This window comes from Thunnus thynnus, chromosome 7 (assembly GCF_963924715.1).
Source record: "Thunnus thynnus chromosome 7, fThuThy2.1, whole genome shotgun sequence".
NCBI classification, from domain to species: domain Eukaryota; kingdom Metazoa; phylum Chordata; class Actinopteri; order Scombriformes; family Scombridae; genus Thunnus; species Thunnus thynnus.
This window is the reverse complement of record NC_089523.1, coordinates 5,263,481-5,380,148: the sequence shown is the minus strand read 5'-3', so window position 1 is coordinate 5,380,148 and position 116,668 is coordinate 5,263,481. Positions and strand designations below refer to the sequence as shown.

Sequence of the window (116,668 nt, the reverse complement as noted above, 5' to 3'; positions counted from 1 at the left end):
CTGCCGAATCCCACACTCGCCCAGACAAGACAATAAGTTAACGTTGCGTCACATCACTTTGTAATGTGTGAGGAGTAATGTGATCCAAGTGAGTCATGGTGGGATCCGTAAACACTGGAGGTTGGAATACCTCTGGATCAACCCCTCACTGACCTGCTGTCTTCTGCAGGATTTATACCTCAGCCTAATGGGGAAGCACAGTTACATAAGTGATAACATGCACAAATGTAAAAAAAAGTTTACTAGTGTTATCTTTGACTTTTCATATCATTTAAATGTACAAAAAAATGCCATCATTGATTTAAGCAATATAAACCCTTTTATGAATCTTTTTATTCTGGAAATCCAAAATGGGATCATATCCAATATTGTGCACATTAACAGTTCAATTTGTAGCATCATAATAGTTTTAAATAGGCCCCTAATTTATATATTACAGCAATAAATGGAAGTCCCCTTTATATATTTTCCAGACCAAAAAATGTGACACAGTTATTTGAGTGAGATCACCTAAAGAAGACGGATAGTCCAAAAACTGATGCAAACAGCGGACTCCAGATGTGCACACAGTTCTCTTTATACTACAATGGGTGTTTGCAACAATTTTGGCTGCACATGAACAGTCTGATGGTCATACAGTAGCAGTCAAAAGCTTGGACATACCTTCCCATTCCCTTGAATGAGAAAGTGTGTCCAAACTTCTGACTGGTACTGTAGACAGATGTTGAAAGTTATGTAATGCAGACCCTCACAGCCACACAGATGTCTCAAATATAAATTGGCCTTAAGAACACTGGAGTTACTGTATATGTGTAATTTCCCAAAGTTTCATACAGTCTGTTCCAAATCACTGGCCTGTGTGGTTTCATATGTGATGATTGGATGATCGAAATTGATAAATTAAGAAGTAGTTTCTGTTGGGCTGGTGCTTTCATTATGAAAGTGGTTGAACTTGTTTGTGAGAGGTATCATTTTCACCAACTGTCTTTTAATTTGGACACCGCAAGTACTTTTCCATCCACCTGTTATCATATTTTCCATTTGCGCAATAACAAAAAAACAAAATCTGACTTGAAATGCCAGAAATTAGAAAAAATGTTGACATCACAAAGACGTTTTTATGATTGGCTGAGGTGGAAAGGTTGGTGCGTAGAGAAAAAGAAAATGCAACAAAGTGCAATGGAAACTAACTGAGCAAATAAATCATGACAAGCATTAATTATGTGATGAAAAATACCGGCAGATGAAAACATCAGATCTGTGTGGATTCCTCAAATTAATACATGAAACAAACCATTGATATATTGTCATCATATTTTTCCTTGTTTGAGTTTGATTGACACTCTTTTTAATTACATCTTGTTGTGCCCTCTGGAGAATTAGTGCCATGACTATTTATCTAGATGAGCCCAACGCCCTTTATTTACATAACAGTATGAGGTAGAAACGTGCATTGATTTGCATTTTCTTTGCCAATGTTCTGGAAATTCAGTCAAAGTTTGAACTACACATTTGACATCCAACAACATGGTTTTATCCAGCCAAGTTCTCTGCTACTCCTCACCTTTTAACAGGGGTCCCAGCTTGACTTTTCATCAAAAAACTGTAATAATACTAGTTTTCACCATATTTCCAAGTACAGTACAGTACTGTCCAGTACTAACAGAATATCACTTTAGAATATACAAGGTCATATATAATTTTGTACTTTATAGATCTACAAGTGCATCCTGAGTCTTGTGTGTGAAATGGTTGACCAAGGATGTACACAGTATCAGTATCAGGTATCAGATCCGGTATGCTAGTACTAGTTGAACATGAATTTTCTTGCCCAGAGTCATACAGGAAGTTGTAGTTTGGATTCAAAAAGTTTCAGTAAAACTCAACAATTACTGTCTGAGAATATCCTCAAACAAATAAACCTCAACGAAAATAACTAAACCTCACACATAGACAGACACACACACACATACACACACATGCAGAGCCAGTCAGTGTCTGCCTATCCCATCTTCTAGCAGTACAAATGAGATCATTCAGGATGAGTTTTATCAGGACCCAGGAGAGCCAATAAATCAGGAGTGTGTTGTCTTAACACTTTGTGTATGTGTGCGCCTGTACGTGTCAGTGTGAAACAGAGACACACCAAGAGAGACAGACATACAGAGAGAGAAAGAACATAACGATTGTATTTTCCTGAACGTCCCTTCTTGCTGTTTAACAGTCTGGGAATCTGTCCTGCTGACCTTTCCCGTGTTCCGCTGTTGCCCTGCCATCTAACCATGCACACACACACACACACACACACAAACACACACACAAACACACACACAACCACATCTGGCCTCTTCATTACAAATTAAAACCGAGCCTAATCTCAGTGTCAGCAGGGCTTACAGTGCGGTTGGCAAATGCTACATCACGTATTTTTTCTGCACTGAGCCTCCTTCCCTTCAGTTATTTAAATCATGTCTCTGTATGGATCTATCCTGAATACCACGTCCTCATAAAATAAGGGATGGATTCCACTAAAGTAGTAGTTGGACGTCTGCTTTTAAATTATAGTGTACAACAGGCAGAGAGGTGCTGTGCGGAAAACAGGAGACTCTTTCAAACTTGTCTTTTTTAGAACATCAGTCATCCTGCTGACGAGACTTAATTTAATCTGAGAAACGTTGGGTTTAGGGAGTTGGAACTAGAGATGTTTCCATTTAAGTCTCGGAAAATGTATAGATGTCTTTGTGTCAGAGCTCAACTATTCACACAGATAGATGGCGTCGCCTCGGAGAAGAGCCCTGAGATATACAGTAGTTGATGTATTTCAGCTGGACAGGAGACAGACCTTATTTGATATTAAGGGGCTGGAAGAGCTAGTAGTTATGGAAACCTTTGAGTAACTGAGAGGAACATGAAAAAGTACAGGATTCGTCATTCCCTAATACAAAAACATAGGTTATATAGTTTGCTATATTAAGTGTGTAGCATCAAAGTGAGGATGCAGTGCTACAGCTGGTATTTTTAAATACCACTACACATGGACTGATTATGAGACGATGAGCATTTGAAGACACTTTAGAGCCACTTTAGATTTGAAGGGTCCCTATCACATGGTGTCAATGCTGAACTTGTCCTAGATAATACTTGAGATGATAAACATTCCCTTTGAACTTCAGACTTTTCCTTCAGTTTTTCAGAAGGGCATATTGCTTGGGGCCCCTTGACCTGTGTCCAATAGGCCCTTTTGGTAATACATCCATCTCAGTAAACCTGTTTACCTGGAATATTTTTCTTACCAGAAACAAATAAGAAGATAAAAAAACTGTAATAGAGGACAGATTCACTTTGTTTGCCAGAACGACTTTTTACAATCCAATCCTGGCAATCTGGACTTGTTGCAAGAATGTAGTTAAAGAATCTTAAAGGGGACATGTCATGCACATTTCCAGATATATATTTCTATTCTGAGGCTCTACTATATTTTTGCATGATTTACAGCTCAAAAAACCCATTATTTATCTTATACTGGCCCTTTATGCAGCCCCTCAGTTCAGCCTCTGTTCTGAAACAGGCCGTTATATCTCCTGTCTCTTTAAGCCCGTCCTCCCAATGAGCCCACTCTGTTCTGATTGGCCAGTTCTTGGAGGCTGCCCCTCAGAAGACTGCAAGAGGCTCCGGAGGCTACATCAACAAACTATAGTAGTAGGATTTCACTTCTTTTTCTTGTTCTTTACTCAAAATACAAACTTCTCAAATACATCCGTACATGTTTGAGTTGAAATCCGATCTGGAGTGGAAAACACAAACAACCTCAGAAACAAAGAATGGACTGAAAAGGCAGTCATTTATGGACATGCATAACAAGCTGACCTCATCTCACCAGGAAAGTAAAAAAAAAAAATTGCAAACAAATGTTCATGGCAGAGTGAAACCTGGACTTTTGTATTGTAGGGAGAATTTTACATATGTTCACCTCAAGTTTTGGAACTTTGACCATATTTAACATCATACATCATAACAGTATGTAAATGACAGACAATCACAGGAGCATATGTCCACTTTAAGGAGTGTGCAGACTGAATGCGAAGCAAATCTTGAAGCCTGATTGCATAAAGTCAATGTGAAGATGTGAGTAGACACAACTAAACACAGACTCAGTTTAACCTCCCTGCGAGATGAAAATGTTTCACAAAATCAGGTTGTATGTTTCCAATACATCAATGTACACAGACAGTTCACGGTGCAGCTCTGAGATCATTCAGAGCTGACACACAGACACCCCCACCATACACACACACACACACACACACACACACACACACACACACACACACACACACACACATTCTTGGTGCATACGTTTCCAGCTAGCAAACTGATAATATCTCTACAGTTGGCACATTGGCTGTTTTGGGCCAAGAAAAACAGATTGCAAAGACACTCAAGCGTTCAAATTTGTGAGTAATGAAGGACAAGGATTCACTTTGCGTTTAATTTTAATAATGATAACAGTAGTTAAGAAAACAATCTCTGACACCAAAACTTGACATGAACTGTTGATATATTTTATAAATGTGTTTTCTACTTTTAAAATCCATTCTAGCTGCACTAGCCATGTCTAAACATGATGTCACCTATTTTGGAGCTATTCTTCCATTTTAATAAGAGAAATACTGCACCAAACAACAAAATGAAACCATGCATGTGGGTAGATTATTTTCTTTTTGACACACACACACACACATACACACATATTCATGCAAATGTCATGCATTTCCACTCGCCATCAGACAGATCTAATGTCTCCTCAGAGTGTGAGAGCTGTATTGAGAGCCAGTTGGCACAGCGGGGACCTTGGAGTTGAGTTTTCAAATACTGATGACCAACACAACCGGTTACTGTGTTGACACAACAAACACAACAATTAACAAAGCAGAGAGTGGTAGCCATGGATCCTCTTGACTTATTGCTTTTCCCCTTGGTGGACGCCAGTTCCTTAGAACTATACATGACACTTTAAAACCCTAAGAGTGTGTTCACTTATGTGCCCTGCGAGTGTATGTGTGGTGGAAGCCGGAAGGATCTACAACGGAGGTATGGCACACAACGAAGACATCTAAAGCTCCACTTAGAGACATATACAAAGGGCAGTCGGGCGGCATAAACAGGCACTGACACTCAGTCTCTTAGGGCCACTATCACTTACAGTTTCCATGTAAACACAAACAGACTGACAAATAAAAGTTAAAAATACACACTATCATTAATCTGAATATGAGACAAAACAGTTCCTGCACAATAATGTCCCAGTTTGTTACCCAATAAGTCTCCAGTTCCTCCATCTCCGTGTCGTCACCACATACTGTAAACCAGATCACTTTGTACTTGTGATAGCACTACACAAACATATTTCATAATCTTTTTGGGCATAGTTTCCCAAAACACAATCAATAAAGTCCCTTGTGATCTGAGGCGGCTATTTGCTTCGAACAATTTCATGACGCTTGCTGCATAGCTATGCAATGACACGACCCTGTTTTACGATCTGACTTAAATGTTGGTTTGCGGCATGCCATATATCATATTTCACGCTCACTCTCTTATGCAACTCTGATGTTTCAACATGAAACCTGGCGCATCTATAGCTGCTGGCTGGTGAGAGCTCGTCATCAGCCAGACCAGAAACTACATGCATGTGTTTCTAACATGAGCTCATCGCCTCTGAGCTGCTGCATGTATTTTTTTCTTTTTTTTATTACTGGGTGAGACTTGCAACCTAATCTCGCTGGAGAAACTGGCGGGGCAGAGAATTGATTTTGAACATAAACCGCAAGTGTCAAGGTCTGTCAGTGAGAACAGTGATGGCAATTAGCTGCTTTGCTTTTCTAAACACCCTTTGTGTAGGAAATCAGTCTGGTGTTATTTGAGATCTGTCACAACAGCTCAGGAGAGGAGAGCCAGACGGGTGAACCAGCATCATTAGAGCTGTTTGTTATTCAAAGATCATAGGAGAGCTGCGCTGTTAGTTCTAAGCTGAACTCAGGAGACAGAAACAGAAGAATGGACGGCGAGGAGGAAATAAAACTGAAGTATTTGTGGCGAGGAGGAAGAAGGGAAAAGGAGACGAGGGAGAGAAGAGAAGAGTTGAAGCCACAGAGGGACCAACACACACACGCACTCTCAAAACACACTCAGTGAATTTTCCACTAGCTCTACATGGATCTTTATTATGCGTGCAGTAGTTAAGTGTGTGGCCAGCGGTTTGGTCACAGGGTCTAGTGAACTACTTACACAGACACACAAACACACAGAAATTCTCTACTCTTGACATGAAATTTCCACTGAGTATAAGTTTTATATGTGGGGACACAGCAGGATCGCAGTCTGCAAACCTGAGAGGCCACACACATGCTCCCTACTTCAACTGACTGACACACTGACATGTATGAATAAACAGGCCGTAATGCATTACTATATAACACGTTACAGTAATGTGGTAACTTTTTTCAGAGAGGAGATGTGTAAGGGATTACAATGTGAAATTCAATTACGTTACATTACAGTTACTAATCCCAGTAATGCTCCATTATTTCAGCAGTTTGGAGGTCAACTTGGTTGGCACTTTACCACTCGTTTGATGGAGGACTGATATGAGTTTGGTCTCAGTGGTCAGACTTGTTCAGTATTAAAATGTAAATGTAACTCCAGATAATTCCAAAGTTATCTTATTTGCATGTTGTATCTTCTTAGCTGGCTTGCCAACGTTAGCCACTGTTAAGGCTTCATTGAGAGGTCGAGACTTCATGTAGGCTAACGTTAAGCTAGCTGTTGATGGTTAGTAAATACCTCCAAACTGTAGGCTGGCTGCTGGTTAGACCACAGCGGGCCTCGTGCAAGAACAACTCATACGAACTGATTTGTTCTTAAGTTGCACAAATGAGTGACTTAAGAACACTTGTAGCATTCATCGATTTTCTCCAACACATCCTCATAATTAAACGACCACATAGATTCATTGTACCTGCACCCCATAATGACCCATAACCTCCTAAGACCTGGCAATTCATTTTTGTCCTCTGTGGGGGACATGAGTTTGAGACCTCTAAATCAAGCACCATTTATGCAATCTAATTGAGTCCTACTGTACTGTCAAGAGGACATCCTGGGCTTTCTAGTGATGCCACAGTTGTGGGGGGTGTGGCTAAGAGAGCAACAAGGGAGGTAAGTATCAATTTTTTGCAGATATTATGTTTCAGTTGCTAATAATGAAATTCTTTCTTCAATATGAGAGTCTTAGCTTAAATTTAGTAAGATCTCAGAGATGTACAGTAACTTAAACCCTCAACTTTTATTCAATGTCCTTTGTAGTGGACAGCAGGACTTACTAACTACCATTTTTAACCAATGTCCATACTTTCAGGTCACTTTCCCCTGTAACCTTAACCCTAACCGTACTCCAGGACCCTCCAGGACCCCAGTGGAGGTCCTGAATTTTTGACCTATACTGACATTTTTTTTGTGAGGACAGGTGGATTTTCTCATACTTAGAATTTTCTCTTAGGTATAAACGAAATTTATGAGTGGAGCCTTAGATTGAGTGGATTATGCTAATGATCACATCTCACGAATGTGCACCTATTCATGAGCAGGTGGCATTCATCAGGCTGAAAGAAGCGATTTACGACAGGTTCAGGCAGTTAGGAGAGTTTGTTGAATCCGACTTGGAACACTCGCAATAGCAAACCTCACAGAGAAAAGTAAAAGAGCTCTAGGATAAGAATACGAAAATGTTCTTGCATGAGGCCCAACGTCTCGTTTCTTTTTTTTACATGTGTTAAACACAGAAAATGGAACATGTAGTTGTGGTGACTTTGAACTTGTTTAAAGGGATCTTTGACAGAGTAGTAATGTAACATATCACTTTTGCTGTTGAGTAATTAGTAAAGTAACATGAGTATGTGATGTGTAAATGATTACATTTTTCAAGTAACTTGCCCAACACTGGTCATAAAGAGGCCCAGAAGTTTGTACAGATGGAGAAGAAAAACCTTACATATTTTCATATTCACTGACAAGGTCACGGATGGTTTTCCTCAGGTTCTGAGGCTGTTTGTGGTCGAAATGTTGTCATGTCCATGTAGATTAGAAGAAGATCTGAGAACTAGGTAGCTCTGTACTGGTATTTTTTCCCTTTTTTGTGCAGATTATTAATCCAACACCTGCAAGGACTTGATGGTGCATGTGCCCTCTGATGATTACCTAACCTTATACATAGTTCACCTGCCATAACTACAATCTTTCCCCAGCTGTAACCACACCATACGTGCCATGTGCAGGTGTTATAGAAAGAGAGAATTTTAAAAATGCTGGTGTTGGATGTTATTAAAAATGTTGTCAGTGAACTGAACCAATATTGACATTCTTGTCTGGCAATAGGATTGACAAAATAAAGTGAAATGCCTCAAAATGTAAGTAGAAACTATGTGAGCAAGAATGTGTCTGATTAGAAAGCAACATGCAGGAGGTGGACAAGTTCAAAGTTTACCCAAACAAGCACAAAATGTCTACAATATTGATATTATGATATATGAGATAAGATATTAAGATTAAGATATTATGAGATGACAAAAACTCTAATTAACCCTTAAATTCCCACCCACAAAAAATGGATGATCTGCCTAAATGTAAACATGGGCATTTCACACAAAGAGCTGCTGCGCCATAGTTCAACCCCATGAAAGCAGCTAGCATGGCTGAAGAGCCTCAGTCTTGTTAACTGTAACTACTGACACATCTGTGTCCTGGTCATAAATACATTTCATCATCAAATCATAAAAGTGGATTGTGATCTTTTATTTACACACCTTCAGACATGTCCTGACTTTGCTGGTTACCCATAAACAGCAGCCTCCTGATTAAACTGAGCTAATTGTTCTCTGTTCAATTACAACATCCAGGAATCAGAGTGTGTTTTGTTCAGTGTATCTACAGTGAAATCAACCCACCTCAAGCACCAGCCCTGGCTTGTCTCCAGTCTTACAAATTGGCTCATTGTCTTAAGATCAGTGACTGGATTAAGTCACTGTAACTATGCAGGGCTGATGCAACATGTAGTTTCTCAACTGTCATGTTGGTTTCTCTGTTTCTTCCTGTCTGTAAACCTCCATTCAAAAGTCGGGACTAAATCAGCCCCAGAGAGGCTGTCTATGGTTGTTTTTTGAGGACTGATATCAATATACTTTTCCCGCTGAAGCTGCCACTGCCAAGATTTCCTATTTTCATTAGTTTAAAATTAAAATGTGTTCCTGCCAAGTGTAGTATTCAGTTACCCCAGTATTTTAGTCTTGTCATGGTAGGAAAGTATCTGAAACAGCACGACCACTAAAAAAAGGATGAAGTTACATAATCTGTGTACAATCTTCTGTAATATTACACTTATTAAATAGCATGATGTGAATTATTTAAGAGTGTTATTCCATTTTGTGTTTGGCAAAATATTTTGGATATATAGATCGTGTAGTTATGTTGAAAGACTTGGTCTTATTTGTACTGTAATTCTCTCAGGAATGAGGTGTCACATTTCAATAAACTGTATGGCATTAATTTTATTGTATTAGTACAATTATTGTATACAAAAATGTATACATCAATACATTTAGATGCCTTTTTTGTCCTCTACTGTGTGTTTTACATCATATGTCAGCTGATCAGTTTTAGGGCAAAATCAGCTGTATCGATTTCTGGCACAAAAGATTGCTTTACGGTACAAAACAGGACTAGCCTTTTTATTTGGATAAAGGGTTTACCATTTGTCACAATTTTTGCTAGTTATTGGTCAAAGAGAGGCAACTCTTTGCAAATACCTTTGCCACAACAACTTTAAAATTTGATAATATGTCCATGTTGTGTTGAGTGCTTGTCGCACCGCTCCCAGTTGGCCAAAAAAATATCAAGTGATGCTGGTTTATTGCAACAATGATTCTCAAAAAGAAATTAAATGAAACATTGAGAGACAAAGTTTTGTTCAAAAAAGTGGCTTTGTATTCTGAGAAGGAAGTTAGGACACCTTTGATTAAGCTTCTATCCAAAGTCGGGGCCATTTCGTGAAGCAGACGATTACTGGCAATGAAAACCTGTTGGAAAAATCGTTTCCAACATGTTGATCATCTATGAAAATACAGAGAATATAAAAGAAATTGATAATATCCTCTTTAGAGCTGACAGCAGTGGGGATTATGGGAAATGTGGTTTAAAGACTCTGTCACTAATATTGCCTCTGACGTGAGGTCAAGAATTCAATTGTCTCTCAAAATTAATTTTTATTCATGATAAACATACCAAGGTTTCAGAAAATGCTACTTTATCTTGAAATGATGGCTGTGTACATGAAGGCAACAGCTACTGATCCTAGAGTTGTTTGTGTTGTTGGGTAGTCCTCACTGAATTTTTATTACAATATCTTGTTCTTTTCTGTTCTTGTATTTCTGTAAAGAACATCAAATGTCAAGTCTGTTGTTTTAATCAATTTCCTTTTCTTCTCTTGTCTCCCTGACTCACTCTCCTCGGTCAGAAAGACAGGTAGAGTGTGGTCTGCTTTGTTTGTCTTCTCTGAAGAGTTGTGATCAAACTCGGGCCACACACACTCTCTCTTACCCCTTAAGGCACAGAGCGCTGGCAGCACACACAAACACACATCTGGTATCAGTCTAACTAAAGCTCTGTTTATCCCCGTAAATGGACTCCTACCTGACTGACCGGTTTGGCTGTCCTCTCTATGGACTCCATCTTCTCCCTTCGTCAGTCCGCTTCAAAGCTGACGGCTGACATATACGAGCTGTGTTTGAGTGTGTTTTACAAGGATGTTTTTGTGCGTGTGTCTGTAATGAGAGGGACAGAGAAAAAGAGAGCACAGAAAGTAAAGTAAAAGGAAAGAAGATTTCTTGGGGTTCACTAGTTTTACTGGAGGCTTTGATTTTTCTTGTGTGTATGCGGAGTTGAGTGTGGGTGTAAGAGATAAAGCAACATAAAGAGAAAGAGCACAGAGAAATATGTTCTCTGTTACATTCTGATGAATGAAGAAAAACACGTTCTTTTCTCCAAGAAATTTTTAATTTCACTCACATGTAGCCAAAGATAAAGACAAAAACTCTGGTAATGTAGTACCTTATCAAATTATTAATAATTGATATCAAATTATAGATGAGGTATTATATAATGTTTATTAACAGTATGTGGCATTTATTCTTCTTCAGTATTCATTTAAAGGCATTATTAGATTCATTGATGGGTGTATTACATTTAGAGTCAAATTTAATTATTACATTGTCCAACAATCTGGTTTTGTGAAATTTTAGACTTACCGCAGCTGTATTACATTGCATTGTGACTAATTATTGCATTATCAGCAACTAGAAGGCAACTGTTATCAACGGCCAGTGGGACTGGTGTTTAGTGATGACTTGATATAGGCCTTTTAACAGCAGACATTTTGACTTGTTACAGTAGAACAAATCCAACAGTTTACAGCCATGCTAGCAGCTCTGTGACTTGAGCTAAAAGCTCACATCAGCATGCTTATAGTGATAATGCTAGTAAAAACTTCAGCAATTCATCCAACCTCATGGTGGCGAAAGAGAAAAAATCAGGGGATCGCCAGAGTCAGCATGATTCATCCTCTGGGGACCATGAATGTCTGTACAAAATATCATAACAATCCATCAAATGAGATGTTTTGACAATATTTCGCTAGCATGGCTAAAAGACACAGATGTTACTAGTATCATAAATGATGTCTCTGTTTATTCAAGCCTGCCTGTTTCAGTGTGACAATGCGGCAGCATTAACTAGGAGCATGACCTTGAAACTGAGGCGGCTAAATGGAATTCAGCTTATTATTTATGCCTGAGCATTTCCTACAGTGACATGATGAAAAAGGCCTTTTCTCATCAATAGTTTTTAGCATCAGCAAAATCAAAGCAGAAAGTAAAAAACCCATACATTTAGTTTCACAGAAACCCAAATTCATCTTTTCAAAAAACCAAAAAACAAACATCTAAGACATTCTAAAATAAAAACTAACGAGGGAGGAGGGTTGAGGGAGACAATCTGCCTTCACTGGTGTTCATGATGTTCTGCTTAGTCCGTCCTCAGTATGGTTTTTTCTGCTCAGGACAGACACAAACACACACATACACAGAGATTAAAGTGTGGTTTCCATTGATGGTGATGGTTAAATCAAAACTGTTAAGATTAAAGGGAACAAGTTATGTTTTCATGTCATCTTACCTGCACTGACCGCTTTCTTACTGTAGAGGAAATAAATGATAATAATTAGTCACTCTTGCATCACCACTTCATACGTGGAAATGATACAAACACAGTGGTTCTCACATATTTTCATGTCACTGACACATGAACACATTTGATCATATCTGGGCCCATATAGGACGATTGTTTCTTGGTTTGATTGTTTCAACCTGTTTGTATGAGGGTCTCCAAACTCACCTGAGTACAAGTAGAGCAGCAGCACACTCAGGATGACCAACAGTATGACCACAGTGAAGCAAAGAGTGAGGTAAAAAAGCCAGCTGACTGGTTCTGGGCCGATTAAACAGAAAACAGAGACATGAGGTGTCAGATATGTTCCTATGCTGCCACTGTGTGGTAGCTCAGTGAACTGCAGTGACATCATATCCTCTTCTCACCTTCAACATTCAGAATGAAACTCTTTCTGATGGGCACTCGCAGGGACTGATGAGAGACGCTGCATATAAACTGCTTGCCTGAGTCCCTGAGCGAAGCCTGGAGGTAGAAGAAAGCCGAAAGCGAGAAGGTCTTGTCCGAGTTGTGTTTGTGGCTGGACAGCAGAACGTTCTGCAGCACCTTGGGGAGAGGAGCGCCGACCCTCTGGCCTGCCACTGCCGGGTCCTGCTGATACCAAATTATCTCCACATCCAGAGGGTAGTAGCTCTCTGCCTCACAAACCACCTTCTGCTCCGCACCCTCCTGCAGTGAGAGAGTAGGTGCGACGTTGAGGGAGACACGGGGAGGCTCTGAGGAGAGGAGGAGAAAATAAAATTCAAGGCAGTTGCAGCAAGGGGTTCTCTGTCTTGAGTTTGTCTCTAAGTGCCATTAGCCAATGCTGTGTGCAACATTCAGGGGGGAATTACGTCTCAAAATTTTAATTTTTGTTTTATATCATTATAAACCAAATATCTTTTTTTTGCACAAACAAACTTGTTTTGTCCGAATTATGAAATTATGATGGCAATTTTTCACTATTTTATGACATTTTATAGGCTAAACTATTAATCAATTAATCAGAAGAATATTTGGGAGATTCAGAGATGAAGCTAGAGCGAGAAGGTTAGCTTAGCTTAGCACAAAGGCTGGAAACAGCTAGGCCTGGCTCTGCCCAAAGTAAAAAAAACACCAACCAGGTACCTCTAAAGCTCACTAATTATCACATCATAACTTGTTTGTTTAATCCATGCAAAAAACCAAAATGTAAGACAAGTTGTTGTTTTATAGTTATGTATGTCCTGAGTTATTTTTTGAAGCAGTAACTTCCTGGACTTTTGTTGTCACCGTGCTGTGCAGTGTTACTAGTCTTTATGCTAAGCTAAGCTAACCATTTCCTGCCTCCAGCTTTATTTTTACCATACAGACATGAGTGGCATTGATCTTCGCAAATCTCATGTGCATTTCTCAAAACGTCGAACCATTCCTTTAAACTATGACATAATTAACTGAGAAACAAGGGGAGTTCCAAAATAACTTCATTATTTCATTGATTCATTTCAATAATTGAACCTAAATCTATTGCTACTACTTGTATGACGACTGTACTACTGTGAATAATAATAATACGTAGTAATAATTATGATGAAAGCAAACTTCATCTGCGGATGAAGACCATGAGATGAAATTGAAAGCTAAAAAAAAGCTAATTAAGTGGATACTAGTATCATGTCTTGACTCTTTCTCACCTTCGATATGCAGACTTATATCCAGACTGCCGAACAGCGGCATCACTGACACTGAACAAATGTACGTCCCTTCACTGCTCATCTTGGAGAAGGGGAGTATATAAGAAGCGTCCCCGTCTGCGAGACTCCTCAGCCCAACCCCAGTCCCCCGAGTCTGCCCTGAGCGGCTGGTATGGCTGAAGAGTTCGGTTCTCTCTCCTCGATTTTGCAAGTGCCACTCCACGGTGATGTTTGGTGCCTTGTGGTCGATGGCAAAGTGGCAGTGGAGCTTTTGTTGGGACCCCAGGTTTGCTTTCACTGATGGAGATTGTGTTTTCATGACCATGGCAACTACAAAAGGAAAAGTGATAAGACAGAATGAAACAGAGATACATTTTAGCTCTTGGACATGAACACAAGTTTTGATCAAACTGAGACATTGAACTGATATTAATTACATGTTATTTTGTGGAAACAAACTACGTGTGGAAATATAACTTTTTGATCAGAGCCCATGATACAAGTGTGCCATAATGATGTCCCTTTGATGATTACTCTGGGCTTCAGTTTGCCATCAACTAAAAACAGAATTGTTTATCTAAACATTATCATATTGACTATAAGTAAAGTCAAAAATATTGTTACCAGCTGTAACTGTTACCTGTTGTGATGAGTATCTCTGTGTCGCTGATAGTAGACCAGCTGCGGTAGTCCTGCTGTCCAGAGGGCGGTTGGTCAGATGGGTGTCTGAGGAAGCTGGTGACGGTGAACAGGCCCTTGGTGTGTTTCAAGGTGCAGCTGAACCAGCGGCTGTACTCACTGGTCCCCTTTACAGGCCAGCGGACATGGATGCCCGCTGTGCTGTACCTACGCACCTCACACTCCAACTGATCTGCTTCCACACCCTCCACATACCGCCGCATGTCCAACTTGGATCCTACAACACAACAGAATAAAATATAATAGAAAAGAAAAGTTCTCAGGCTGTTGATCCTACAGGCTACAGGCCTTACCGGTGACCAGGAACGTGATGGCATGTGGATTAATAGGGGTGTCTCCTTTTTGACCAAACTGCAGCATAGCCTCTCTGTGGAGGTTCTGAGTCTCAGTGTGACCCTCATTATTCACAGACACATGTTCATCAGTGAACTGACAGGGCAGCCATGATACCTGATGGACGCACTGTACACCTGAGATACACACACACACACACACACACACACACACACACACAGACAGAGACAGACAGAGAGAGAGAGAGAGAGAGAGAGAGAGAGAGAGAGAGAGAGAGAAAGAGAAAGTATAGTATATAAGTATAAGTATATAAGTATAACCCTTTAGCAAGTATAGTATAGTGCAGCATAGTAAATATATAGTATAGTATAGTGAATAAATACAGTAGTATAGTATAGTACAGTTTAGTGAATATATCGTACAGTGTAGTTGTTTCGTTCCTGTTCCTGTAGTCTTATGTATTTTATGGCTGCAAAACACATACAAACTCGAAACATAAACTGCAAACCTCCTCAATCTATAATAACGCTTCAAACAATGACTTACCTGCACATAGATACAAGTAAATAAGTATCTTTAAGATTAAACCCATGATTGTACATTGGTAGAAGCTTCTCCTTGTTGCTCGAGCACCACAGAGTTGGCAGTTACCGAGTTTCACTTTCATTTTAGAGGAAAAAAAACCGTAGTTTGCATGGGCGCATCACGTGTGAAGCAGATCACTGGAAAAATCTTTTCTAAAGTTAGATGGTATTTAACAGATATTTCCTTATGACAGCTTCTAAAATATTGAGCCAAATAAATATCTGAGTGAGCATTATTTACCAGGCTTCAGGTTTCGTTTTTGCACCGGTAAACATGCAGTACTGAGTGTGACCTGAGGTGGCGCTGTGAGTTCATATGAACACCTGAGAGCGGCGGGTCTTTCTCTTGTCTGACGTCACGCTGCTGCAGAACAGCGGAAGCGCTTTATACGAAATGTTGACATGCTGCTGAAAACCTGTTCAGAGTTCCTCAGGTTGACGGATTTTCAGCTGTATCGGCTTCATTGCTGTATGTCGTGAAGCACTGCTGTTTGAGTTGACTATATGGACTCTTCTGATTGTCACTCTGTGGTGCAGCTCATTTATAGGAATTGAAAACTTGACCAAAACTAGCAACAACCTGCATTTAGCTACCGGCAGCTATGACACTGATGATGGATAAAGGTAAGTTGGTTCACTTTTTTGTATAATATCTCTTTAAACACGTGTATGCAGTAGAGTATGACACAACATTGAACTCTAAATCATTTATTTTAAATTTGCCATGTCACCATGTTTATATTTTTTCGCGAATTGAGATGAAACAGGTTCAGCAGATAAAACACAACTTAGTTGAAACAAAGTTAGTTTTAATCAGTAGTTCACATTGTTTTCTATCAGTTTACTTTGGAAGAAAACAAAACAACCAGATCCATCCAGTTTAATGTTGCAGAAGCAGGTTCTGTGTATTATTAGTCGAGGGCTGAATAGATAAGGGTGCAGCTAATTATTATTTGCACTACTGACAAATCTGTTGAATAATACCCATCATATGAATAATTGCATAGTCTGTAAAATGTCATAAAATAGAGTAAAATCCCAGAACCCTCATAACATCTCTAGATGTCTTGTTATATTTGATATACAGTAAAAAAAAATTTAAAAAGACCAACAAAAAATGATCCTTTGCTTGATAAATGACTTAAATCTATTGAGTATTAAAATGGTTGTCAGTAAATTTTCTGTCAATCCACTAATTGTTTTGGCACTAGAAAATTGAAGATTTATAAAATGTGTCAAGACATATTCTTCCAGGTATATATTTTTAATGATAAGTAAAACAACAATAAATCATTTTTTTAAATAAGGTTTGACACAATGTATAACTTTATATAACAACCTGCACTTAATGGTAGATTATTAATAAATTCTGTGCTAACACCCCTGTCCTTTTATCTGTGGAGCTCTTAAATAAGCCTTTACAAAGAAGACATTGTGACATGTCTCAGTAGGAAAAGCACAGGTGTAAATAATAAAATGAGTGACAGCTGAATTCATTTAGCTGCATCAGTTTCAGGGTCCTGGTGTTGTGCATGCTGGTTCACCGTCCCGCTGTCATGACTTATGGGGATATTTGAGAAGAGCCATTGTTTATATTATTAGTGACACATTAGCTGGCAGTGCATTCCTTCTCTGAATGAATTAAATATTGCTCCTTGCCATTGCTTTGATGTCTATTTTCTTTTGCTTTCAGATTCGGCCGTTCTTCAGGGTGCTTTCCTCCTGGCTGATAAGCTGTGTCTCCCTTCTTCCCTGTCCTCCCTTCAAAAAGCTGACTGGAGCAGGGTGGGGCATCCGGTCCTGGCAGCAGTCAGAGAAATCTGCGGCCAGGAGGAACTTGGTGGTCCTCCCAACAGCAGGGCTGCCTCCTGGAAAAAGAAGTTAGTTTGTGTTGTGTGGTTGAAGCTGCTGTGCAGGGAGACTGGAGAGGACGTTGAGACGGCGTGGAGGGAGAACCCTTTCTTCCCTCTCCAGAACGCCCTCCCTGAGGTCAACCATGTCGTCCTCCTGGAACTGGTAAAGTCCATGTCAGCTTCAAAGATATTTGCGCATCTCCTCCTGTGTCTTCCTCAGTCTCAGATCTGCTGCGAGCTGGAAAGGCTGACGCAACATGTGAAGAGCAGCCCTACAAGCGAGGATGATGTCCGCCTCTTTCTGGAGCTGTGGTGGGAACTGTGGAAAGGCACAGATGAGCGGACAGCAGGGGGAGAGGAGAGTATAGAGATGATGTTCGCTAACCAGTTTGCTCGTCTCACCACCAAGACCGCCAGTATGTCCCCTCAGGCCGCCAAGAGGTTTAAACTAGACACATCAGCATCATCGCCAAACACTGACATCCTGTACATTCTCCTTCACACACTGAAAGACTTAAGAGATCACATATCTACAACAGACCTCTGCCTCCACGCCCTCGCCATCTCTCTTGATGTTCTTTACACGTCCTTCCTGATAGAACGAGCGGTCAAGCTTCCAACTGAAGAGAAGATGCACATCCTGTCTAAAGCTGTCATCATCAGAGAAAAGAACAATGAGAAACTTAGTCCTGAACTCATTCAGGAGGCTCAGAGAGACCTCAGTACCTCTTACACCCCATCTCGGTTTCAGCCTAGTCAGATGAAGCTAACTGAAGCCTTGCAGATTGTTATAGAACTTGCACAGTTTTGGCAAAACAGTGGGTTTCTGAAAGTGTGTGACAACTCTAATCCCAGTTACTCTGCATTCAAACTACAGCAAAGTGCCCAGAGAGTCCTGACAGCTGTAGAGGAAGCTGACGTGCCTGAAGCTATGACAGGAATGGGTGTTAAAGAGGCTGTGAAGAATGTGCTGAGAGGTTTGTTGGAGTCTCTGTCCTTCCCTGCCATAGAGAGCACCCCTGAAGTGAATGTGAGGGTCACCACAACCATCATCAGTCACCGTCTGGAGGACTATCACTACTTTGCAGTGTTATTTGCCCGTGAGAGGAGCTGGGCGGACTGTGATGAGCACTGGATGGACTGCCTGGAAAAGAACCAAGCGGCCTTCCAGCATCACGACACGCTGATGAAACTCTCCTCCACCCTGACAAGTAAACTCCACAGCGAGGGCTCCACTGTGAGCCAGTGCAGGAAGCTGATGAAAGTCGTTGCAGACATTTTCTCTGCGCTTTCCTTAGAAGATAAGAATAAAGCGTTGGCTGCCATGCTCAGACTGTCCAGCAGGGGGTTCTTCGGGGGCTCCGTTCCCTCCACTGTGACTGACGGGTTTGAGCAGGAGCTCAACATGGCCTTCAACTGCATCATCCAAGGAGGGGGTGGAGCACCAGCAGCAGCGCTTCAGGGCAACCTGAGCACAGCTGTCTCTTTAGTAGCGAGAGTGGCGTTTCAGAACCCAGAGGCCACTTTGAGGTCTTGCTGCCATTCAGCTATTTTCAATAAAGGAGCTTTCGCTCTCATGGCTAAGATCCTGCAGCAGCTGCCTGGACTCAGAGGACAGAGGGAAAGAAGAGGAGCAGATGAGAACATAGACAGAAGAAGGGGTCCTGTGAGTGGTAGCGGTCTACTCTGCTGGTGTCTACAGGAAGTGATCAGGACCAGGTCATTGTCGGACAATGAAAAGGATCAGTTTCTCAAGTTTCTGGGTCTGCTCATGATGCCAGTCATGACAGTTGAGGGAGAAGAAAAGAGGTTTCTGTCACCTCAGGAAGTCGTGAACACCTTTGTCCTGCCGAACCTCTCCTCTATGGGTGAGCGTCCTCTGATGTTTTGATTTAAAACTTAGTAACCTGCTAGCTCATCTCTTTCCATGTTTAAATGTTAGTTTTGGAATCTTCTGTGTAAAAAGTGCACTTAGGCAACTAGAAATGGGATCTTAGTGACACAGTAAACCAATATGATGTTCATATTGAAGTATCTGCATTGGTTTGACAAAATAATCTTAACTAACTAACAGCTTTTTCTAAAGCTTTTGACCACATGTCACAGCCTTTATCAGCGAGTGACGTTTGCTCAGATGTCACTGGTTTAAACCAACAATGATGGTTGCAGTCAGTTATCATTATGAGATTTCTTTGTTCCTCATTTATCAATAATGGTATTTGCCTAAAAAGTCCAGTATCAATCAGACTGTACATTCATCAATATAGGTACTGGCCTTCATTACTGATGCTGGTCAAATCACAGGTGGAGTTTTGAGCCTGTCTGTTCCAACATACCTCTCTGTATTCCCTCCAGGACACAGCTCCGTTGATAAAGAGCTGAGTCTGCAACTTCTCCACACTGCCTTGTGTGTGGATGTCCATGAAGTGGCTTCTTCTCCTCACTGGGTGCTGGACTGCTCTCCGTTTCCTCTGCTCTACGTCCTGGCCCAGCTGCACAACCAGGCTCTCAGGTTGACCAAACTGTCCCTCTCTGTCTGTTCTTGTAGCTTTAAATCCACATCCAGATGCTCATCATTATTCCACTGTTTTCTTTCTCAACATCTGCCAGGTGTTGGGAGCAGACGCCAGAGGGTGCTGTTCACCACTGGTCCATGGACACCAAGGAGCTGCTGGTGTCAGTGCTGACCTCACTGGGGCAGGTGGTGGGTGCAGAGGTGGCGGCGGTCCCCAGCAGCTGGTCCAGAGCTCTGTTCTGGCTCTACAACAAGATGGAGGAGCTGGACTGGACGGTCCGCTTCCACCTGAAACCTGTGTGGGGGGAACACTTCAAAAACGAGGTGCCCTCCTCACTGCTGACTGTGTGTGATCTACCTGAGCAGGTAGGAACTCCTCTGGAAATGTCCTGAGTGTCTTTCAAGGATGATATAGTTATGAATCAGACCAAACATGTCACCTTACATTGACAGCATTGTATAGAGTTCAAGTCCAGTATCAAATCTGAACCCTTTTGAATCCCAATTAGTCAATCAACAGAAAATTAATCGTCACAAAAATGGAACAATCAATTAATGGTTCATTTTTAAGCAAAAATGCCCAAAATTAATTAGTTTCAGCTTTTCAAATTGAATGATTGCACGTTTTTTGTTTGTTGTTGGTTTTATGTGATAACAAACAGAATATCTTCAGGTTTTAGACTGTTTGGACAAAACCAGCTATTAAAACATGTCAGATAGGGCTTTGGGAAATTTCCAAACAGTTAATCAAAAACAATAATCTGCAAATTATTCATTAGTCACAGCTCTAATATGAAATATTAAAATACTGTATGTATATCTGACACATTTAATTAACAACTGCAGCCCTCTGTGCTTCACCAGCTACTTACTGCTATTACTGAAGGTCCTGATTCAGAACTATGAAGATGATCAGATTTAAATCAAAGTTGAACTGGAAGATTCTTAAATAGATGTGAGGTCATCAGATGATCATTTCTCTAGAGTGTTGCCACTGGATAAACACTGGATAAAGATATTTCACAATTTTACTGTAAATCAGAACCAACTGCTCTGGTTTACAGATGTAAATTCACAATCACATTTCAATCATTTCAAAGATTTGTAGTCACTGACTTAAGCAATACCCAATGTTCATAAATTCAGTGATTAAAAATGTGTTATTTTCAACCGTAGCAGTTTAATACAGCAGCTCTAATGTTTAGTGTTTGTTGAAACATTAGTTCAATTTAACTTTGTGCTGATTTTGGATGCTGTTTGTGTTGCTGTTGAATTGTTAGGTGTTTCACTGACAGGTGTTTCTCATATAAAGTTGAATCAATATTTCTCTGAAACAAAACTGGTCATTATAACCTTCATGAAGTTAGGATTTATTACAGCTTTCATTTTAGTTTTGTAGATCAAAGGCCTGAAGCAGCTCAGAGCCGCTGGGTTAGTTAAATGGTACATCTCAACACTGTGTATCGACATTTTATAAACAGTGATGGTTGTTAGTTTCAGTCTTAGTGGCTCAGTTGGTCTTTTCATTGCATGAAATATTGAGAGCTTGTAATATTCAGTGTGTTGACTACGTCTCCTTTGATATGCACAGCATTCACCTTGTTTTATTGGAACATATGAAGAAATTGAAAATTTACGAGAATGGTTAAAAATGTATGTGAAACAGTAAAATATTTATGTAAAGTAAAATATTTATGAGGAAAAAAATAGAAAATGTGCAAAGAAAATGTTTTTAAAAACGAGTTATGATTAGTTTTTTCTTCTAATGTTACTGATTTTGTTTTTCTATTAGTGGAAGTTATTCTCCTCGGTATCTTTGGTTTCAGTGTCTGACCAGGTTTTTTTTGAAACGGGTGAAACAGTATGAGGACTGAGTCTTCTTTGATGTGTACGGTTCCACCTTGTTTTCTTTGAACATCGCATGCATGTTCAGTACAGCTTCTGGATTCAGAGTCCAGCCAAGATCTCCTGTTGTTTATTTCAGATATGCAATAAAAACAATCTTTAAATAGTTCATGATAAGATGTGACGAACAGGAAGGTTTGTTTTTTATTTCGCTTTCTGTGCCAAATCATTCTCGCTAATACATCTAGTTTGTGGTCCTGTCTCTGTCCTCTGCAGGAGTGGTCAGGTCTGGATCTGCCCCAGTATGGCCAGGGCACTGGTCTCTTGGCCTGGATGGAGTGCTGCTCTTTATCTGACTCTCTACGGTCCACCATGCTGTCCCGTCTCTCTCTGGACCAGAGCCGGCCCGACCATGTCGGCATGTTCAGCAAAGGCCTGCTGGTGGCCCTCACCCAGGCGCTGCCCTGGTGCTCCGTCTCCCAGTGGAGCCGTCTGCTGGGAGCCCTGAAGGAGCTGATCACCTCGGGTCGCCTCCACGTCCCCTTCTCGCTGGAGTACGTGGACTTCCTGCCCCTTCTGGATCTGAGGAGGTTTTCATGTGAGCTCCGCCTGTCAGTGCTCCTGCTCCGGGTCCTACAGCTGCTCTGTGGCTCCAGCTGCTCTCACTGGCTGTCAGTGGACGGCTGGGCCCATGTTGGCAGGTTATACGCCCACGCTGTGAGGGAGATGATGAACTCACTGAGAGCCAAGCTGCCTCTCCCTTCATCTGGTACTTCAACTGTCTCTCCTAAAGGCTCTGCTTCAACGCCTCCTAAAACACCAGCGTCCAGAGACTCCAGTCTGTACTGCACTGCAGTCAAAAGTCCTAAAGTGTCCAAAGACTCTTTAAAAGATGTCAAACAAGTTGAAGAAGATTCACCTCTGAAATCAAAAGCGTCACAAATGGAGGAAGAGGTAGAGACATTTCCCAGCCAGGAAGTCCTTTTTGTTCTCAGCCAGCTCTTCTGTCATGTTCAGCACATCCAGGTATGAATTATTAACATATAATCAGTTTAAAACCAAAACACCTGTGTTTTAGCTTCAAGGAGTCTATAGATGATCTCTCTCTTTGATGTTGTTCTCAGGTGATGATGCCAGGAGGCCAGTGTGAGCCTCTGTTCCTGTGCAGTCTGGAGATCCTCAGTCACTACGAGGCCATCATGGCTGCCTTTCCAGACAGCAGCAGCCCGCTGGAGAGCGACAACACCAGGCACTTCTTGTCCACCATCACAGACAATCTGGAGAACCAGGAGATGAAGGCTGTACTGCAGCAGAAGATCGCTCAGCTCGTGTCATCTGCTGCCTGATCATTTTTGTTTCTTCATCTGTAGTTTACTGATGTAGGATGCAGATTTTCTTAAACGTGTGTAAGAAGCTCTTATCTGCTACTTTAAATGTGCAAAAACTGTGTAGATTTTGAGCATGTTTGGTGAGAAACTATATGATTTCAGCTGTCAATGTCATACTCTGCACTCAGCTAACTGAACCCAGACATGATTATAAAGTGATGAGTTTGGAATCTGGGGGAATAAAAAGCCATTATTTCACAGCAGATGTCAGTAATTCTCATTTCTACTCTGAAATTGAACTGTTAGAGGCTTCTGATCAGTAATGTGGTAGCTGAGATAGTGTGGTAATCTGACCTTGAGGGTAAATTTGCAATTTCATCACAAATGTTTCCACTTTACACCCAGGGCACTGTGGTACATGCATACATTAACCCTGCGTACCCACTCACTGTCATATCAAGAATTACTATTAATACGATAAGAATTTTATTAATTTAAAAGTCATTGTTTAATTTACACAAAAATATTCTCTACAAAACAGTAAAGCTTAAACAATGTAAAATACAAGCTGTAACAAAACATTTAAGGCAGTCTTGTAACATAGTAACAGCTGACAAACACGTCCTGAGAGGAAACATGAACACTGCAAGTCAACAGTTAATTACAGAATTCACAGATTATAAAATACATAATGTAGTGCACAACAAACAGCTGCTGACATGTCTCAGTACAGTGATGTATCAAGGAGATAAAGAGAGAAAAAGGTCATGATTTTTTAGGAAAAAAGTTGTAATAATTTGATGGAAAAGTCAATATTTCAAGAGTAAAGTCAAAATTTTATGAGAAAAATGTTATATAGGGAAGGAAAAAAGTCAGAATCTCAAGAAGTCGTCATATTATTTAATTAGTACGTAAGATTTTTGGGAATAAAAAGTCAGACGTACAAAAAAGTAACTTTCTCTCATAAAATTAAAACTTTATTCTCATAATATTACAAGTTTGTTCTCAAAGTCTCAGTCTTTTATTTCTACTAGTTGCTGTAACCCTCCTTGATATTTGTTCTCGGTGTCTAACTGGGTTATTTTTGAAACAGGTTTACTCTTCAGTCTGTCCTTGGCTTGTCTTTGTGTCCGTCTCCCTTCCCTCTCCTCTGTCTCAGGTAGAGTCTCTTAGCTTTCTTCAGCAGGAGGATAAACCAGTAGATCTGAGGAGCCAGGATCACCAGGTTACCCACGTTGCACTGCAGAGGCAGATGGAGGGGCACTCTGTGCAGGGGGATCCCAAACTGCCGGCCGTACATCCAGTACATGAAGGGGAAGACCAAGATCCGACACGTGAAGAAACTCATGAGGACAAGGATGCCATTGATTCTGTGCAGCCTGGTGTCATCGAGGCCCAGCTGGATATCAGAGACATGAGAGAGAGAGAGAGGAAACAAGAGACAGAAAGAATGTGAACAGTTGAGCAGAGGAACTGAAATCATCCAAGTAAGTAGTTTATAAAGTAGTTTATAAAGTATCTAGAAGTTGTGAAGAGTAGGCAGAGGTTTGGTGTGAATACACTATCATATTATCATATGCAACTGCCTAGTACAGAGTTATGATCATAGATAGGTTCCTACTACTCTAAATAAAGCCTACATTTTAATGATGTCTCTTACTTGTTACACTGGCTGGTAGCTAGTGAGAAAAACAAGAACATGTCTAATTTTTTTTGGTGATTTGGAAGTTGGAACAGTCTGTTTTGTTTGTTGCATTTTTAGTATCTGAAATACCAGTTTATACCACCACTGCGGTATAAACTGGTATTTCAGCATCTGTTAGTTTCAACCAGCTGATGTCACATTTTTGTGTGAGCCAGAAATAAGACAATCCCTAACTCCATATAGACACATTATTACAGGTTGTCGTTGAGCTCTGACAGTCTAGGTAGGGAAATTGGGATACAACAACAGCACCTGGATGAGGATCTTTCCTATAGAGACGAAGGGAGTGCTGAACTCTGTGGTGAAAAGGCACCCGATGAAGAAATCACCTAGTCCTCTTCTGAAGAACTGAAAGTCAAGACACACTGTTCAGTCAGCAGCATTTATATACGTGTGTGTGTTTATATGAAACACATCACATCATGCATAAACACACAGTGAATATGACAGAGATCCCTGCCTGTTCTTACCAGAGTGATGGGCATGAAAATGAGAAGCAGCGCTGCGTGATGGACGACCAACATCCAGTCCTTGATAAGGAAAGCCTTCACTGTCTGCAGAGAGTGGCTGCTGTATGAACCAGCATGACCTTTGACCCTCTGTATGTGGTAGTGGCTCAGATACATGGCGTAGATGTCATTGGCCATATAGGAAGCTCCAAACAAAGCAAACCCATTGGCCAGCCAGTGACTGTGTGTGGTGAGACAGTTCACATGCAAAGAAACATTTATGATATATTGACATAAAACATTAGAGGCATAATGTGTGACTTCAATGGCAAAATCCTCTTTCCTCTATTCTGGTACAGTATATCTGCCATATTTAACGGAGTAGGTGACTCCTACCTGTCAGTCATCACATCCCGGCATGATGTCACAACTGTAACTCCAGCTGCAGTAGCCAAGGATGCATGGATGGCAGAAACCAACCTGAAAAACAGCCTAAGTGTCAACATGTCACTTAAATAAAATGGAATGAGAAGATGTTGTCTTTAGACAATCACATGAAACTGCATTTATATACACCAAACGTATTTAGCACCAATGCATACACCATAAAATATTACTGAAGCACTTAAATCAGTGGTTCTCAAAGTGGGGTCTGGTGGAGGAGGTTCCAGGGGGTCCCCAGCAAAAAGGGGAATAATTTATTTTCACAATATTCCATCCACAAATAACACAATGACACAATATATGACTGTTTTGTTCATGGGTTTCATTCACTTTCTGTAAAAAAACAAAAAAACAAAAAAAAAAAACTCTAAAAGCAAAAATCATATCAAATGGGGGTCCATGGTCTAATTTGTGTCAGTTTAGGGAGGGGTCCTTGACGTGAAACGTTTCGAGAATCACTGAGTCAGTCCATTCATAGATTTAATTTGTTGTGTTCGACTTTAAAATTACACATGTGAGTGAATTACTGAGAAGTTCAGCTCTTTGCACTGGATCACACTGCTCACCGCCCCCACTGTTAATCTCTAAGAAGGAAATGCAAAAACTCTCTAAAATAAACTGGAAAATAAACCAGTGAAAACAGTCATTGGTTCATTATATGTGTGCCGAGTTTACCACCACATTACATTGACTAATACAGAGTAGTAAAGGAATCATTATAGCGTGTTTAAAGTGATCCATAAGCAAGAAAACATTAAATTGGCTGATATCTGAGTGAAGGTCGGCGGGTGTCGTGCTGACCTCTCACTGACAGAAACCACGTCGGCGTCACTCCAGTGTGTGAAAGCAGATCTGAGCACCTTCCTGAACCCGCAGAAAAGTCCAGGAAACACTACAGCCCCGCACACAAAGGCGGTGAACATTATCTTCCTCTTCCTGCAGCCGCCGCAGCGCCCTCACAAACAAATAACGATCAATAATCCATAAGAAAAGAAGCCCTCAGAGAAAAACAGACAGCGGGACAAAAGTTAAAGCAGAAAACAGCTGACAGTTCATTACAACATCTCAGCTTCGGGATGTATTATGAGAATCACAAAGGTAAGTGTCATGTAGAGGGCTATGATTGGTTAGACGAGAGGCGCTCTAAACCAATAGCAAGGTGTGACCTTAAATAACCTTTCATTGTTTTCATATTAAAAGCATGGGATTATTTCAAAATAAAAGTAATAATGACCTTCGGTCCACATGTTTATTCAAATACAACAATCATATCAACACATTAAAAATGGACATATTGCTTTGTATTGTGCAAATTTCAAAATTCACATATATATTTTCATTACGTTTATATTAAATAGAAATTGTAAAAACTATTTTGATGAGTTTTCATCAATGATTGTTGTATTTGAATAAACATGTTGACCGAAGGTCATTATTACTTTTATTTTGTGTACTGTCAGCATAGTTTCATATTGAAGACATCATTTTAAAATTGTTGTAATTGCAGGTTGTGGATAGAATGAATACAAATAATACAAATTGTACTAAAAATATTTTCCCACCACATTTTCTCTCTTTTTTGTTCATATTTATAGTTTCTATAGTTCCTCAACCATCTCCAGAAGCTGAGTTACTTGAGTCTCCTCTCCTGTATTTGTATCAAATACACAATGCCTGTGGCCACATCTGTCCAGCACCCACTGGAGAGGTTCTCCCCTCTCCTCGATGAGCTTCTCCACTGTCCTTCCTCTCAGCTGTTCTCAGTAGGTGAACAACACCACAATGCTCCTCCAAAACCCTGAGATACTTCTCCACGGCCCTCTTGTCTTTCTCTCTGAATGAGTCCACTGGCACAGCCAGCAGGAACACCACTTTGCTTCTCAGAGGACAGAGGGAAGGGCTTCAACCAGTCTCCATCCTGACCTGCTCAGGACTGGCCAGACCAAACAGACTCCACCCAGGGATGTCCACCACGGTTGCGGACCACCTTGATACTTCTCCATGGCCTACAGAGCACCTGACAGTCTTCATGTTGATCTGAAACTCTCCTTTGGCCAGGATCATGTTGCCTGCTGAGCTCTTTCCTGATTTCCTCCTTCCCAGCAGGCTGAGGCAAAGGGCAGGCTTTAAAACAGCTGGGCCTGCTGCGAATCCTGCAATAGCAAATATTCTATTTTAATTGTTGGCCTGCTGATTGGTTGGCAACACTACAAAGATTTGATCAGAGTACCATTGAAGGAACCTATCCCTGGATCTGGAGCTTTGTCACTGAAAAAGCTTCCAGCTGTGTCTAGAAACCAGGTTAATGAGACCAGTGAGAGTGAACCAAAACAGTAAGTTGAGACCCCAAAACCAAAACAATGAGCTGAATGATATTAAAACGCTCCATAGATCCGAGGGGAACTGCAGAGTCAGGTGATATTTCTCTGTGAGTTTGTCACTACAACATAACATATCAACACGAAAGCAGTGAGACACCAGCACACATAAACAATGAGCATAAGAAAACATATCAGACACAAGTAAATGATCATCAGTTTAACTAACTTGTCTCCATGAGTGAAGAGGACCATGGCTCACTGCCAGATGGGGGTGTGGAGCAGCATGACCTGCATGGCCCTCCCCTCCTCCTGGCTGAAGGTGGTGGTGGTGGGCTCCGGGTGGCAGAGGGTCAGGCCTCCTGGGACAATCTGTCTGTCTGGGGTGGTGGATAGGGACAGCCACCCTGGGGTTTCCACTACTACTGTCACCTGGTTGATCAAATTTATTTAAGGTGAGTAAAGACTTGATTTAGTTCAGATGAATTAAGACAAACTGTGAGCTTAAACATCCACCCATATTCCAAAGATAGAGCCATCCTCCTTGGAGCCGTGGGTTGTTTTTTTTATGGAAGGCTCATCTGCCCAGGACGGTGTTTCCTGCTGAACTCTTCCCACTTTGCTTCTCACCCAGTAACAGCAGAACCACACGGGACACACTTGGCTCTGGACCTGAAAAACATTTATGATATCCCTTCCATACACACTCAATTACAACCGCTGTCTAGATTGCTTAAAATAATTCACCATATGAGGCTGCATGTAAAACTTATTTGTTTTTAATATAGAGACAAATAGGAAATTAATCTACAGTTAGTATGTGGGTCAAAGCGCCGATTTAAAATCTGCTGTCTTCTTTCAGCAAGCTTCTTTTCCTCTGTGAATTGTGTATTTACTTCCTGCTTTTGACTCAGTGTAGTTCACTGTGGAACTGATCAAATATACAAATAAAGCTTTTTCTGTGAATGTGTATCAAGGTTGCGCCATATGATCAGTCTCTATTAGTTTCAAAGTTCAGAAGTTCCAGAGAAATGGTGTTGGTCAATAAAATGACTTGTATCAAACACACACACACACACAACAGTAATTCCTTAGCACTATAGTGTTATCTGGTTTGCTCACTGTAGTATGAAACAGACATGAACTCCATCCAAATGCCAAGTGAGGCTTTCGTGGCCTTAAGGTCACGTTGATGTTAAATTTGTATCACTTTTTAAGGCCAGTCTATGTAACTTTTGAAAGAAAACACAGTACATTTATTCTATTATAAATGAAAAGTTGAATTCATAAGCAATAAAATGCTCCCTTGCTCTATTTGCTGCTATAGCCTTACTTGGTTTTACACTTACAGCCCTGACATTGAGTAATGTTAGCACACTTTAGATAGTAACACTTTATTTTATAACTTCCAATTTATCTCTTAATTTTTTCCAAGATGTTTCCCAAGAAGAACTTCTGTAATCTGGATTAGTTAAACAGTTACAGCCATATTGTGACTATTGTACTATGAGCACAGTGATGTAAAAGCCAGCTGATACTGTGTGACCCAGATCCCCTGAAAAGTGAATAGTCAGCTGCCTACCTGCATGGATGTTGAGTATAGACAACAGAGGCGGCTTAAACTGAGATATGACCCATATTCCAACTGTTAGCTGTCACTAACCTGGATTCTTCTTGACATGGCCCATCATTGTCTTCACCTCTCTAATCCACAAAGATAACTGTTCACACAACACTGTGTCATTTGGTACTAATTTTAAGGAAAATGGGGACAATTTTCACTTGGTACATTTCCAATTAATTAACTTCTGCTAAATGTTATCATATCCTAGAGTCTGTGAACACAGTTAAACATATATGAATTTAATATTTACTTGAGTTTAAATTGAGCATTTCTTTCAAGGAACATTCCAATGTCCCCTGAATTTAGTACAAACTTACATACTTGTTTCCAGGAAACTTCCTTGGAAATTATTAGGACATTTTTTAATAAAAATACAAACCTGTAAAATAAAGCGTTACAGATATTCATGTATAACATTATGGAGTCAGTTTGCTGACTTTGTGAGTCCTCTCTACTTGTGCTACGTTTTAGCATTTGCCATTAAACTGAAATTGAAATGTTGAGATGAAGTGCTGTTTCCCCAACTTGGCTAATTATGTGCAACAAACTGGAGTGACACCAATCGGTCTTAATGGTTTCCCCCAGTCTGTGTTGTCCAGCTTTAATATGATGGATGTCCTGAACATCAACTAATCCATGTTGAGTTGATGTTTTAATGCACGTGGAACAGGTTCCTCATGTATTATTTTTATTTCCGATGTCTGACTGGGTGAATCCTTCCAGTGTGACGTGGGAGCCTCCAGAGTGTCAGCCTATAGAACTATTCCTGGCTGCTGGACCTTTCATGGCATCAGATCTCACTATGGGGCTGTAAAGCTCGGACCACAGAAATAGGCCATGTACGGATAATGGAACAGCAGGAAATAGGCCAGGCTGCGGCTCTTCCATAGTGATTACTGAGTGATCCAGCAAAAGAAAATGGTGTGTGTCTCTCTGGTGATAAGCTGATAAGAGAGCCGGCTGAGCTTTTTCGACCCAAGATGAATTATACCACTAAAGTGTGATTTTACTATGTGCAGTAGTTCAGTTTCATAACGACACATTAGGCAGACAGAATTAGACCTGTATGATCTGCTACAGGCATAAACACTTGGATTACACTTGCTGATAGCTGTTATTCAGTATCTTTAAACCTGCAATAACTGATTTTTTAACCACTTGGGAGCGGCAGAGACAACTTGCTTTTTAAATTGATATATTAGACTTGTTGGCAAGTTAACAGTTGCGGAGTTGCAGAGCAACATTATTTGGAGTTGTTTTTCTGGCCAGCATTTAAGATCAATGTTCACTCTCTTTTAGCTCTGTTTTTGGTCTCCACCAGCTCCTGAGGGAAATATCTGGCTCTTCAGCTGCTAAATGCTCCATTATGTTCACCAGGTAGTCTATAGCTAACTGTGTCTGTTTGCTGTTTGGTGCTGAGCAGGTAGTGTACAGTAGGTTTTTACAGCTTTTTGTCTGAAAACAGCTGCCTGCTGCAGCTGCAATTGACACTATGAGAGTTTGAGACTAAACCAGAACAGAACAGCTGAACAATGAGCTGAAACTCATTATAAAGCTGTGGTTCATCACTACAGGCCTCTCATATTACACACTGACATTTGATATAATGTTATTATAAAAATATGTATTAGACCTGCTTAACCATGATTATTTTCATGGGAAAATGTGCATGATATAAAAACTTTTCAATGATTTCCTCAAAAATCTCTCAAGTAAAGTAAAAAGTTTCATTCCCCATTGGGGTATTATTGCAGATTTACACACATAGGCTTCCTAAGAAACAGCAGAACTAATATTTAAATCTCTAAAATATTTTAAATAAATGTTGTCTAATGATTAGGGAAATGGAAAAGTAATGACCTCACCTTCTCCCTCATCTGTATCCTCCTCCTCTGGAGGAGATGTACTCTATTGATTTAACATTGCACAGTACAAGTACTTACAAGTGATATTTTTATGTACTGTGAGGCACAATTTCTGTATTTTGCTACTTTATACTTCTACTCCACTACATGTCAGAGGGAAATAGCAGTTAAAGGCACTGGTTTGCAGATTATTTTTCATACATATCAGCTTCTAATAGATGATGCATTGTTCAGTGAAGAAAAATCTCCTTCTTATCAAGTAATTTTATTTTTCAATTGAGTCTCTAAATTGTTATTTTCTTTAAAAAGGAAAAAAAATCTGCCAGTGCTGTAAGTCAACTTGTTTCAACAATGTAATTCTCATGTCGAGATATGTGTTAATCCTTCATGTTTCAAGATACAGACACTAGAAAATTCCTTTAACATACTGATTTAAATTAAAAAACACAATGTCAACACAATTTCACTTGTTTTAAGGACATAAGGTTTTAGGACTCAGTCACATATAACTGTTTTTTTTTTTTTTTTTTAACTTTATGAAGTAGTTAAAATCAGCTCGATGTTGTTCAGCTACAACTGTAAAATGCTGCTTACAAATCACTGCATCGATAATAATAATCCTGAATGATAATATGAAAGAGTTCACTCTTCAGAATGAGTACTTTTACATTTGATACTTTAAGTACATTTTTCTGATAATACTTTTGTACTTTGGTTTCTTTGAATATTTCATGTATTTATAGCTGGGAAATGAATAGGTTAACATGTGGAATTGTAATGTACTGCTTCCAATCCTGAAATGGAAATAAAATATAAATTTAAAAAAGAAAGTTGGGGGATTTCTGAGACAGATTTAGAAAAGCATGGTTGAGACTGAAGCAGCAGAGGCAGATATCCTGACTTTTAGTCCTTTTTATGGATTAATATCCAAAATCACTGGAGCCTACATTTCCCATAATCTTTGCATGTGATGCTAATACCTGGTAATCCTTTGATCTTTCAAAATCCACATCTCCAGTTTGTAACACAGGAAGTCTGTTATGAGTTTATTTTCTCAGAGTACCTCCAGAGCCTCAGAAGATGACATTATTTTTCAGTCTGAGTTGTGCTCTCCATAACAAACCAACTGAACTTTATGTGTAAAACTGGTGGAGTGGCCCTTTAACATCTCCAGTCACTGCAGATGTTATTCCTCACCTGTCCATTAGTCACCATTGTACCTTCCTCCTGTCTTCCCAGCTGCTGCCTTGTTACTACAGTCTTACACTCTTGTTCTAGTATCTTTTGACTACAGCCCAGCTTTTTTTCTGTCGGACTCCATTTGCATTGTCCAGTTTATGCTTCTAAATCTTTCTTCATGTGCCAATAAACGACACCTTTTACTGTCACTACATCTGAGAAAAACCTTCATGATCCAGAGTGCAGATTTCCATTCATAAAAGCTTCAAAAAAAGACAAAGACTGAAAGTAAAACCACTGTTTTGTTGACTTTTATTCATATATATATATATATGTATATATATATATTTATATTTATATATATTTACTCATGTGTTTGACTGCCACTGTTAAAAAGTGTGACTCATCACATTATCACGTGTAAGCATAAATAATAACTTTTTTTTCTCTCTTGAAACCTGGTAAATAAACCAACTGAAAACAGTTATGGGTCATTTTCAGCACCATTGAATAGTACATTCTCTATATTGCATCAGGATATAAAAATATACAGATATAGTGTTTTTTTCTTCTTTAAAACATTCTTTCATCCGTGTTGTTCAATGGCATGAAACAAGAGAGGAAGAAAAGACCTCATACTGACGAATGAGGATTGTTACTGTTATTATCGTCTATATTGTTAATCCTTAGTAGATCCAAACTGGACTGTCCATTCATTCATTCACAGCACTTTTAAAACATCAGTAGCAGCCACACATGGGGAAAACAAAATTAAATTAAACAAAAGTTAGAGGTTTGTCCTCTGAGACGTTGAACGCTCACAGTGCCACCGGCCTCCCAACCACTTTTACAGAAAGAAAAAGTGAAGGAGATGCTAACAGAGACGTGGGAGTGTTATGGTGCAGTGGAAGGGAAAGCCGAGAAAACCGAGCAGGCCGGTGGGCTGTAAGCTCCTTGTAACCATGACCAGTCCTGTTACACTCACACTCTAAGCACAGTTTATCCACAGTCCAAAGGGGTGATGATGATGCTCATGGTGCTAGGGTAATAACCCCCCGCCCACAAAAAAAAACAAAAAAAACAAAAAAACAAAAACATAAAAACAACATAAATTCAAAGCAGAAAAAAGTCAAAAAAATTGCAACAAGTCAGTTTAATGGTTTGAGGCAAACGAGAAAGTCAAGAATTCAAGAAAAAGCGAAGGCGCGGTCAGGATGAGAGTTTGCAGTGCATAGAGAGGGACTTCTGAGATGGAGACGGATTCACCGGTTGGTCGGTCAGATAGGATTATTGCCCTGTGTCAGCCTCACACACACGCTCACACACACACAGTAAACACACACCTCCAGCCAGAGTGAACGAGACAACGAGAGTAAAGACATAGAGAGAGAGAAAGAGAGAGAGAGAGAGAAAGCAGGGCTGGTTGATCAGGTTCCTGTGGTTTCCAGAGTGTTCCCCTCTCTACCTCTCTCTGTTGAGAGAAGCAGGCTCCAGGCGTGTGCCTTCATGTATGTGTGTGTGTGTGTGTGTGAGATATATGTCCAAGTACAAGTCCAAAATAGGCCAGGCTCCACCAACACTCTCGTTTTCCATCCATCCATCCATCTATCCGTCTGTCTGTCCGTCAAGAGTGGTGCTGTGGCCCGCTGTCCTCCAGGAGGCTTCACATGCGCGAGGAGGAAGCCAGCTCGTAGAACAGGACGTAGGCGTCGCTGCTGCGCACTTGGCTGGAGGACATTGGCGTTACTCTGGAAAAAGAGAAGGGGGGAGGGTGGTGTACAGTTTATTATGGTGCACAAAAACAGGAGAGTTGTGGTGAAGAAAAACACAACCTTGATACATGTGATTTACTGATTTCTAAAGAGAAGAACCAAACTACATTTAAAATTGTGCCGGTTTAACGCTGCAACAGTTCATTTAATTTTATCTCCTCTGTGGCCTCATTTGGTTAAAACTGAATCTGGAGCAAAAAGCTTGGAATCAATACACTGTTTGATGTTTAGGGATCTTTTAAATGGAAGTTGTAAAATGCTGTGAAGAAGGTTGTATGTATTTGACCAATCAGTGACGTTCAGTGCTGCATATTCAAACTTGATACTTCTTGAACCAAAGGAAATCACTACCCCCACAGCAAGTAGTTTTCAGTTTACTGTGGACCCTGGTACCTCCAGCTGAAACGCTGATAAAATTCCTGAGTTTCTAAAAAGGTTCCTTGATTTCTGGAAAAGTTCCTGTGGTGGTAATGCCTTTAAAGATACTACATGTATTGATTTGCTCTGTAAATTCAGGCATCCCCTGATAGAGAATAAGCAGCACAGCCATGTTACATTTACTTTCTTTTTAACAAAAATACTAGTTTCATTCACCAATTAATTCAAGTTAACTGTAGAAGAGGGGAAATGAGAGATAAGCCTGGTTCTCTCTGCTACTACGGTTGAAGGCCCAAGCCACTATTTGAGAATTTATGGTAATTACACACGGTAATTATTACAAACAGCTGGAACAGCATAAACACAAAACAGGAGAGGACGTGAGTCTTAATGTGAAGCACTGCTGCCGTGTTATGGTGAGATACCACAATAGTGAGTGACTGGGGAGCGACTGGGGAAATGCATGAGACCTGTGATATACAAACAAGTGGAGAAACATAAAGAATGCAGATGCTTCCACACAGGTGCACTGCATGGTACAATTAAGCAATTAACAACCAATCATGCTTTGTGGCGTGTATAAAAATGCTGAGCAGACCCAGTTGATTCTGATTTTGTATCAAGATGGCAAGAAGAAAAGATCTAAGTGACTTTGAAAGAGGGTTCATTGTTGGGGCGACGGATGGCAGGAGCTTCAATCACAAAGACTGCTCAACTGGCTGGTGTTTCAATAGGAACAGTGACTAAAGTGACATCTGCATTTAGATCTATGGGAAAAACTTCAGTAAATAGGGTTGAAAATTGTGGTCGACATCGCACGTTTGATCACACTGAACAGAAGAGCAACTCTTTCTCAGGTGACTGAGAATGTCAATGCAGGACGTGATAAGACTGTCAGCAAGAGCCGGCTGTCGACAATTACATAGAGAGGTATATTATAGTAGGGTGGTAGTGCATAAACCTCTCATTACAAAGATGAATGCACATTTGAGAATTCAGTGGTGCAAAAACTATAGGCATTGGTCTACAGAGATGTGGAAAAAGTGATATGGTCAGATGAGTCATATTTCACCATATTCTCGACACATGGTCGAGTGCGAGTGTGGCATACACCAAGAGAACAGTACAGCCCTTAATTCTTGACCCCTACAGTGAGGGGATCAGGTTGTTTCTATCCTGATGGGGGTGGTCTCTTCCAGGAGGACAATGCCCCCATCCACAGGGCAGGAGGGGTCACTGAATGGTTTGATGAGTGTGAAAATGATGTGAATCATATGCTATGACCCCAGTCACCAGATCTCAACCCAGTTGAACACTTATGGGAGATTTTGGACTGACGTGTTAGACAGCACTCTCCACCACCACCATCACAACACCAAATGAGGGAATATCTTTTTGAAGAATGATGTTCATCCCTCCAGAAGAGTTCAGAGAATGTAGAATCAATGCCAAGGCTCATTACTAAGACACTTAATGTTGGTTTTTCCTTTAATTTGTCACCCGTCTGCATGCTGTATGGCTCAGTGAGAATGAGAGAAGTGGAGTGTTATGAATGACTGCAGCGTAACAGGAAAAACCCTGGAGGGAAGGACTGAATGCTCACGAGGCAGCAGAGGAGTTAAAGGAGGGGAGGAGGATTATCTGCAGGTTTGACCATTATTCCTGCCTTTAATAATCTGCTTCTGTTTCACTCACTCACTGGTTCTTCTTGTAGCTTTTTCTACTATCAATTATTAACAGGAAATTAACTTGGAGACAAGCTGTTCAAATTGTGCTGTATTTAGTGTACAGGAGGAATAAAAGGCAAGCTACAATAAATTCCCATTCCATGTGGTTTCTTGATGTAAACTGCATTAATAAACTTGTGACTATTTGTGTGTTCAAACCTACCTGGAGTCATTAAAAGTGTACCATTCTCCCGAGTTGGGATTGCGACAGTAGGCTGTGTAGTGACCGCCCATAGTGGTGCCTGAGTGATTGGACACTGCATACAGGTTGTACACTGCATTTACTGCAACAGGACAGAGACATAAGCAATGTTAGAGTCTGTAGTTATTAGTTCTTTAACAATCTACTAGAGTTTAACTAGTTTTTGGAAGCTGATAAATAAACATCGCCAACATTTTGCACTGCTGCACAATATCTTTAGGTATGCTGTAATGCCACAAAATTCATTTATTTGGTATTTTCTGCAGAATTTTATTTTTCAGACTGTCCACATTTACAAACTGATGTTAGAACCCTACAATTGGTACTTACTGCTGTTTTCAGAGGCAAACTCCCGCAGGTCAAGATCCTTCATAGGGAAGTTAACGAAGGTGGACAGTTTGCTGGTTCTTCTTGCCTCAGAGAAGCGTTTTAGGTCTGGACAGCAAGGAATCAAGGAGCAACTGTTCTGATTATACATGGCTCTGATAAATCTACTGGCCACTAAACATTTTCATAATCCAATCAAACAAATAATACTAAATAGTAATGACTCACTGAACTGCAATCAACTACTCGGCCTTACCAATGTAGACAGCAGTAACTATGGAAGTGGGGAAATTGAGAAAAAAGTGTTTCAAGTTTTCAAGATAGCTAGCAAACTGGGTACCAGATAGAAAAGTTTTAATGTCCTCATTTAATGTCTTTTTAGGCAGATTATTTGATCATAAAAAAATCATACTTTTGGTTAGTCTTTGCAGAATGAGGGGAATATTCAGCATCTACCAACAAAATGTGTTCTATCAGTTTTCTTGTTCATTTTTACCACTTTGTTTAAGCAAGTAAACTTTAATTTGATTACTTAATGTTTGTACCTGTTTTACTAGGAGTCTGTTGCCTGCTATCAATATTTATATTGAAATCAATATAATAAAGGATTTTACAATTCAATATGTTTAAATATGTAACTTAAAAGTTCTTCCACCACCAAATCACATGGATTCCACTGAAAAGCTGAGATGGTGGCTACTGCTAGACTGCTAGGCTAGTTAGCTTTAGCAGAGGTTTAGCTAGGTTTTTATTCTCCATCATGATTGGAATTAGCTACTCCCTCGTCATTTTGCATATTCATGTATAACTCACTGAATTACAAAAATGTCAACAGCGAGGGAAAAATCAAGTATGTATTTAGTTTTAGTTTTAGCTAAGGCTAGCCGTGGCTCATCAGCTAGCTTTTACTTGATATATCTCTGTTGTTTTAGCTGTGCAGTTCTGTGTGATGATTCACAGATTACCAAGCCAGAGTACAGTTACTTAAATTTGGTTTTTAGCTCAGTTTAGTTGTTACTGCAAATACAAAAAGCTGTCTTCACTGTGGCATAATCATTTTCTGTATAGTAAAACAGATGTCAAGACGTCAAATTCAGATCTCAACTCAATTTTGGCCAAATGTGTAGTTACTGCGTTTTGCCTCAGTAGGGCAGTACTGTGCACTGCAGAGTTTCCATAATCACCATACATACACACTATCTCACTAACACAGGCACTATCATGCTCTCCAAGCTAGGGGCTCACTGCAAATATCACATATTATGCAGTAATATCAGACACAGATTCCAGAGGAAAGGATACGCAGCACTAAGATCTTGGGGAACTTCTGTACTGTGAACTTCTTAGTGCATCTCCTCCTGGCTTTACACCTGTAGCACGTCTGTGGACAAATACAGAGCTGGTTCACTCACTGCCAGGTTCAACTCAGCTGAACTCAGCATGAAGCAGAATGACTTTCATTTACTACATGTGTTTAGATCACAAAAATGAAAGAATCTTATTTAAGAGTGGAAGTGAAAACTATGAGGTAAATTGACTTTAGAAGGTAATTAATGTGTGAGAAGTCACTCACCGGCTTCTCATCCCCGTCCAGGACGTCTTCTTTGGTGAAGAGCCGCATGCAGTCCATCAGGCTCACCTCACCATAGCCCTTCTGAGCACAAACATAGTTGCATTGACATTAGCGTGCACACAAGCAACCACACAGAAACAACACACACACACACACACACACACACACAAAGCAAAGCACAAACAGAGACAGGGAGGAAACCAAGAAGCTCATGTTAAGAGCTGTATAAACAAGTATGTATCAATACTTCAGAAATTTCAACTCTAATGTTCTGTGTCTGTTGACGACCAACATTCACATGTCTATTTACATTTGTGTGTGTTTGTGTGTGTGTGTGTTTGTGTGTGTGTGTGTGAGTGTGTTCCCTAACCTTGGCGATAGGTAGAGACAGATCCCAGAAGGGGTCGAAGACGGTGGAGCAGAAACCGCAGTGGCTGCAGGTCAGAGAGCTCTTGAGCTGCCCAACAAACAGGTCTGGAAGAACAAGATTTTGTTTCCGTTTGACATGTAAAGAACACATTGGTTTAAGAGATCAGCCTGTCACAGAAAGTCTGAAAAACAAATAAAAAGTCAGATTTTGAAGATCATTCTACTCACCAACTATCTTACTGTCTTCTCTCTCCAGGTATTTACTCCACATCTTCTTCCCTTTCTCCTCATCCCTGAACATAAAGCACAGATGAGACATTATTGATTGTTCTGGTCTTATTGTTACATACAGTGGACGACATGCTGCTGGAGTCAGACACCAAATATCAGGAATCGCTGTGTGCACTAAAGACCAAACTGATGTGCACTGACATCCAAACTCAGCTGTTGTGATTGAGTAAAGAGGCTGATAATGTAACGGGTGACAGCAGTAATCAGCCACTATTGAAGGATCTGACCTACTTTATTCTAAATGTCTAGGTGGCAGAGAAACTAGTAAATGTGTCATAAGGATTAAAGGATTAATAAGGACCTTTTTAAAAACTCTTTCTATCCTGAGACACATTTTCAAGCTGGAAAAGAACATTTTTATCTGCATTGTTTTTAATATTTAGGCAGAGTGGAGCTGTTTTTGGGAGTAATTGTGGGATTTGGAAAGTTGCAGAGATTAACTGTGACCCTTAAACAAGCTATGGTTAGATAACTGATAATTATATCCAAAAAGAATTAGAGCATTAAGCTGATCTGGGCCCCAGAGACTTCACACCGGAGGAAAAAGTCTTGCATGCAGCCTTAAATGAAAGCTTCATAATGAAGCCTTCATAGGTCATGTTGCTCTGGTCTAAACCCTGTTTGCATACCTCCATAATATAAACAAGGATGCTACAATGTTTTTCCAAGTTTAAGTGTATCTAATTGTGCTCCTTCCTGTTTAGTTCCATTTCCAATAAAATGTAATACAATACTATCTAACAGTAGCATATCTAATTTGTAGAATTCCCAAATATTCCTAGTCTGTTTACTTTTCAAAATTGTAATTCCCAAGTTTCTACAGGGTTCACAAAGTTAAATGTAAGACCTTTTTGATGATACATAGAATTCAGTCTACACATCTCAGAAGTCCCTCTTTATGCATCGGCAAAAGTATGAAAGTTTCATGGAATGTATAATATAATAATTATTTATTATTACGTCACATTTTCCCAGCAGCACAACAATAATTCCTAGTCATATAATTAATTAAATTAATGCCACCTGGACCCAGAGATGTGACAGAAAATGGATAGATGGATTAACCAATTAAAAATTATGAATTCATTAAGGTTAATTTAAGTTTTAACTAAAATTGACACTTGTCCATTGAGAGTGGTTGAGCTTCCCAGCTACTGTAGCTGCAGTAGTGACCGTGTTTGCTGTAGGTCTGATGGTGCTGACTGAAACTCCACAAAAAAGGGAAAACAGACTTTTGTATTTAAATTTAAGAATTCTTAATACCGTCTGAAGTCTTTGTCATTGACCCTGTAATTCAGAAATTTCATTGAATTTCTGTCTGCATTCTTTCTCTTCAGAGACACAGCTTGTCTTCTGATCCTGCCTGTTGACCTGTGCAGAAAGGCATCAGTGCAGGTCCACACACACACACGAACACACACACTACTTACGGCAGGTGGTCAAAGTCCTCTACGGTGCCTCTCGGCCTGACGGTGACCCTGTTGACCTCGTTGTGTAGACCGTCCAGGAGAAAACGCAGGAACTCCTGAGCGTCCTGCTGGCTGCAAGACACACACACACACGTACAGTCAGTGAACAGTATGAATATCAGCCAGTGTAACTGTATTCTCAATTATCTCTAACCTCTAGTCCAGGCTTAGGCGGTATCAAGGTATTACTTTATACCAAGGTATTTGGAAATCCTGAAGGTATGATTTTCAATACCGTCAAAAATACAGACACTCCTCTTTCTATTAAACTGGTACGGAGATGCTGTATCGAGGTGATGTATTGTAGTGCATGGCACGCGTCACGAGAGGTCATTGTCTACTGGTGGAACAGGCAGCTGAGCTGACAAAGATGGAGACTGCGAGTGGTATAGAATCATGAAAATATTGCCACGTATAACTTTATCTTGAGATGACTTCTTCCAACTATAAAGCAGTTTAGTAGCCACATGGTTTTACACAACTGCCAGTCTGCCACCACCACCCGCACATCATCTACATTTAGCCCACTGATGTGTCGGTATCTGCTGTGGCAACAAGTGTCATTGGGTCCTCCAGCAAGAATCTATGGAAGAAGGGTGCTTATTTCCTATCTATTCATTACTCTGTAGGCCATAAGTATTTAAACCCAGCAAGACTTGTCTCAGTAGGCTGTATATTACACACAGAGCACTGTAGGCTTGACAATGTCAGACACCAGCAGCTCAGCTTTCATTTATTTATTTTAAACACAAATACCATATACTGTATACTCCGGTGAAATGTCAGGAAGGTATGTAGGTATGAAAAAATAGATACCACCCAAGCCTTCTCTAAACGTTTACATATGCAGTCAAATAAATCAGTTCAGGCAAACTGTGGTGCTACAAAAAGACCTAAGATGTATGACAGCTTATATACATATTGCAAAGAGGAGAATAAAGCTTACTTGTATCCCACAAATCTGGGAGCGTATCTCTGGATCTGAGTTTTGAACTCGGACGGGCTGACCGCCTCACTACTGGATGACGTCCACATGGTCTGTATCAGCTTGGCAAATTCTACACAAACACACAAAAACACTCACGTTACTCAGAGGCTGAGACATAAAATGCACTTGGGTCTTTCTGCAACTGTAACAGTATCAGTAAGGATTTAACTCATTTGCATGTTTTGTGTCAGATTTTCCATATTTTTAAGAAACCCAAAGCATTTTAAACACCTAGAGATCCTATTCTCAGTGTCTGATTTCCAAACACAGACAAATCTGGAGATGCAAACATAATCCGGAGGTACGGAGGGAAATGAGTGTGATGTGTGTCAGCAGCTGTGTCGAGTGTTTGTTTTGGACTCTAGGGGGCCTGTGTGACACGTCTCTCACCTTCCATGAGGGCTGTGTTGGTGCGGCTGTTGTTGTTAAGGTCTCTGCGGTGCGAGTTGTGCAGGCAGTAGTCTCGCAGGCTGTGTGTGTTGCTGAGACACTGCAGGATACTGTTCATGAAACACTGCAAAGATAAAACACGCACACAATTGGATTCCCTTACAGATGAAATATCACATTCCCAGTGTGAGAGAGTCCTGATTCAGGGATGACTCTCAAATCGGTAGTATCACACACACACACACACACACACACGTTGTCAAAGACGGCACTGTGTGTATATACCGCTGCTCCCGTCACGTGTCCACATGAGACACGTGCAATTTGGTAAGATCAAACCAGTTAGAGAGAGAGAGAACGAGTCCTCCCTGGTCCATAGTTCAGAGCTCTCTGATTAGGTTACTGTACACAAACTGACAGCAACACACACACACACACACACACAAACGTTTATTTTAGGAGCGCTCCTTCTGCCTGTTGCCTGGCAGACACTCTGCTGGACCACCACTCTTATGTGGACACATATTAACAAACTGATATCACTCCAACACTAACTGGATTTTGGGATTTCTGTGTGAGTTTCTCCCTCATAAATCAGCTTAGAATAAGAAATCACTATAAACATTATAACATTATAACACTACAACAGGAGTTTTGGCCTGAGACAGATTGTAGTAAGATTTGTACGTAGCTGCTGTACTCACAGTGTTTCCTAGGTTCTTTAATCCCACCAGTCCTTGGGCACTCTTTGAGTTCTGAAAGACAAAAGACACAATATTAAGATAAACACAGATGGTAAATCCTCTTTGAGTTTAAATGTAAATACCTGCACACAGTCTCCCAACAATCATTAACAGTGGAAAAAATGTAAATTTCCAATCGTTTGCTTTTATTCCAGGAGCCATAAGACATATGAACAGTACATTAGAAATAAATATTTATTCCACTCTTGCCCAGGAATTATTTTTAAACTAAACTGAATCTGTGATGATCAATAGCTAAGTGTTATAAATTACACATTTGGTCAGTCAGTCATTCTTCCAGTCACTTGTAAACTTCTCTTTAAGTTAGTGAATTCCTACATTTTCCAAAATGCATCTGAACAAACCCCAGAGAACCTCCGGAAACTGCTTTTATTTGAGCTGAAGTGTGTTTGACAAGAGTAAAGTTATAGCTTTGCATTTTCTACCCTTAATAACTGTATTTATTATTACTGGAAGATGAAGAATACATTAAAACCTCTTTTTAAACCCTTGAGAAAACCTATAATCTCACATATACTGATGCAAGGGATTGGAAGATGTTACATCAGTTATCACAGATACATATTCATTGCTGTGTTTTCTTTGTATTAAGCTTTCCACTGAAGAACACATGAATGCAATGTACATTGCCACCAGCTGTTTTGGGCTGGAATTATACTTTAATCATATCCCCAAGCAGCTGGGGAGTCATCTAAAATCAGGACATGTGATCAAGATATGATCTATCTACACTTTGCATTTGAATGTGTGTGTTGTGTCTCTCTAGGAATGACGGACCGCAGGTTTTTTTTTTCCCCCTTTCTGGTGAGTATTGTCTTTAGAGAGGAACTTGTTTTTGTTATCTCGCAATCAAGTTCCTCTCTTGGTAATCACTCCCAGATGGCAGAGATTTGATCAACAACAGTAGATAACACTGAATCACTACACCTTGAGGATTTTCTGCACTGTAGCTTTTACTCATGTAGATTTTCAGGAACACAGACAGTCTTCGCTCGGTGAAACACAACAGATGGCCCGGCATATTATTATGATTTCAAAATCTTAAAATGGTAAAAAAATGCTTTGCAGAACTTATGTCATCACTTGCTGCAGTTAAACTTCATTACATAAGTACAGTGGTTATATAATTGAGTAGCTAGAGGAAGAACTAACAAAGAACACGGGGGTGGATAAGGAATGCACTTGTGCCCTCCACTAAGAAACAGAGGCAGCAGACAATTACGCTTTATAAAACGAGCGCTGTGCCAAATCTAATTCATTTTTCACAAGAGTTCAAGTTATACACATAACTATACGTCTGCCATATCGATCATGCTTTTGGTAACTGTATTGTAATTGTGAAATGAAAATAGACTCTTCTAACAATCATTTCTTTCTTCTGCCCTACCATCCCAACATCCTGACCAATGAGTCAACTGGCACTGAGTAAACCACATGAGAAATAAAAACCACATGATAACACAGTATTTTAAGCAAGAAAGCGAAACAAGGTGAAACTAACAGCCTGGTAACTTGAGCTTGTATTTTCTAGGTGGAGAGCAACTCTGCAGGGCCGGCAGCTTAACACCAGTCACCTGATCTCACTGGCAGTTGAAATGTATCTTACCCACATGCTCCCTGTTACCCTCACCCGTGGTGAAGCTAGATTCACTGAATGTGCTCTGCATCAATACCACCAGCAAAGAAAACCAAAATGAAGGGAATAGAATTGACAGAATGAGCTTTAAAAACCTGAATTAAGGTAAAATGTGCTGGTAAAGGCTTGTTACCGGAGTATGACACCGATTTTAAAAGTAAGGAAACACATTTGACTTCAAAGTGCTGCATCATCTTCTTGTCTGACAACCGTCAAGTTAGATGATGTAAATAGTATCTACAGTACGTGCTAGAGAGGATTGCAGTCGCACCACACCCTGGATGTGACGTGACAACCGCCACACTTCAGAAGGCTACAGAGATTCATTTGCATACATGAGTACGCTTGCTGACCTTACTGACCCAAGAGAGTAGTCCTCTGTGATCACATCATTGAAAAGGATCATCTCATAGTCTCAGAGGGGGTGGTGTGTGCTGGGGAGCGCTCTGATCTGAGAGCTCCTTAACCTCCTGTGCCTCAACACTAATCATCTTCTGATTCAACTGTTACAACTATACAAACTGTACAACTGGTGCTGGTGCACTATTTCTATCTGAGCAGAATGCTTTCTAAGAGGCCGTAGGAGTGGGAATACCACAGTGCAGCACTAATAAAGGCTGTGGCCTTCATCTATTCACAGAAGTAGGGCTGAAAATGACCATTATTTTCATTATCACTTATTTGATTGACAGATTTTTTTGTTTTGTCTGTAAAATGTCAGAAAATAGTGAAAAATGACTGTCAGGATTTCCCAGAGCACATCAGGTGTTTTCAAATTTTGTTTTGTATGTCTAATAGTCACCAACCCAAAGAGTTTCAGTTTACGATGATATAGAACAGAGAAAAGCAGCCAAATCTCACATTTGAGCTTCTACAACAAGCAAATGTCAGGCATTTTTGCCTCACTATCGCTTATATTTTTTTGGCCACTTGGGGGCAGCAAAACAAGCTGTAAACACTACACTGACATATGGTCATCTTATAAAGTTGTTAAAGTGAACTTGTTAGCAAACAATCATCTATTTACACATCCAGCACATACAACGTTTAACAGAGGGGTTTTTGCTAAAAACGGCAGCCTGCTGCAGCTGAAAGGTGATTGACAGACCTGACAATGAACCAAAATTGTATATTTTCGTCCCGAAAAAGCAAAACGATGAGGGACTGCACAGCTTTGTTATCAAAAATACTGTACTTGTTGAATAATTTTCTTTAATTTCAGCTCTACATGGCAGATCTTTAGTTACACCGGCGGTTTAGAGCAAGGATGCAAAAAGTGAGGACAGAAATCAAAGTGAGCAGTCCTGTCCTGACCTCTGCTGTCGGTGGAGTTTCGCATGATTGGGAGTATGTTCGCTTGTTCATCAGTAACGTGAGCCTGCAGCTTATCTAGTTATGATACAGGAAGAGCTTTTTACTATTATATAAATAACCTCTGCCATCTATTATTCAGGAGAAAGAGTCTGTACAGCGTGTGGAGTTTAATTAACTATGGCTTATTTAAATCCTCCTTCCTGTAAATTCCACTGTAGTGAATGGAGCACTTTATTAGCCATGGTAACGTAACATAAATACACAAACACTTCCTGTTGTATGTCCAGCTTCACTAGCTCGCTGACCGTTATGACAGAACACAGGACAGCCCGGGACAAATCCTCTCTGGTCACCTCCAATTTTTATTTCATAAACACACATACACAGTTACTTTTTCTCCCCACTGTTGGAATGTGTCTGACTTTGCTGCACTCTGCTGAGTAATGCCACGGCCGCTCCCAAAAATAGCAGCTTTGCTTTTAATAACGCCTGCTTGTCCACTCGTGATTGGCTGATCCTTCGGCCAACCTGCCAAACGTCACGGCGACGGAACAGCATCCCGGCTCTGTCTCCGTAGCAACGCTATTCTTATTTTTTTTGCAGGATGGAAAGCTAGAGGACACTGTGACATCACAGCGACGGGGCTGAGAGAGGAGCGGGTGTGTGTGTGTGTGTGTGTGTGTGTGACTCAGTGTGTGTGAGAGTTAAGAGTGTGAAGAACTTGCAGTGGATGACTTGGAGCAGTGGTGACTTTAGACCAGGATTATTTTTAGACCACAGCTGAAAACAATAATAATATTCAGAATTAGAGTTTTATCATCTCATAGGAACAAAGAGATTGATTCAGTATTTCATTCAAAATTTTACTCTGGCTTAAAGGTGGCATTAAGATCATCATGGGACACTAAAACCCACATTGTCATTATTTTTTGAGTAAGCAGTCCCTTTAGGGCAGGGTGTAGCAGGTAAATGACACTAAAGATTAGAAACTCTAACAGTTTCAATGTGTAAAATAGCAATTTATTGTTTATAATAATGTTCACTAATTCTCTCTTGTTTAATCCTGCTGTCTATTCGTTTGACAGACACTCAATTATAATCCACACTTCATTTCTTCAGCGGTGTGTCAAACGGGATTCTTGAATGTACAGTACGTCTGTGACTCACTGGCTCAAGCTATGATCCCAGCCTGTAGCACGACTATAATGACGCCTAATTCCGTTATGCAAATTCTGCTGTGATTCTCCAGTATAAGCAGTTTAAACCAGCACAGAGTGTGTACGTGGGATTAAAGTCATGCACTAACAGTAAGGCTGCAGCAGATCAGCACATTTAGCGTTTACAACAGCAGAAAACAGATAAAATGACTTTTTTTTTTTTTCTGTGAACGACGGGATCCTACGTGATCAGTCTTCACAAGAGAGATTTATGTATCTGTGTTTTTCTCTGCGTTATTTTCACTGCTTTGAACGGGGGTGTGGCTTAGCTTGAAAAAAAAGGTGATGCATCCAAGTCTGATGACAGTTGGTGGGTTTGCTGGAGCTCTGTCAATCAATCGAAACAAACCGAACCCACACAGTTCTGATGACGCAGATAAGTTGAGTTTGTTAATGTTAAACTCATGTAATGTGTTTTTTCACCCCTAAACTTTACTGTAATTTTGATTATTCCTTCATGAATATTTAACATTATAGAGAAATGCCACCAATTTGGATCCAAGTTTTCAGCGCTTTAAAGACGACGCTGCAGACCCAGTAACACTAACAACATGAACTGCTTGAACTTTTGTTCAGTAAAAGACGCCTGTGACATTCAATTCACCTTAGTACTAAGTAACAACAAAACAGTTATTCCATGTGCATGAGTATTTAACTATGTAATATAATACAGTCTAATAATTAACCACCTTACATAACACACTCATAAACCACGCCATCTGTCTAATTTGCATGCTCGCGCTTGGAAATAAATTACACTATGATGTAGAAAGGTTTTTTTTATCAAAGTATCAATGCCTGCTAGAAAAGGAATTTTGTTTTGTAGAAGAAGAGATGAAAGGATGGGAAAGAAAAAAAAGAAAGAGGAGATAAATGAAACCAACAGTCACAAGAGGGAACATACATCCACTGTTCATAATCCCAGTGGTTCCTTGTGAGCGGGCTGATACATACTGTACACAAAAGAGGCGGCCCAGGGGGATAACTTTGTATAAATGCTCTATTCATGAATGTCAGAAGCAGCTCCGGCAACCAGCGAGCTACTTTTGAAACCCTAGTCCTCCGAGGCTTAAAAGCGTCAGGAACAGAGAGGCTGCATTAAAAAGCATTCCAGAGGCCACGTCGAACCGCTTCCTAAAGCTCGGAATAAGAGACAGCGGAAATGTCGCTTTGGCATGTAACCGGCTCGGTGGAGGTAAAAATCTGTCCGTCCACCGTGCTCAATTAATCCAAAGATCTAGGACTGATGGCCGGTCAGGGGGGGGTGGAGGGTGGTGTGGGAGCGGAGGACATAGGTCAAAGCAAGGTGGGGAGGCAGGAAGAAATGAATAATCTCTGACTCTGGCTTTTCTCTACCAGGGTGACATAACAGGGAAACAGAGGAAGACAGCGTTACACTGGGCTAGGAAACAGAAACTGATGGAGACAGTTTTATATCATATTGCAAAATATTTTAAAATAAGATGGACAGAAAACGCTGAAAAATAGGATCGTTCCTCATTCAGTATATGCATACAAAGAGCAGCTCTGTGTCTTAAACTGTATAAGCTGCTGCTTGGACAACTGTTCATCTCACCACTCCGTGAACTTTGACCAACAGTGGGGAGATTAACTGTCTAGCACGCATTGTGTGTTTACATCAAGTGTAATCTAAGGAATCCAGTGTGACAAATGCCTTACATACTGTCGCACATCAGCTGATCAAAAGGTGACAACAGAAAGGACAGGCTCGACTAACTGAAGGATTTTTCAGGCTATATTCTGGTCATGAGGAAATAAATGTGTAGGGGGAACGAATTTCAAACGGACGAGGGATACGCATAAGCACTTATAGGAAAAGTTCCCTATAAGTGCTTATGTGTATTGCTTGGAAGTCCCTATCCTATTCTAAAAAACTGTCTAAGTAAGAATAAATGTAAATTTTAGGGATGTAGGGCAAGTGCACAAAGAACATTTCTTCTCGTTTGAACAGAAGTGAAGCTAACGTTACATCCAGACTACCTCAAACAACCTCTGTGCACTTGTTGCCGCAGCAGCTCCTTAGTAATCTAAACCTTCTGGAGACTGGAGATGGTGTGGGAGAATAATAAGCTCAGAGCACGAGTGATATAGCCTCACGTAAATCCCAGAAGGAAGCTTATTCCAAACTATAAATGAGTGCACATGAGTCTTCTGAAAATCACTGTACCATCTGATATTAAGGGTACAAATATACGGTGGGGGGGGGGGGGGGGGGGGGTATTTTCTGGTTTCTTTACTTTATATTTTTGGGTTGTGGATTGTTGGTCGGGACAAAACACAACATTTGAGGTTGCATCTTGGGCTGTGGGAAACAGTGATGCCAAAATTTTATAGATCAAACAACAAATTGATTAATTGAAAAAATAAATCGACATATTAATAACTAATGAAATCCTATACACCAGCAAATACCTGACAAAGCAAGATATTTCATCACATTGATGCAAATATAAAATAATCTAGGAGCGTCCTTGCAGCTGTTGCATGTTATACCTCTCTCTCTCTCTCTCACTCCCCCTTGTTTTTCTGTACCTGCTTCTCCACTATCAGCTCTCCATTAAAAAGGCAAAAATGCCCCAAAACATATCTTTAAAAAAAATCTAATATTGCCATAAAGCAGCCCTGCTCACTGATTTACAACATTGCCCACAATGGCCTGATACAGAGATATTAAAGGGATAGCTAGAACACTATACACAGAAATATTACATTACCAGAATCACAACAATTATAACATTTACAAACAACTATCACACCACCATGTTCTACTAAAACTCTCCACTGAAACCAGTAATGTAATAATATCCAACCACCATATTCATGCTGCATACTAATGGGAACTCAAAATCAATGTGGATGACTAATACCTATTTGCAGTATTGGCAATGCTGTCATAACAAAACCAAAGCAATAACAAGTGCCACTTTCCCCCCCTCTCTGCTCAGGCTGTAAACTGAACTTCACACTACCAGCAGCAGGATGCCTGGGTCCACCTGGCAGTGCAGAATGCCAACTGCTGATTGGCTGGCAAACCAGCGTGAGAGAGAGCAGCAGAACAGTCTGTTCTGACCTGTCTCTCTATTTGGCAGACCATCATAAACAATCTCTCTCTCGCTCTCTATGAGTTACCTCGTATTGCTACTGTTGAGTGTGAACTCCTATACACACACACACAAACGTGTGAGTGTCACTTCTGCTCACACGCTTGTGTGAGGGTGTGTGATCACAAACACACACTCAACGTTGGCAAAAACACTTGATAGGGAAGGACGGGCGATCTATTTATTTCTCCCTTCAAACACACAGAAGGATGAAACCAGTCATCAGAGCTTGTTGAGCCAGTGTCCGCTGACGTGGAGCCACACAGCTCATCTCTCACGCTCTCACGCACTTGCACACACACACACACACACACACACACACACACACACACACACATGCAAACAAGTAAATAGTGAGATCCTCTTACTGAGAAGAATGGCTGTCTTTCTGAGAAATAAAAATAAATATAGCCTGCGACCCTTTGAATCGGCCACTTGGTTGCATTTCATTCATGCATTCGAACAGTGAAAATCTAACATTGTTTAGATTAACAGCTAGAGAGCATGTGACCATAAAGTAATGCATGGACTTCTTATGTAACAGCCCTGTTCATCTTCAGCCTTCTCTGCTGGTATGCATATCAATGGTAGATAAGTAAACTGCCAGCTAACCGGCCTGTGTTTACATTACGCTGAAGCTACGCCTATGTCTAATCATAACATGCTACACTGGAAGATCACACCACAGCTCCTGACAGGTAGACGGAAAATAACCAAATATTAATGTGTGACAACGTACCAGCAGTACAGCTCAGTACTGTAAGCATCGATAAACACGTGCTACCCTCATATGGAAGATCTACTGGCAAGTTACTCCCGCTGAAGTGAAACCAGTGCTGTACGTTCAGACTCTGACAGAAACCACAAGCTGGTGATATTTGTCTTTGGTAGAAATATCAGCAAGGATAATGTTATATTTCTGAAAAGATTCATAAGTAAATGAGCAACACTTTTTAACACTTGCACTGAAAACAATTAATCTGCTGATTATTTGCTCAATCGGTCGATTAATCATTTAGTCCAAGAAATGTTAAAAAAAATAGTGACAGAATTTCTTATTCAGTTCATAGTGATGTCTTCAATTTTCTTCTCTAAACAGTCTAAAATATAAATGAACTGTCATCGTTGTCACATTGAAGAAGAAGGACTGAAATGATTATTTGATTATCAAAATAGTTTCTAATTCATTTTCAGATGATGGACTAATTGTTGCAGCTGCTTATTGACAGTCATATTTTTTTGGATAGACAAAAGCTTCATTTCACCATTTTCATGATCACTTACACAAGAAAAAAAATAGTGAAAAAAGCTCATCACTAGTTCCATAAGAGGAGCAATTTTTCAATATCAACATTCATTGGTTTTAAGTGGAATCATACTGTGATGATATGAACGCATCATGTTATCGTTTATTAACATTCAGTAGCCCAAATGAATGATTTTGAGCCTATTGTAATAAAGTAAAATGACAGGTTGAAGTGTGAAGAGTCATAAAAAATAATTGAATATTGTGATAGTTATTTCAACTGTATTGCAGAGCCCTTTAACCAACAATACACAACTCAATTATATTCAATCTACACTGATACAATACAGAGAAAGTCTTCACACTGGAGAAGCTGGGATTTTTCGCTTCATAAAGGAATTCAACAATCAATAAATTATGAAAATTGTTGATGATTAATTTACTGTCAACTGACTTATCAATTATGCATTTCAGCGTTAGTTTTAGGTACCACTGATCACATTGTAGAGGACGAGTTAGAGAGCTGCTGCAGAAAGCAACCTTTAACCTTACAGCTGTCAGTGCTGGTGTGCTGTGAGCCTGCTGTGCAGAAACATGTGGATGAACACAGATAATCACACGCACCCTCATGAAAGTTCATGCGCACATTTTTTCTGATGTGGAAACTCACACACACACACACACACATCAAGAGGAAGACAGAGCACGTTCCCTTGCCATGCATCCGTTGGTCTACAGGGGAGGGGAGGAGTGGAGGACAGATGATGAGCAAGAGTGGAAGAAGAAGGACAGGACAGGAGGAGCAGGTGGACGCTGACAACAAAACATGGAGCGTGCCAAGCTGCCGGGCCTGGCCAGCGCTAAAGTGTATTCTAATGTGATTTCACATTACATAACAGAAGCAGCTCCACTCCACGCTGTAGCTCGGGACTATACACACACACACACGCACGCACACACACACACACGCACACACACAGAAAGGCAGCAGCAAGGCTGTAATGATCACAAACTAAACTCATTCCTCTTGTTCTTCTCATATCATGACAAATACAGCTGACAAGTAGGCTTTTAAACTTCACTTTAGCCAACAACGCATGAGTAATTGTAACATCCATTTATGTACACAGGGTGAAAACAGTAATGACAGCTTTAAGCCAAAGAATACATGAACCGTCTCTCATTATCAGTCAGAGACAGTAGGGCTCCTGAACCCATTTCCAACCGCATCAGTATTTATTTAGTTTATTTTTAACTTGTGATTTCAGAAATCATCCCAGTGAGGGAAGAGTTAACTCAGGGTAAAATCCACAGAAATATCTGCTTCACTTCACTTTTGGGAGCAATGAGTTCACCTGGCTTTAGAGAGGTGTTTCGTCTTGCACTTGTTAATATTATTTTAAAGAGGAAATGAGAAATTTCTATCCCTTTAACTTCTGGTATTATAGGACATGAGAATTATAAAATAATCAAAAATCTGAACAAAATTTCAGTATTAACTAAGTTAAAATTACTGCCTTAAGTCTATTGTCTAAATGAGCACTAGCTTGGTGATTATTCTGTACATTATGTACTGAGACCTACATTATGTGGCTGTGTCCATATGGAAACAGCCGGAGGCAAAACACATATCCTAGATAGTTCAGTGCAGAAAGAAAGCCCTGTCAGGATGGGTTATTTCTGTACTTATTTCCATGATAAGCCTACAGTACATTAGAGCAGTATAGTAAGAGCAGCTGTAGTGTATGATGGGGATTAAACGGTGGTTATATAACCAGTGACCTGCGATTGCAGGCCTACTGATCCTGGCACAGCGGAGTACAGCGGCTTAAGAGAGCGGCTTACCTCTGCAAATGACTCACTTCAACGTTAAACTGACATCATCTTTCACAAGATACATAAAGCTGTCAGTTACATACTCAACCTTTTCGTCTTTATAAGGACAAAACGCTATTTCTGTCTGCTGTAACTCTCCCAACAAAATCTGTGAACCGTTGTCCCAATTCTTGCTCACACTCCTGCCTTTAAACACATTGACCCGTTTCATACAGTTTATTCGAGCTTCTAATAAATTCAACACAATATGACAACAAAAGTAGCGCTTTTAATTACATTCATATTTACTGCTCGTCCACACTGCTTGCTACCAACCACAGCGAAGTATTTTGGTGACATGAGATAACGTTAGTGAATCCCACACACGCACCAGTGACTGTTATTGAATAACTGCTTGATATATGCCTCATTTCATAGTGAAAACCGGCCATTCACAAAGAGAATGAAACGAGTTTCACAGCTTAGCCCATAAGAAATAAATAATACTGTGTAAACATTAAATTGCCTGATTTCTGAGTGGTGTTTGGCTGAGGTATCTCTCTCTCTCTTACCTTGGCTTGGTTTATGAGAAGCCCTACGAAAGTTGACACCAGCACGGAGCCAGACATGCTGCCTTTCCTCCGCATCTCCTGCTTCAGAAACGGGAACGCGGCTGCCGGCGGCTCCTCAGGTACGGTCACCGTGTAGGACTGTCGCATGCTCGGCATGCTGGCGGAGGGATGAAGCCGACGACCCGGTGCGACTTATTCAGACAACAGCGACGGTTTTCCGTTCGGCTCCTCCTGGATATTGAGCCGTTTTCTATTGCAAGAAGGCGAATTAGACTTTTCACTCCGTTTTTGATAGGATCTCTGTCTGTTGTCATTCATTCATTCAAATAACGGGACCAACCACACAAATCACGCCGAATAGAAGACCTGTTACTTTCCCTTTAAATTATTCTACTTACAGTATAATAAGCATATGACGAGCGGTAAAGCGCAGATAAAACACCTCCTGATGACAAGAGCGAATGACTGCTGTATCATTCTACGCAGGTGTAGAGCAGGTCTTTAAATGGCATTAAATGTATATTGTGCTCTCATTCCGTTTTACAGGACTGCAGGTCCGCCCCTTCTGGCTCGGTGAAAGTCGGCCTACAACAAACGTCAGCGACCGCCTCCAGCCGTGCTGTCTACGTCAGAGTCCATCCTCCACGCTGCTGCAACAACCTGAAGGACTTTATGCTGTGGTCCAAGGAGACTACTCATCTAGTCCATAATGATCATGACAGAAAACTAACGTAAATACTTATATGCCACAATACCTTCTATTAGGTGGTAGACAGCATAATAACAGGCGAGCTTTTTCACAGAGGACATTTTAACATGGCACAGTAGGAAAAACGCAGGTGTAATTAATAAACTTAATGATTGCTGAGTTCCATTTCACTGAGACAATTTAAGGGAACAGTGCCATCATTAAAGTTATTAGTAGCACCTGTGCTTTACCTATTATTAAAGTCGAATGTCTGCTGTGAAAAAGGTCTATATGGATGGGCCTTTATTAAAGTCTCGCCCTATGGTTCTAAAATTAGGGTCAGCTGACCTAAAAAAGTTTCTGGTGAATCACCAGCAACACAAAGAATAGTGGTTTGGTAGTAGCTTCACTCTAATTTAATGAAGACGAAGACGAATCACTGCTGCAATCCTAGATTTCATCCACATTACCCAAATATAGATAGTTTACCAACCCAGTATAGACAGTGACTACGTTTACATGCACAAAATATTCTGTTTTTTGCCATTGTTCCAAAAAAAAGACAATATTCCTACAAAGGTGTTTCCATGCAGAGGGTTTACAGGGTTTCCTTCTGCTCCAGTAGGAACAGGAAACTCAAGATCTCTGCAGGCAGTGAAGTTAACCAGCAAGGTGAAAAACATCAGTGAGCTGCTGCCTGATATTTATAAGTGATACTGATATGACTGATATTATACATTTATAATTACGTCCAGCTTGTTCCATGATGTTTACTACACTGCTGAGTGTTTTTGGTGCATCACACTGAGTCGTCAGCGTCAGTCCATGACTGCATGTCAGGATAATAACCAATCCCCTCCGCCCCCATCGTGGAGAAGGCACGTTCTGTTTTTCCAGCCCTCCCTGAACAGCTCTCCTCTCATTCCTCTCCTCTGTCCGCCTTCCTGCTCCAGCATATGTCATCTTGCCTGTGCAGGGGTAAACAGGCGAGAAGCCGTGTGTGGTAAATACCCCAGTTGAAACGCATATTCCAAATGTACTGTATACATGCATACAGTACCCAAGAGCCGGGTTCTGCTTGAGGTTTCTACCCGTTAAAGGGGAGTTTTTCCTTACCGCTGTCGCCAAGTGCTTGCTTATGGGGGAATTGTTGGGTTTCTGTAAATTAAAGAGTATGGTCAAACCTGCTCTATGTGAAAAGTGCCCTGAGATGACTTTTGTTGTGATTTGGCGCTATATAAATAAAAACTGATTGATTGATTGATTGATGTAATGCTCCTGAAACCCGAATAATACCGGCATATCCTATATGTCTTAATTGGAAAATGCTACATTCGGAATAAGGACTAATGCGGAATATGCTGTTTACATGACCTGTATCAAATTCAGAATATTGTCATAGCCAGGACATATTAATGTGCATGTAAACGTAGTCATTGAAGTAAATTATGTTTAAGATACATATTCCAAATAGATTTAGCCATGTCTGATTAATTGTTGCACTCTATTAAAATGGTAAAAAAACAAAAAACAAACTACCAAAAAAGAATACAGTGTTGTTACCTTGACACCAGTGACAAGAAAATTCTATACTAATTAATACTATTAGCTTACACAGCAATTTCATACTACATATTAGGCTACACAGATAAATGTAAAAGTGAAAAATGAAGCCAATGTGGAAGTGCCAAAAACTGCAGTTCCTTGAATGGCCACTTGAGGCTCCAAAACAAGTCAATCCCCATAGACCCCCATGTTAAAACAGCAGAAATAAACATGTTGAAAGCCTGGTACAAAAAACAGTTCTGGTCTTTAAGGCTAATTTCCCCTTTCATGACAACTGTATGGGGGGTGAATTATTGTTACTCACCAGTTACATTTTATTAAGCCGTAAAGTTATGCATAATTAAGGACGTGGCCGCTTTGAGTGACAGGTCTCTAGCTGCTAGGTGGCTTGTTTCAGCCATCCTTCATTCAGCCCACCTCAGCTGCACCTCTTTGCCCATTTTGGATAAGCTGGGAGTTAGGCAGAGTCAGGCACTGCCAAGATGGCGATGGCCGGAGACACCCACTTTGAGCTTCAAAACCACTCTTCAGAAACCAATGGGTGACGTCACGGTGGCTACGTCCATATTTTTTACAGTCTATGGTCGTAAAAACTAACAATGAGCTGAAAGATGCTAAAATGTTACATAGAACTGAGGGGATCTGTGGGGTCAGGTGATAACTGTTTGTTGAATCATACTGTTAATATAAAAATATTGACAATACAGTAGCAGCTTTAGGGCTGAGTATCCAAGTATTTTTCAATTAATTAATCAAACACTGCTTTAAGAAATAATGCCAGTGGCACCAGCTAAAATATAAGCTGAGGAACTCAATCATAATTTGTTTACAGAGTTTTACAGCTCAATGATACAACAAACTCATCTCTCTCTAAACAACTCCTCTTGATTGCAACCATAGACCTCTTGGAAAGCAAAATTTGCTTGCATCAGTGGTTTTCAATTTCATGACCACGGCCAGGTGACAAACAAAACTGTGACTGACTCCGACTGAGCCTGGAGGACTTGGCAATGTGCTGTTACATCCTTTTTAGTGAACAAGGGTTAAATTTCGACACTTTGGACAGTCCAAAATAGAGAAGCTGTTTGTCATGAGGAAATATCAGAAGTAGAATACTATAGCAGTGCTGGTGGTTACACAAGGCTGTTGACTACAAGCACTTGATGACTGATGATTTAAGGCTGGACCTTTCAGACACTTTTAAACAAGTTTCCAAACTAATGCAGCTTATTGTCTTCCGCCGTCTTTTGTTTCCTTTCATTTAAATGATCAGCTGCTGACCACGTCAGTGCAACATGATTGAGTTACAATGATTGTAATTCATACTGTGCTTACTGTGTCTGATTTCAACTGAACCGATGTGTAGGGTGAGAGAAGTGCAACAAGTCCCCAGCAGCAATCTCATGACCCAGGCTCAAGCCTGTGTACACAACAAATAGCCAAGGAGTACATTCCATTACCAGGCTAAACATGTGTGTGCGTATGTGTGTGTGTGTGTGTGTATGTCTGAGTGTCTAAATCCTTGAGGTGGAAAACTACAACGTTAGAAAGGGGCAAAGAGTCAATGTTTGTATTCTGATATCTGATGCAAAGAGCTGTGCAGCCTGTTATAAAAATGGGACAAAAGCAGTCTCTGAGCAATGTTATCTAGGAGAAGTCAGAGTACAATTACCTAGGGATAGCTGCTCTATTCCCAAAGCTAAATTAGGCACATTAGGCTGTAAATCTCCTCACTCAAGTGTTTAAATTCCACCCAGGCACAACATATTCCTTTGGAAGGCAATTAAAACAATTCATTGCTGTTGATGGTGAACCTAGGCCTTTAATCTAAATTCCTACAAGGCATTCTTTAACTTGCTAGCACTGATGCTAAATGCTGACATCACCTCAGTAGAAGCATGTGGGACAGTTCACATGAACATGTGGGAGAGTTCAAGAACAGAATGAAGTCTTCTGTACGGTCACTGTAGAACTGGATATCAAGTTGGCTACAAAACCATTATGTTAGCAAAATGAACAATCTAACTCACTTTTTCAGTTCTTGAAACAATGTGCAGACCTGCTTATAATGAGGAATTCTAGCTCTAAATTAATCAAATGCAAAAACAAAGCAAAACAAAACATTCCATTATTCTGACAAAATAATCTAAACTCAATGTCCACATTTCAACTCATATACAACCACCTATTATCACATAACTTAAGCTCCATACTTAGGTCACATGATCACAAATGAGCCATCTCCATGTCAACTGGGCAAATGAAGACCAGGAGTTGCAGTCAAAAGCCCTGCAAAAAGGCTAAAAAGTGGATCTTGTGTTAAAATAATTTTGTCAAATTACTGTTTCCAAGATCAAGAATGAACATTCATGCTCCATATTCACATCGTGGCTAGGACAGAAGAAAATATAATCTAGGTATGATTTCTTGGCCTTTGGGCTTCAGTAATGTAACCGTTGTATCAGACTGTGGTGCAGAGTAGGGTAGTGACCAAAATGGCTGAAAAAAAAAATCTAAGCTGTTGGCTAGACTCACAGTGCACGAGTGGGTGAACATTTCTGCTATTGGAGAGAATCTCAGGGTTCAAACACCACATCTGAGGAGCCACCTCAGGTGGCTTGGACACCTGATAAAGATGTACCCCAAAACTGTAAATGTTCATTGTTGCCACCATGATCCTGACCTGGATAAACATCTCGGAAATGGATGAATAGATAGATGTCAAAGCACTATTGCTCTGTTGTAAAAAGACAATTGAAACGCTTTGTTTTACTTCAAAGTATTGTGATTTGAAGTCAAGATCCCAGTATTGATACAGGAGCATCCATGGGCTTGATATAGTACTTGAACAGTTTTAGTTAAATCTTAAAATATCTGTCATGATAGACATGCCACACACTGACCCCTACCAATCAAGCAGACCCATAATAATAGCTTATAAAACTGAGCTATTAAAGTACTGGACCGTGTTCACTAAAGAACAAAGTAAGCTCCAACTCACACCAGACTGTGTTTCATCAAACCATAAGCTGCCTGACCAAGGTGAATAACTGAGAGTAGGGCAGTCTAAAAATATTATTGACTCAACGGAAAGTCTAGACACAAAGCAAGAACAAGACCTACTTGGGGCACAATCAAGAAAGCTTTCACTCCGGCATGCCACCATGGCCTTACAGTAGCTGTTTGTTTGCTGGAGCCAAGGAGGGAAAGTGTGAGTGAAAGGTTGTGTTTACAAGGAGCTGGCTCTAAATTCAACAGTGAATATTGTCTCAGGTTTATAGCTCATTGATAGCTCCTGAACAAAACTTTGTAAAGCTAAAGAGAGGTTACATCATGAGGCTGTTTTCTAAGATGTGTCATGATCTATTTTGAATATTATGAATTGGAAACATGGAAAACAAGGATCATAGTCATGTAAACCAGATTGCCTTACTCATAAACATGGCGCAAAGTGAACAGCACCATGAGGCACCAACAGCTGTTATTTTTTGTGTTGTAAGCTTCTGAAAACTATCACGATTAGGTTAACTTTGCTTTGCCAAAGCTATTTCAAGAGACCCTTCAACATTGGTGAGTGTAAACATTCATAATGAAAGATGAGGACTTGTTTTTGAAAAATATTATATAATTAAAGTTTATCATTTTATAGTCCAGACGAAAAAATATGAGCAGATTAATCGATAATGACAATAATTGATAGTTGCAGCCTTACTTAGCAAGCTTTTCTGACTATATGCTTAAATGGCTTGATGTTCATTGCAGGGTGGAACTTTCATCATCATCACCAATAAGACAAAGCACAACTCCACAGTGTTTTTCCTGAGGATGGATGACCTAACATGACATGATGAGCGCTCAGGAAGCAGTCACAGGGGGCTGTCATTCTGGTGTCCATCAGTCATGAGATCATCCATGACATTTTCCCCCACAATGTGTCAGTCAGCGCACAATAGGCACGCCCCACGCTAAACTGCAGTAGGGAGGAACCCGTCACACCCACTCATTATCATCATCACACTTTGAACGGGTGAGACAATGTCATGCATATATTTACATGTGTATGTGCAGGGCAACACATACTTCTGACTCTCTTGCTCAGAGGAATGTTTGCTAATAAGTAAGGAATTGCTGAGAGAAAGCTTCATGAATAGAGTTTTGGGTGAATCACATGTAGATCAAACTGAGGTTGTATCTAATGATTATATTCTCTATTGGTTCATCTATCATCAATAATTCTTTTGAATAATGAATATAATGTTTAGTCAACAAAATGTCAAAAATAATGACAAATTCCAATAAAGGTTAGTTATTTTTACTTGGTATTTGATAATTAATCGATTAGCAAAATGGCAATATATTTTCTATTAATCAACTACTCAATTAACTATTTCAGTGCCACTCAACTAAGGCTGGGGTTAATTTACAGGACCAGTAGCCCAGTTGGTGACATGCATGTTTTGACATAAGGTTGACCAGTTACTGAACTAAACTGATATTAGATACATGGACATTAGCTCATGGTCCACGGTTGAGTGGAATATCTAACAGTCTCTTTGTGTTTCAAGGTTCAGAGCTGCAGGCTCATACAGTAGTACATTATCAAATTAGTGTTGTTAGCAAACAACAAGGAATTCTTTTTATCCAGTGCTTAATTTATAGTTTTAGTACAACCCCCCTTTGTTGCTCTATGGGACAGTCAGTAGTCTCGTGGTGATAAAATGATCATCATGTTTGACTCACGAGAGGTGCGTAGGTCGAGCAAGGTCACGTTAACCTTTTAATGAATGAGCTAAATGGGAGCACCTGACTGATAAGAAAATGTAAGGCTGTGATACCTCATGATGACAGCAGGCAGCTCCATCACACGATGAGTTAGTAGTTAATATTGTTAAACTTATCTCATATGATAAGAGTCATTTAAAGGGAGTATTGTCATGGTCAGACATAAACACTTTTTGTGTAATGGCATATACTGTCAACTACCAAAGGTTGACACAATTTACACAAAATTTCAATACAAAGTTCTCTGATGCATGTTGGACAGTCATGCTTAACCCAGACAGGTGATTTTAATCAATTTGATGAGACCTGTTCTCAGGACTGTGTGGATGTGTACAGACAATCTTATTAGCACATGGTGTCCGGTGACCTCACATAATTCCCAGCATAGCACCACCCACCTTCAACCTTAGCAGAGGTCTAATCAGCCAGAATGAGTGGAAAAGTGTGTGGGTGTGCAGGGCCTTTAGGACATTTAAGACCTTTCACATTAAATGTATATTTACATGAAAAGATGGTCGTTTTATGGAGATACTGAAACTCAGTTTTTGTCTAAAAATTCAGAACAATAATAAGACCTAATGAGCCCTAAATGTAAACATATGCCTGTATGATATAATGTAATCTAATTCAATATCCAATAGTAAATGTGAAGTTTTCAATTGAAGAAAGTTGAAGAAAGGTGCTGAATTGACTCTGTGGTACATTTTGAGTAGTTTTTGCTGTTGTTGTTAAGGGGCAATAACTAACAATTATTTGCATTATTGATTAATCTGCAGATTATTTACTCGATTCATTGTTTTGTCTATAAAATGTCAAATGAAAAATGACCACTGCATTTTCCCAGAGCCCAAGGTAACGTCTTTAAATGTCTCATTTGTCCAACCAGCAGCCAAATATTCCATTTACAATGATATAAGGGAGAGAACAGCAAATGCTCTCAAATCGTTATATTGTGTTGCATTATCTTGGCAAGTAGCCTGATACTACCACCCTCCATATCCACATACTGTGTTTGTGTTTTTTAAGCCATATTGTTGTTTTGTGGGGTTACATCACATGTCCTGAAAACTATATGACCTGTACAATTGTGGGGTTTTTTTTGTGCCTTCACTTTAATCTTGTGGCTAATCCTGAAAAAAAGTACAGTTGATGGTGGAATGTGAAGTTAGTGGAAGCTTGTTCTCATCACTTCAATATTACATACTGAATAATTAATGCTCAAGTAGAGGTCACAGCTACATGTCTCAGTTAAAGTGGTACTCATAAAGTATTGTGATGCATTATAAATCATAAGATCATTTTAAAATGCATGGTAATGTCTTTATTAATTAACCAGTGGTGGTTATGTAGTAGTAAATGCACTGAACAACATGTCAAATAAAATGTTACCACAAATTCTCCCTAATTCTCTCTTCCACTCTTCCACCTTCATGCCATCCTCTTTCCTCCCTCCTGCACTCATGTAAGCGGTTATCGGGACTAATCCAGAAAGGAAGTGGGTCAGTTGTGCTTTCTGACCTGTATAGAGGAAGCTCGGGTCATTAATACTGAGCTTAGAGATGAGGTGAGTGGCCTGCAGACCCAGCTCATCTTTGCCCGGCAACTCTTTCTGAGAGGTGTAACCTAGCTAATTGCTGGTTTAGAAGAGGTCAGGTATCCATGTGTAAGAGCTCATTTGTCACATTACCATGGAGCTACTTCCACACTAAAATAATGAGCTCTGGTTTGCATATAATAGCACTGTTTGTTATTATGATAGCAAAAAATAAGCTTAGACTGTATAGGGAACATGTTAAAGGCATGTAAGAGAGTGTAACTTGTCTGGTCTATCATTGAATAGAAGGTTTTCAAGTGCTTTGACATTAATTTAAACAATAGTGCCCCCATTTGGTAAAAAAATGTACTTTCAGTTACCACAAAGCATTGTGGGGCTTTACCATGTGTGAAGTGAAATAAATGGAAGCAGTGTGCCTCTGCGGACACTGCAGCTAAGATTCCTTTGAGCCTTATTCAGCGCCTTGTTATTGATCCTCTGTCGGCCAGTACATGCCCAATAAAAACAGGAAATGTCAAGCCAGCATGTGCAAGAACAGTGGAAACTCTCTTACCGTGGAGTCCCTGGTGGGGGAGTCGAATACCCCGTTACTGCCCCGCTCCCACGTCGAAGAGCTGAATGCTCTGCTGCTGCTGCTGCTGCTGCTGCTGAAGGCTTCCTTGGTGGAGCTCCGCGAGAGGGCCTCCTGAGTAGAGCTCCGTGACAGGCCTGAGTAGCTCAGGCGGGAGCTAGTGCCATATGAGTCGGCCACATCGCTGGTCCGACTGCGGTAGCTCCGCAGGGCACTGGTGGAAGAAGATGGGATAGAGGACGAAGAGGAGGTGTCGTTGAGGCCCAGAGGGGCCAGGTCCCTGCTTAAGTCACTCTGGGATACAGATTTTCGTCGACTGAGCGAGATGCTGGAGGCCACCGGTGAAGAGGAGAGGTAGCTGGACTGGGCTGAGGACGAAGAGTAGGAACTGTAGCCGGTGTAGGCCGACCCCCCACTCAGCCCCGACCCTCCGTAGCTCTTGAGAGGTGTTCGGCTGAGGCTCTCGCTGCGGCGGCTGCTGCTGCTTCCGAGGATGTCGGTGCGCGGGATGGTTCGGCCCCGGTCGCGGTCTGGGTCTGAGGAGGTGCTGTAGTTGCGGCTGCGGACAGCAGAGCTGCTCAGATAGCTGGAGGAGGAGTAACCTGAGGAAGAGGTGGAGGAGGAGGTGGGGGACTTGTAGGAGGACAACCTGTCCCGCTCACTGTAGGAGCTAAGGCCCGGGGTCAGGGAGGAGCTGTAGGAGCTGTAGTGGCTGGTGTAGGAGGGGCCAGCGTAGCGCTTGGCGGTGGAGGAGACGCGGGACATGTTGTTGCTGCTGCTGCTGGTTTCTCAGCCACAGGGAGGGAGAGCCTCTGGAAGACTGCATCGACTGCAGCCACAGCAAAGAGACACCAGCTCTGTATTAGTTCATCAGCAACAATCAATCAATACTTACACTACAGCAACAATGTAGGCAGCAGTTAGGACATCTTTATCCTCGCCTCACTGAGCATTCATCTACTTTTAAAGAGACAAAATGATGCAAGAAGGTGCATCACTGACTATAAAAGTTCCACCTTTTTGGCATATTATAATGAAAACTATAGATCTAACATGATGTATATTAGGCTTTCTAACACAGCTGGTGCTTATTATCATGTTATTTGTAGGATTAAATCAGCATTTTTTCATGTTTCATCCCATTAACAACAAATCACATTTTCTTTACATTGCTGCCATCCATTTCTCAAAGCATGCTGTAGTACTTTAGAGCTTTCAATGTGTTTTTCCTGACTTTTAGGCAGCTACTAGTTTCCATTCAGTGCACTATTCTGTCATCAGAATCAACTTACAACAACTTAAAACTTCCATTATTTAGACTATCTATCAGGGGGGCATGTCTTTTAACTGTCTCTGTGTGGTACAGGATGTAGCAGTAAGTGCAAATTGATCTGAAATGTCTCAAATGCATTAACCTCCAAAAATAATGGAAGTTCTTACTCTGACAATTCCTCATAGTATTATTAAAGTTCCCCTCCACTCAAAAGTATGTTTTTCTTCTTGTTCCTACAGTTGGATGTTTGAGCTTCATTGTGCAGAATGATATATGCGCAGAGTTTGACACTGGAAGACTGTTTTCAAATTGATCCTCTGAAAGTGGAAAATTTCTCTGTGCTCACTGAAAATCCAGTTTTAAGGGGCGGGCCTATGAGCATTATTTGTGACATCACAAATAGTTTGGAAGCCAATCCTGGTCCAGTATTCAACTTACAGTGAAGTTGGAATCATCTTTTGTCCAGCAGTTTCAAGATTTGAAATTAAAAATATTTGCATATTTATAGATTCTGGAATTTTTAATGAGGGAAAAGGAGAAGATATAATTTTAAGGATTTTAACATGATAATTTTACTTCTTTTGTGGAAAAACCACATCAAACACAAATTATTATTTAAAATAGAGTATTTTATATACATCTCAAGACATGTCCAGGGGGGCTTTAAAAGAAGACATTGAGGCAGGCAGCAGTCCACATGCATTGCTGTACATGTCTTTCAATCTCCACAGCCCCGATTTGTAATGCAGGCTTCCTGTCAAAAATACTAACAATCCCAGCCCCAGACAGATGTTGCTGCCCCCACTACAAGATGGTTTTGTCTCATGTGGCAATTGTTCCCAGTGAAACAATTACATTCAAATAAAGGTTTTTTTAATCATCCCAAGATCGGGCTAAAATTTCCCTCTAAAAGAGTTTATCTCCTGTTATACCGTGTAGTTTTGTGCTCTGACTAAGGTCTTTATGCAGATAAATGTGCGGATGTTTTGATCTTTTTCCATTGCTGTTTTTTCCATCCGACACTTTGTTATTTTGTGGCAGTGTGTTTTGGAAATTTTGGCTAAAATGTGTAGTTTCTGGGCCTAAACCAAGATTACACAAGTGATGTCACTTGAGTAAGGTCCTCCTCAGCCACAGAAGACACTGTTTAATAATTTTCACGAGCTGAGTAGTATTTCGACTATAAAGTCAACTTTGACATTATCAGTGGAGTGCCCCTTTAAAAACATATTTGGTTTCATTGTTAGTACTTTTATTCCTCTAGACTGGAGCAAATCAAATTAGAATATATAAGGCTGTCATGTGTGTCTATCTAGGGCCCAGTGACATAAACACCCCTGCATTATGGTCTATACTACCCATCTCCAGGCTTTTGCAGAGCATGGCTGGTTAACCAAGCCTGAGGTGTACCAAGTGAAGCCAGCTGCAGCCTACAACATACTATACAAAGAGCCCACATCACACAACTCACGAGGGGGGAGCATGCTACACAATCCAGAGACAGATCTGTGGTGACACAATTAGCACTAGCTTGCTGATACACTACTAAGGCATGATCTAATGCTCAAGCATCTTCAGCCGGGCTTGGAAAACCCACAGGAAGCCTCTTTTCCTACCAACTTTAAGCCCATCATAAAATCAAGGGGAGAAATGAAAATATGCAGTAGAATCTCTCTGGGCTATTTTGACTTCTCAAACTGCAAATCCAACCCACCCCTCCTCCGTCTCAGTATAGAATGTGTCTCCCACGGCTATAATGGAAGAGTCCAGCTGGTTGTTGGCTGTAAAGCCAGGCCAGGGGCACAGTGTGTTCCTGTGACAGCCGAGGCAGAGACAGGCTCTTGTTCACATGCACAGCATCGTCTGAATAAATAAAAGTATCTGGTGTTGCTGATCTGTGTTGAGTTCAGTTAGGGAGGCTCATATTTCTTTAATCTCTCTCTCTTACTGCTCCCTATCCTCTCTCTCTCTGCTCTCTCGGCACCCTGCCTTCTCTCCTAGTGTACCTACTTCTTCGCAGTGTAATTTCCCCTCCTTCTGCATCTCTATCTCTTTCTCGCTCTGCCTCTGCCTCTCTCTGTGACCACAGGTTTATCAATAATTCAGCATATGGATCTGGAGTAGGCAGACAGGCAGCGTGCTGGAGGCAGGCCAACACTGCTGGCCAAAACACACAGAGGTGGGCCAGGTGGCGGTGACCATAGAGTTAAGGTACTGCTAAGCCAGTGAGACTAACTGCACCAAGAAGCTGGCCTCGCTGTAAGTCAGCCAGCTAAAGCAAGGCTCTGTAGATATACAAGGTTTGTTTCTACAATTTGGCAGCAGTGGTGTTTGCAGGGTTATTTTGGTTTCAGTGTTGTAATGCAGATGGGATGAGGCCTGGATCTGGATTTACTCTCTTCATCATCACCTCTGTCAGTTACTGGAGACAGAAAATTACCAAGATTGTGCAATGTGGTGGGATGCCTGCCTGGAAATGAAGTGGAACAAACAAAGTGTCAACAACCATGACTAGTTCTTTACAATCAGAGGTGATCAGTACATGGATGAAGAAATATTTAACATTGAATCTAACAGAGTGTGTAGCCTGAATCAGTAGCTTTCTGCATTGTAGCTCCCCTCACTGGTGAATGAAAGCGCCAACCATCAGCTGTAACATACAGTATTTTAATTTTGACTACAAACTTACTGACAATAACATGCAATAACTCGCAGATAGAATGGTTGATAAGATATTAACAGTGCTTATATACACCTAGCATCACACTGAACTCACTTAAAAATCCAAGATTGAAGTGAATACAGTCAGACGCAGTGCTGTAAGGAAATTACTTAAGAGATTCATTCATTTCCGCCTCAGTACAGAAATGCCAAAGATGTGTTTTGAGACAGTGTAACTGTTCTGCAGTTCATCCACCAGAGAGTACTGACAAGTTTATTTTTCAACTGTAGAATGTTGCGCGCAGCAGAATTTTTGGTCACAATTAAAAACAGATTTAAAGGATCATTATCAAAAATGTTTATTCATGTTATGGGTTGTGTAAAGAATATTGATGTTGGCTGGTATATCATTATCAGATTTTTGAAACTCTGAAATGTCAATTTTGGTTTTGGCCTTAGAAATCCTGTATCAGTCAGGCTATATTTCTAATGGGCTCATAATCTGTGTGGAAGACATAACAGTATACTCCAGTAAAATACTCTACTATGCCAACCCAAAATTCCTATCCAGATCGTTTTTGCAGAGCACAATTTCTGGTAATCTGAGCTAGTAATTTGCTGCCTGAATGCAAAGAGAACACTAACCAACAGAATTTTCAAAGCTTGTACCCAACTTTGATTGAGGCAAAACTTCATTCATCACTGCAAATTCCACCAATTAACAAGACTGCAGCTGGTAAGCCCACCACATCCTTATCATCACACTAGCTCAAAGCTACATTATGTGACTGCTCACACTGTGTAAACACAAGGATAAAAACATGTGTGAGTGGAATTACAGTGATACATCCTGGATGTATTTGTATCTGTGATACCATGAGATGTGTTTTCTCTGAAAAAACTGTGTAAGACCCGCTGTATAAATGTGGCACTTCACTAAATCAACAGTTTGTACAATCCCACATCATTAACGCCAAAAATCCCCCTCAAGATAAATTCTCATCAAATGTCTGTGGCTTTTTTGTCTATCTCTAAACCCTTGAATCCTACAAATATTTGAACCCTTGAATGCACCACCTTGACCTTGGTTGAACCTTGACCTACCTGTCTCACCCATAAAACTCTCTGTATTCCCACAGCTGTGTCACAGAGTAAGACCCGGCCAGCGCAGCTGAGTGGAACAAGTTCGGGCTAGCCTGGTGGGCAAGCTGCTGAGAGTGAAGTGCAAACAGCAAGTAGCACCCATGGGAGTAACACCACACAGCATGGACACACAGGATTGATAAAGACGATAGCAAACTATGGATTTCACTTCTGAGAGGAGATGTCTCCACGGAAACAACAACACACGCACAGGCATGTGCCGCACTCACACACACACACACACAAACACACTCTGGCTACTCTGCATTTTCAGCCTCCCCTGAGGTTGTGCTAACCAGTAGTTACCATAGCTACCATGGCAACAAGCTGCATGCATTCGTTTGCTTGCTACCAACGCAGTAAGGACATAAAAGTAGCAGCAGGGCATATTCCAGAGCCAATGTACACTTAGCCGGCTACTATCAGAGCCACAGCCTGAGGGCTACACGTAATGCTCTGTATTCCTTTCCTTCCTTTAGAAAACCACCACAAAAATGAAAAACGCTCGACCTAACAAGCCTCTGTGCTGTAGGGGGATAAGATAGGATCAAACAGGATAAGATAGGATCAAATATTAGAGATCAGAAGAAAACAGAAAGTGAAAATATGCCAGTGTAAAAAGACAACAATCTACTACTATGAATGAGCTGGTTGGTCTACCAAGCTTCTACTAAATCTGTATTAAGAAAGCTGTCAAGCTGTCAACAGAGTGGCAGAAGTGACTGCATGAGAGAAGCTTTCTGCAGCGTAGTGGAAGGCAGTTTTTAGCAGCTGACTGCTGGGAATCCTTGGCAAAGAGCTGGAGAGATGAGGTTTCACTTACTGGGCAGGTTTCAGAAAACCAAACTAAAAACTTTTTCAGGAGCCTCACTTTCACTTCCTGGAACTGAATTCATGAAAAATTTAGAGACATTAACAAGGATCCCAACACACGTTCCCTTTCCATTCACAAAGAGTCAGTCATCAACAGCAGTACCACAGCTCAGCTGGGAGTCGCCAATGATGTCACACGCTTTTCATTATAAAGCTGCATCAATATCTATATATTGAAGAATGGAAAAGATGACTATGTGTAATGTGAAAGGGGTCGCCTGTAGTGACAAACTCACAAAGAATTATCACCAAGCAAACACTTCAACTCCCCTCAACTCTACAGCCGTCAACTTTAAGGTTCTGGTTTACTCCCACTGCTCTCATCAACCAATTGAATATTGGACTCAAATTACCATTCATTTGAAGGTTCTGAAACTACAATCAAAGAAGAGAAATAGGAAGTTTGGCATAGTATAAATGAGCCCTCAATACAACTACACTTCCTAAATGAAAAACCTTGAAAGTAAACTTGGCTTATAAGGAGAAAATTATTCATAGAAACCTTTTAGAGCCTTAAATTGATACATTTCAGAGCTTTTCAAAGACCCCCAGACACATTGTGAATTCTCTTGTTGATTTTGATTGGGTCAATTATCTCACTGAAATGTGCATCTGTTGAAAATCCATCATTGTAATGAGTGAGTGAGTCAGATCTCTTACAGTACATATTGTCCTCCCAGGTCTCCCGCTGGCCTATTAGAAAGCAGAGTAAATCTCAAGTGCTTTGGGAGAGTGTGTGTGATGACGCAGGACTCTACAGCTGCTGTGCCCAGGGGTGACATCGCATGAATGTAACACCAGCATGGACACTTGCTCACTGGTGATTTGGAGTGAGAGTATGTGCGTCTGTGTGCGTCTGTGTGTGTGTGTGTGTGTGTGTAGAAGTGCCATATTATAGTAAATGGTTGGCTCAATTTCCTTCTCAGTTGAGTCAGTGCTGTTTTGAGGCGAGCACTGTGATTCTATGTTAAAGTCAAGTTCAGTGCTGGGTCAGTTTCCATGGAGATAGAGATAGAGATAGAGACAGGCACAGATAACACATGTAGTCAAATATAGGTGCAACAAGTAGCTTGATATTTCACACCATTAAGTACCAACTGACGGCATCTGTGGTGTGTTGATAATGAGCGTTGATCAATACTAATGTCTGACTGATTGCAAAAGCAAACAAACCGCATCATATCATGTATTATTCTCAAGCATTTAAAAACAAACATTCAATTCTTGTGAACTGCCATTTCTTTTCAGTTAGCTTGTTTGTGTTAGCTGATTTCCTTTTAAGGGTGGGTGGTGTTGCCCCAACCATTCAATAGCAAATGAAGTAAGCCACCCTCCAAAGTCATTTTTAGTCAACAAAGAAGCGGTGGTAGCAGTTGCTAGGAGAGGTTTTTGACTTTTCATGCCAGTCAAAGAGATTTTTTCTCTGTATGTCGACTTACAACAGCCTGTTAAACTGTGTTGATCTCACCTGTTCCTCTTACCGTTTTTTGGCCATTTTCTGATGCTATTTTTCATGGATGTAGCTACTTCATTAGCAAACTTTGCAGGAGGATGACGTCCTTATTCTTAATCCTGCCTACAGAGGTCTGATTAGCTCTGTTCTGTTTCCAACTGGGAGAAACAGTCATCATTGAGCCCAATCGCTGAACCAGGCTATGTTGTTGCAGTACTATATGGCTCAATCTTCAATTAATGTTTCTGTCAAATCTAAATAGATCATTTACTCATCTTAATAACATTGTTATTGTTATTAACATTATTATTATTATTTAACACAGCAGGATAAGCTGCACTAGACCAGCCATACAGTAAATGGAGGCCATCTTGGAGCAGCGCAACCAGCTGTACACACAGCATTGACATATTATCACCTTGTAAAGTTGATATGGTGAAAACGTTAGCAAAGAGGGGTCTATTTACATTCATCAGATGCAGAGCAACATTAGTCTTCATTTGTTGCTAGCCACCTGATGATTATACGTTATAAGACAAGCTAAGTCACTCTCATTTTAGCTCTGTTTTGGTCTCTCCTGAGGGAAATATCTTTCTCTTCAGTTTCAATTTGGTGCTGTGTAGTGCACAATAGGTTTATCAGAGCTTTTTTTGTTATAAACTGTCGCCTGCTGCCGCTGGATACAAGGTCGTGTGAGTGGTGAGACTGAACCAAACATTGAAAATTTGCGGGTCATAAAGCCAAAACAATAAGCCCAAAGACACTAAAATGCACCATAGAGCTGATTGGAACTACAGAGTTGGGTGATAATTCTCTGTAGGTTTGTCAGTACAAGCGACCTCTTTCACATTACACATAGTCATTCGACCCATTGTTGATATCAAAATATTGATTAGTGCAGCTTCAAGCTTCCATCAATGAATTGCTTTTTTGAGCATTAGAACTGAATTTTCATACTTTTCACAATGCATCAAAATTACTTTTGCCAGACTGTGCAAACCAGTGGTGCTACATGTATTTGTCATGCAGGAAAACAGTAAGTAACAGTGACAGTTTTTGACCTAAAAATCCATAGGATTTCCTGTTGTTACTGTTGCTTCAATATAAACAAAACAGCCAACCGATAAAAAACTAACAGAGACAAAGTGTGGTTCTCATAGGAAATAATGTTAGCAGATCAACATGGAAGCTATTCGGGGGTCTCTGAGCTGTGCTGGGTTTGGCTTGGTCTTACAGGCAGCTATATATACCCTGAAATGTGAGCAGATAAGACACCGCTGATGTCTGTGAGGGCCACACTGACGCCTCTCTCTGCCCCATCTTTCAGCCCATTACAACTATAGTTGCCAAACTGTTTCATATTAAAACTAAGCTTGACTACTTGGCTGCTAAGACAGGCCATAGTTGGATCTCCTCCAGTCTCTCCTAGCTACAGGTTAGACTACTATTCAACACTTAGTTTTCCCCTCAGCCAAGTCAAATGTGTGGCAGTATAATGACATGTATAGTGGAGACTTTACAGATAGATACAAAGAAAGGACAATTTAACTAGAGGAATGCACAGTGCTAGCAAAACACTTAAAAATAAAACCACAAAATTAAAGTGCCAACTAAAAATATCTTGTTCATAAAAATGCTATTAAAGAAGAAATTTAATATCAATGATTTTGCTTGTCTTTCCCTTCCAGCAATGCATTTGAAATCTCTACGGCTCTGACTGTGACAGCTTAGTCACCTTTCATATTCCACATACCTTATTAAACTCTCAAAAATAAGTCACATCCCCATAACACTGCAATCCACTGAGGAGAAAACATTTTTTTCATGTTTTCTATTCATATGCAGTTTCTGCTATAAGAAATTTCCCTCAAGAACATTTTTTTTTTTTACAACACAACCACGTTTCTACAATATCAAAACTTGGAGGAGGAGCAGCCAATTAGGATATATCATTACCACCATCTGTTGGTGACTCACGAGAGGCCGTAAAAGTAGCATTGACCTCAGAGATGAATCTGCAGGCTACAGTGATTGATGCTGCAGCCTCTGCAGCTGACTGGCGTAATGCTTTATTCATCGAGATAATCATTTGGTCAATTACACACCATTATTATTTGAAACACCTATCAATCTTTGTCATTGCACTGAGTGATCCAGAGAAATGTTGTAGATACCCAGAAGTGGCTTAAAACAACAAGTAGTTAAAACAATGAGTCACACTGGTGGAACAGTTGCACTTTTCAACACATACTGTAAGCTTCTTATCCATTCACAAAGACATCATCTCCAGTAGGTTAGGTGTAACCTGTGTGTTACTGATGATGTCACCCATATTATTAAAGCCGCATGCAACATTACTGTTTTAATTCAATCTCACCGCTGTCATCAACCTTGTTTGCAAACATATTTTACATAACAACTTCATAAGGTGATATAAATCAATGTTGTGATACAAGACTTGGTCTAAAATTCATAATATTAAAGACACCTTCCAGACATGTTTTAATATATATAAAAAGACTCTGCTTTGAGTAATAATTTGTGTCTAATATGGTTTTTCCACAAAAAATTTCAGTTAACTAGTTAAAAATTCTTAAAACATCATCTACTGCTTCTCCCTCATTGAAAAACCTGGAATGTATGAATATTCAAATGTTTTTCATTTCAGAAGTTTAACTACTGGACACGAGATGTCTGCTACTTTCACTGAAGTGTTTTCCCTATATCCATTCAGCAACGCGCCGCTGCAGAATTATGAGCACTGCTGCTAAAATTTCACACAATCATTGATATCAATGGGCTACTGATGATGACTAACATCCTACGTTATTGTTTTTTTTGACTCATCAACTAGTGCATCAAATCCCAGAATCCTCCCTCACCTCATTCTCCAAAGTACATCTACGTGAAAGGTACTGTTATAAGAGCCCCGAAGTTAGCGACGATGGGTTAGCCTAACCTGACCAGGCTCACTTAAGGTGGACTGACTTTTAAGGTGCACCAGCTATTCTCATTTTAGTGTCAATCTCAGCCGCTCCTACTGTAAACAGAGAACGGAGAAATGTCTGGCTGCTGAGGCTCTCCTGAGTTTGGCTCAGCACGCCCCAACTCCACCCCCGTCACTGCTGCCCAAAAGCAGTCAACCTAGGGTACATACTGCACTGAAAAGTCCGGTCTGGTTGTATGTGCACTGGAGGCTTCAAGTGTCCACATCACACTTGTGTAAGTTGAATACTGGACGATGTTTTCAGTGAGCACAGAGAAACTTTTCCCCTTCAACAGATGAATGTGTAAACTAACTCTGCACAAACATCATTCTGCACAGTGAAGGCCAAACATTCAAATGAAGTAACAAAGCATAACGATGAAAAGAGGGGGGGCTTTAACATCTCCTCTGTCTCTGCTATAACATTTTTCTGTGACTTTCTTTGATTAAATCCAATTTTTTTTTCAAATTGACTCAATACACTTGGTCTCCAATATAAGTCTTACCATCATATTACTCAATAGCAGATGTGTTGTGCAGTTTTGATCTCTAATGCAGTGGATATGTTTTCCACTTGTTTGTTTTCTATCATTTCAGCATCATGAAAAACTTGTAGAGCTTTAACCTGCAATTAAAATGTATAGTGTATAGTACAGTGTCATAGTCTAAATCTCTACATGGCAGTAATGTTGTAAACTGAGACGGGACAGACACGCAGCATCACCTTCACCAGTTGAGTCATTTCTGTGAGTCATTGTAGACTGATAAAACATAACACACGCATTATTTTTCCAACTTCTTCCAAAATAACAGTACAGCTGGTCAACATTCAGGCCTGGCCGGTTTTACTGTGACACATCTGAACCATGCAGTCAGTGGTGTCAAACTCTGCCATTACATGCAACAACAGGAATGCATTCTGAACTATATGTACATGGGGACACTTAAAAGACATCATACTGCCAGCTGGGACAACATATTTATGTGTGTTTGTATCTGTAAAAGCATGTGTGTTAAGGTGTTACCTGCCGTATTTGCAGTGGTGTGTGTCAGTCCCCGCAGACTGCGATGGCTCTGGGGCAGCTCATCCTACGGTTGCTACCCCGCAGTGTACACACACACACACACACACGCGTACTCACGGGCTTTGTGATAGCGATCACTCCTGAGGAAACACAAGGACACATTATATGTCATACCGTTCAACACGCAGGAAACATCAACATGAAAAAACTTTTATTCTGTTGACTGAGGACTTTTGTTTGAGATAACTGTAATCAGAATCGGGTAAATACATATCATTTGCTGTCAAACAATCTAGCTGGACAGAACACCCCGTAGAAATGTTTATGTTTTAAATCAACAGCTCATATCTCTGTGTTGTGCTGTCTCTCACACAGCAAACTTTACAGCAGGCAACCTCAGCATGAAGTGAGGCCACCGGTCAACACATTCTGAGGATTTCATGTCCAACCATTAAATATTGATGATGCATCCTTCAGCTCGTATTATCAAATCCGGAAAAGTTGTTCAATTATAAAGCTCAGGTAAAAAGAAAGCTGATAGGTTGACTCCATCTTCGAGAGCTTCTTATGCACTTGTTTCAAAGCTCACATTTTGCCACCACGACCAGCTACTATATACTTTCACCATCCACTGAAAACTTCCCCTGTATCAAGTGGTGATATGCCCTACCCTGGAAAGTGATGTTTAGCTCTTCTACTCATGCTAGAAAAACCCAGAACTTTCTGAAATGTTATCCCCTATCCCCTATCTTCAAACAGCCAACACCATTCAACTGACAAGCAGGTACCTAAAAGAAGAAAAAGGGAGGAAGAGTGACAGTTAAATTGCTTTATCAAAGGCTCACCCGTGTTGTTCCGAGCGGCCAGGCCAATAGACAGAAAGCAATGGGGTGCTACTTGGGAGGCTGTGGCCCCAGAGTGTGAGAGGATAGTATGAGCACAGCGATCCAAAATGCCACAGATCAAGTTACAGAGCCGGTAAATATAGCAGACGCCTATGACCTCCACAGGTCACTCAACACTCAGTGGCATTCCAATTTGCTCTTAAAGGACTAGCATTAAGGCTTTTTATACGCCAAGCTGGGTAAGCAGCAAGTCCACCACACTGCTAAAGCCAGCAGACTGGATGTTCACGCAGAAATTAAAATCTGAAGGGAGTGGAGAGCTTCACTGGATCATGATTCCTCTGCAGGCATCTCTGAGTTCCTCCCGTCATAGTGTTGCTGTATAGCAAAGAGCATAGATACTATATACATACACCCCACGCTGTCATAATAAGCAATAATAACTTTGCTGCTCTGAAATTTCACATATGAAAGTGAAATTCCTCATCAATTTCAGTGATGATGGTTCTGATTGCATTTCAGTTTTGACATCTGCTATATGTAATTTAAACGTTTAAGTCAGATTCATACCATGTTTCCCCACAGGTATGTCATATACTTGCCATAGTGGTGCATGAAAAACATACATTACCTGTAAATTACCAAATAAAATCGAATATTTTCTAGCACAGGACAACAGCTGACGTACGTGTGCAAGACAATGGAAAAAGACAGACGTAGTGCTGTGGTGGACGGTCTCTGAGGGGTAACGTTATAGCGTTACATGACACGGAGAGAGGAGATGGGACGACACTGGCACAGAAGCCATACTCGAGACTGCAGTGTGGCCGGTTCAATTTGGTTGTGTACTGGCTGATTTAAGGCAATAACTAATATATTTCAAAGATTCTCATGAAGTAGGATGATATCGTTATTTCACACGTGATTAGATAACCACTCAGCTCGGTAATGGAAGCGGGGCAGATTTGACAGATTGAGTACGGTCCGTGAAGGGGGCGGGGAGGAGATCGAAACTCCTTTTGGACTGAGAGGTAGCGAAGTATAAAGTTGATACAATTAACTAACTTAACCTACACGTCTTATTAGATTATGTAACCTCTGTGAACGTCCAGCGTTAGTTAACTAGCTATATCCTTAGCTAACTCATGCAAACAGTAGGCTATACGTTATCTGCAGCTGAGACAGCAGCAGGGCTGTTACGCCAAACTGCATATGCCAGTTGCGGTAGTGCATATCAGCAAACCACACACATTTCACAGGTACCAGCATAGCTAGGCCGGTAAAATACAGGGGTCATTCTTCTATTATTCATAGCTAACCTATGGCCGACAGAATAAGCAACACTGAATTCGACAGTATCTGAACTTTCTTTCTTCCTCCGCAGCACACCGTAGGGTTTTGGGTTAAAACTTTGAAATTATAATGACTTTCAGAATCATATTTTATGCCGAATATTCTAGTTGCTCATTGTAACCCCTAAAATGTGTTAAATTGTGTTCGGTAAGGACAAATTAATTCCTGACAGGCAAGACAATGCTACACTGCCAGAGTTTGATAGGAGTCTGGCTTGTGCTTATCAAGGTAACTGCATTCACTCACCCCACAGTTGGAGATCATCCCGATCCGAGCGGGCAGCGAAACGCCCCCCTAAAAGTAGCTTTCTAGCCGCCTTGTGCTGCTTTTCAAACCGTGCTGTGGAGGCTGGCCGCTAATGTTTCGATAGAAGACTACACCGCCATGGGTTTTAATCAAAACTACGCTGGTATTCAGCCATATCTTCTGTCCGTTCGCTGTAGTAGACTTTCTGCAACCGAGTAACGGTTCTTTTCGCTTTAACGGTGACGTCAGTTCGGTAAACAGCTTATTTCTGATTGGTTCGAAGCTCTTCGTAAACGTCACCAGCCAGCGCAGGGTACCGCCTCCTACACCGTCGCCATGGGGATGAACGTAAACATCAGAGATTTCATTCAACAAATACTGTAAGACACTAGTAAAGGATTTAAGTAATAATAACAATAATAATAATGCATTTAATTTGTATTACACAGTTCATTCACAGTGAATCTCAAAGTGCTACAGCGTTAAAAACATATAACATAAAGAAAATGACAAGAATTAAGATGAAAAAGCCTTCCTGAATAAAAAGGTTTTTAAGCATGTTTTAAAAGAGTCTAGGGTCTGTGCTGCCCTCAAATGGTTAGGAAGGCTGTTCCACAAGTAAATACTATTCTATAGTCAACATGGAATAAGTACCTATATAGTATAAATAGTATATATATATATATATATAGTATAAATAAATGAGCTGCTAAAGTCTTATACACAAATTCGTTTTTAGAACATTTCTGTGATGTTCTGAATGTCTAATAAATCAAGACCAATGGCTGCCAATAAGAAATGTAATCTTTGAAAAGGGCCATTAAAAATAATCAGTGAAAACAGATTCTTGCATTCTGCTTATTACTACTACCATTATTACTGTAGTCAACATGACTTTTAAATCTCCTTCACTCCTCCAATATTCTATGAGACTATATTTCTCTGTACTGATGGATGATTGGCTCAATTATGAAGGAGGAGGAGGATCTTTTGCCTTATTCCAAGTTCCAGCACTCCAGTAGTCATTCATGCTGGAGTGTGCCAGCGTCTTTACAAAGTGAGTCATAAAATCACACTGCAGTAGACCCAGTAGATCTGTACCATTAAACACATCTGAACCTCTGACATGGTTCTAAAGCTGCTGCTGTGAATGAAACAAAGTGTCACACTGAGGAGGGAGACTGCAATTTATTACCATTCAGTGACACATCTTTCTCAACATATACAAACACAAGAAAGATGACTCATTCTGTTCCATTTAATACTTCATAAAGGCTCCTACAAAAAAAAAGATTATGCTTCAAATGCCACAGATTATGAACAGTCCCGAGTTACATATATTGAGTGAATTGATTAGCTTAAATACTGGTGTATAAGACTGAGCAGGGATGAAACCTGGGCATCCTGCACATTTAATCCCACCAAAATCTATTACACTATAATCAAAGACAAATATAGCCTTCTGAGATCCATGTGACGTCTGGTGCACTACTTTTAGAGGCAGATGATGACTCAAGCAGTGTATTTACTGATATATCCAGAGTAGCAAGTATCTATTTAGTTTCACAGGTTTCCTTTTGAACAGGATGTGCTATATTGATGCTACCAGATGTCTAGCATTATGTGCTGAGTGGTCAGCTAAGCAAAGGAAATATTGAGGTTTTAATTGTATGAATTATCTCCATTTAAACAGGCAAGCCATAATCTAACAGAATAGTGTTTCAGTTTTTCAACAGGTCTGATATCAGTTTATTACATTTGTGTAAGATTGTGGAGTATTTCAACTCAATTTTCTGCTTCTCGTTTGTTTATTTGTTTCTTATAATGTGAACAGACCACAGCAGTTTTAAGGAGTAGAAATGGAATTTGAATTTAAAGGAAAAATCCACCCTTCAGGGGGTATTTTGTCTACTTCAGTTAGTGACTCCTTCATTTTGTAGAATGCCTTTTGACATCCACCACGAACTTCTTTGAAGCAGAACATTGACATTTTGGGAAAACACTTATTTGCTTACTTGCTGACAGATAAGAGGAACAATACCACTCTAATATCTGTAGGCTAAATATGAAGCTACCACCAGCAGCCGGTTAGCTTAGCTTAGCATGAGGACTGGAAACTGAGGGAAACAGCTAGCCAGGCTCTGTCCAAAGGTAACAGAATTCACCTACCACTCCTCTAAAAACTGACTAATTACTGCAGGGCAATTTCAGAGTGGAGATTCAAGGAAGTCACTGCACCTGCCAAGAAATAGCCTAGTCCTCCACATGTTGTTTTTACACTTAAGTTTTTGTCCAGATTTAACTAATAAGATGTAAAGTGTTAATTAATGAACTTTAGAGGTGCCGGTAGGCAGATAGCCAGGCTAGCTGTTTCCTTTGTATCCTGTCTTTATGCTGAACTAACTGGCTGCTGCCAGTAGCTTCATACTGAACAGACAGACATGAGAGTGATATCAATCTTCAAACTCTGGCAAAAAAGCAAATAAGTGCATTTCTCAAAATGTCTAACTATCCCTTTAAATGTCCTGTTCATCTCTGTATTATGTATGAATCTGGAAATACGGATTGCAATAGTGATGTTGGCAGCATATCAACAACAAGCATAGTCAGTTCTTACTCAAAGTACAGTGTCCTGTGTTTGCACTGCATTCTGGTCTACTAGGGCTACTGCTGCTGGATATATTGTATGGTGCCTCTATGATGGATTTCTCCCTGCAAAAATGTTTAATGATGAATAAAAGGCGTCTCTCAGGGGCTGCACAGTTTGATTCTTTGACACCAAACTTGATGTTTACTTTTGAGAGTTTAGCTGAGCTGAGAACATCTCAAACATGATATCAAGACATCACTATTGATGGTTGATGTATTCAGGGGAATGAAACAGCTGAAACAGTTAAAAAAAAGAGAGTACATTGTTAATAATTGTTAATGGCATGTGAACGCAGCATAAAAGGAATTTGTCTTCAAACACCCTGAAAACTTATTTTGCCAATCAGCTTCTTACTATGACCAATGGAATCTGAAAATGAACACAAAGTCTTCTGCTAAAGCTTGAGCAGTTTTGGTTATTTCACATACAAGAATTTCTGTGTTTGTGTTTTTTGTGCTCTTTTCTCACTGGTGTGAAGTGGGTGGGTCTCAAGTGGAAAAAGGTGACGTATTTCCATGCACCAATCCGAGTATAGCAACATCTGAATCAAAAGGAAGTGAGTGTTGTGGTGTTGAAAAAATAATTTGCTTGTGCTGCCAGGCCACTGTCAATCTGATCAAGCCACATCCACACAGTCCTGAAGAAGCAGATTAGCTGAGTTTTTTCTCTTAATAAATAAAGATGTCTCAGATGTCTCACACTGATTAGCACAGACACCATAACTCAATACTTCAGTCCAGACTTGGATGTTGATGCCAACACTGCACAGCTGCCTGTGTGTGCTGGTTTCTATGGCTATGGTTCATGCTACAGTAACATTTATTCAGCAACATTATTATGTGATAGAATGGGGAAACAGGTGCCAGTATTGTCCTTTATTTTCATCTAACCTGCTGTATGCCATTGTTACACCTTCATTACTGACTCTTTAGTGTTATTATATTACACCTTCTAATATTCAAGTATAGCAGTAGTGTCATAAAATAATTAGGTAAAGGATAGTTAGGAGGGAAGGTACTGTGGGATATATATTCTTGAGATACTGATACTTTGGAGGGTAAAAACAGTGTTAAAAAAGAGGCCAAAGCACACTGAGCTGGGTTTGTTATCATCAGTGGATGAACTGGAGCTACAGCCCAAACATATATCTATTTCCAAAAAGCCACTTAATGTGAATATTTCATTTTGTGTCTTAATGTATCAGTTGTCTCCATGGCCATAACACTGTGCACTGTCAGGAATCCCCTACTCTGCTAAGTTGCTTGCTATAGGAAAAATCGATAGCACCGAGCATCAAATATCAATGCTCCTCTTATATAAGGTGGATGCTGTATATTAAAATCAATACATACAGAATATATTCCACATTAATAAGAATACCCTAATGAGCTATCTTTGGTGAAAGTATCTCTGCGCAGGACGAACTGAAAGGTAGAATAAACTAACTTATGGTGGATGAAACACTGATGTAGAGGCATAAAGGAATATTTCAGTTTAAAGGGGCACTCCAGTGATTTAGCATTGCACTTCCATAACATTCAAAAAAGACAGAGAAAGAATAGTCAAAATTTAAGCAGCAGAGGCCGAGCTATCCTGATTTTTAGTCCCTAATAACACTGGATCCCACATTTCCCATAATGCATCTGGATAGTCTCTCATAAGACCTCAATGCCTCTGAAATGCTCATGTCTTTCAATCAATGCCTACAATTTTTTTGCTGAACAGACTTTTAATCCAAGATTATGTCTTTTTGATTTTTTTTTCTTTCAAACTTCAAACTTTTTCTCAAGATGAGTGAATTGGACTTAATGTGTAAAATTGGCGGAGTGCCCCTTTAAAGATAAAGCCAAATAAACTGTGAAGAACATATATTGATTGTGCATTTAAAAGGTCATAAGCAAGATCATAAGCAAGCAATTAAACACATTATGCAATGATTTAACTTACGAAAGATAGAACGTTGGAAAAAACAGTTCCCCTCTTAAAAGCATATTAATTATCTGAAACTGATAACAGCAAAAAACTTCCACTGACACCATATTCCACTGAAATGTTCATGAACACAAGTTAGTGACTCTCTAAACCTCATCTTGCTCCCTAGGTTGTATTGAACTAAATTCACATGATGTGGATATAATTATAAACCTGCACTTACGTGATATTTAAAATGTAGATGCCCTCCTACGGCTCCTACACAGAATGTGCAATGACAGATTGTCTTTTGGTACCCTGGTGTGTGTGTTTGTGTGTCACTTGTTCCCTCACAAAGACCCTAAACTCATAGTGGCAGGGATCAGTTTTCAGCAGGGACACAGATGAAGCCTGTAGGGGGCAGCACATAACATGACAACAGCCTTTATGTGGTAAGCTGTGTGGGCATGTGTGAATGTGTTCTGTGATAAGAGACCCAGTGCTAAAGGAAAAATCAACCCTCAGATAGTCTGTACACTGTTGTGGTATGATCAGTTTGTGATCATTGCACTCCCCAAGCCATTTTGTCATAAAGTGGTGTAATTTTCCTTTTCGTACGACCAATTTTCTCATTCCCTGCCTCATCAACTCCCACTTTAAAGTCCCCATGCACTTAAAGTCCCCTTCCACTCAAAAATGTGTTTTACTTATTCTTTCAGTTTGCTATTTTAGCTGCACTGTGCAGAATGATGAATGTGCAGAGTTTGTTTTCACATTCATCTGCTGAAGGAGGAAAATTTATCTGTGCTCATCTAAATCTTAATTCAAGACATGTATGTACGAGCAGAATTTTGTGATATCACAACTAGTTTGGAGCCAATATGAAACTTATACAAGTATGATGTGGAAACTTGCAGCCTGCAGAGCACATACACTGAGAATGGACTTTACAGTGAAGTAGCAGACATCTTGTGTCTAGTAGTTAAATTATTTTTGCATGTTCATGGTTTCTGATTTTTTTTAGTAAGGGAAAAGAAATACATGCAATGAAGACTTTTAAACAAGGTTATCAAACTTTTTTGTGGAAAAACCTCATCAGATAGAAATTATACTTCAAAGCTATTTTTATACGTCTTAAAAAATGTCTGGAGGGGATCTTTAAGGATTAAAACTGCTTATTCCATGATGAATTTCAAACTGATTCTTGAATATCGTGACAGCTCTGCAAAGAAGCTTTGGACTCTGTTGGTATTTTTCACTGAATGTGACTAAACATTTTGTGTTTGGCAAATTATCCCCAGGAATAAATAAAAAAAACACCACCAAACAACAAAATGGAGCCAAAAAAATTTATCACCAACACCTGCATTTAATAATGTTTAGGCAGGATTTTTCCTTTAACAACTGCTGTTCCTCCTGATATTGTGCCTACAGTAAAAGTGCAGATGAGAACAGCAGCCCCTCTCCACTGGGTAGCACTGCCTTACGACTAATCAGGGTAGCTTTTGGGCAAGCCAGTGGTGTTGGATACTTGCCTTGCAGGTGCTATGGTACATGCCGTATACTAAGAGATAGAGCTGCAGCAAAGCTTTGCTGGTACAACAGCGCCCTCCCTTCTGCTTAAGCTGCTAGCTGACTGCAAGTTTCTCTCTTGGCCTGTTCTCCAGTGTGATAGATTTGTCCACCAACTTCAGTGGATGCCCTCAAATAAAGCTTAAATAAATAAAGACATAATTCTCTCCAGACTAGCTGCATTTCCAGTCAGCACCTCCCAGCAGCCCATTGTACTCCACTGTCCAGTCTCCGTGATGGTGTTAACATCATTTTCTTCTTTTACTCTCTCTCCATTCCAACAAGTAGGCTGCTGATGCTGTTCCGTGTGCAGTTTCCAATTATTTTTCAGTGTCAGTTAACCAATCAATAAATAATCCAATGAAACAATCAATCGAGTTATCCTAATCAGCCAGTTGGAAGCTGGCTGCTCACTTGGTCTTGGGTACCACCAGTATCTCATCACCATCTTGGATGCTGTAGGAGTGGAGAGCCCGGGTGTTGTACTTCATTTCCTCCGGACCAAAGGCGCTGCACTTGTCGATGTAATAGATCCTCATGCTGTTTGTGGACAGCTGGACCACTGTCGTCAACTGCTTCTTCAGCTCTGCTACTGTCTGGTCCAAACGGATGCTCAGCTGAGACAAAGACAAAAAGTTTCTACGTTTTAGGCATTAAAATGACACTCCTTGAGGAGGTACGATAGTAGAATAAACAAAAGTTGGTGGTATTTTAAGTTCTATACATAAGTTCAAACCCAAGCAGAATTGTTCAATTCTATGCTATTATCGTTGTATGTAATATGCAAACCTAACCGTGACCATGAATTAAAGTGCACCCTCACACCATTTAATTTTAAATCCCTCCACGTCTTTGTTTTGTTCATATAAAAGTGCACAGTTCGATATCCAAAAAGAATTTGTTTAACCTGTGAGTATACCCAAAAGGAGCAGAAAGTGGACTGTCTGAATGCCCAATTGAACGCCATTGTATCTGTTTTTGGGAGAGCAACTTTGTCCACAATTTTTAAAAGAACCATTTTACAAGATAGTATTTCTTAAAACTGCACACAGGGTCCATTGCAGGCACTACAGTGTTACATTTAATGATTGGCGTTAGTTTTGGCCTTGTGACTATGCTAACTAGCCAGTGGGCTAATTTACCAATTGATGCTCATGTTAGCAACTACTAGCTGCTCCAAATGTTAGCTTCTACAAGATATACATATGACCTATTATACAAATCAGATGTGTTAGCAAGAGACCAGATTCTACAGTTAGCCAGTGAACAAGCTAACATAAATCAGAAAATCAATCAGACTTAGACTTATCAGTGGCAAAATAATCACTTCCAGTACATATCTATAATAGGGTTAAAATGTATCAAGCAACATGTGTCATTGTGTCCTTTAGCAAAGTGAGTGGCAGTGAACAGTGAAGAAAGGTGCTATAACACATCTTATGATTTCTATGGTTTGAAAACAAAATACTTTGAATTTTTTTATAGTATGCTAAAGTACATATCATGAAAGTATAACTGGACGACTTATCGCTTTATGCAAGCGTGAGTGATCAAGGACAGGATTGGTGTTGATTCCTGCAAGACAGCAAGGTCAAGTATGAATGGAGGAGTGACAAAAGGTTACATGATACAACCTTTAATCCTGCCTTTCAAGTTATTCTACATTCGTAAACTCTTCTGAACAATAGCTCAGTAACTGTTTAACTGACCTGTTCCACTTTTTCCTCACAGTGAACCTCCACCTGGGCACGGAAGCGCGGCCGAAGGTCAATCTCTGCGAGTGGTTCCAGTTTTCCATATTTGGTTACCAGGCAATGGTATCTTATAAAGAAAAGAGCAGGAGAGGTGTTGTCATTCATTACATTGCAAACTTACAAACCCTACAAACACTCATGCTTTTGTTTTAAGAATTCAGAAAGAAAGTGCACCTGTAAGGCAGCTCCTCCTCAGGGTAGTCTAAATGGTAACGGATGAAAAACCTCTCTGCGTCTTCTCTCTCGCTATCAGTCACAACGCTGCCATTTAACTGTGATATTGAGGGAAGCCTGCGGAGGAGCACATACATATGAAGCAGCTCAGTAGCAGATATTTGTGACACTATTTGAATCTGAAAAGCTTCAGGTCATTGACTTCTACAGTTCTGAAGACCAAATGGAGATGTTCTTCTAATTTGGTGTTAAGCATTCCTCAGTGTAAGAAGAAACAACCTCTCCACCCGCTAAAAAGGAGGTCCAGTCTCACTAATGTCACTAATGGGACTCACTGTGCTATCATGAGGCTGCGTCGCTCCACGTTAGTGTAGGTCTGCAATAAGGGTATGCCCTGCAGTCGCACCTCCTCCAACTTTGGGAAGAAGTTCAGCTTTTCAATGTCTTCCCATCGGTTAAGACCTGACAACACACACATGGACAAGTTAAGACAGTTAGGACAAAGAAAGGACAGCAGACATATATTACAGTGATGTGCACTGTGTCTCTTGTAGATAGCTGTGTCCAGGCCATGTGCTAACACTTTACAGAGCAGTTTGTTAAGTAACTACAAGACAGCATTGTTTGACTACCAGTCTACTACACGAGGCTGTACTTAGCCACAGTGGTACTTTGAGCTAAATGCTAACATCAGAATGCTAACATTCTCAAAGTGACAATGCTAAAATGCTGATGTTTAGCAGAATCATATTCACCATGTTCACCATCTTATTTTAGGTTGTTAGCGTTCTAACATTTGCTAATTAGCAATAAACACAAGATACAGCTGAGGCTGATGGGAATTCATTTTGAAATTTTGATGATGACACTAGGTGAAAAGATGGTTATTAAAACTTATCAGAATCAGCATCATCTTAATTGTCCAAGTATGTTTACTCAACACAACAATCTTCAGAAATATACACAAAAAATGACTATATACAGGTGAAACCGTTTCTGTGAACTGAAAACAGGATACAAATAGTGTAAAGAAATGAAGGGTGCAAGGAGTGATGAGATAAATATTGAATGGTAAAAAAAATTACCTTATTTTATATACATATAGTAGGTAGTTATATACAGTATATAGAGCCTCTTCAAATATGCAGTGATGAGTGAAATGTATTGCACATTTTGTATTTTAAACTAAATAAATATGTATAATTTGTGCTTTAATTGCCTTTCTGCTGGCCTGCCCTCTGATTCCCAGCTCCCTTAGGAGCTTGGCTGTGGAGTTGGCCATGAATCCGCCCTCAGCTGGGCACACCTTGGTGTTCCAGCCTCGGTTTCTTGCTTCTGTTGTGAGGTTGACATATTGCAGCCTCTTTCACTCATTTGTTTCATCCACAGCATCCTCCCAGGGGACTGTTAACTCGACGATAAAGACCCATCGCTGAGATTCAGACCAGAGGACTAGATCTGGTCTCAGGCTGGTTCTGACAACTTCTGGGAGACAGAGGAGTCTCTGGCCTAGGTCAACAAGCATTTTCAAGTCCCTGGCTGAGTTCAGTGGGCCTGAATCTGGACTTGAGGAGTTTGCCTTTCTTTCCACTCCATCTAAAGGTGTTAAACGTGGGAGGGTTGACTGGGCCAAATTCATAGTATGAATGACACACATACATGGCCTGAAAACTAGCTACCTATCAGTAGCTTCTTCATGTTCCTCTGAAGGGGCAAATAGGAGGAAGTGATGCATTGAAGTCTTTTTGAACATCAAGCCTTCAGATATTGTTTCTGTCCCCTCTACTCCCAAAGGAACTCTAAAAATAGATTCACCACCGATTCTGCTTGGACATGGAATAAAAAAATAACACAATTTTTAGATGATTAACTTGACACTGGACAAAGCAAAACACTAATTCCAATTCCTCAAATATGAAAAGTATGCTTCTTCTTACAGGATAACGCTGGCAAAAATCTATTTTTTTCTTTGTCAACAAATCCCATGAAAAACCAAATCAACAACAAATTGATCCTGTTAACAAGTATTAACAAGTATGTATACAAAGCCTGATATATCTTATTCCTCTTATCTTATGCCGTAGAGCTCAGAGCTCAGTCACACATACACCATCCAACTGCTCACTAGTGCACCAAATGTGTATTAATGTAGCGCTGAAAATAGTCTGTTTATTGCTCTTTGCATAACATTGGCTAAAAACTACAGTGCCCAACTATTTTAGAATGCAACTGAGACTTTGTTTAAAAAAATGTTATATTTGAGACACGTTTTAAAGATTCACATTTTTGGTATGAATGAAGCAGCTTGGGGATGAGAAGCACGAGCTGGATAGGGAAGTCAGAAAGTATTGTGAAACTTATTTTTGGTTTTGGTCTTTTCATGGGATTTGCTGCCAATAAAAAACAACAACAATCCTTTAAGTATGTCAAAATCTTAATCATAGGCTGTAGTCTTTTCTTGCTTATCATTACTTGTTTCAAGACATTTGCACTTAATTCCAAAATGCCTGAAACAAGGGATACCGCAGCAGTAATCAGTGAAACAATCTAAGTCTGTGGGCAGAAGAAAAAGCTGAATCTAAGACAAAATAACTTGCTTGGAAGGATGTTTCTCCATGTGCCTCTGAAGGAGCAAATAGGAAGAAGCGATGTATTGAAGTGTTTTTGAACACTGATATATTTTCAGATATTGTTTTGTCCACGCTACTTCTGATAGAACTCTAAAAATAGATTCAGCACTGATTCCTCCAAAGTTAGAAACAACAATTCCTGAGATAAAAGCTAACGTGGAGAGAGATCAACTGTTATACTCTTCAAATAATACAAACCTTTCAGAATACAGTGACATGTTAGCTTGTACAAATTTTGCCATCTGTTATTAAGTCATTACATACTGATGGTGATACTATACCTTTGATAGGCTCTGTAAAATCCTGTAAACTGAAAATCTCAAGCAATGCTGTTTCCTCCTGGAATTAAGCCATCATGAGATCCCTCAGTATATTCATGTACCAGCTCTATATAGTACAATAGCACTAGTAGTAATAACAATATATCACTATGACGCCAACATACACACAACAAGCCAACAGCTGGATCCACTGACCTGAGTTGTGCAGGTTGATGCTGCGTAGGTTGGGGAAGAGCCGTTGCAGGATTTCCTTGCTGTCCTGAATGGAGGCCAAGTTGTTGTTGGCCATAACCAGAGTGTCCAGGCTGGGGAACATGGAACCAAACTTGCGGACTTCGGCCCAGTCCTGGAGGCTGTTGTCGGTGATGTGAAGCAGGCGCAGACTGGGGCAGGCAACTCTGGAGGCACTCACGCCACTGTACTCGTTAAGGCACAGGAACAACTCCTCCAGACTGCAGGACAACATGGGAGAAAGAGGGGAGGAGGGTGAAGAGGAAAGTAAGGCTAGGTAGAAGAGAAAGGGTCTGATTGGAAATGAAATGAACTACTGTTCTGAGCTTTGGCCTCCCTGCTGGGTTTACTCAAAACAACTCATCTAAAATATGTATTTGTCTTACTCGGGTATCTCCTGGGTGAGCAGCAGCACGGTGTCCCAGGATACTTGGGTGTTGTTGAGGACAAGGCGTCGGACTCGGGAGAAGGCTTCAGCACACCGCGGCTCAAGGGTCATTCCTGCCAGTGGGTTAGAGCTCAGGTTGAGGAACTCCAGGTTGGGAATGCTGGAGACAATTTTACTAATCTGAAAACAAGAAATAATGTGGTGTTGAGAAAGAGTGTTTAAATGTTTGTCCCTAAAAGTCACAGACCACCGCACAAAACACAACCTGCACAGGCTTTTCTTCTCTATTTGCTATATTTATCTATTAACTGTCAAGGGATAAAACAACAAACCCAGAAACAGCACCTCATGCCAGTCCTGCAGTTTGTTATGGGACAGGTCCAGCTCCACAACGTGGGCACAGAAGGCAGCAATTTCAGCCTGGTCTCCTGCCCTGCTGATTCCACAGCTGTTCAACACCAGGACACTGGGCAGGTTCAGACGGTCTGAGGGGAAGATGGGAAAGGATGAAAGGAAGAATTTATAAGGATGACAGAGGGGAAGGTTCACACAGAAAAAGGAGGATTTTTTCAGCTGGGATTTGACTAAATGTAAATGAGTCAAAATTTGCTTGTTAAAATAAAAAAGTAGCACATCAGACAATTAGAATTAAGAATTTAATATAAGTACTCAACCTTCTGATACTCTTTCAGTGTTATATAAAATTAAATAAACAAGATGAGAACCAAACATTCCTCTTGGACATGATGACTGTAACAACTGTTACTGTTGCGCTGTACTACTTTCTAAACTTCTCTGCTCTTACGTTTGTGCATATATTTTGATATTGCCTTGTATTTTATCATTGCCTTTCATTGTTGTCTTGTATTCCTGCCTTTTTCTATTCAGGGAGGCTTTTTCATTTTAACTCTATTATTATCATTACTAATGTCATTTCATTCTCTACTTTAGCACTTTGGTTAGCTCTGGTTGTTTCTAAATGTGCTCTATAAATAAACTTGACTTGACTTACTGATAGACATTTTAATACAGTGTCTTGTCAAAAGCCCTGGTTAACTACAGTATCTGTGTTTCCTACCTCTACTTTGAAAAGACAGGACTCACATTCATGAGTCCAATGTCTCCACCACTAGAAAGCCTCAAAAGACCAAAATGCAATGCAGCCACAAGACATGTTGTATTTTTGAGTAATGCAGACAGCTGAATGTAAGTCTGAGCTCATTCTATGCAGGCTGTTGAAAGATATTTTTGGGAATGTAGGAGGGAGGATCAATGAGACAAAGCAGAGCAGCAGATGTGAGAGGGAGTTTCTATTTTATGTTTTTAATTGTCTTATTTGTTTTTAATGCATGTACCCAGGAAACCCTGGAAAGCACTCCTGACACTGAGTGGATTATAAAGTAAAGTGCACCTAACTATTTAAGGTTTAGGGAGGCAAAGTAAAAGTGTCTTTTTTTTTTCTACAGCTCACCTTTCATGGGGGAACCTTGGGGACCTGCGGTGGGCACCACCACCACGCCCATGCCAGGCCCGCGGCGGTACGGGAAGTTCTCAGGGCTGTACTTTTCACTCATCACCTCCACAAAGGTACGACCCTCAATGGCCCCTGATGGCTCCATGTCTCCGTTCCGCTGAAACGCTCCCCCCTCAGCTGGCCGGCAGGGTGGGAAAGAGTCAACAGTTATTAGTTATCACATTCAGGCACTGTTTACACTGTACAAAATGCTGCAGAGTGTACACAGGTACTATGAGAGTGTATCCACACACATTCTCGACTATAAAACATAATACATTACTTCTTTGATACCACTCACAACATTGCATAATAAAATAAAAGTAAGTGAAAACTGACTTTTACTACTTGATTAAAAACAGAACTGAAAGTTTGGTCCTCATGGTTTCCATGCAATATGATGCAAGGTTTTCTTTCAAAAGAGTGATCCACACAAAAACTATCACATTGAACATAAACCCAAACACTTGCTACAGTATGACTCTCCATCATAAATGTAATAATGTTCACTGCAGCCACGGGCTTATCGCTACTGCAATTAAATACATCATACATCATAAAACATCATAAAAGTGAGAAACAGACTACTACTGTTGCTGCAGTCACAAAGTTCACTTTACTGTTATTTGACGAGAACATACACAGATGAAAGAGACTGTGAGAAACAGAGATAAACCTGACTGAAGATCTGACACTGACATGTGCATGTTCTCTGTACAATTTGTCACCTTCTCCACTTTGCAACAGGAAAAACTTTGGTGAACATCAAGTTATAACCGACTAGTGTGATGCTACCTAGCAAACTTTCTGACAGTGACAGTTGTACAGATGCAAAGGATATTTTATTTTTTTATGGTTTAATTGATGGTCTTTTTATTGATCATTTTGACCTAGAGCTCATTAATTTGGGTCTATAGTATATATTTAATTCATCTATCCATTATATACACAGCCAGTTGATTGCTAATGTGGTTTAATACAACTGACCTGCAACAAGTCATACCTTCATTTTTGTTAAAAATGTTTTGGAGAGATGTTGATTCAACTAAATGCTCATTTTGGAGGCTGTAGTTTCTTTTTTAAAATTGTTGATTACCTTTTTGTCGAGTGACTCTTTGCTTAGTCCACTAATTGTTTCTGCTCTATTAAGGTTATTGTTGATGAACTGATTGGTTAATTAACTAATTGTGCAATTCACACTAAATCTCAAAAATCTTCACTTTTCCTGTCTCACATTCACCTGTCAAAGTTCTCCAAACTAGTTTATCAGCTGGTTTCACACAGATGAACACTCGTGCCCTGTCACTCAGTACTAATAATGCTAAACTATTAACATGAGTAACATGAACCATCAGCCCACTCATTTCAATGACTCACTTGTATTTTTACTGCAGGTCTTCATACCTGCCATATTTCATTCATAAACTATTTTCTCACCTCTAGCCTGTACAAATCAGCCATTCATTCAGCAACTAATGTTCCATGTAGAATAAAACAGTCTTACATTTACATTGCAGAGACATAACTGCTGCCCTCCTCAGGATTACTGTCCAGTCTCATAAATGTCTGCATTTCTTTTTAAGAAGGGTACAAAATGATAATGGGATCAGGGAGGGACACGAGGAGGTGTCTTCAGCTCTTTATCAGCAAACCACAGAGACACTGTCCCATTTAAATATCCCTCAATTTGCCCAGAGGAGAGAAACAAGAGAGCTGATCTTTCTGCTGAACTTTTTAAAATATAAACACACTGTGAAGAAGCCATTTTTGACCTTACTTATCAGTTAAGTATCTATAATTAACATGAGTATGTGTGTGTTTTAAGATGCTTGGTGGATAGAGCCTCGCTGTGGAATCTGCTGCAGGGAAGCATAAATTATGTAGTGGTTTTGCTGAAATAAAAAAAAAAAAAGATCCTGTTACAATATCTTATTTGACATAAATGGACTGCAGTAAACTATGGTGAGGCAATTTGTTACTCGTCAGCTGATGAGTTATTTGCTGTAACGCCACAGTTATTTGACATAAACACAAATAAAATACATACTGTAGGAGTTTTACCCAATGTCTTGTTTGAGAGAGGATGGGTCTAAACTTCGACAGAAATCTCCAACAGAATAAGGTTATAGTTCAAAAGATATGACAGAGTGTCTTACCTGAAGAGACGTTTCTCTTGATTTGACCACTATCACTGTTTGCTGTCTTCTTCTGTTTCTGTACTGATGGCCTGTCAAAGAAATCAGGAGTAGCCCATTTCATTTTGTATCCACTGACACGTACAGGGGTGTGAAAAAGTGTTTGCACCCTTCCTGATTTTTTTTTTTTTGCATGTTTGTCACACCTTTGTGTTTCAGATCAAACAAATTTTAATATAAGACAAAGACAACACAAGTAAACACAAAAAAATGCAGTTTTTAAATGAAGGTTTTTATTATTAAGGGAAAACAAAACCCAAACCTACATGGCTCTGTGTGAAAAAGTGATTGCCCCCTAACCCTAATTGGTTGGGCCACCCTTAGCAGCAACAACTGCAATCAAGCGTTTGCGATAACTTGCAATGAGTCTTTTACAGCGACTAGGCCACTCTCAAGTCTTCATTTTGTTTTTCTTCAGCCACTCATAGGTGGATTTGCTGGTGTGTTTTGGATCATTGTCCTGCTGCAGAACCCGAGTTCGCTTCAGCTTGAGGTCACAAACAGATGGCCGGACATTCTCCTTCAGGATTTTTTGGTAGACAGCAGAAATCATGGTTCCATTTATCACAGCAAGTCTTCCAGGTCCTGAAGCAGCAAAACAGAACCAGAGTATTTTCCCAAAAGTCTTGGGGTTCATCAAGATGTTTTCTGGCAAAAATGAGACAAGCCTTAATGTTCTTTTTGCTCAGCAGTGGTTTTCGTCTTGGAACGCCATTTTTGCCCAGTCTCTTTCTTATGGTGGGGTCATGAACACTGACCTTAACTGAGGCAAGTGAGGCCTGCAGTTCTTTGGATGTTGTTGTGGGGTCTTTTGTGACCTCTTGGATGAGTCGTTGCTGCGCTCTTGGGGTAATTTTGGTCAGCCGGACACTGGGAAGGTTCACCACTGTTCCATGTTTTCGCCATTTGTGGATAATGGCTCTCACTGTGGTTCCAAAAGCTTTAGAAATGGCTTTATAACCTTTTCCAGACTGATAGATCTCAATTACTTTCTTGCTCATTTGTTCCTGAATTTCTTTGGATCTCAGCATGATGTCTAGCTTTTGAGGATCTTTTGGTCTACTTCACCTTGTCAGGCAGGTCCTATTTAAGTGATTTCTTGATTGAGAACAGGTGTGGCAGTAATCAGGCCTGGGTGTGGCTAGAGAAATTGAACTCAGGTGTGATATACCACAGTTAAGTTATGTTTTAACGGGGGGGGGGGGCACTTTTTCACACAGGGCCATGTAGGTTTGGGTTAGGGTTATTTTTTTTCTCCCTTAATAATAAAAACCTTCATTTAAAAACTGCATTTTGTGTTTACTTGTGTTATCTTTGACTAATATTTACATTTGTTTGATGATCTGAAACATTTAAGTGTGACAAACATGCAAAAAAACAAGAAATCAGGAAGGGGGCAAACACTTTTTCACACCACTGTATACTTATGCTTAAATGTATGCATTTATTTGCCATTGAGACTAAATTATCATTACTTTTACACAAGACAAAGTTGTCTATTTGGGAGATGAAAGACAGGCCCTACCGTTGCCAGTATTGTCTTACTCCAGAGTGGCTGGCAGGGTTGACAGTCGTCTCCAGAAGAAATGCTCACTCTTTGTTCAGTCAGGATTTGCTCTGGACAGGCCAGGAAAGGGAGGAACTGGGGGACGCTCAGCTCATGACACTGGAGCACAGACATGGTCAAAGATCAGTTTCTGCCTCATTAATCATTTGCCAATATCAGTATTACTGAAAGAGCACCAAAATACATGTTTATATTTCTTACAAGTAGTGCAAGTGAGCTGCCAAACTGCCTTCACAGTCCAGTTACAAACCAGACCAGAACTGTCCCCATGAGGGTAAACAAAATAAGACACAATTTTCTGTCAGTGATAATACACATAAACTCAGTGATTGATGGTTGTGCAGTAAGTCACTTCAATTGTGAGATAAAGAAGCTGAGAGATTAAGTGGGTCTCACTTGTAAAGCATGACGATGTATGAATTGGAAAAGGAGGTTACACTTCAACAATGGGATTCTCAGTGGAGTGCTAAACCCAAGCATGTTCCAAAAATATCAAAAAAGGTAGCGCATCTCAAGTTTCCAAGTCAAGGAGGACAAAATACTAACATTTCACCTTGTTTATTTGGCTCACATCACAGTTGTGAGCCAAATAAACAAGTGGCTCACATCATAGACATCACAATACTAACATTTCACTTGTTTATCTGGCTCACGTTTGATGTGATAAATGAATGAAATGTTAGTATTTTGTCCTCCTTGACTTGGAAATTTGAGATGTGTCACCTTTTCATATTTTTGGAACATGACGACATACGATTCAGCACTCAGTTCTCCTAGATTCAGCACACATTGTGTAAAGTAATACTTATTGGAAGGAAAGATCAACTTAAGTAGGTGAAACATGACCGTGGCAACAGCGAGCAAACCGATTATAAAGGTTTATATTTCATAGCAATAAATGTTACTTCTTCCACTGGATTTACGCCGAGATGATGTGTAACTCTTTGTGATTCGTAAAAGGTCTTCAGTTGTGCTGTTAGGTTTTACATCGGCCCATCAGGCACCTATAAAGTGACAGATTTTTCAATGGAGTTTGGCCCGCGGTGCCAAGCACCGTAGAAATTTCATATAATTTAATATGTCTTTGCTTGCATTAAACTCATACGTTAACAATTTATAAAACATGACAACCTACGATTCAGCACGTAATTCTTGTAACTTCGGCATATATCTTTATTGACGAAGCAATTGGTATTTAGACAGAATTTCAACTGTTATACAGAACACAGTTATAAATATATTACACAATACCATTTTCATGAAAGACTGTCCTAACAACAACGAGCACAACGGTTATGAACCTTTTTTGGTTGTAGGTGCTGCTTCTTCTATGAGATTAAAGACGGGCTGATGTGTAACTCTTGGTGGCAGGTAAAAGGTCACGTTTAATTGGTAACGTTACACCAAACGCCCTTAAAAAGTATCGCATTTTGACAATTCTTCACTTCTAGATAAACATACACATCGAGAAGCGTATAAAACACGATGGCCACCGATTCAACTGGAAGTGTTCTTAAATTCGGCATATATGTTATCGACGATGAAATCCTTATTTAAACAAAATGTCAACTTTTATGAGCGGCTTACTAGCTACACTTCAAGGAGTAACGTGACGTCCGTTTGGTGGAGAATAATGGTGGCAACAACATGCAAACCGATCATAAAAGTTGTCATTTCATTGCAGTAATACCTAGTTCTTTAATTAGATTTACGCCGAAACTAGGTGCAACTCTTGGTGATTCGTAAAAGGACATTAACTGCTGTTTTTACGTTAGACCTCGGCCGAAATGATATAGAGTTCTTAAAATTGACAGATTTTTGAATGGAGGCTGGTTTTTAAAAAAATAAAATAAAATAAAAAACAAGTAGCTAACCTACTACAGACAATAACAATATGTTTCCATCTTTGCAGCTCCAGCTAAAGGAAACAACGTTTAACTGGTGAACAATAAGGGTTAAATCCAGCAGACGGTGTCCGGTGTCCAGACTCGAGCATCAGTGAGTCTGACCCCCAGCAGCAGCGACATGGATTACAGATGGCAACCGTATAAATATACTGTAGATGATCAATAGCTAACGACAACAGCCTAACACAGCGTCTGAAATACTGACAGAATAGGAGGTCGTCGTTTTACATACCTTTAACATCTACTCTTAATTTCCCTTGTTGATGAAAACAAACCAGCTGTCATTTTGCTCTCCCCTGCATCCTGGAAGTGACGTAGCTTGTTACATGAAAACGTTTTTTTTTCTTCATTTAATTTAATAACTTCCTTTTATATTGGAAATATGTTTAAATTACACCATATGATTCTTTTAATTCATATTGTTTATGAGATGCTATTAAATTGAAAAAACAAAAACAAAACAAACAAACAAAAATAAAAAAACAAGAAGGTTCCTCTTGACAAGATGAGCCCATGATGTCATTGTGTTGCTGTTGATGCTGCTGATGATGATCGGGATTTGTCTTGTCTTGTTTTACATGTAGCTTGCCTGACACTCTGCAGATGTCATCTCTCTCATTATGTTGATAGAGCTTTTTCATGGCAGACACTTTGACATGTCACAGCAGGGAAAGGACAGGTGTAACTAATAACATTAGTGATGTTCAGGGCCCTTGTGTTGTGCATAGTGGCTCACTGGAATAACTTACAATTAACAGAACTGAGCTATCATTAATATCATTAGTAACACCTGTGCATTTCCTGCTGTGACAAGCCAAAATGTCTGCTGTGAAAAGGCCTGTTATTTTCTAATTTGGCATTAAACCAATAACTACTTGGGGTAAATCATTTGGAAACTTGGACTGGTATGTTTCTTCCTTCATAACATTGTATTATGTTGAAAAGGTTATCATAGATGGGTGAGCACATTGTAAAATGTTGTAAAATAGATGTGGTAATAAATTACACTGGAGCCAAAACCATCATTAGCAGATCAACACACTCAAGAAACAACATATACTGTATATCAAATAAAACCAATTACGCAACACACATACATTCCTAATGGTGGATAGTAATGAGGCACTTAAAGTGTGTGTGTGTGTGTGTAATTGATCAATATATTGTCTATTGGACAGCCTAATGTCCATCAATTGGATTCTGTTTTTAGCTGAGAGGATGAGGGTATGCAGCAGTACAACTCCTAACATAACATGAGTGACCTTTATTCTTAAACGTGTAAATGTAAACTGTGTAAACCCCAGAAATGAGATCTGAGCTCTGACAGGCTACTTCAAGGACCCTGATGGTCACTGGCTTTATGCCACTTTGTGCACCAGAGCCCTCTTGTGGTTGTGTATCATCACAAATGAAATTCATTAACACAGAGAATACCATTGTCCAGTGGCTGTCCAGTTTTTATTGTCACGGTTGTGATGGTTTATGAAGGCAAATGTAAATACTGGTGGTTAAACGATGAATGACTGATCTTCAGAGTGTTAGTATAGTCAATGATGAGCTTGAGTCCTCATTGCTAATTTGGTCACTGTCTAGTTAGATGGGGACTTAGTTCTGTTGCAGGTTGTATGCTCATAGCTTCAGGTATGTGCCTTGGCTGGCTTCTTTATTGTCAACATGGTGTTTCAGAGTGCGTTCATGAATATGGACTTGCTGATGCCAGTCTCCCCTAACAACCGTGCTATGTATTTAAAGAGAGAAACTTATAATTAATAGTTCAAAAAGGAAGAAAGGTCCAAGGCACTCCTCTGGCAAAAGTTTAAAAGTCTTTATTCAGATGGCTATTTCAAAAACATAGACAATACTTGTGCTTGTTAAGATAGAGTTACAGTTTCCCCTTTTGTAGATACAAGATATGCGCAAACACCTGAACAGAAAGCCAATGAACTCATAGGAGACAAATGCAATGTATGACCACTAGATGTATAGAAGGAGGAGGACAACAGGAAAACATAATGAGAAGAAAATAAGAAAAAAATAGATGTACAGACAACAAGACAAAAAACAATAACATTGTATACCATCTACAGCAGCATAGGCACCAGACCACATATGCATCAGGGCAACTACAAAAAAGGACTGAAATAAATTTCTTCTTTTAGTCGTGGTTGTGCTGTGGCCTACATTTGGTATATATGAAATGTTTCTCTCTGCAATAATAATTTAGTCAATCACCACCCCGAGTTTTGTTTTTGATGGTTTCTAGGCCTTAAACCATAAGACTGTCTGGATTAGTGTTATGTACATTATAAAACTGCTTATCCATAAGTAATCCTAATTAGCTTTTCTGATAGCATACTTATGTTCAGAGACTCTGTCTTTCAGTCATCTCTTTGTCTGGCCTATGTAAACGCAACCACAGGTACAAGTGATTACAATTGATAAATGTTTTGATGTGTTACACCTTATGAGTCTTAAAATCACTGAATTGCTTACATTCCTTTATATTAGCACAATGGTTGCGAAGTCACATTTGTAAGTACCCTTCAATGGTCAATGAAGCCAAGTTTTTTTTATTATTGATTATAGGGAGATGACACTAACCTGTCCTGTAATGTTGGGACCCTCTTGAAACTGATCTTGGGAGGGACAGGAAAAACTTCCCTAAGAATAGGGTCACTTTTCATGAGATTCCAGTTTGAGTGTATTATCCTTTTTATTGGATTTGGTAGAGAACTGTGGCCTGTGACGAAGTAAACCTGCTCTTGTCCTGAAGATTGTCTTTTCTTTTTCTTAAAGAGTTCAGATCTACAGGTAAACTGGGCGTTTTTGTCTGCATCCTAGACAGTTTTCATCTTATAACCTCTCTGTGCAAAATGTTCTGACAAGATTATAGTCTGCTTTTTAAACTCTGTGTCACAAATATGTTGAAGATGTTGGACTTGGCCCAAAGGTATGTTGTCCTTAAGTCAGTTAGGATGGAAACTATCCGCTTTCAGCACAGTATTTTTGTCTGTTGCCTTCTTATATACTGTAGTGTGAAGATGGCCATCCTCACCCTTAGAGACAGTCAAATCTAGGAAATTAATTTTGATTTTAGAATATTCAATATGCAATTTTGTTTCTGTTGTTAGTGTTCAAAAAATCATGAAACAGTAGAAGTTCCTCCTCAGAGCCAGTCCAAAACAATATTATGTTGTCAATGTACCATCCTCAACATTTCATTTTGTTACTATAGTGATGATAAATGAAAGGTTTAAGGCAGGTTTAAGTACGGTCGACCATCTGTACAGGACCATTTTCCCTACTAAAGGTTTGAGGCCAATGCAGTTTAAGCAATATAATACAGAACAAAATACATGGTAAAAAATAGTAGCCTACATATTTTGGAATTACAGGTGAGCATTTAGTGAAAGAGTCTGAAGTTTTAAATCTTTCTGTAAATTAAACTGTTGCAGTGTAGGTCTGTGTCCACATGGAGGCAGCATTGGTAAGCAGTCTGAACAGGAAAACAAGGACACGGTATTTCAAGATTTCAACGTTGCCTTCCTCAAGTTAAACAAACTGTCTAATTACTCGTCCCTGCTAGGAATTGTTTTAATTCATCATAATTTTCTTTTTTTCCTCATAAAGGTGAAGACAAAATGATTTTAATGAAAGCTTCCCCCATAGCTCCCTCCCCCTTTATCAATCTTAAACACTATGAATTTAAGTTGAACAAAATGGTCAATTCCTTTACATAAGCATCTTTGACTATATACTGGTGTTTAAAGTAGAGTTTCTGGGGAGCATTAACAGAACACAGCCCAGGGGTCTCCACCAAGGAGCAGGTTAACTGAGTCACCTGGATTACTTTGCTAAGTAAAAACATAATACATTAGTCAGTGTTCCAGTTTACTCAGCAAATTCCTCCAAATAACTTAGTAAACCTGTGTCTTAGAGCAGGCCCTTGATATACCATCAGCTTATCAAGTTTCTCTGGGCTGGCTAAATGCTTAACAAACAATTTCCATCTTACACATCCAGTGAACACAAAACAACAATATCATCCTATTGGAGTCATAGTAGAATCCCTCTTTCTCTAGCTCTGCTGGGGTTTCCATCAACACCTGATAAAAATCAGTTTTTAGCTTGAATTTCTTCATCAGCTACTCTTTCACTTTGGCTAAGCGCTGTTAATTTAAACCAGCCAATAGGTGGCTGCAGCACATCTAGGAATCAGGTGACACAATTTGTATCCAATGGTGGGGAGGTACTGTAAACTTGGATTATTTGAGATTGTTTGCTGCAAATAGCATAAAGAGAGCAGCCTGTGAATCAAAACAATGAGGTAAAGAAGGCTAAAAGAGGCTAAAACATACAAGGAGACAAAGTACACATATCTTTAAATAAAATACAGGTTTATTTAAAGATCTCCATCAGACATGTCTTAAGATACCTTGCTTCGAATACAAAAGTTAAATTACCTTGTTATAACCTGTAAGATCACTTTTCCTCTGTCATTAAAAATCCAAAATCCATGAATATGCAAATATTCTTTACTAGAAAAGTTTCTCTGCTGTATACAAGATGTTTCCTACTTTACTTCCTGAATACTGGACAATGATTGGCTACAAACTACTTGTGATGTCACAAATCATGCCTTTGGGTTCACGCCTTAAACTCAGATTTATGGTGAACACAGAGTTACTTTCAGCAGATTACTATGAAAACAGTCTTTGAGTGTCAAACTGTGCACATAAATCACTCTGCACAGTGAAGCTCAAACATCCAAGTGAAGCAACAAGAAGCAAAACATACTTTTGAGTAGAGGTTGGCTTCAAGATTTTAGTGTAACTGCAGAGAACATCACTCTTCAAGCTGCAAATGAAAGGAAAAATGTAAAAGTCACTAACAGATTAACAGTCTCATCGAATGCCTTTTGTCTCGTCTCACCAGTGTGTCAAAAGTTTTGGGGAGAGACTTCATCATGAAAGTTAGTATTTCAAAAATAAATATGTCCAAAAATTCTACCATTGTTGAGCATGAGCCTTGCTGTTCATATCCCCCCCAGTCCATAGCTCTCTGAGGTCATCAGATGGCAAAGGGTGGGTCTCAGAGTGGCAGAGAGAAAATGGCGTAAATCCCGTGAGTCCACTGACATCAGTGACTATCAGGGTCTCCTAGCATCATTCTCCTCCAGTTTGAAAACAGCTAAAACCACTTGCTATCAGAACAATATCTGTGGTGCCACAGATGCTCGAAAAATGTTTTCTGCTTCTAACTCACTCCTCAAACTACCTCCTCCTCCGCCCTCCACTCTGCTCACTGCAGATACGTTTGCCTCATTCTTTACTGACAAAGATTCTGCCATCAGTAACCAGTTCTCTGAACCTGACTGAATTAGTCTGCTGCTGCCAGCTAACAGGGCCACACTATCCTCATTCTCCCCTCTGACTGAGGAGGAAGTCTCCAAGCTTCTGCTTGATGCCGGTCCCACTACCAGTCCGCTGGACCTGATACCATCTGAACTCCTACAGACCATTTCACCCGCACTTAACACTGTAGTCACAAACATCATCAATTCCTAACTTACAATGGGTGTGTTCCCCACTACATTTAAGCAAGTTTGGGTCACCCAAAAAACCTACACTCAACCCAGCCCAGGTTGAAAACTACTCCTACCCTTCCTATCAGAAATACTTGAGCACACGGTCTTTAACCAAGTCTCTGAATTCCTGTCTGAGAACAACCCGTCTGATCTGAATCAATGGGTTTAAGCGAGGTCATTCTACCGACTGCACTCCTGTCGGTAATGGAATCACTGTGTTCGGCTAGAGCTGCTGGTCAGTCCTAAGCTATATTGCTGCTAGATCTATCAGCTGCCTTTGACACAGTTAACCACCAAATCCTCCTCTTCACACTCACTGAGCTTGGTATCTCAGGGTCTGGTTCACGTCCTCCTTCCTCTCAGTGAGATCTTTTAGAGTATCTTGTAGGGGGGAATTGTTCAACAAACATGGCTTATCCACAAAGGTTCCTCATAGGTCAATGCTCGGTCCCCTTCTTTTTTCAATATACAACACCTCACTTGGTGCAATCTGCCACTCCCATAGTTTCTCATACCATTGCTATGCTGACGATACCCATCTCTTCCTGTTCCTACATTTAAGGTTCACATGGCCTTGATTATTTGGTCGTGTCGATTTGCCCTGTACGAGATCAGGAAAATCAGACCCTATCTGTCTGAGTATGCAGCACAACTCCTGGTACAAGCTCTTGTAATATCATGCATTGACCGCTGCAACTCCTTACTGGCAGCTCTCCTTGCATGCATGTTCAAACCTCTGCAGATGATACACAACGTGGTGGTGCGTCTGATCTTCAACCAGCCAAAAACAGCACGTCACTCTGCTGTTCATATCCTTCCACTGGCTCCCAGTTGCTGCCCGCATCAAATTCAAAACCTTGATACTTGCTTACAAAACAGCAACTAAAACAGCGCCCGCCTACCTGATCTCACTCATTCGGGTCTACGCTCCATCCCTCTCACTACGCTCTGCCAATGAAAGGTGCCTGGTACCACCACCACAACAGGGCCCTAAGTCGCTGTAGTTCCCCAGTGGTGGAACGAGTTACCAAACTCCATCCAATCCGCAAAGTCCCTCTTGATCTTTAAGAAAAAGCTAAAGACCCAGCTGCTTCACAAACACCTCTGCACCTGATAGACTTATAAAATAAAAATTAAATTAAATCAAAAAAGTAAAAATGATTATCCGCTTCTATGCACTCTATGCATTGCCTCGATACACTGCCTGTTGGCACCTACATTCTATCAGACTTGAACTTAGCTTTATGGCACTAACTTGTGTTGTTCTCCTGACTAGATCCTTGCTTGTGTTGTATTAACTCTCATGTGCATGTCACTTTGGATAAAAACGTCTGCCAAATGAAATTGTACATTGTAACAAACAGCAAGTCTTATATGTTGTAGTCCATATCACATGAGATAAGTATTAAACAGTATTGTTGTGAGGTAACACAATGCAGACTTATTTGCTACCACATTAACAACAACTCTGGTACAACAATACAATCATGATTTTCACTGTTATGGACGTAATCATGTTTCTTTGCAGGGATTGCGTCCAATAACAATCTGACAAGCATGCCTACCGCACCAAAATGACTGGCCAAGAGTGTGGAGGTAAGGTAAGTAAGCAGGATTTGAACTTTTCTCCCAAGGTGGAGATGCTTTACACAGCTACTTGCATCACTTTTTGTGTGTACAACACCATGAACCTCTACGAGGCACACAGAAGAAACTGAGGTCTTGGAGACTTGAGAGGGTAGGCAATTTGATGCAGCCAATCATTGCAGGCTTTTCACTCTACAGTACAACTAAGTCTGTGTGAAGCTACTCAGACCTTAATGGCCACCTGGAAGGTAATAAAGTTTAATATGTGATTTGTACTAAATACACTGGTGTAAGTTCAGAAAATGTACATCGTATTGATCAGTGAAATTAAATTGATGAGGTATCAGGTAACCTGTTTAAATTTAGGTATCAGATTACAAAGGGTTGTGTTACAAATTCACACTAAGGACCTGAGACACCAGCTAGTCACAGACATGCAAAGTCAAAGTCCAGGAATCAGCTGTTTTGGGTGTACCTGTGTAGAGGAGAAGCCTCCATAAGAGTTCTGCTGGCCTGTCAGCCATCTGACAATGTGGACGGTGTAGCCCAAGTCTTCAGGTGAAAGGGAGGCACTGAGTTCGGCCAGCAGCACATAGCAGCTGATCTCCACAGACAGGGAGGCTGATGTTTCTGTTGCTGTCTGAGACCAGTGGAGGAAACCTCCTAAAGACAGCCATTCACAAACAGAGAAACAGGCATGCTACCTCATCAGTAAAAAAGAAAAAAATCAGAAATTATTTATTTTACGATGATGACTCACTTACCTTCTTGTAATGCAACCTTGTCTAGGTGTTGCAGAGGGTGAGTATGCGTCTCCATGTCTCCAGCCAAGGTGAAGACGTATGCCAGCAGAGCTGTAGTGTAGGTGTTGCTGAGGTCACTGGTGGACTCCCTGAGGCAAGACATGCTCCTAAAAAAGATGTTTTGATTAGTATATAACCATTATAATAAATCTCTATCTTGGGACTTAACTGCCAGCAATTCTATTTTATCTAGAATTATTATTTTTTCGGAAACTATATACAAATCCATTAAATGTTTTTCAACAGTATCTCCTGGAAAATTAGGGGTGTCACCTTCATGGAAGCACAAGTATTTGTAAAAGATGTGTACCTAGCTCACCCTTACTTTCCACTCAAGGTTTTGAATTCCACATCAGTGGGTCATTCAAAAGGGCTCTGCATGTTACCATGAACATGGTATTTAAGCTTTGTCTAGTATATTATAAATGAATGATTTCAATTGCAATTCAAGGAAAAGAAAATGAGTGGTCTGTGTATATCTCTGACTGAGATGAAAACGGTGAAGCCTACCTTCACCACAGAGTGACGTTTAAGGGTTCCAGGCTCAATGTCCCAAAACAGATCCTGTGAAGTGGACATCCCTCTGTTAAAGTGCATCACAAGCCCCAAAGGCAGATCTGCATCTGCATGTTCATAGACAAAGGAGTTCAGGAGTTCTACTATCCAGTGGGACAGATGCTACTTTGACACTGCCCTACCTAACATGAGGAGTGCAAGGATTTAGAGCAGTCCATATTGCTCAAAAAGGCAGGGCCGGCTCTAGCCATTTTGGCGCCCTTGGCGAGATAAGGATTTGGTGTCGTCCACCCCCCCAACCACATTCCACCCAAATTACCCCACCAGTGCTGTCTCGTCACCACCCGCTCATTCTACAGTAAAAATATGGACAACAAACATCAGACACCACAATGGTTTCAAGACAAAATTATATTTTTTTATTTTTATAAATTACTTCTCAAACAAATGAATCACATATCAAAGAATGAATAAATTGTTAAATATTACCAACTACCTGTTAGTAATATAAAGGACACTGGCACTTGGTTATTCATAGATTACACTGGATAGATGACTTCTTCCATGATGTCATTTGTTTAGAATATTCTGGACTGTTCTCATAGGTTTTGAGTTTTTCACTGCAATTTTTCCAGTCATTGAGTGCATTACTGATTAGTTTGTAGTTTGTTTTTTTGTGAGAACAGGTTGCAGCTGAAGCATTAAAGACTATTTTTTTTTCTTGGAATATACCACCCAACTTCTCTTGATTTTCTCTCCATTCACTAATTTTCTGTAAAAGTTGTGGTGATGGGAACTTCTACCATCCTCTCCTTTTATAAATGTAGAGTCTTATTTTACCTGATATGGCCTCTGCTGACTAACTCTGTCCTCATCATATCAGACAGGATCTATAGCTGCTGCCTTGATGGATTCACATACTTCAGGATATGTTCCAGTTGATGGTATCTGCAGGCTGTAGTGTAGTAGAAGTGGATGTTGTGTCTGTTGTTCCTTCACCTGCAAGCAAATCTAAACACACATGCAAATATAGTTATTAATCCTTTAGTAAGAACACACAATGATTCATAAATTACAACACATCAAGCAAGAAACACATCTGAAGCATAAATTATATTTAACAGTTGACCAGAACTGTTCAATTACATGAGTAAAAAAAGTTATTCTAGCTTTAATGTGTCCTGTAGACAACTTGAATAAATATAGATGGTTGCAGTCTAATATTGATTATTATTTAAGTTAGCTATGTTCCCTTTCTTAATATAGAAATGATATTTATGATTCAATATATTTTATTGCGCTAGTGTTACCATGATAATGCAAGTATGTAAGAAACCATTTAATAATGGATAATAAAAATGAAAAAAAGAATGAATGAATGACAGTGAAAGAAATGAAATGTGTGTGTGCAAGCTGCAGTTCCCATGGCTTTCTGTCATTGTGAAGGGTTAAAAAATGGTTAAAGGTTTGGCCAAAGTACTGACATAATAAAAATAGATTCCCTAGCATCCATTTGTGGAGATATGGACAAAACATTCCAGATGTACAGGATGAGTAACGTATGTTCATAACTGACTGTGAATATTTAATAGAATTATAGCAAAAATGTGTCTGGATTTGTCCATATTGACATTAGTTACATAACTGCAGCTGTAACATACAATGAACAGGACTCACCTGCTGCGGTCTGTGTTTCACTGCAGGTAGCTGGAGGGTTTGATATGATGTTAGATGTTGCTTGACCTGCAGCTGTATTCAAACATACAGAACATCCAGACTGTTACACCATCATTACATCCTTTGTGTCATTCTACTGCATATAAAGCGGCACTGTACGAATAAACTTTATATAATTTGACTAAGACCTACATTTAATTAGTAACGAGGTGTAACTGTAACATTCAATAATATTAATAATAATGAGAACATAGCAGTATATTATCAATTACACAGAGACCACATATAACTGGCTGAACGTGCCTGCTTCAGAGAGAGGTGTAGATGGGAGATCAGATGTAACTTCTCCAGCAGCTGGAGGCCTCTGCAGATATTTCCTGAGTGCATCTGGACAGTTAAAGAGTAGATATTAGCTTGTTACATGCAAACACATGTAGCTGCAGAGTCGACAAATAACAGCTGCATTCTGTTGCACCAGCTGTGTGTAAGTTCAAACTTAGTGATAATGTAAATTAATGATGGGATCCACCTCAAATTTACTCAGAATAGCCTCAAGACCTTGGAGATCGTATATTATGAAGTTGGTGACTTTTCGTCGAAAGGTGTTGCCATGACGACGCGGCGAATTTCGATGTCTCGCCATGAAATTTCAAAGCCTTATAACTTGACTCCACATGGTCTGACCTTTTCCAAATTTCATATGCTTGTTAAGAGTCCCGGTCTGAAGACATTGTCAGGCCCATATTTAGTGACAGTCATAGCGCCACCTACTGGCAACAGGAAGTATCATGCGTCGTTCTTTTTTGTATTACTCCTAGGAAATTTGGCCGATGCACCTGAAATTGACTCAGCTAAGATGTAAGACCTTGGTGATGCTACATTGGGCAGGTCATGACCCATATCAAAACGCCGTTGCCATGGCGACACATCCTTCGCCATGAAATATGATGCTGTATTTTAGGGACAAGGGATGGGTCTACAGTCACGAAACTTGGCACACATGTCTGGAGTGACACCAGTTAAAATTCTGGATAGGTCATTTGCATAGACGTGACAATATGGCTCAACAGCGCCCCCTTGAAAATTTCAAAATTGTAGCCCCGCCTTCCAGATTAACCTAGGAAAATGAAATTTGGTAGGCTTATGTATCATGTCAAGACGCACAAAAAGCCTCTTGGAGCCGTATTGTAAGTCCTACAGGAAGTCGACCATCTTGATAAAAGTGGTCATTTTTCGCGTTTTTTTTTTTGGCCATTTTGCATACTTTGTATTTTAACGAACTCCTCCTACAGAATTCATCGTAACGACTTCAAAATCAGTGTGTGTCATCTACAGTAGTGTGTGATCAAAAGTTATCAAAAGATTTAGTTATCATTGAAGCGTGTGGCCGTGGCGTGGTGTTGAGTTTTGATGTTTCGCCATGACAGGCGAAATTGCTATAACTTTAGTGTAAATGCTCCAGTCTACACCAAACCTTACATGTTTGATAAGACTCCCAGCCTGAACACGTCTAAATACCAATATTCAGTCAGTGATGAAAACTGGCTCCATAGCGCCCCCTACGACATTTCAATGCAGCAGCCCCTGCAGCAGGCAGAGTAGTTGATTGAGGATGTGACGTTAATCTCCCCTTGCACTGCCTGAAAACAGCCCAGGTCTGGGGACATCTATATGCCCGTGACAGAAGCCCTTCACCAGCGCCGAGCCCCGACATACGCAAGGACGCGAGGGCTCGATCATCGCTGCTTGCAGCTTTAATTCGTTTTTGCGTTTGAAACCAAAAACGGAAGTCACATGGTTTTTTCCTTTTTTTCATTTTAAACCAAAAACGAAAAACGAAATCGCGTGATCTATTAATTTTTTATTTCCAAACGAAAAACTAAATTCAAAAGACCGTGCAATTTTGGTTTTTGCAAATTCCTTTTTCCATTTCTCATTTAGGACACACAGTAGCGCGGTGGACAGACAGGAAGCGGAAGTGAAGTGTAAAAACGTCAAAATAAAATCCAAGAGGATAGAATGGCCATTCTATTAAAAATGTAACACCCAACATTATGCAATTACAGGACCTAATAAAATAAATAAATAGGCCTACATATGCTATGCATATGAAATACATTTTATCCAAAAAATGTGTGATGTCACTAATTTCAATGCCACGGCCACAGTGAAAGGGTTGAATTAATTTATCCAGGAGTAGCTGCAGTGCGCAACAACAACCACCAGGTGGCACACGTGAGCAGTTCAGATGCAGCGTCTGTCTGTCACTCATCATACATCAGCAAGCAGACGCGACGGAGGAACAGAGAAACCCCGTGAAACTGTTTGAGAATTAGCAGCACTGTTATATTTTCTGCCGGACCTGTACAGTATACTAATACGTTACACAGTCTTAATTTCATAAAGGACATTTATATTATGATATTTAAACCATCCATCCGTCAACACAGTTTAGACCTCAATATATGAAACATGGAATTAAACTTTTAGCTTCTGAAGTATTTTTTTTAGACAGCTCTGATGGGGCGCAGGATTTATCAGGAGGATGGCTGCTTTACTGTAAACAATTTCACTGTATGAACCTGGACTGTGTGTGTGATCTTTTGTATGTGTATGAGAACACAGAACATTAACTAGCATGAGATCCTGACACATTAGATCCAGATAATTAATGAAGTTACGCTGCTCTGCCTCGTGCGTAAATGCGCACAGCGTCTATGTCAGTGGGAAGACGCACTTACCGCGTCTTCCCATTGACAGCTGCCGCATCTCTGTAGGTATTTAATAAACTCAAAACGTTTTTTGGGGAGGGAGCATTTAGTATTCAGCCACCTCGCACTTCCAACTGAAATCATGTTCCCACGGGTATGGGTATGGTATGGATAGTTTTCTAGATAGAACAATGTGAGGAAAATATGCAAGCTCACCTTCCCGGACTCTGTGCAGGGTTTCAGGACTGATAATGGTAGGAAGACTACTGGCCCCAGTCCATTCAAATGTGCTTTATTGCAACGAGCAACAGTGAAACGTAATACATTGCATCAATCAAAACTAGAATAGCACAGTTATCACATAAAACCTGAACTTTCAAAACATCATATAATTCAAAACAAAAAACCCATTATTAATTGTCATTAAACAACTGACATTATCTATTAATACACCCGATTTGAACTTAAAACATGAATATCTTGGAAATGTCTGTCTCTGTCTGTCTGTCTATCAGTGTCTCTGTCATCCAAAAGAAATTTAATCCCTAATTTTGTCCCTCAAAATGTTAACAACCCCCTCTATCCCAGTTAGCTCAAACAGACGGTCTTTGAAACTGCCATCCCAACATTTAGGGCAGCTAGGCTCGTTCACAACCCACTGCTCCACACAAATCCTGCAGCCAATTATCGCTGGCGTCTTCACCATAGCAACGGTTGCTGAGGATCATGGGTAGGCTAATGTAGCCGCTTCCGCCATCGTACAGAACTGACAGAAATACTTGATTTCTAAACCAAAATTGCACGGTCTTTTGAATTTGGTTTTCTGGATTTTCGTTGGGAAACAAAAAAAGGAATGGATCACGTGATTTCGTTTTTCGTTTTTGGTTTAAAATGAAAAAGGAAAAAACCATGTGACTTCCGTTTTTGGTTTCAAACGCAAAAACGAATTGGCTTGATGTCCGCAGACCTGTGCAATATTCAATCCAAAAAGGAATAACGATAAAAACGAATCGGCTAAAACCAAAAACGGGCCGGGTTTGATTGGTTTTTCGTTATTTGATTCTGACATCAAAAACGTTTTTTTTTTTGTTTGTTTTTTGTTTTCAAACTAATAACAGATTTACCGTTTTTTGGTTTTTGAATTACAAATGAATTACGAATTATCCGATGATACCTGAACCTGAATGATTAGATTCCTCTGAGGGGCAGGTTGGGACCTGATCATGGTAGGCCCTGTACCCATTCAGCCTATGAATGTGTGTGAATGGGTGAATGTGATTCGTAGTGTAAAAAGTGCTTTGAGTGGTCGAAAGACTAGAAAGGTGCTGTACAAGTACAGTCCATTTACCATTTGCAGTTCTACATCATGACACTGTTGAGGGAGATCGTTAATATAGGCTAAATAATAGGGGACCTAACACTGACCCTTGTGGAACACCCATTGTGCACTTCATGTTACTGGACAGTACTTCACAAACTTTAACACACTGTATCCTATTAGATTAATATGAAGACATCCATGCCAGTGCTCTAGATGAGAAGTTAAATTTAGAGAGTTTCGATATTCATGATTTAAGTCAGTTTTTGCCCACCTGATTTTTGTTGCACTTCAGTCTTTTTCAGTCCTTGCATGACAATGGCTCCTTTGGATAAGACTTGGAGAATTTAACAGAGATTTACACGAAGAATGAGTAATGTCCCCTTGTTCAGAAACCTCATTGACTTAAACAGCAGATTACAGTCTTTGCTGTTTTGTATGTGTTTTTTGTTTTGTTTGTCATAAGACAATATTGGTATGGTACACTGGGAAACTAGTCACTTAATGTTAAAAAGATTGCCAAAAGGTTTCTCATCTACAAAATAGATCTGCCTTCATTGACAGTGCAGTCATTTTAATAATTTAATCTACATGCCTGACATTTTGGTTTCTAAGCTGCAGTTATAGTGCAACATATACTTCTTACTCACATAGAGGTGGCTGTTACTGTTGAAGTTAGTTGTGTTAATTTAGAAAGCTGCAATACTGTCATTGTCAGTTGTGAGATTCTGTAGCAGACATGGCCACCTTTCACCCTCAAACAGGTACACCAGCATGTGTACACTGGGTGTATGATTGAAGTAAGATGCTTTAACCTGATAGAAGCACAAAGTTGTATCACTGACAATACTCATGGCCTTATTTGCACTGTATATAGAATCACATGGAAGAAGTGAAGACAATATTTTGCACTTACTTTTCCCTCTGAATTTGATCCTCGTTCATATGTCTCAGGTGTGTCAATAAGTAACAGCTGTCCAACAACATATGAAAGCCGCATGATCTTCTTTTGTGAAAGTGTAATACCTGTAAAAAAAAAAAAAAAAAGGCTCCCTGTTACAGCTGTGTTTGCCAAATTTTTTAAATACCAGTCTTTTTAAAAAGACAGTATCTAAAGACTTGCCAGTCCCCTCCTCTTCCACTTTGGCAGTGAGATCCAGTTCATTCCAGCACCTTTTTGCCCATCTCTGTGAAAGTTGACACCTTGATGGTAAAAGTGCTGCAGCCTTTCTTGTCTGTCTAGAAGGTGCAATAATACAATAAGTCTGTTATTACCACAGTACTGTGTTAGTGTGTGTGTGTGTGTGTGTGTGTGTGTGTGTGTGTGTGTGTGTGTGTGTGTACAGACTAATGTGTTAAGCTAAGTTTGCCATAATTTTTAACACAATTTTGGATTTCTCTAAATTGTGTGTGTGGTCTGCCTTAGTCTAGCTGTGACATTGCACACTGTCTCATTGCTGTGTAGTGGGCAGTGGTTCCCAACTTTTTTTGTCAGTTGTGTACCCCCACAGTCGCATCAGATGTTCATTTCAATTGATTTTAAAATGCATGTTATTTAACTCTATTATTAACATTTTATAAAAGCAAACATTGTTGCAATGTTTTTTTTTCACATAGTGACTAATCAGGATGCTTAGGTCAAGTTTGCAGCCAAACTACCACTTGCATTGGCAGAAGCTGGACATTTCATCCATTTATTCATTACCTTTAGCTACGTTTTTAAGCTGTTTATCCATTACTTTTAGCTAACAATTCCTATTGTTTATAAATTACTTACTAACTAACTATTTCAACCACATACTTCTATATTACTTTTAGCTAATGATTTCAAAAAGTCTTGCAGAGTGTTGCATCATGGGTTGTTTGTAGCTGTATTGTTGCTAGGCTAACACGTTTCTTCAAGTCTGTTTATGGTGTGTCTTTTAGAGTTAATCAGCCCTTAAACTGTTGAGGAAGCCCCGTTCAACCTACAGGAGTTTCTGACGACTTGTGTAATGTGTTTCACTGCCACAGAGGAATCAAATCCAGAAATTCATCATTTCAAAACAGGGTTATTGAAGCTTTAATATACAGGTTTACATGAGTGCATATTAATGCACATGCTCACTGAACCTGGTGGCTGTGCTATTACAGCTGACTCAGGTTGGTGGGAGGCCAAAGACATGGTGTAATTATCCAAATGTTGGACTACTAAACAATCTTTTTGTACATCTAAGCAAAATAGAGGCAACCATAACTTAAAGGGCCAAATGTCAGTATTTGGATCAGTTTGAAGAGATAAAGTTTAAACCCCAAAAATGTTTATTTTTTGTGATTTGTATGTTGACACAGGCTGTTTAGATCAAATACAGTGATAGAGTTTGTAGTTTAGACTGATAAAATGGGTGTAATTTTCATGAACCTATCTTGTCTAATGTCTTGTTAAATGTTTATAGTATGTTATAAGTACAGTATACTGTACATACTGTATGTGCATATATATGGCCTATCTGTAAATGCACCCTGTTTCAGGAAATAGATTAGACTAGATCAGACACTATAACAGCTGTACCTGCTTTGTGTCCTTGTAGTATGGGGCAGTTACATTAGGGAATCCCTCAAGATGTTGATGGTAGAGGCCACTGTAATAACGCTCAATAGGTCGGCACACCTCAACTTCAACACTGCCTGGCACAGTTTGTCCATATGTATATCTGATTAGATGGAGAAAAAACATCAATTTGTTGTTGAAGTCATTCACTTATCAAACTGAGCCTTTTTAGATTTTAAGATTTCTAGAGTTTAAGAGTATAACATGTCATATGTCAAGAAAGAAACTTACTTTGCACATACTTCAGCTTTGAATTCCTCATCTCCAATGATTATTTTGGAAGGTGCATTGAGTTTTACATCAAATCTAGGCAAAACTGGGAACAAAATGTCATTGTTAGCATTTTTCTTCTTAATTTAAAACTTTGAGTGGTAAAAACTAAACCAAACTTACCATATTTCACCACTTTGAAGTGGTAACTTGTTTTCTGTTTATTAGTCGACACAGAAATGTGGTAGAATCCTTCATGGGCCTCAAGACAGCTGCAATATTTTACCATTTGACTTTTTGTTCAACCATTGTCCATTGTTTTGATTAGCATCCTGTTAAAGAAAATGGGGATAGGAAGAACATGTATTTAAAAGGTTTTACAGGCTGCATTTTCATATGTACAGTCCAGACAGTATGTATTTGAACAGTTACACATTTTTTGTTATTCAGGCTCTGTGCTTTAATATATTCAATTTGAAATAAAATAATAGATACTACATTAAAGTGCCAAGTCTCAGCTTTAATTTGAGTGGGTTTACAACAATATAGAAAGAACTGTGTGAGATATAGCCCTTTTAACACATAGTGCCCCAAGGTTTAGGGGTTCAAACACAATTGGACAGATACACATGACGTCAAACTAAATCATCATATTTAATATTTTGTGGAAAATCTTTTGCAGCCAATGATTGGCTGAAGTCTTGGAGCCATAGACATCAGCAGGAGTTTTGTACCTTCAGCTTTTGCATGTTGTGAGCTCTCTCTGCCTTTACTCCACTTTGGTCTTCAGCACATGGAATGCAGTTCAATCAGATTGAGATCAAATGATTGACTTGGCCAATTGAAGATATTCTTCCTCTAAACCCTGAAAGCTCTTTGTTTGCTTTGGCCGTTGTTTTGAGGCTTACCAGGGGTTTGCATGTTGTGGTGAATCCTCTGAGGTTTTGGTCATGAAGTCTTCTCTTTATCGTTGACAAGGAAATATGTCCGCCTACATCCTAGAGAGCATTCTAGACTCGCTGTGCAGTCATTAAGGGCTTTTTCTTCACCATGCAAATGATCTTCTGGTCATTCACAAGACTTCTGCTCCTCAGTCTACCAGCTTGTTTGCCATTTTCTAGTTTTCCTGTGACATACCTGAACATACCTGCTGTTTTAGAGTGTACCAACTGTTGATTTTGGCAAGCCAACTACCTTTGATATAATTCTGATAGATTTTTGCTTTTTTTCCAGCCTCACAATAAACTTCTTCACTTGCATGGTCACTTCTCTTCATATCGATAGACAACTCCACCTCAGTCTAAATGGCAACTCTCAACTCTCAATCAACTCTGAGCCACGTCAGCTCTTTTATGCATAAACTGATACTGAAACGACACACAGCTGCCCAATTAAGATTTCTGTATGTCATTGAAGACCTTAAAAAAAGCAGTCTCAGTGCTGTGGTGTGGTCGAAATCCTAACTGGAAGACATCAAAACAGTTGTTTAGTGCCACAAAGTTGTTCAGCTGTTGAAAAACAGGTTTTTCAATGATTTTACTTAAAAACGGGAGGTTTGATATGGGCCTGTAGTTGCTCATTAGTGAAGTTAGTCAGTTACAACATCTATGAGCTTCTTTCTGTTCTTTGTACTGTGCTGTTTTCTCCCACGTGGCATTTTGTCCTTGGGAGTGTAAATAATATAATTCAATGAGGACTTTTCTTGTTAACTTAGCAAGTTTGTTAGCTGGGTTGCTAACAATAAGCTCACACACCTTTATCAAAACACATGTTGTTACCTCTATTTCCAAGGTAAGGATAAGAGACACATCAGTAAGGCAGCTTTTATCTAAATTAAGCAGGCCTAAAACACCAATTTTACACTCTGTGGTAAATCATCAAGTTTAAATGTTAAATAAGTGTAAGTCTCGGAATACATACAAAAACGTTGATGAAGAGTTCTTACATTAATCCATTAAGTTTGCAGTTGTAATCATGAATATGCTGTTTATAAATGGATTTGGGCCACTGGGAAATTGTAATGGGCATTTTAGACCACTGAAACGTCACCACTGCAGCCCAGTGATTTGGACTCACATTTTTGATTCTTCACCCGCCAGGTACATCTAATTGCATTTTTTTTCATGGGAATCATACCATTGACTAGTGATAGAGAAAGTACTGCTTTTAATTGTAATGTGATTTGCACCCTGTTTACTGATTTTAAAAAAAATCTTATTGTACCTTATAATTCTCAGCAATTTATTTTCCACTCATTCAAAAACTCATCATCATTGAGACTGGTCGGCTGCCAAAAAGACAATAGCTGATTAAGGGTTGTGATGGCCGCACTTGCAGCCACACAGCTGTTTTGAAGTTTGTATCCCAGCTGGCACTCACACTTTGGTCTCTTTTACATTTGTAGTTAATTTTTTCCTCAGTTAGCTAATTTAATTACATTTCACATTACATACAAATAAATAACAACACACTGGATTTTGTTTCATACATCATACTCATTTTATTTTACAGTTTGGCAGTACATTAGTTTCTATTTGTAGTGCGCACATTTGGTTAACTTTTGTACAGTCATTAGTTTAAGTTGTTCTAATTTTCATTTTTGTGAGTTACCAGTATTGGGGTGCTGCTCCTGGAGGACATCTGGCCAGGCCTGGGCAGAGGATGTGCACCAGGACATGGAATGGTTAAATACAGGAAGTGGCCAATTGGGTCATACCAAGTCCTGCCACCTCATAGGGGGGAACTGTTTATTTCAAGTTTAGTCATATTGTTTGTTTCTCTTTATTGAATGTTTAGTTGGGTATTTTTGGTTTAGTTGATTTAGTTGAGTTAACCTTTGTTGGGGGGGAATTCTGTTGTTTATTGCTTAGTTGGTAGTGGCTGTCATTTGTTAGTTACCCCTCTTATGTTATGGTCTGATCAGCCAGTATATATGTTCCCCTTTGTGTTAGTAGGGTTAAGTTCACTTTAGTTGAGTTCTGTTGACCTCTTTTATGGGCCCTGAATTTTATTTACATATTTTGTTATTTGTACCTTTTTTTTTTTGCATTTTTTGGGTAAAATAAAAACCCTCTTTTTTGAAACCACCTGAGTCTCCTTTGCCTGCCAGCTTGGTCCCTTACAAGGGTATTGGGGTTTCCTCAATCTAATTGAATATATTAATGTTACAGTGACTTGTTCAGTGCAACAGTGCCCTTTAAACTGTGTGGGATGTTTGATTTTGTCATATGAACAGTGGTTACCCTAACTACTAAGGTAATAGTAGACCCACACATCTGTCCAACCTCAAGGACAGTGAAAAGAGACACTCCTTTGTGGACAGCAATGGACAAATATTGGACAGATAAGACAGATGTTTTTCAAAGAGGAGGGAAGGGGACCCCAGCCGAATCTGGACCAGCGACACTGTGGTTAATGGTCAGCATTTTAACCCCTACGCCAAGGGGCACCCCATAGTTACAGTTCTGAGGAGGCACATGGCAACTACAGGATAGCTTGCATTGTAGCTTCTGTGGCTTTGTGCATAGGCTTTGTGGCTATGCTGTATCCCCTTATATAAATCAAGCTTTACAATGTCATCTTAACACGCGTCCTGGGTAGTTTACGACTTGTTCTCACCTCGACTTGTGTGACTCTCACAACGACAGCCATGTGGCCTAATACCATGTTCATGTCTTTCCTGAGCTAGCATAATTGTGAGTTTTGGACTGGAAAATAGTGCTCACGTCAACATCCAAGTTGTAATTACAACTGGAAACTCTTACATGAAAGTGCCTTTAAACCAAATAAATGGACGCCTCACATCAGTCAAAGACCAAATGGGTCTATTTTTGAATTCATTCATCAATCTGAAAACAATTATGTGACGTTCAAATACCACAGCTGCATTAGAACATTGTATGTCCTCTTCTGCAACTACACTACAACAACGGCAGCCACTACTAGAAATAATAACATCATATGAGTTATGTTATCTGAACCTGACTTAAATGAATGACTTCTAATAAAGTTCAGGGG

General features: G+C 40.0%; 6 protein-coding genes across 15 annotated transcripts; 1 reads left to right on the top strand and 5 right to left on the bottom strand.

Annotated features, from left to right (window-relative positions):
• Positions 1-11,084: 11,084 nt before the first annotated feature.
• Positions 11,085-15,814, bottom strand: dhrs13b.2 (dehydrogenase/reductase (SDR family) member 13b.2). Its single transcript, XM_067593955.1, has 8 exons — positions 15,525-15,814; positions 14,978-15,154; positions 14,626-14,901; positions 13,986-14,315; positions 12,702-13,049; positions 12,502-12,594; positions 12,283-12,302; positions 11,085-12,158 (listed from the first exon to the last, which is right to left on the bottom strand). The coding sequence occupies exons 1-8, from the start codon at positions 15,643-15,645 to the stop codon at positions 12,144-12,146; spliced, it is 1,380 nt and encodes a 459-aa protein (XP_067450056.1). The 5' UTR covers positions 15,646-15,814; the 3' UTR covers positions 11,085-12,143.
• Positions 15,815-15,942: 128 nt separating this feature from the next.
• Positions 15,943-23,366, top strand: gemin4 (gem (nuclear organelle) associated protein 4). The gene is made up of 6 exons (XM_067593954.1): positions 15,943-16,186; positions 17,256-19,283; positions 19,771-19,927; positions 20,026-20,296; positions 22,052-22,801; positions 22,900-23,366. Exons 1-6 carry the CDS (start codon positions 16,165-16,167, stop codon positions 23,119-23,121), a joined length of 3,450 nt encoding a protein of 1,149 aa, XP_067450055.1. The 5' UTR covers positions 15,943-16,164; the 3' UTR covers positions 23,122-23,366.
• Positions 23,135-26,815, bottom strand: LOC137185666 (TLC domain-containing protein 3A-like). Its single transcript, XM_067593956.1, has 5 exons — positions 26,503-26,815; positions 25,654-25,737; positions 25,279-25,498; positions 25,061-25,156; positions 23,135-24,502 (listed from the first exon to the last, which is right to left on the bottom strand). The coding sequence occupies exons 1-5, from the start codon at positions 26,622-26,624 to the stop codon at positions 24,206-24,208; spliced, it is 819 nt and encodes a 272-aa protein (XP_067450057.1). The 5' UTR covers positions 26,625-26,815; the 3' UTR covers positions 23,135-24,205.
• Positions 26,816-32,982: 6,167 nt separating this feature from the next.
• usp2a (ubiquitin specific peptidase 2a) lies at positions 32,983-77,114 on the bottom strand. 6 transcript variants are annotated; one of them, XM_067593948.1, is made up of 14 exons: positions 76,880-77,114; positions 74,436-74,575; positions 63,004-63,850; positions 42,878-42,928; positions 42,174-42,297; positions 41,742-41,853; positions 40,757-40,867; positions 39,264-39,328; positions 39,037-39,140; positions 38,667-38,747; positions 38,396-38,474; positions 37,097-37,201; positions 36,728-36,848; positions 32,983-34,435 (listed from the first exon to the last, which is right to left on the bottom strand). In XM_067593948.1, exons 3-14 carry the CDS (start codon positions 63,784-63,786, stop codon positions 34,351-34,353), a joined length of 1,821 nt encoding a protein of 606 aa, XP_067450049.1. In that variant the 5' UTR covers positions 63,787-63,850; positions 74,436-74,575; positions 76,880-77,114; the 3' UTR covers positions 32,983-34,350. The 6 variants fall into 6 exon arrangements, with proteins under 6 accessions (XP_067450049.1, XP_067450048.1, XP_067450051.1 ...); XM_067593947.1 differs by lacking the exon at positions 76,880-77,114 and adding an exon at positions 75,281-75,412; XM_067593950.1 differs by lacking the exon at positions 76,880-77,114 and adding an exon at positions 75,281-75,412 and having other exon boundaries at positions 38,667-38,744.
• A 4,634-nt stretch (positions 77,115-81,748) lies between these two features.
• On the bottom strand, positions 81,749-95,989 carry LOC137185662 (tubulin-specific chaperone cofactor E-like protein). 2 transcript variants are annotated; one of them, XM_067593945.1, is made up of 11 exons: positions 95,885-95,989; positions 93,704-93,844; positions 92,140-92,210; positions 89,942-90,121; positions 88,816-88,955; positions 88,469-88,650; positions 88,047-88,303; positions 85,276-85,402; positions 84,941-85,057; positions 84,722-84,833; positions 81,749-83,629 (listed from the first exon to the last, which is right to left on the bottom strand). In XM_067593945.1, exons 4-11 carry the CDS (start codon positions 90,087-90,089, stop codon positions 83,423-83,425), a joined length of 1,290 nt encoding a protein of 429 aa, XP_067450046.1. In that variant the 5' UTR covers positions 90,090-90,121; positions 92,140-92,210; positions 93,704-93,844; positions 95,885-95,989; the 3' UTR covers positions 81,749-83,422. The 2 variants fall into 2 exon arrangements, with proteins under 2 accessions (XP_067450046.1, XP_067450047.1); XM_067593946.1 differs by having other exon boundaries at positions 93,724-93,844.
• A 4,043-nt stretch (positions 95,990-100,032) lies between these two features.
• Positions 100,033-106,320, bottom strand: LOC137185661 (alpha-2-macroglobulin-like protein 1). 4 transcript variants are annotated; one of them, XM_067593940.1, is made up of 6 exons: positions 105,823-106,320; positions 104,986-105,156; positions 104,140-104,252; positions 103,591-103,736; positions 103,302-103,489; positions 100,033-100,509 (listed from the first exon to the last, which is right to left on the bottom strand). In XM_067593940.1, exons 4-6 carry the CDS (start codon positions 103,730-103,732, stop codon positions 100,498-100,500), a joined length of 342 nt encoding a protein of 113 aa, XP_067450041.1. In that variant the 5' UTR covers positions 103,733-103,736; positions 104,140-104,252; positions 104,986-105,156; positions 105,823-106,320; the 3' UTR covers positions 100,033-100,497. The 4 variants fall into 4 exon arrangements, with proteins under 4 accessions (XP_067450041.1, XP_067450044.1, XP_067450042.1 ...); XM_067593943.1 differs by having other exon boundaries at positions 104,140-104,193; XM_067593941.1 differs by having other exon boundaries at positions 105,067-105,156.
• Positions 106,321-116,668: the final 10,348 nt, after the last annotated feature.

Excerpts from the sequence above, each read along its gene's own strand:
- dhrs13b.2 (XM_067593955.1), bottom strand. The coding sequence starts at position 15,645 with ATGAAAGTGAAACTCGGTAACTGCCAACTCTGTGGTGCTCGAGCAACA. Across the intron at positions 15,155-15,524 it reads TTACTTGTATCTATGTGCAG|GTGTACAGTGCGTCCATCAG; the intron begins GTAAGTCATTGT and ends TGTGTATCTCAG. Across the intron at positions 14,316-14,625 it reads AGAGATACTCATCACAACAG|TTGCCATGGTCATGAAAACA; the intron begins GTAACAGTTACA and ends TTCCTTTTGTAG.
- usp2a (XM_067593948.1), bottom strand. The coding sequence starts at position 63,786 with ATGTCCCGCGTCTCCTCCACCGCCAAGCGCTACGCTGGCCCCTCCTAC. Across the intron at positions 42,929-63,003 it reads CCCCCACCAGGGACTCCACG|AACTCAAAGAGTGCCCAAGG; the intron begins GTAAGAGAGTTT and ends TTTGTCTTTCAG. Across the intron at positions 41,854-42,173 it reads CAACACAGCCCTCATGGAAG|AATTTGCCAAGCTGATACAG; the intron begins GTGAGAGACGTG and ends GTGTTTGTGTAG.
- LOC137185661 (XM_067593940.1), bottom strand. The coding sequence starts at position 103,732 with ATGTCTTGCCTCAGGGAGTCCACCAGTGACCTCAGCAACACCTACACT. Across the intron at positions 103,490-103,590 it reads CAAGGTTGCATTACAAGAAG|GAGGTTTCCTCCACTGGTCT; the intron begins GTAAGTGAGTCA and ends GGCTGTCTTTAG.
- LOC137185666 (XM_067593956.1), bottom strand. The coding sequence starts at position 26,624 with ATGTTCACCGCCTTTGTGTGCGGGGCTGTAGTGTTTCCTGGACTTTTC. Across the intron at positions 25,738-26,502 it reads GTGGTTTCTGTCAGTGAGAG|GTTGGTTTCTGCCATCCATG; the intron begins GTCAGCACGACA and ends GCTGTTTTTCAG. Across the intron at positions 24,503-25,060 it reads TAGGAAAGATCCTCATCCAG|CTGGGCCTCGATGACACCAG; the intron begins GTGCTGTTGTTG and ends TCTGATATCCAG.
- gemin4 (XM_067593954.1), top strand. The coding sequence starts at position 16,165 with ATGACACTGATGATGGATAAAG. Across the intron at positions 19,284-19,770 it reads GCCGAACCTCTCCTCTATGG|GACACAGCTCCGTTGATAAA; the intron begins GTGAGCGTCCTC and ends TATTCCCTCCAG. Across the intron at positions 20,297-22,051 it reads TGTGTGATCTACCTGAGCAG|GAGTGGTCAGGTCTGGATCT; the intron begins GTAGGAACTCCT and ends TGTCCTCTGCAG.
- LOC137185662 (XM_067593945.1), bottom strand. The coding sequence starts at position 90,089 with ATGGAGCCATCAGGGGCCATTGAGGGTCGTACCTTTGTGGAGGTGATG. Across the intron at positions 88,956-89,941 it reads CCAAGGTTCCCCCATGAAAG|ACCGTCTGAACCTGCCCAGT; the intron begins GTGAGCTGTAGA and ends TCTTCCCCTCAG. Across the intron at positions 83,630-84,721 it reads GTGAGGAAAAAGTGGAACAG|CTGAGCATCCGTTTGGACCA; the intron begins GTCAGTTAAACA and ends TCTTTGTCTCAG.